Below are 144,179 nucleotides of genomic sequence, written 5' to 3' on the forward strand. Positions count from 1 at the left end.
TGCTGTAATTCTATTAATTCAAGCTCTCTTTCTATGCAGCAGGCTGCAATCATTTTAGAAGTCAGTGAAACTGACCAAATAGATTCACCAAAGATTTATTTGGGATTACCTAACATGTTGTGGAAGAAAAGAAAAGGTTTTAGATGTGTTGAAGATCATTTCATAGGTTCTTCAGTAAGAAAAAGTTCTCATGCTTTTCCAAGGCACATTAAAATAACCAAACATCATACTTTTCGTGAAGACAGCATATCAAAATGAAGACGATCAGAAGGCTGGAGCACCTCTCCTGTGAGGAAAGGCTGAGATTTGGGGATGTTCAGCCTACAGAAGAGAAGGCTCTGGGGAGACCTCATTGCAGCTTTTCAATACTTAAAGGGGACGTATAAAAAAGATGGGAGAGCAACTTTTTCCTCAGGCAGATAGTGATAGGGAGAATGGCTTTAAACTAAAAGAGAAGAGATTTAGATTAGAGGTTAGGAGGAAATTCTTTACTCAAAGGTTTGTGAGGCGCTGGAACAGGTTGCCCAGATAGTTTGTCGGTGCCCCATCCCTGGAGGTATTCAAGTCCAGGTTGGATGGGTCTTGGACAACGTGACCTAGTGGGTGGCATGGCAGGGGCTTGGAACTAGATGATATTTAAGGTCCCTTCCAACCCAAGTCGTTCAACAATTCTGTAAAAGCAGGAATATGCAGGCATACAGATGTATACTTTGTTATAATTTTCAGTTACTTCTGTTAAAGTCATGGTGAAGTTAGGACAACCATGTGGTACATTTGGAAAAAAAAAAAAAAAAGGTTTTTACAGGATTATAAACATCTTTTCAAGGGACTCTATGAAATTATTATAGCTTGAAAATTCTCCACTGTGCCTTACTGAAAACAAAAACAAAAACAAACAAACAAACAAAACCAAGAGATGTTAGTATATTGTGTGTCTGCATTTATAACTGAATGACAAATGTAAATATAACTAATTAATGCATGGGTATTTATGTATTTATTCAGAGAAAACTTTGAGTGGCAGTATTTACAATAAAAGAAAAAAGCCAATTTAATTGTATCTGATAATGGTCCATTGAATGTCAGAAGAGGCATATGCAAACATGTGAAAGATGTCCTCATACATAAATGTTAATTCCACATTGATTTGATTTCCACATTGATTGTTTTCCCAGACCATAGAAGGCAGAAATGGAAAATGTTAAAGTAATGTGAAAGATGGACAAGGGATGGGATTTTATAACTTTTTGTTTGTTGTGACAAAGATTCTAGTTTTTGATGGGCTAAATCAACAATGCTCAGAATTAGTCCTGTTTCCAGAAGTTTAGCAGGTTGTATTTTGGAGTTTTATTGCAAGTTTGAAAGGCTCTTAGAAAATAAATTAGCTTTAAAAAACACACATACACCACACACACACATACACCACACACACACACACACACACACACACACAAAAGCACATGAACTCTATTCAGACTGACTTTATCTGTTTGACAAAAAAGGTTCTCAATTTTGTAATGAAAACTGAATATTGAAACTAGTACAATGTTGTACTAATACTAGTACAATAAATAACAAGTATACAATCTTTGATTAACACTTGTGTTAGTAACACCCATTCTGAAATATCTCATATATATCATGTACTCCCAGATAACTTAGAATGGGGAAAGAGTAGAGGGTGTCAGTTTTGTTTGTTTTTTTGTTTGTTTGTTTGTTTGTTTTTCTGTTGCAGCCAAGTTTAGAATGAATCATGTGACACACAAAGAAAGATAATCCATAGAATTTGCTAAGAATGAGGTACTATGCTAAAGTATCTCACTATTTCATAAAAGAAGGTCCAAGGATGAATTACTTCTATCTGTCCATTAACAGCTAGGCATCTCGCTACTCAGGGTCTTTTGCATTTTTTATCCATGAGAAAAATTGTCATGGGGATACTAAGTCTCATGGTTAAATCACTGTTCCGGTTCTGTGACAGTGAACTTTGTGAGGTATCAAAACACAGAAAAACATGAGAAGAAGAGATAACCCCTAATTCTTACATTTTCTCTTACAGACTTTCAAAAACATTGTACCTACGGAGTAGTCTTGTACAATGATTACAAAAACACCAACTAATTCTAATTCTTTCTATAGTTCTGTCGGCTATATAAGCATGGATTTCTTTTGACTTATTTGTAAGAATAAATATGACATACAATGGGATTATTTTATTAGCATTTCTGGTTGGGCTTTGTGTGTAAATTAGCATTTTTATATTCATTAAGTGTTTCTGAAATTTAATCCTAACTGGTTTCTGCCTTTATAATGTATATACTAATTGACAATACAGAGTCAGGGATCAGCAGAAAGAATTGTAAATTAATTAAAAAAGACTCCATGGGACTATTCACTTAATGGTGGTAAAATTCATTTTCAGTTATATTCAATGTTATCAATATACCTACAAAGTAATAGTTTTGGAGAGGTAGTTGTTTTTATATTATGGTCTGTTAAACTGATAATACACTGAGACTCTGTCTGGTAAGTGGCTTATTTTATGGTGCAGTGAACTGGTAATTCTAGAAGGCTTAAAGCTGACCCCAAATTAATCATGTTGGAAAAACTGCAGGGTTACAAATCTGACATTACTAATTAAAATGAAGTACTTTCTTTACTTGCACATTTGCTAACATTGGCATGGGCCTACATCCTTTTCCCTCCTGGATGGCTAAAAAGTGTTTTCACTAGGTATCTTGTAGTCTGCCTTAAAACAGAATTCTGTACTTCAGTTAAAAAGAAATAGGAAAAGAAAAAAAAAAAAAGTAAAGCTGAAATTTCAGTATCTTAAACTATCCTCTAAAAAAACTATCTTCTATAAAAGAAAGGCATATTTCCTTGCCCCATATGTAGGATGTATAAGTATTGACTCTTACTCCTCCCTGTAGTTATGTTTAACCTGTTTAACCCTAAGCTTGGACTGCAGCTTGGCACTTCTCTATGACATTGCCAAGCTATACCGGAGTTCATAGTCTAGTGGGAAGTTGTTTCAGAACTGTGGAAATAGAGCAATTACTTCTGGTGTGAGGTTTGTGAAAAAAATAAAATAAAATTCAATCTACAAAAATGTGTTTTAATAATGCATTAGGATTTTTTTTTTTCAAACGCAAAATAACAAAGATACTGCTGTAAAGAAAACTAAATACTGGGAAGACAGGGTGGAAATCAAACCCACCTATATGAATTCAAAGGGCCCCAGTGATTCTCCTGTAAGCCCTGACCTTCAAAAAAGTTGCGTTTCTTCAGAAGACAACTTGCAAATTAAAATCATAAAGTAAAAATGCAGGTATCTATATATTCTCGGCTTATTATTCACTTAGCGATTAGGAGGGGGGTATTTTGGTCTGATCTTACTGTGGATATGTCACACATTATTTTAAAAATAAAATTTTGAAACTTTATGTAAAACAGACACTGTGTTTTTAAATTTTTCACAGGGAGCCTTGCTGAAGATAAAAGACTAATCCTTCCCCCTGCCCCAGATTTTTTCCAGTTCTTGCTTGGCTGAAATGCATGCAACACTTGAAACAGTCTAACTGCTGATTGATACTGGGCATTGAAAGTCCGCTTTCTTCAATCCAACAATTTTATATTTGCTTAGTTTATTTATTTAATTGGTTCCTATAACTGTTGTTCCATGATGCTGGAATAGGTGAAGTAATCGTTTCCCTCCCACCTTTAAATGAACTAACAAAATTTCCCTGCCTCATCTCTAGCATCCATAAAACAAAACTGTCATTTATCTATAAAATTTGACTAATATTTTTTGTTACTCTCTATGAATCTGCCAGTCCACCAATGACATCTTTGTGTCATTAAGACTATATATGCAAGGATGTTACTATGGAGATGCAACAAATTCTCAGCTGCGTGTGCAAGGTGAAAGCAGATAATGTAGGCTTTTTAAGCTAAAAGATTTTCAAATCGTTTACTCACATGAGCATAAGCACTGATATCAAGATCTTTCAGGACAAATCAACACCCATATTCAAAGTCTGAATTAGATCACTCATTTCCTTTCTAAAAATATTTAACACATGAAAAGAAAAGCTACACGCTATTGAAGTGGGAGATCTTTGACAAACATCTATCCAGTTTTATAGTCTGTATTGCCATGGAAGTTTTGGTGACACGTTTGGCTTTATGGATTCAAGAATAGATCTAAACACTCTAATCAAAAGCAATAAACTTAGCAAGAAAAGCTTAGCTTGTCTTAGCTTAGAAGCAAGAAAAGATCCTAGAAAGAAATATTTAAGTACTGCAGCTCTGTCCAAAAGTGTTATTATGTAATTCATTACATACAAATGAAGGGCCAGAAGGTAGACCCGGGAAACTATAGGCCTGTTAGTTTGACCTCAGTGCCAGGGAAGCTCATGGAGCAGATTATCTTGAGTGTCATCACGCAGCACTTGCAGGGCAACCAGGCAATCAGGCCCAGTCAGCATGGGTTTATGAAAGGCAGGTCCTGCTTGACAAACCTGATCTCCTTCTATGACAAAGTGACGCGCTTAGCGGATGAGGGAAAGGCTGTGGATGTGGTCTACCTTGACTTCAGTAAGGCTTTTGACACCGTGTCCCACAGCATTCTCCTCAAGAAACTGGCTGCTCATGGCTTGGACTGGTGTACGCTTCATTGGGTTAGAAACTGGCTGGGTAGCTGGGCCCAAAGAGTCGTGGTGAATGGAGTTAAATCCCGTTGGAGGCTGGTCACTAGTGGAGTCCCCCAGGGCTCAGTACTGGGGCCAGTCCTCTTTAATATCTTTATGAATGATCTGGATGAGGGGATTGAGTGCACCCTCAGTAAATGTGCAGATGACACCAAATTAGGTACATGTGTCGACCTGCTCGATGGTAGGAAGGCTCTGCAGGAGGATCTGGATAGGCTGGACTGATGGGCTGAGGCTGACTGTATGAGGTTCAACAAGGTCAAGTGCCAGGTCCTGCACCTGGGGCACAACAACCTCAAGCAGCGCTACAGGCTGTGAGGTGAGTGGTTAGAAAGCTGCCTGGCAGAGAAGGACCTGGGAGTACTGGTTGATAGTCGGCTGAATATGAGCCAGCAGTGTGTTCAGGTGGCCAAGAAGGCCAACAGCATCCTGGCTTGTATAAGAAACAGTGTGGTCAGCAGGGCTAGGGAAGTGATTGTCCCCCTTTACTCGGCTCTGGTGAGGCTGCACCTTGAGTACTGAGGTTTGGGCCCCTCACTACAAGAAGGACATGGAGGTGCTCGAGCGAGTCCAGAGAAGGGCAACAAAGCTGGTGAGGGGTCTGGAGAACAAGTCTTACGAGGAGCGGCTGGGGGAGCTAGGATTGTTCAGTCTGGAAAAGAGGAGGCTCAGGGGCGACCTTATCGCACTTTACAGGTACCTTAAAGGAGACTGTAGCGAGGTGGGGATTGGTCTATTCTCCCACGTGCCTGGTGACAGGACGAGGGGGAATGGGCTAAAGTTGCGCCAGGGGAGGTTTAGGTTGGATATTAGGAAGAACTTCTTTACTGAAAGGGTTGTTAGGCATTGGAATAGGCTGCCCAGGGAAGTGGTTGAGTCACCATCCCTGGAGGTCTTTAAAAGACAGATGTAGAGCTTAGTGATATGGTTTAGTGGAGGACTTGTTAGTGTTAGGTCAGACATTGGACTCAATGATCTTGGAGGTCTCTCCCAACCTAGATGATTCTGTGATTCTGTGATTCTGTGAAATGTGCAGAAAAGACGAGTAAATTGGTCCATGTAATGAAGGGACTTTTAGAAAAGAATAATTCAGTTGGAAGAGACCTACAAAGATCATCAAGACCAACTGCCTAACCAATTCAGCACCAACCGAAAGTTAAAGCATATTAATGGGGGCATTATCCAAACGTCTTTTAACGCTGACAGTCTTGGAGCATCAACCACCTGGCTAGAAAGCCTGTTTTAGTGTTTGACCACCCCCACAGTAAAGAGTTTTTTCCTAACGTCCAGTCTGAACCTTCCCTGGTGCAGCTTTTTGACATTCCCACGCATGCTGTCACCAGTTACCAGGAGAACCAGGAGAAGAGCTCGACACCTTTCTTTCCATTCTCAGGAAGTTGTAGAGAGCAATGAAGTCTCCTCTTGACCTGGACAACCCAAGTGTCTTCAGCCTCTCCTCACAGGACACAACTTCAGCCTTTTCAACAGCTTTGTTGCCCTCCTCTAGATGCTTTCAAGTACCTTAACATCCATTTCGCATTGTATTGTGGAGCCCCAAACGTCACACTATATTAAGGATGAGGCTTGACCAACACTAAATATTCAAGATGAGCCTGCACCAACACTAAATATAGCACTGGGAGAATCACCTCTTTTGACAGGCTGGCTTTGCTGTGTTTAATGCACCCCAAAACATGGTTTGCTGTCTTGGCTGCCAGGCATTACTTAAATCCAGAAAGATTACATCCACTGCTTTCCCTTCATACAGCAAGTGGGAGACCTTAGGAATTGACACCACCATCCACTCCTCAGGGAAGATCTAGGACTCATGGTATGTGTCCTGATATCAAATAGTTCTACTACTCAGAGCTCCAATTTTATTTGCAGATTTTTTGTCACCAACATCTCTTAGAGAAATATATACATAACACTTTTAAGCCAACATTTTCAGAAGCATGTCAGGATAAGATAAACTAGCCTATGCTGCTGTTTTCCAAATGTGTTTTAATTTAAGTACCTAACAAAGGCAAATGGAAATTCTCTGCATTTGTGAAAGGATAGATCATTTTACACTATGTCCTTTTGGAGAAAAATTTTGATCATGAAAGCATGAATATTTGGTCTTAATGAACGTGGGACTGAATTTGCTATTGCCTATTTTGATAAATTCTGCTGGATTTTATCAAATCAAACTGCACTCTTTAAAAATTACGTTTATTTTTTTTTTTTGTCTCTGATTCTGTCATCTCCAGACCGAATCCACTGATTTGTTCTACATGTTAATTTTCTGGTTCTCCTTTAGTTGAACAGATGTAGAAAGAGATAAATCTTTTAAAAATAATTACTTTGAGATCTAATATGATTGGTTGGTTCAACTATCTTTAAAGTCTTACTCTATTTGATTGGTTGAATTCTGAGGTAACACCTGAACTTAAAATTCATCAGCTCCTTCCATAATTAACTTGTGCACCTGTTGTGGTTTAGCCCGGCTGGCAGCCAAACACCACACAGGTGTTCGCTCACCCTCCCCCCTCCCTCTCCGGGATGGGGGAGAGAAACGGGAAAGTGAAGCCTGTGAGTTGAGATAAAGACAGTTTATTAAGACAGGGAAAAGAATAACAATAATAATAATAATAATAGTATTAATAGTAATAATGTGTACGAAATAAGTGATGCACAATGCAATTGCTCACCACCCGTTGACCGATGCCCAGCCTATCCCCGAGCAGCCGGCCCCCCCCCTCCACCCCGGCTAGTCACCCCTATATATTGTTCAGCATGACGTCAGATGGTATGGAATACCCCTTTGGCCAGTTTGGGTCAGCTGTCCTGGGTCTGTCCCCTCCCAGCTCCTGCTGCATCCCTAGCCTGCTCGCTAGCAGGACAGAGAGAGGCTGAAAAGTCCTTGGCTTGGTGTAAGCACTGCTCTACAACAATTAAAACATCAGCATGTTATCAGTGCTCTTCTCATCCTAATCCAAAACATAGCACCCTGCCAGCTACTAGGAGGAAAATTAACTCTGTCCTACCTGAAACCAGGACAGCACCCTAGTCAGTGTTCAAAGAAAATGAGTGGCACTGTGATCATAAGAGCCATAAAACCAAGCAACAGGACGTTTTCATACATGTCCTAGCAACACTAAATACTGAATTGGCCTCACAGATTATAGTTACTGAAAAGCAGGCTTATATATTGGATTCTATTTGCACAGTGAACAACTTAACTTTTTTTCTCAATGCAGAAAAATGGTAGAAACCACAAACATCCAGGTGGAATAAATAATGTACATGCAAAAATCTGCATAGCTCTGTCACCTTTCCACCTTCCCCAACTAACAGCTTAGCATCTGCTAGACCAGTACTAAAATCAGCATCAGACAAGCACAGAAGCTGCAGTCCTTGCTATGACTGCAGTACATAAGAGGAGAAAGAAAGATTTACCAAATATCCTGATGAGCAAGGGAGGATAAAGAACTTTTCTGCTTTGTGCCGGATACATAGCATCCCCAGCAGTGCTATTTTCAAGCGCTCTATAGAAGAAGCATCCTCAAACAAGGGCTGGTTGTTGAGTCTACATTTGGACAGTCTGCTTTTTCAAGTTGATGTGCTGAATCCACCCAGAAACATCTGGGAAAGCCCTCCCATGTTGTTGTATAGTGGGTCATATTTTCTGCTGGCAGAAAATCAATTGACTGAAATAATGTGTTATGTACAAATCTATCTTATATTGTCAATTTATGAGAAAAAAAAGTGATGTCAAAGTGGAAGGTTATTTACTTCAGATGAGGAGGATTCAATACATGTAAAGAGTGATCCAAAGATTCTGTTTTAAGACAAGTGTTCCAGAAATGTCAGTCAGAGGGAAAACAAACAAACAACAAATAAACAAAACTAATTTGTTCTAAATAATTATCCTACACTTGACATGATGAGTGAGAGAGTGCTTAAGCTGAAACATGAGAATCTTAATAAATTTATTCTATATACACTATAATGTTAGAGAATCTTAGTACACAAAGTTAATGTGCAATTTAGAAAGATGACACTGCAAATATACATGTGCAGATACAATTTACAAGCGAAAGGTGACAATATAGATATGTTTTATTTCACTTTAATCAATTCACAATAACTATTAATGTTTTAGTTTTAGTATGGTGTTAATCCTTGAAACTATAAGAACTCTTAAAAGTCTAAAGGGTGTTGATAGACAGCCTGTATAGTGATCCTAAAGGTATGGAATAAGTCACAAATAGTCATTAAGCCTGTTCCTTTCTCCCTCTCAGTAGAGGGACCATTAGCTTCACGGTCAATGCACACCAAATACAAAGATCAGAATGTTTAGTTAGTTTCTTTGAAGAATCCTCTTCACAGTGCTCCTCTAGTTTCTATGCCCTCCCATTAGAGCTCCATGTACTCACACTAGGTGAATGCTTTTGGTGCATTCTCTTCTTCCATTGCAGTGCTTTTAGCAACAAAGCTGAAAGGCAGCTCAAAGAATGTAAGGTAAAGTCTTAGCTGCCTCACTATCACCCGTGCATATTTAACATGGACAGAAGAAGGAAGGGGCCATGGACAATGACTTCTATTTATAGGCCTATCAAAGCATTTGGTTCTACCTTCAGAAAGCATGAACTTTAGAAGATATCTGTATGGTGCAGCTTTGTGAACAGCTAACTCTGTAACTGGAAGCAGACTAAACCAGGTCAGCAGAATGATTAGTTCTCCTGAGAAGTTGGAAGTATTAATCTGGGCAGATTTCTGCATTAGTATTAATGCATTAATTCTGGGCTCTGAGATAGTATATTGGATGTAAGCTTTTTCTCAGCAGAGCATGACTTAGCACTGTGCAAACATACTGGCTTCTCCTTTATGTAAATCAAGGACTGTAATACTCATTCTCTTTTCTAAGGCATTCTTAGATTATTGCATGAAAAACTATAGAAATCTCTTTTTTTATTAACTATTACTATCATGACATATGATAGCAGGTATAGCTATATTGATAGTAGATACAGCTAGTTATAGTAGATATATTTTAGCTCTAATTGTTCCACAAGTTGACAAACACTAGATATTTTGTACAAATGTATGCAAATTCCTGGAATGGGTAAGAAGTAGGGAGCATGTTATAGTTACCAACTTCGTTGTGCCTAATCTGATAGTAATCTAAAGTTATTTTTACTGTATGTTAAGAAATGATTTACATAAAACAAATTACTACTATAAATTTATTTCTATATCAAGAAGAAAAAATAATTATACATAATTATCTTTCCATGTATTAATGTACTTTTGCAACCTAGAAAACCAAATGCATGTTGGGCTGCATCAACAGAGAAGTGGCCAGCAGGTCGAGGGAGGTGATTGTCCCCCTCTTTTGCCCTCATAAGGCCCCACCTGGATTGCTGCATCCAGGTCTGGGGCCCATAACACACGAAGGATGTGGATCTGTTAGGGCAGGTCCAGAGGAGGGCCACAAATATGATCGAAGTGTTGGAGCACCTCTCCTCTGAAGAAAGTCTGAGAGAGCTGGGGATGTTCAGCCTGAAGAAGAGAAGGCTCTGGGAAGACCTCATTGCAGCCTTTCAATACTCAAAGGGGGATTATAAAAAAAATGGCAATTGACTTTTTACACGGACAGATAATGATATGACAAGGGGAAATGGTTTTAAACTAAAAGAGGGGACATTTTGATTGTTAGGAGGAAATTCTTTACTCAGAGGGTTGTGAGGCACTGGAACGGGTTGCCCAGAGAAGCTGTAGATGCCCCATCCCTGGAAGTATCCAAGACCAGGTTGGATGGGGCTTTGAGCAACCTAATCTGGTAGGTGGTGTCCCTGCCTATGGCACAGAGGTTGGAACTAGGTGATCTTTAAGGTCGCTTCCAACCTAAGCCAATCTATGATTATATGACTTTATGATTTAACTCGCACTGGCTGGGGGGCCAATGTCTCTGGCCGCCAAACTTAATCCGGGAGCTTCTCTCTAGTTCATTTTTGGCCAAATGATTTGGCCATTTATATTTATATTGACTGAGTGAGAAAATACAACAGTAGCCAGTTTACAGCCTGTGGTGTATAGGGTCCACAAGCTAAAAATCTAGCTTCCCAAGAATAACTATATCCCTTCATGGCAGGATGAAGTCTCTAATTGAGTTGACTCACAAATTTATATAATTCTGACATACAGAAATATTCACAAAGATAGAAAATCAATGCTGCATTTCAAACAGTTAAGTTACAAAATAGTGGTTTGTGCAAGTTCTCTTGTCATTTTTACAGATCCTTCTTCTTACAAGAGGCAAATATGGCAAAACTAATGGCTAAAAAAGCTGAGCTGCCATGGCAGCTCTCCAGTAACTTCAAACAATTTTCATAAACTACCAAGTTTTCATTCAAGAATGAACTAATTATGAAGAAGATAATTCAGTTGGACCTGTTTTATTGCTAAATCCAGTCTTTCTGTTAATTTATCCTACAATTGCATTCTTAGTGTATGTGAATTTTCTGGAGTATCACCATCAGGGTTACTGTGGGAGCATCAAGGATAAGAGGAACATTAAAAGAAAAAGAAAGAAAACAAAAGATTTTTCCTATAATCTCTCTAGAATAATTCTGACTTTTTTAAATTATTATTATTATTATTTTTATTCAAGCTGGACACATAGAATTATCAGGACCATGCTTCTGACAAAAAGATGAAGAAAAAAAAAAAAGATCATTGAGTCAGATTCTGATCCAAATCACACTGATAAGGAAAAGCCCTATCTACCATGGAACCCTTACAATCTTAAGGATTTACCAAGTGGACTTAACAGAATCGGAGTTGGATTTGCCTATGGACTGCCTAGTCATAAAGGGATTTGAACCTGAAATCAATAAGTTTCCCATTTGTGTTCTCTGTTTTTAGCATATGTCCTGTATGGGAGACCAAGAAAGGTAGAAAGCACGTGGTTAAAAATTTTTGAGCAGCAGTACAATATTTTAGTACTGTTGTTAGTATGAAAGCTAAAGTAAGAAGAGAGGCATTTATATGCAGAATACAAGATATTACAGGCAATTATCAGATTTAAAAATCTTATTTAGAAAATATATCAGAGATATGTATTTGACAAAACACTTTTAATCTCTTTAGACAATATAACAGGGACTTGAAGAATAACCTAATCTTCCCTTAGAGTGGTTGTCTGGGCAACAAAAAAACGTTTTATGCTTCTTGGCAACAGATCCTTTCACACTGGTGAAAGATGCTCTACAAGAATGAGCTAGTTAATATCATCTGATATCAGCTAGTTTCTAGATATGGTTTTCTGAGAAAATGTCTTTTTTTTTTTTAAATGTCAAATAGTACCTAAAAGGAAGTTGTGGATAGCTTATGGTTGGCCTCTTCTCACAGATAACTAGCAATAATACAAGAGGGAATGGCCTCAAGTTGCACCAGGGGAGGTTTAGGTTGGAAATTAGGAGAAACTACTTCTCAGAAAGAGTGGTCAGGCATTGGAGCAGGTTGCCCAGGGAGGTGGTGGAATCACTGTCCCTGGTCAAGGAAAGGTTGGATGTGATGCTTAGGGACATGGTTTAGTGGGTGATATTGGTGGTAGGAGGGTGGTTGGACTAGATGATTTTACTTAATGATTCTATGATTCTAAATATGTAAAATCTGCTGGTAGTCATGCAAGAACTTGCATGTCAGGTTGAGAGCTTTCTTGGAGCCATTTTTAGCAGAGATAGGTACCCAAGACAAAAAAATCTCAATAAAGTATTTGGTGTTTTCTTCAATTCATTTATGCAGCATCACATCAACCTTATACAAACCTCAAGTGTTGTCCCCCCATTTTTCCAATAGCATCTTGGTTAAGATAGTTATTGGAGATAGAAGAGGAAGACCAAAGTTTTAACCAAAGAAGGGAAGACCAAAGTTCTGCCTGCTGAAAATCTGCTTCTCCCATCTTGCTTCTCCCATCTTTTAAGAGACTGCCTCTCTAAACTGCTTGTCAGAAACTTTTTATTTTAAAAAAAATAATAAAATAAACCTTTCCGTTTAGAGGATTCTACCAGAATACAGTGGCATTTTAAAAATGGTGGTCTATCTGTGAGCTTTATATGTCATCTCTTTCTTTGGTCTGAATAATACTTCACTATTTCCATTGATTACTCTGTATTATTCCTTAAAAGTCTTGAAACTAGAAAATTCTTGGAAAATTAATTAACAGAATGGAAATCTCCAACTGAAAATTTAAATCTCTCTCCTTGAACACTGTATAGTAATCAGAATTTATGAAAATCACCTGGAGCTCAGAACCTCATGTGTGGGAAGGTGATTAAAAAATTAGGTGATACAACACAGAATACTACAGCACCTACTATGTTTATTGTATCCTATTGAACAGACTTCCCACTTATTCTGACTACAGATCTCAAGAACTATAATGACCAAGTACCAATTAAGCAAAAAAATGAAACTAAAAGAGAAGTACCTGAGCTGGGAGATTTTTATTTTTATTTTTATTTTTGTTTTTTTTTTTTTTATAAGTGCTTATACATTAGATATTTGATGAACATACATGTGAATCTTGAATTATATCCTTGCCCAACATCACTAATGCTGACATTCAAAAAAGGAGGGTAGGCAAACAAAAAAATAAGCAAACAAACAAAACAAACAAAAAAAGCAATCAATCAAATAACTGTAAATGTTATGAAATTATTGGCACTGCACATCCTTTTTTCCCTTTTGATCTTGTTTCAGGTAATAAAATAGGCATTATGTTACCCATACCAAATAAAGGTACCACCGAAGAGAGAGATGTATCTAATAACGCCCAAATCACTACTAACCTGTACATGATCCAGCTGAATATGAGAGGGCACTTCTTTTCTGTGAGGGTGACAAAACACTGGAACACATTGCCCAGAGACATTGTGGAGTCTCCTTCTCCGGAGATATTCAAAACCTGCCTGGATACCATCCTGTCCGATGTGTTCTAGGTGATTCTGCTCAGCTGGGGGGTTGGACTAGATCTTCAAAGGTCCTTGCCAACCTTGGCTATTCTGTGATTCTGTAATGAATCAAAAACAAAACAAAACAAAACAAACAAACAAAAAAAAAAAAACAACAACAAACCTAAGGTAATATACAAATTTAGGAGTTTATAAAAGAAAACTCAACTGTATAAAAAATAATGGAAAATATACAGAGATCTCTGGAATATACCTTTTTATTTATTTTTATTTTTATTTTTATTTTTATTTTTATTTTTATTTTTATTTAATGTTTCCAGACCAATGAAAAGCGGTAAGAAAAAATATTAAAGGAGACAAAATCTGGCAGTTTGGCCAGTAAGTCCTGAGTGATTTCTTCATAAGGCTCATCACAGGTCTGGCAAGTAACCAAAGATGTAAGTAGCACCATTCTCCTAGTTGTGTAGACAGCACAGGAGGGAGCTGCTGTCTCCAGTCACCTAGAAGCAGTGGAAGCAGTGTTCCTTTATTTTGCTGTATTAATGGGCACGGGAGACTGAACGTGCCTCTATGAATGACTTTTACCTATATTGATTTCTCCTGTACATAGGCTGAGTTAGACAGTTTCATTCATATATTGTATCTGTGCAATTTACAATAATTCAGAGCCCCTCAAAGCTGTGCTGAACTTTATGTATAGGCACACAGAGGAGGGAGACACCAGTCTCACCATTTCCTTTCACTTGGAATTCCCAGCTGCAGTGAGTATCTTCTAGCTCTGACACTACTGTCAACAGAATTAGATTGTCAGTCACATGCTTGACCACAAGGGCACTAATTGTAAATAAGATGACTCATCTTGATTAGCTTCCATGGAATAAGGCTAAAAATAGGGCCACTGGTATTATAGTGATCACAAGCTGATGCAACAACAGCATTCTCAGATTATTGTATCTGCTAAAATAGCTAACAACATTTAATAAGAGGAAGTGAAAATGTCATCTTAAAAACCTGTATAAACTGAAAACCAGGACTCCTTTAACTTATGCATTGTAACGGTTTTCCTAATGAAAATACAAGGTTAATCAAGTTGAGGGCAAAGACAGCTCATTCAATTGTGTAGCCTAAATATGGAAATTCCACTTTCATCTATCACATTCAGTTTTAAAGTACATCTATTGTCAGATGTGTAATGTCCATAATTGGTGGATGTTCATGTATAGGGTTCTGCATGTCAAATCATTACTTTGAACAACTAAAATTATATCCACATAATATGAGTAGGGACTCTGGCGGTTTTACTCCACTGGGCAGCTGAGCTCCACCACAAATGCTCTCTCACGCCCCCTCCTCAAAGGAAAAGGGTGACAAAATAAGAGGAAAAGGGCTTAAGGGATGAGGTAAGGACAGGGAGATCACTCAATGGTTATCATCACAGGCAAAACAGACTCAGCATAGGGAGATTAGAGACATTTATTATCTATTACTAGAAAGATAGAGAAGTGAGAAACAAAGAAAACAAAGTGAAAACTCCTTCCACCATCTATCCTCTTCCACCTCCTCCTCCCCCCCCCCCCACCCCGCTCCACGTGGGGTCCCTCCCACAGGATGCCATTCTTCCTGAACTGAGCCTGCAGGGGCTGCGCACAGGCAGCAGCTCTTCAAGAACTGCTCCCACACGGCTCCATACCATGGGGTCCATCCATCCCCCAGGAGCAAACTGCTCCAGCACGAGTCCCCCACCAGCGGCAGCTCCCCCCCTGCTCCTGCGTGGGCTCCTCTCCACGGGCTGCAGCTCCGGCCTGGGGCCTGCTCCTGTGGGGGCTCTCCATGGTCTGCAGCCTCCTCCAGGCCACATCCACTTTCTCCACTGGGGGCTCCTCCACAGGCTGTAGCACGGAGATCTGCTCCATGTGGGACCCATAGGCTGCAGGGGGACAGCCTGCTCCACCAGAGGCCTCTCTACAGGCTGCAGGGGAACTCATGCTGCATGCCTGGAGCACCTCCTGCCCTCCAGCTGCACTGATCTTGGGGACTGCAGGGCATTTGCTCACTCCTCACTCTTCCAGCTGCTGTTGCACAGCATTTTTTGTTTGTTTCTTTCTTTTCTTTCTTAAATCTGCTTTCACAGAGATGCAAATAACATTGCTTGTTGGCTCAGCTTGGTCCAGTGTTAGGTACCTTTGGAGCCAGCTGAAAGTGGCCCTTATCTAACATGGGACAGCTTCTGGAATCTTCTCACTGAGGCCATCTCTGCAGCCCCCTACTACCAAAACCTTGCCATACAATGCAACCCACTACACGTACCTATTTTAGCAAAAGTTAAAAAGGAAAGAAAATCTACTCTTTCTTTTGCTGTGAGTTTTCAAGTGAATTGGTTGGTGTGTTTCAACTTAAAAAAAGATTGATTCCCCTAAAATTATAGGGTAGAATCAGAGATAGGATTTTCTTTTGGACTTTAAATGGTTTGATAATAAAAGAAATGTCTGTGACCTGCTTAACCCTAGCGATGTGGAAACAGGCAGAGGTTTGACCTCATTACCTGACAGGAGAGAATCAGATATATTTCAAAAATGTGTTCACAGGGTGAGTAGTTGCTTGCCAGAAGCCTACAATGTATTTTAAATGCTGCATGGCCAGTCAAACTCAGATGACTGGTTTAGGATCTCCATTTCTATTTTTTACCTTGAGGAACTCCCACAGTAGCCAGCCCCTTGTGCCTATAGCCCAGGAATGCCTATATGACAAGAGACGCTTATTTTCAGATTAAAGGATTCTCAGTCTAAGCCACTGAAGCTTGAAGGAAAATTCTGCCTTATGACATCTAATGCTGTGGAAATGGGGACTAAATGGATTGTGGATGCCTATATTGCCTGGAATGAAATGTGTTCGTGACCAGAAAGTAGATCTGCCAGAAAAATGCTTTCTGTCCTGTGATTAAGGAGAAATGAAAAAGAAAAAATAGTGTGAAAATAGCCCGCTTATAAATGAAACAAATTCTGCATTTAAACATTTCACTACTGAAATGATAAAATTTTAAGTCAACTCCCTCCTTTTTAAATAAAGTTCGTTTCTACCATTTAAAAATGTAGATAACACATTTCACATAAGCTATTGATTTTATTAGCAAAAGTATGAATTCTTGTTCTGTTGTTGAGAAAGACTTGTTCTACCAAAATTTAGACAAATGAAAGACACATCTGTTCTGAACAATTCAAATAGACTGCTTCTGTAGACAGTGTATGATAAAGACTCTTCCACAAAGAAATTCATATTGCCCCCCACTGTTTCTTTTAGGATAGGATGATTTTGTGATTTCTCTCTCTCCCACTGACTTTTCTCATCTTACTATCTTCATCCCTTCCTTCTGAGCTAAGTCTACAATGATACAGCCTACTAGCTTGAAAGACTTCTATCTTTCTACAGCTGAAATAAAATGCAACAAATCCAACATTTTGAGTTTAGCTAATGTTGTCTCCTTGATAGTTAATCATATTTACTACCAATTCTGTATGGAAAGCAATCTAGATACTCTGTACTGTTGATTTTAAGTACAAAAATAAGTAGAAATTAAAAATAGACACATTTACAGAATCATAGAATTATCATAGAATGGTTTGGATTGGAAGGGACCTTAAAGACCATCTGACTCCAACCCCCCTGCCATTAGCAAGGATGTACCCACTAGATCAGGTTGCTCATCCAACCTGGCCTTAAACATTTCCAGGGATGGGGCATCCACAACTTCCCTGGGCAACCTGTTCCACTGCCTCACCATCTTCATAGCAAAGAAATTCTTCTTTATATGTAATTTAAATCTACGTTTTTAGTTTAAAGACACTACTCTTTGTCCCTTCACTGTACTCCCTGCCAAAGAGTCCCTCCCCAGCTTTCTTGAAGGCCTCCTTCAGATACTGGAAATCCAGTATAAGGTCTCCCTGGAGCCTTCTCTTCTCCAGTCTGAACAACTGCAGCTCCCTTAGGCTGCCTTCATAGGAGAGGTACTCCAGCCTTCTGATCATCTTTGTGGCCCTCCTCTGGACTTGTTCTAATAGGTCCAAGTCTTTCCTGTGCAAGGGGTCCCCAGAGCTGACCCCAGAACTCCAGGTGGTGTCTCACAAGAGCAGAGTAGAGGCGGAGAATCCCCTCCCTCACCATGCTGGCCACACTTCTTTCGATACAACCCAGGACACAGTTGGCTTTCTGGGCTGCAAGTGCACATTGCCAGCTCATGTTGAGCTTCTCATTAACCAACACTCCCAGGTCCTTCTCCTCAGGGCTGCTCTCAATCCATTCTCCACCCAGCCTGTATTTGTACTTGGGATTGCCCTGACCCAGGTGCAGGGCCTTGCACTTGGCCTTATTGAACTTCATGAGGTTCACCCAGGCCTACTTCTCACGCCTGTCCAGGTCCCCGTGGATGACGTCCCTTCCTGCCAGCATGTTGCCTACACTACACTGCTTGGTGTTATTGACAACGGTGCTGAGGGTGCATGCAATCGCACTGTCCATGTCACTGACAAAGATGTTAAACATCTTTGAACACCACTTATTACTGATCTCTACTTGAACATTGAGCCATTGACCGCAACTTTCTGAGCGTGACCATCCAGCCAGTTCCTCATCCACCAAGTGGTCCATCCATCACATCTATGTCGCTCTAATTTAGAGACAAGGATATCATGGGGGACAGTGTAAAATGTTTTGTATAAGTCCAGGTAAAGCATTTGACACTGCTCCCCATGATATCCTTGTCTCTTTTAAGACTTCCTAAATGCTTAAGTGAAAAGAGGATGATGCTTGGAAGTCAATTGGGTACTTCTAAAAAATTATTTTCTATTTCAGGAAAGAAAAAGTAGTAAAGATTTATCCTAAAGATGAGTTTTTAAACATATAACAGCATAATCCAAATAGACGTATTTTATGAACAACACATTGTGTTCTTAAGGCATTTATATGGCAAAATGTAGCTTGAAACAACATTTTATGGTCGTGCTGTAAATCCTTGGAAGAGGAAAGGACTCCAAGGAGAAAAAGAGCTCTCACATAACCAGTGACACAAACAGAATTGGCAGTCAATTTCTGTAGTATTAATGAACATCTGGAACTCATATGTTTATTGCTGAAAATTGCCAAGATCTAAGACTAGATTATAGGAGAAGTTTAAATTCTACTAAAGAAGAATATAAAAAAATGTAAGAGATATAATCAAGTACCACAGCCATGAGAACTTATATATAATTTACAAACATTCTTTTGCATGTGAACAATTCATCATAGTGCTAGCTCAGTCTAACTACCAGTGTTGAACTCTTGATTATATGACAAGAAATGTCATGTTTACTCAAGTGTCATGTGTCCTTGGTAGCATAATTAGGAGATAACATCAGCAGATTATATAAATAATGCATATGAATCTCATCTATGCTGCAAAACATTAAGGATTTTAAATACAGAATGAATCATTGTGTAAGATTCTCTTGAATAGTATACAAAAACAAACAAACAAACAAACAAAAGACATCGAGTAATATTTCAGGGCTGAGCTAATGTCCTTAGAAGAAAAGTAAACAGTCAGGCCAATAATGTGTTCTGGTGCACCCTACCAACTTCAGTAAGGAATACATTAAATGAAGAAGAGTTACACTCTACGTTATGACTGCTCCATATTTCTCTGCTACATCATTTAATATTGTAAGCAACTGTAAACCAAAAAAAAAGTCTCAAAATAACCTGAATTGCAATAAAAATGGGCCTAAAACAACACTGTCCTCACCTTAGAATGGGAAAAAAAAATCCTTAAAGACTGACTTTATGTGTATGTGTTCTCAGCTATTTTCTTGCCAAAGTTCTGTTATGGGACTGACATGCTTAATTATAATAGACATATGATAGAGACAAAATGTCTGTGTTATAATCTGTTCTGAAGTTTGAGCCTAATGTTTAATTTGGTCCCACGTCTACATTATATTCTTATAAATCAGAAAGAGGAAAGAGCTTGCTGGAAGAGATTAATTAACCAAGCAATGAACCAAGCAAGTTATCCGAGGAATAAGCACTCTATTGTAATCATTCTGTATTGATGATTTATTCCCAGTCAATTTCAGAAAACTTCAGGTTTGCTCATCACAGGAATTTTTTTAAGAGAGATTTATGGTTGTGCTTCTGTTTTGAGATAGGCAAGTGTCTGGAATCCTGTGGCTTTGTAATAGAGGACACATCAAAGTTTAAATTTTACGTGAATTTTCTAGGTAACCACGTGTGATACTGACAAAGAAAAAGATGTGGACAAATAAATCCATGCAAGTAAATCCTAACGCGTCATTTAGCAATGTGAGCTTGGGGTGGGCCATCACGGGTTAGTTGGAACAGAGGCATATACATGTTTTCTGGGAGAACATTCTTCGTCACTCTTGCATGAGTTGTGCCAGCAAGTAATTTCACTAATTTCAGCAAATGTGGTTCATAGTTCCAAAAATTATAAGTGAGATAGATTCATGCAGATAAGGAGCAAAATGGAAACAGTGGTATATAACCTCACATATATTTCAGGAAAAACAAACAAACAAACAAACAAACAACAACAGAAAAAACTTCTGCTATGAAAAGCTTGTTTCTCAATGTCTAAGTATTGCTTTTACTAATTTGTGGGGAAATGAGGAAAAAAGCTAACTTATTCACAAGTTAAAATGTATATACCAGGATAAGGTTTGAAGTAATAATAATAATAATAATAATAATAATAATAATAATAATTTAAAAGAATTACATATAAGAATTTATTGTGGCTCTGTATGTAATGGAGGGGCTGGACTGTATGGAGCTTGTGGTTGGTGATAAGAAAGTTGAGAGCCTCTGGGTAAGGACTATATGACAAGCAGATAAAGTGGATGTCATTGTGAGAGTCTACTATAAACCACCCAGCCGTGATGATGATGCCAAATAAATATTTGTTCAGGAACTAAGAGGCACCTCTAGATCAGCTGCCCGTCTCCTTACGGGTGACTTCAACTTGCCAGACATAAACTGGGAATACTACACAGCTTATATAAGCAGGTCCGGGAAATTCCTAAAATATCTTGATGATAGCTTCTTGGTACAGTCACTAAGGAAGTGGACTAGGAAAGATGCCCTCTTGTATTTGTTGCTTGTGAACAGAGAGGGTCTTGTGGGTAAAGTGTGGATTGGTGGCTGACTTGGCCATAGTGACAATGAAGTAGTTGAGTTTAATATCATAGGTGATAGAAGGAAAACTGTCACCAAAACTTCGACCCTGGAAATGGGGAGAGCAGACTTCAGGCTGCTCAGTAAATCAGTTAGTAGGGTCCCTTGGGACCTTAAATCAACTGCTTTTGAAGGCATTGGGGTTCGTTAGTTCTGGTGACTTTAAGTATCACCTCTTAAGAGAACAGGAACAGGCAATTCTCAAATGTCAAGCAGCCAAGGTAGAAGGTCAGCTTGGCTAAGCAAGGATCTTCATCTAGAGCTGAGGTGGAAAAAGAAAGTGTGTAGCTACTGGAAGCAAGGTTAGGCGACATTGGAGGACTAGAGAGATGCTGTTTTCCTTTGTAGGGAGAAAATTCATGCAGCCAAAGCTCAATTACAGTTGAAGCTGGCCAGTACTATGCGAGATAATAAAAAGTTTATTGTTGTTGTTTTTAATACATTAACAGCAAAAGAAGGACCAAAGAAATGGGTCTGTTACTTGATTAGGATGGTCACCTCACAAATAGGGATGTAGACAAAGCAGAAAAATGTAATGCCTTTTTTGCCTCTGTCTTCAACACCGATGGTGGGCTCTGGGCCCCCAGGTGTGTCCTGAGTTAGAAGACTGACTGCAGTAACAACAAACTCCCAGCCAAGCCCAAACTTGTGCAGAACTTGCTGCCCCAGCTGGATGCATGTAACTCTATGGCCTGATGGGGTTCATCCCAGAGTACTCAGAGAGCTGGCTAATGTCATCATGAGACCTCAATCATTTTTCAGTGGTCTTGGGAATCTGGAGAGGTCCCAATTGACTGGAAGCTGGCAACGTTGTTCCATTTTTCAAGAAGGGCAAGAAAGACCCCGGTAATTACAGGCCTATCAGTCTAACTTCAGTGCCTGGGAATGTTATGGAGAAAATTATCCTGGGAGTTATTGAAACGCAACAGAAGGACAATGCAGTCATTGGTCATAGCCAACACGGGTCCAAGAAGGGAAAGTCCTGCTTAACAAACTTAATTTCCTTTTGTGACAAGGCTACCCACCTAGTTGACCAAGGGAAGCCAGTTGATGTAATCTTTTTGGATTTCAGCAAAGCTTTCAATACTGTTTCCCACAGTATCCTTCTAGGCAAAATGTCTAGCATACAGCTAGACAAATACATAATATGGCAGGTGAACAATTGCCTGATGGGCAATTGCTCAAAGGATTATAGTAAATGGGACTACATCAGGATGGTGACCAGTCACTAGTGTGGCTCCCCATGGCTCCATTTTAGGGCCAGTTCCTTTTAATATTTTCATAAATAACCTGGATATAGGACTTGATGGTATACTTAATAAGTTTGTGGATGACACTAAATTGGGAGGAGTTGTTGACTTGGTCAAAGGCAGAAAGGCCTTACAGAGAGATCTTGACAAACCAGAGAGCTGTGCAATCACCAACAATATGAAGTTTAACAAGAGCGAGTGCCAGATCCTGCACCTGGGATAGGGCAACGTGGGCTATATGTACAGCCTGGTGGATGAGAGACTGGAGATCAACCCCACAGAAAGTGATCTGTGGGATCCAGTCAATGTTAAATTGAATATGAGTCAGCAGTGTGCCCTGGCCACCAAAAGAAGCAACAATACCCTGGAGTGCATCAGGCACAGCATTGCTAGCCAGATGAGGGAAGGGATTATCCCGCTCTGCTCTATGTTGGTGCAGACTCACCTTGAGCACTGTGTGCAGTTTTGGGCACCACAGTAAAAAAAAGGGACATAAAACTGTTAGAGAGGAGGGCTACGAAGATGGTGAAGGGTCTGGAGGGCAAGACATAAGAGGAGCAGCTGAGGTCCTTTGGTTTGTTCAGCCCAGAGCAGAGCAGGCTGAGGGGAGGCCTCATGGCAGCCTGCAGCTTCGTCACAAGGGGAGCAGAGGGGCAGGGACTAAGTTCTGCTCCCTGGGGAGAGCAACAGGACCCAAGGGAACGACATGGAGCTGGGAAAGGTGAACTTCAGGCTGGATGTTAGGAAAAGGTTCTTCACTGAGAGAAGTGCCCTGACTGAGCACTGGAACAGGCTCCCCTGGGAAGTGGTCACAGCACAGAGCCTGCTGGTGTTTGGCAAGCATTTTGACAATGCTCACAATGATACGGTTTGATTTTTGTGTGGTCCTGTGTGGAGCCAGGAGTTGGACTCAGTAATCTTTGTGGGTCCCTTCCAGCTCAAGATATTCTATGATTCTGTAAGTTTTTAATCCTCAAAATGGGGGGGGGGCGGGGGGGGGGAAGGGGGTACTGGGGGGAGACACCCTGAAAAGAAAAAGAAAAATCAATGCTTCCACAATCATGGTAAAAAACAGTAATGCGTATTTTATAACACTGAACATCTGTAAGTCCTGTGTTTACTCCAGGGCCAGTAGGGGAACACATATTATTTTATCCAGATATATTTTTCTCAAGAAAAAAAATATTTGTCACTGACACAAAGCAAAACAAAACAAAAAGCCCTATTAAGTCCAAGTAATGTGGTTAAAATTGAATTTCTCTTTTGGAAAAAAAATAAAAATAAAAAAGCCAGACCTGACTTAAAGGTTTCAAGAAATATTGAATCTTCTGATTGGTTTTGTGTTCCTTTCTGCCCTTTTCATTTGTCCCCATCCTATTGAGGCAGCTAAAGAAGACACCAAATTTTATATTCTCGATTAGATACATATTCTGTCCAAGGTGGGGACTACAGAACTGTAATCATATAACAAGATATGACTTATACTGTTAGGTGTAAGCTGTAGTCCTGCAGATGCTCTTTCCATTGCTGAGGCTTCCAGGGGTAAGGAGGAATCTTACACAGCTCTTTCAGCCATTAGCTGAGATCTGTGTCCCTCTTACTGTTAAAAATGGTTATTGTGTTTTGTCATTGTTCTCAGATGTCCTGTCCCAAAATTGGAGATGCATAGAAAACACAGGAGGATGAAAACTGTTCAAGAAAGCAGAATATACAACTAAAGGAGCATGCCAATGATACTCGGAAAAAAAGCAATAGACATTCACGTAATTTCTAGAAACTGAAAATGTTAATCAGTTCTAGTAATATCCTCAAGCAAAGCAACTTTTAAGGGGAAGAAAAAGTGTACTATTAGCTTTGCTGTAATTAAATGCTATTTCTAATGATATCTGTGGTAGTTGAAGGCACACATTTATGAGGGTAAGTATTACTTCAAAATGCTAAGGAATATGAGAAACATCAAGTATGTATTTTGCAAAAAAAGTATTATGCAAAATGAGGTTGTTTCCTTTATTTGCTTAGTGTCTTCCAGAGAATAGTTTGGATAGAAAAGTACGCTGTTAGTCTTCATTCACTTTCTCTGATCTGATTCCAAAGAGTATAATAGAATTATCTCTGATTTATAGTTGTATAAGAGCTAGCTTTTTCATGTCATGTAATTTCCAGTGCTGTAAATGCATGTGAGTGAAGTTGAAGCTAAGCCTGTGTAAAGGAAGCAGTGCAATCAATGCCTGCTTAAGGCCCTTCCTTTCCCTGCTAGAACAGGGAATGACCTCTTCAAAAGGTGACACAGAACTCAAAGAGTTCAACTTCTAAGTAGAACTACTCCTCAAGAGAGGGAAATGGAAAAGGAAGAAGCAGCAACAGTCAGGGGGAGAGGGGCAGATTTAGTAAACCTTATTTATTTACTTTTTTAATAAAACTCCAAAGTGATCTCCTAATTTGTCTGTCAAAAGATTAACACTGACTGAATATGGGATAGACCCTGATGCAGCTAATCAAACCATAGTTAATGAAAACAAAAACTTATTTTCTAGTAAGGTTATCCAGATCACAGACATTTCAAACAGATGCGGAGTCCATACTTAGAAGCTTTATGTTAAGAATTCCAAAAGTCTGTCTCAATATTGACAGCACAGAGGACAAGAAAGACATTTTCTCTGAGTCTTGGATTAACTCAGTAAATAATAATTAATAAAAATAATTGTAATATAGTGACAAGCAGATAAACTTTATGGGAAATGTTTGAGTAAATGAAAGCTCTGTAACTGGCTTAGTATTACTGTGTGTCCTTAAACTGGAGAGGAAACTAAAATAACATGCTGTTTAATAAACATTAAAAGCTCAACCTGTTAAGTCATTAACTTCCTCCTAACAATGGAAAAAAAATCAGCTGTATCTGTGATCAACTCCATGACATCTTGTTGAGTACATGATACAACAGTAGTATGAATTAAAGGACTCAGGACTATGGATGTAACAGATGCTAGTTGGACTGTATTTGATCTATTTTTAGCTATTGGTATAGAGGTAAAGAGGCTTTTTGATCAACAACCAAATCCAGTCAAATAAGACACTCAGCAGGAGAAACTCAAATTTGAAAACAATGTTATCACAAACAAAAATAATTTGATTTAGCAGCTAGTCATTTGTAATAATAAAGAACCAATCACTGTGATAATTTACATTATTACCCTTGCTACTTATAAGAAGACATTACCAAAGTTAATAATGACATTTAAAGAAAAATCACTTCTACATTCTCATACAGTTCTCTTAGCAGAACAACAACCTACAAATTACATTCAGGCTTAAATGGGATCACTATTCCTTGACTAAGTCAGCAATGCAATCAAAATGTGAAATTACTTGAATTTAATAATACAGTGGTGGTATTTCTTAGATACACATTAAAATGCTTTCCATTTCTCCATAAGTCTCAGATGTCAAAGACACCATTATTGTTATTAAAAAAAAAAAAAAAGGAAGGAGCAATTGCTGTAGTATATTGACACTCATCTGTAGCTTCAGATTGAAGGGAGATACAAGCAAAAGTACACTTAGCACTCTTGAACTGTGAGGGAAGTAAGTCAGATGTTTTTTTGTGTTCTCTGTCTTCAGTAATCTGATAGGCACATTTACAACTGTCAGTAGACTTCATGCCTGTTAACTACCTTAAAATTTTGGTTTCCACAAAAGTGTGCTGATACCATGACATATCAAGACTGTTCTGCAATGTAGTCTTCAACAGAGTCAGCTAGGACAGTGTCCTAACCAATCCTTACCCCTATGCCTGTAGCACAAAAGTAAACAGATAAAAAAGCCTTAGAGCTCAATATCATTCTGTCCTCCAGCCATGCTATTCACCAATAAAGCAAGGAGATTGACCTAGATTATTTTTCATAATGTGGAAGTTGCTTAAACTTAACAGGTGTTGAAACTGTCAAAAATCTTTCTAGGCAATTCTGAAGTGTTGTATAGTAAAAGCTTTGGTCTTGAGGCTCAAATTATTGGCTGATTATGGGCTTTAGAAATATTGGTTGTGAAGAGGTAGGGAGACATTAACCTGGAAAAGCACTGAAGTGGTAGATAAGCCTTCACCAGTTTGGCCTTCACCAAACTATAGTTAAGTTTAAATAGTAATATATGGTTGGCACTTACCAAATGATTTTGCCAGTTTAACAATATATCAGATGACAGCCTTTTGTACAAGGGCCTGACAAAATCCACTACCAGATATGGCATGTCTTTGGTCTGTTTAGAATTTTTGTCTGAGTAGAATTTGGAAAGAGCAAAGCAGAAAATTTCAAACTAAATAAAACATCTATATAGTGGTAGTAATACCCAGTTTACTATAAAGGGTGTGAAACATTATCTTGCTATAGATGACGTACAACTTTTAAATGGGTTTCATCTGCACCGTGTGCCATATTGTGCAGGATATAGCAGAATAACATTTATAATAAAGTTTTGGAAAACACTGGTCTTTCAGGGAATAAAGCAACAATCATTACAGAACAGCTGCACTGTGCTGATCATGCAACTAGAATGGAAGACATCAAAATGCCATTGCAGATCCTGAATGGTGAGCCATAAGAGTGAGTGAGGTAGAGAAACAGTGGAGGGATACACAGGAGCACAACCCTGGGCAATGTGAATTTGATGCCAGTTACTACTAGCATTTACTGTCAATACACAAATCACACCAATACACAGTAATCTGTACATAAGCATTTCATTTTGAGAAGCTCCATGCACCCAATGCGTGAAAAATTCAGTTTCCAAAACAGCAATATGTATAGCAGGAAACTGTTTCAGTCTAGGTAGGAGAGACTCTCTCTCTCATTCCTTCATCAAGATTCCTGTTGAAGCCCATACACGGAAGACACCTTTCTTATTTGGCAAAGCAGTACTCTTAAAACTAAAGGTTAGTTTCCAAAGGTAGCCACTCCCTTTTTGAAATAAATGATTGAACAAACCCTGAAGACTGTCAGAAAGCAAGAGTAATTACCAAATATAAATCACTACTAGTTTTGCTTTTAAAGGATATAAGATGTCTTAATAAAATCTTACAAATAGATAGTATACAGCCTCAAAAGGAAGGTGTCATTAAACATAGCCTTTTTCTAACTTTATCATACTTTCATGTGGGCTAATTAGAAAACAGGTTGGCACAGAAGCTCCAGTCTGACTGATCAGGTTTTCCTTTCAATAAATCATGATCTCCACAGAACACTGCATTTATTACACAATCTAGTGAGTGCCAGGTCACTAATTCTTTGTAAATCACTTACATTTAGGTTTTTACAGAGCACTGTTGATGTTGGTTAAAGTCTTATTTGCTGTCATTTGGAAAAATAGATTCTGAAACTGTTAACATGAGTTCCTAATATGAACAAAAATGTTCTGATATCATGGCAGAGGAAGAGACCTTTTGCAAAACTCCTTTGATCTGGAAGTGGACTAGCATCATAGAGCATCAGGCAAAATTGTATGTTCTTTGAAGAGAAGGTCATATCATATTATCATCTAAGAAGATACTATGTTACTGACTAATCCCTTTCATCTTAATGATGACCTTCTGGGAAAAGAAAATCTCTTCTGCCATGGCTTAGAAAATTTATATACAGATGCCTCAAATCTAGAAGCCAACAATACTTTTGGACAACAACCAAAAGTGAACCCCAAAGCAAGCCCTCAAATCCATTTAAAAGTTTTTGGTGAGAAGAGTCATTTCCTGATTGAGATTCAGATTCTAATTTCACTCCTAGGTTTTTGTTTGTTTGTTTGTTTGTTTTTCACTTAAGTAATCTCAGTGGTAAATATGGCTATGAAATATATGTGTATATGGAATATTCTAAAATCCAAGTTTCATGGCTTGGGGCTCTTTTAATAGATAGGCATATATTCATATCCTATAAATCCTCACCAAGAGGAAATTATTCACTCTAATGTGACTGTGTTGAAAAAATGAAAGATTTGTTGTTTCATAACACCTATAATAATACTAATAAAGCTAGAACACATAGTATGTTAAAGATTTAAGTCTTCCACAAGGATTCATCCTTGTCATATTTAAAGTCACCATTTTAGAAAGAAAACCAAGCAAAGGAAAATGCTATTATGAATTCTCCAAGCAAGCTAAATTAGTTTCCATGGCAAAAATGAATCTAGTGATGATTGGTATAGCATTGATGAGGTTACTGCAGTGTAAAGTAGAACATGCTGGTTTCAAAAGGCTTTTATAATCCCCTTGACAATGCAATATAACATCCAAATAACCACTATTGAAGCAGAAGTTAATGACTGGAATGCCAAAGATTCAGAGCAAAACTTCTGAAAATTATTGTAGGTGCCTTAAATGCAGTTGTTTATCTCAACTTTCCTGAAGCTACCAGCCACTTTTTTCGTATTCAAATTGTGATCCCTTTCCTCTCTTTCCTCTCTTAGGAATCTCACTAAAAAAGTATCCAACCAGTCCAAACAAGCCATTTGTCTGCTGTACTTTTTTTTTTTTTTTTTTTTTTTTTTTTTTTTTTTTTTTTTTCCGGAAGGGAAAAGAGAACTTTGTAAAGTTAGAAAGTTACAGAGAACTGTAACTGAAAAAATGGTTTACCTAGGCTCAGACACTAAAGGAACTCAAGCATTTCTTATCTGTGTGGACTTGGGAGATGCATTCCTCTGTTGTTCCTTAGTTTCTTTGCTTCACTTTTTACTTTCTATTGCATGAGGTTTTGATTTGAGACAGTAAGTTTTAAACCTTTCAGCATCTCCATAGGCATTATCTCAAGGGAAGAAATAAAGGGAAAATGACAGGCCATCTGCATGTTCTCTACAGATAGTACTACTTTATATTGAAGGCAATGCTAGGAGAGATAAAACAAGAGTATTTTGCTTTCTACAACTACATCCTCTTTGACAGAACGCATGCATCACGAAAGTAGGTCTACAGCTTCTGAGGTATCGACTTCTTCTCAAATTATATTAATTTTGCTCAACAGTAACTGCAAGTGAGGCAGTCTTATCAATTTCATCCCAAACAAGTCTCATTTCCAGAGCTCAAATGTGCAGGTAAAGGAATTTGCACATAAGTGATGAAATTTAGAAACTCACTCCTCCACAATGCTCTACACAAAACGCTATTGGTAACACTATTATTTGTTGTTTTCCAGTGTTAATGTGTTGGTTTTACTCTGCTGGGCAGCCAAGCTTCACCACAGCCGCTCTCTCACTTCCCCTTCTCAAAGGGAAAGGGGGAGAAAATACGATGCGAAGGGCTCAAGGGTTGAGATAAGGATGGGGAGATCACTCAACAATTATTGTGATGGGCAAAACAGACTCAGATTAGGGAGATAGTAAGATTTACTGCCTATTACTAACAAGCTAGAGAAGTGAGAAATAAAGGAAAGAAACCAAAAACACCTTCCCCCCTATCCACCCTCTTCCACCTCCTCCCCCTGAGCAGGGAATAGGGGAATGAGGGTTACGGTCAGTCTATAGCGCTTCATCTCTGCACCTCCTTCTCGATCACTCTTGTGTTCCCCTTGAGTTCCCCTGCTCCATGTGGGGTCCCTCCCACGGGATACAGGCCTTCCTGAACTGTTCCTGCGGGGGCTTCCCACAGGCAGCAGCTCTTCAATAACTGCTCAAAGTATGGGTCTGTACCATGGTGTCCATCCATCAGGAGCAAACTGCTCCAAAGTGGGTCCCCCATGGGCAGCAGCTTCTACCACATCACCTGCTCCTGCATGGTCTCCTCTCCACAGGCTACAGGTCCCGCCCAGAGTCTGCTTCAGTGCGGGTCCTCCACAAGCCGCAGCCTCCTTCAAGGCAGGTCCACCTGCTCCACCATGGTGTCCTCCACACGCTGCCCATGGAAACCTGCTCCTCCATGGTATACCATGGGCTGCAGGGGAACAATCTTGCTTCGCCATGGTGCTCTCCACAGGCCACAGGGGAACGTCAGCTCTGGTGCCTGGAGCACCTCCTCCCACCCCTTCTTCACTGACCTTGGTGTCTGCAGGGCTGTTTCTCACTTCTCACTGTCTCCCAGCTGCTGTTGAGCAGCAGTTTTTTTTTCCCCTTTCTCTCACAGAGGCACAAACAACATCACTTATTGGCCTGACTCTGGCCAGAAGTGGGGCCCTTATCTACCATGGAGCAGTTTCTGGATTCTTGCAGAAACCACTCCTATTCCCCCTCCCCCCCCCCCCCCCCCCCCCCCCATATCCCCCCAGCTACCAACACATTGCCACGTAAACCCACTACAGGTACTTAGACTACAACTGTACAGACATAAAGCATGTATACAACCAGCAAAACATTTAAGTAGGTGTTCTCTGAATGGATTTAGCAAAGTCCAGTTTCTACAGACTGGTTTCTTCAATATCAGCTCCTGGGAGAATCCTGGATCCTGTTGTCCGTCAGTTGTCCTGTACCTCTTCCCTACCACAACAGACCTTACAGGATTAAAAGCCCCTTCCAATGTTCTTCATCACCAGCAGAGCAAAAGGAAGCATGTGGCTGGCTTCAAGCTAAGTGTGTGGTGGACTGACAAGCTTGCTAATGTGCTAGATAGCAGGCCAAATGGAAGTGATACCCACTGAGCTCAGATTGCAGTTTGTTGCTCTGTAGTGCCAATCATTTGGACATCCTTTCTCTACTAATCTCTACAAAATATGTCCCTCTGTTCCTCTGCTGTGTTTGAGGTAAATTATATGGTAAATTATATAACATTATATATTATATATAACATATATATATTATATGGTAAATTATATAACATTAAGTTATATGTTCACAAGTTAGTCCCATGATCTAAGGAACAGACAAGTAGGAGCGATGGTAGTTTGACACTCAGTAGTGTTTCTTTTCACCTTGGCTACCTTTTCCTAACATGAATGACCAACATGTAATATTCCAGGATATACTTCCCACAGCTGTGCAGTATTACTGTATCACTGGATTTCAGAGCCTACCGGGGAGGGGTAGGAGATTGAATAACACTTATGACAATGTTAGTTCAAAAGTCCCATTCAATTATTACAAATTCAGGACATATAACTTCATTCATTTATATTTGATTATTCCGTTTGCCTGAAATTATATGATTTAGACAAAAATATTGTCATCTTATGTAATTATTTCTGGTGTAATGCTGTCATTTTAGATGACAGAGGCAATACTTTCCTCCAGCAGACTACCATAAAATACTTCCATGGCAAGAAGCAATGAAAAAGCATACAGATTGTTTTACATTAAGAAGCAGTATCTGGCATGCCCATGAACCATCCTGAGGATCATATTACTCTTCCACAGTAGATTTGTTGACATTTGTAACTTTCGATGCATCTAAATTTCATTGTTTTTTAAAGTATCAGTAGATATGCAAGAACAAATATAGCCTGTAGCAAGTTCCAGAGTCCCACTGGTCCCAAGTTCTATTTGTTGTATGACTGCCAGCCAAGCATCAAATCTTTTCTTAATATCTAAAATTTTTTAGGATAATGTTAATTTTAAGAGATCTGGTGCAAACATCAGTTTAGGAAATTATTTTCATAAAAGAGAGATTTTACAGCTCTCTTCTTGATTTTTATGTGGCTCTCTAAACTGAGAATGCCTCCACCTAACCTCTCTATCTACTCCTACAAGCAAAGCTTTTTCAAATCTCTTTCGGCTAATTTGGTTACAACAATGGAAAACGTGTAGCTGAAGTTAGACAAATTAAACTGATCCTTAAATCTGTCTCTTTTGGTTTTACTATATTAGTTCTGAAAATTTGCAAGGACTTGACTAAATGATAAAACAGATACAATGTACACCAGAAAACAGATAACTGGTAGGAAATCCATCTACTTTTCCCACTGGGATGAAAACTCTTGTTCTAGAAGACTGCACCTAGCTAATGGAGAAGAAACAACATGGAGAGACAAACTTTTATTTTTTATTAGTAGTTCTATGGTAACTGTATCATGAACCTCACATTTTACAGGGAGGGATGATTGCACTGAGACTAATGACAAAAGCAAACAAACAAAAAAAAAAGAAAAAAAAAAACTAACCATACTTGCCAGCAGCATGTGGAAAAGTCTAATTTTCTGTAATTGTAATTGTAATCATATAAAACTGTAACTTTATTTAAAGACAGAGGGGCAGAAAAGGGACAACATTTACAACATGTGCATGTACATTGAGTACAACCTACCTGGAACAGAACCCAAATAAGAGTTTGAAGTAATGATATTTTAATGGCTAGAGTTTACATTACATTGTTATTGTTCATATAATATAGAAAAACGAAAGAAGAAGAAGAAGAAGAAGAAGAAGAAGAAGAAGAAGAAGAAGAAGAAGAAGAAGAAGAAGAAGAAGAAGAAGAAGAAGAAGAAGAAGAAGAAGAAGAAGAAGAAGAAGGAGAAGAAGAAGAAGAAGAAGGAGAAGAAGAAGAAGAACAACAACAACAACAACAACAACAAGAACAAGAACAAGAACAAGAACAAGAACAAGAAGAACAAGAACAAGAACAAGAACAAGAACAAGAACAAGAACCGGAAAGGGGAATTGGAACGGGAATGGGAACAAGAACAGGAATGGGAACAAGAATGGGAACAGGAACAGGAATGGGAACAAGAACAAGATCAAGATCAGGAACAGGAACAGGAAGAAGAACAACACTCTATTAACATCCTCAGCTTATTAGTACTCCATAAATGACACTTAATGAGTTAACCTACGGCTTCCTGATAACTGGGAAATTAATAGCTTTTATTCAAATCCTAGAGAAGCATTTCTCAGACAACTGGAAATTCCCTCATGTGCGAAGCCAAAAAACTTATTTTACGTAGCAGAGCAGAGCACTGTTTATCCTTATATACATAATACTCTTTGCAAGCTAAAGCTCAGACCTCATAAAATGAATGTAGTGCAAGTTGAGGGTTAAAAGACATTAAGTGACATCTAATCCAGAAATCTAAAGCTTATAAGAATCTTTGAGCTTCATAAAGCCCTTAGAACATCTCAGAATTCTTTTTATCTGGAAAGATCTAACTGTGAAGTTAGCTCTGCTTTTAGCTATTGGTTGCCCTAGAGACCTCAAGGGGTTTCTTCCAACCTAATTTATTCTGTAATTGTATGATTCAATGCTAGAAAGCTACTTGGTGTGGATTGTAATGGGAGGTGAACTTCTAAAGCAGTGAGTGCAGAAAAGGAAGTTTACACTTGGCTAGCTGTTCACATTTGATTAAAAAAAAAAAAAGCATGAGTTTAAGTGAATGTAATATATATTACTGTATAAAGTAAAATGATCTCTAGTTTATAGTCTCTTGGCTGGAAAAGATCAAAAATAATTCTGTGATTACATAAGGCAATGACATTGCATAAAGAAAAGATATAATAAATAAGTAATACAAAATCAAGGGTATATTACATCAGATAACTTTTGTTTTTGCTAAAATACATATGTGAAAAATGCCTAGTTCCTTCACACATTTTATTCAACCATATGCTTTTATTTAGTAAACTGTAGTAAAGAGGTAAAACTGTGAGTCTGGAAATTAGACAAATGATAATGAGTACTGTACCAATAAAAGTACCATTGCAAGATATTTCCCCCAAAAAAGTGATTAAGAAGTGCTGCTTATACTTAATCATTCACTCCTAGATTTGGAGCAGTTGATGATGAATAGACAGTGTTAATAAAATATTTGTACATACCAAAGAATAAGCAATAGCCATGATTTCTTTCTGCATCATTTGCCATTTTAACACTCTAGAATGGCAAGAAAGATTTGTTATCTTTCTTTCTACTTGTAATCAGCGCTTTTGTATTTTATATATTTTCCAGTCTAGCTCACCTCTACTAGAGAAACTACTCTGCAAACTGTACAACAGCTTCTTTTTAGTGACCATTATTATCTGTATATAAGTGAAATGTAGAAATTAAAGAAAATTTCTAATATAACTATCTGGAAATACTACAGCCATTAAAAATATAATTACAAGTTGGCAGCACTGACGTTTTCTAGCACTAATGCTAGAAAGAACGGCATAATTCTTAGCAAAATGTTCCACATACTTATTACTATATAACTAATGTGTTTGACTGATTTATAAGCATAAGAATATTTGACATTAAGTTGCCATGAGTGAGACACTGAAGTAAACATACTATACAGTATACAAAGTAAAGCTTTAAAGAAGTCGTTGAACCTTTATTTAGTTCTGAATATTGGTAATAATATTCCATAATCTCAACGTACTTAGAGAGAGAGACAGGACAATATCTTCTCCCAAAAGTATTTTCATAATTAAAAAATTGAACACCTATGCTCCCTCCCCTCCCTCCCCACCCCAAAAAAAAAAAAAAAAAAAAAAAAAAAAAAAAAAAAAAAGCAGTAGGAATAATTATATTGCATTATAGTACTTTTCTTATAATCTGTGCGTTACACGTGTAGGTAATAGTAGTGGTTGAATTTCAGAAACATAAAGAAGTTGTTCAGTATTATATTTGGTGATTTGACCACATATTAACCTACTTCAACTATGGAAATCATTATTCTCCGCTTACTTCAACATATTTAGAAATCACCTTCCATTTAATTTTAAATACCCTGCTTAATTTTTAAGTTACTCTTTGTGTAAATTAAAATCTTACTACGTATTTAAAATGAATATGGCAATAAGCAAAAGGTTTCTGAGGCAATAATCGTCAATTTCAGTCAGTTGAGTTGGATCAAAACAGTCCACATTAACATTTAATTAACATTTTTTGAGCATGAAACTTGAGAAACTATGCTGTTCAAAGTGCTCTCAGAATTCAGGACTGCTAAGCCCCTAAAAATAGATCTAGGTTCCATATGAACTTCATTTTGTTAGGATTTTTTTTTTTTTTTTTCCTGGCCAAAACTATGCTCCTTAGTAAGCTGCAATAAGGTAAACCTTTCTTAAAGTGAACCTTTCTTGAGTTTGCTACACCAATTAGCATTACAGAAATGAGGAAAAAATAGGAGTTTATTAACTGCTACACACTGTCATACGAAGACAGCCTTAGAGAACTGGGTCTGGAAAAGAGAAGAGTGAGGGGAGAGCTCACCAATGTGTATAAATATCTGAGGGGAGGGTGTCAAGATGATGGAGCCAGTCTCTTTTCTGTTGTGCCCAGCAACAGTATGAGAGGCAAAGGGCACAAACCAAGGCACAGGAAGTTCCAGCTGAATATGAGGGGACACTTCTTTACTGTGAGGGTGACAGAGCACTGGAGCAGGTTGCCCAAAGAGGTTGTGGAGTCTCCTTCTCTGGGGTTATTCAAAGCCTGCCTGGATGCCATCCTGCACAATGTGCTCTAGGTGATCATGCTTGGCAGGGGGGTTGGACTAGGTGATCTTCAGAGGTCCCTTAACCTCAGCCATTCTGTGAATCATAGAATCATAGAATCATATGTCTACTTGGAAGGGACCCATGCAGATCATCAAGTCCAACTACTGATTCCACAGAGGACAGCCTAAGAGTTGTAAACCATATGTCTAAGAATGCTGTCTAAGCACTTCTTGAATACCAACAGTCTTTGTGCTATTACCACTGCCCTGGCGAGCCTCATCCAGGACTTGCTATAAGGAAACCTAATCTTGATATACAGAAAAAGATTTACAGATAGTTTATTTGTTTTACTTTATAGAGGCATAAACTTTCTTCTGCTAGGGTTATTCTCTAAATGTTGCAAACAGTAGAAAGTATAGCTGAACATAATTTGTATTTAAAATAGCCTGTCACAATATCTAAAGTTGAAAAAAAAATAGGTAAATTATTCAAATTCATAATACCTCTAAGAAAGGGAATAGCCTATGTGAAAAAAAAGCTTCCATGTGCTCTCAGAACAGCAGTTTATTAAATATGTAGCTCTACAACACCCTGAGAAAGTTTTGAGGGGAATAGCATCTAGTTAGTTTGAGTATTTTAGACACAGACTTAGGATCTGTCCATCAAGTACACAGTAGAGATTGGTCTTAACATACATATTTTCAACTGCATACTACAGAAAACCCTATTTTATTTCTTGCAGCTGAACTACATGGCTAAACATGACATTCTGTAGATTTTTTAAAAATAATTATTATTCCGTGGTGCCGTTGTGCTTTATAACTAAGGAAAAGGGAAGGAAATCTATTCCCCTGTGCAAATAAAGAGCCTCTTACTTTTGTTCCAAAGACAGAAATGCATTGTTTCATCAAAAATAAAGTCAGTACCCAGTTGTGCAATCTTCCTTCTTTATCGTAAAAGTCTTGGAAGCATTTTCTTGGAAGCATTAAAAATCAGATATTAAACTCAAAAGTTGTTGACAATGTCAGGTTAGTCTACTTGTTAAAAAAAAAAAAAAAAATTTAGTAGGTCTAGTATGTGAGCTCTTATTCCTTCCTTTTAAGGAGAAGAATTATATACAAAATTATATATACTACATTTCTATATACATGCAAATGGAATTGTTAAGAGATGATATAGCAGTAATTTCAAATAAAATAACATTAAAGTGGCACCAATTATCATAACGTTTTGATTACAGATACATTTGTACCTTTGTCTCTACCTGTCACAAATCTTTTGTGCTTATATTCACACTATATACTAAGCTCAAGCTTAAGTCAAATAAGGCATGTCACAGTCAGTTGAAGAGTGTTCTCTCTACCCTCCTATTCTATCTATAATAACATTATTTCAATTCAATTCATTTAAAAATCACAAACTTAGTTAAACCTCTGTAACTTTGTTGAAACACTCAAGTTATTTTAAAATTACAGTAGTGCAATAAAAAGAATCTGTTATTTGTTGTATCGTCTTTCTTTATCAGTTCACGTGCTACAAATTCCACTTTTACCATTTGGAAGGTTTTGAACTAATATTTGCAGGACTGGTAACTACATTCTAATTTGTCTTCAGCCACTGCTGCTGCAGTGTTTATTGCAAAAACTAAATTGTATTTTACTAAACAGAGACTCCTAAATTTTTCAGCTAGAATTAAGAGCAAACACTAATCTGAGCAAACACAGTCATTAGTATGTCCACATAAAATGCACTGAACACAGCTGTCATCTTAAAGTTAACTTTGGAAAAAAAATAGTGTTATGCCTTTCAAAAAGTCACATCAAAATTTTTACTCTAAAACAACAGAATAATCTTCTTAACTTTGTGACTCAAGTCTTACTTACAAGGATTAATCCAGTTTGCTTAATTCTTCATTTTTAACTCCCAAATCCAATATATCTGCTGTACAGCAAAGCACTGTACCATGTTTTGAAATCTTTCACACAGTGAACTGAAAACATGAAGTACCATGAGCTCCTCCAGTGTCAAGAAAGTGGACTGCCAAATATGTTCCTGAGTCCTTAATGCTGTGGAATAAATATGTATCTTCAACATCTACATATATTAGATAATTTTAGGAACAGACTAAATTGACAAGTTTTGGTACCTTTCTTGTCTTCCCCTTCCCTTCCCATCACTTAATAATAAATTTATCCATAAGATTTTTGCACCAGATTATTCTTCACTGCTTTTGCATTTTTTTTAATATCATGAGCTCAAATTTTTTTTCACTCTTTTTTTTTTTTTCTTCTTTCAATTCAAGCACATTTGGCCCTCATACCACTGAATCTATTCATTTTTCAACAACATGAGTTTTGTTTTGTCCCATCTGTGATTTATTTTTTCTACTAACTAAAAATGTTCACAAAAATACTATCCATGGTACTGCACTGTAGTCTTTGGAAAGACTTTAGTAGATCATGTTCATGAATGTTTCAAGGGCACATTCATCACAGAATTTATTTTTCTGTATCTTAATCTTAATGCCAACCAAAATTATTTTCCAATATAGCTGTTTGCTTTTCACAAGTAAGGCAACAAGATCAGATGTTAATATATGTTAGGTATTAACTACAGTGTATTAATTAAATCTGTTGTGAATTTTACAGTTAAAAACATTTCTGTTTCTAAATAGCAGTATTTCTGCAAAGGAAAGTTGTATTTCACTAGTTTACTACATCTTCATAAATATGTTCAAATTGAATAGCTGAAAAAGATTGATATCATTTATTTAGACTTTCAAAAGCCCCTTGACAAGATCCTTAACCTGAGGTTACAAGAGGAAGTGTGCAGTCATGAGATGCCAAGAATTAGTATAGACCAAAAGCTCAGCTGGAGACAGAAAGCTAATATAAGAGGACCTATTTTCATATATATATGTATATATGATGAAATGGTCAATGGTAAACCGATGTCAAATAAATTTCAAATTTGGTAAAAGCAAACTAATGATCACTGAAGAGGAAAATCCATCTTCTGTGGTTCTAAATTACCTGTACCATTGAAGGAAAAGGTATTAATTGTCACAGCTCAATGAAGACCCAAATTTCATACCCAGTTGCTGTCAAAAGCAGGTCATAATATAAAAGGCAGCCAGACCCAGCACAATATGGAATGACATACAGTGTGTAGAAAATATATGTAAATAAATAATACGTAAAATAGTACATATGGATTTTCCAACTCAAAAAGACTAATAGATTAAAATGTCTCAGAAATGTCTCAGAAAATGTCTCAGAAAAGTAAAATAATAACTGGACTATTGGAAGATGTCAAATGAAAACATACTGAAAAGATTAATCTTGATATCATCTATAAATAATGATTGATATTCAGAAGGTAAATGGAGAGATTCTGTTCCAATGCAAAATGGAACTCAGATTCAAAGTTCTTTTTCAAGACACATTACAGATTTTAATATAATGCACAATATCCCATGGAAGTCATTGTTGCAGCATGCCATGAAGCTTGAGAACATAGCAAACTTCAAAAAGAGAATTTTTACATGCATAGTAAATATAACCAAAATTATAACAGTTAAAAATATCAAAATTTCTGTAAGCTATCAAGTGTTATGGAAATTTAAGCCATAACCTAATTACAAGCAATTGGATAAAGGGGGGAGAATCACAGGGAAGGTTATTCTATTTGTTTTCGGTGAAGCTATTCTCTTTGAAGCTAAAGCTGCTGCCCTTTGATGGAAGAATATATCACTAAAAAAAAATTTATATTGTCTCCATAATAGCAACGCTCTTGTTGCCAGCATTCTATCCCTAATTATGACTGAAGAAATGAAGAAATTTTGAAGAAATTTTATGAAGAAATTTTACCAACTGAAGTAAAGAAACTAACTTCATTACTACCACCTAAAGAATAAAAATCTCCCAAAGCAGACTGGAAGCTAGATTCAGGTTTCTAAGATAAGCATTCTAAGACAAACACACAAATTCAGGGAAAAAAAATATGTTTAATTTTTAAATGTTATCCATGATTGGATTGATGTCATATTTCTGAAATGTTTCTAACAGCCTTTTTATGTATTGTCAAATGGCACCAGATCACTTTTGAAACTTAGTGACAGGATTTCTATTCAGACTTTTTAGCCCTTTCATTAAATACATACCTGTAACAAGAGGATTTTATTAAAATTTTCGTTAGAACATATACAGAGTGTGAAATTTACAGACTTTTTTTTTTTTTAATCGGTTTTGGACCATTTCCTTTTAAAAATAATGATAATCAAACAACAAATACATATCCTGCTTAAATTTTCTCACCTTGACTGTAGCTCATCAAAACTGTTGGTGTGTTTTTACATGGAAACAGTTGTATATTGCTTCAGACCACAGTGAAGGCAGTAAACTTAACAGTCTCCATTTTCATGTTAATGGCACATTACACTCTCCACACTGTCAGCAAGTCAATCCCACTGAATGGATAGAATAGACAGCTTTTTCAAGTCGAAAATTAAGTAACCATGTCATAAGAGCTGCTTGAAATGGGTTGAAATAGTTCAGATCAAATTTTTCCTGGACAATTAAAAGAAGGGGACAGTGAAATTGTTCCCAGGCAGAAGGATGATGTAACAGCTTAGAACAGACAGAAGCGTTTACCATTGAGGCACAATAGGGAGCCTTTAGGAGACATGAATCTTTTCAGTCCTCTCTGTCATGGAGAATGTAGTAGAGTAGAAAGCTTACATAGTTTTTACTTGAACTTATTTATTCTTTTTCAAATGAAATGGAAGGAATACTAATGTGAAATAGGGAAGGGTTGAACTACTCTGAACAGTGAAATGATGCTGCATAAAAGAAAGTGGACCTTTCTCAAATCTTGTTCTCTCACAAGTGCAGTACAGGAGAGAGTAAAGTTTTGCCTATCTACTGAACATTACTTAAGCATAAACCATTATGTGAGCCTCAACAGCTCAAGTGGTTTTGACCTTAGTTGCAATCATGCATATTATTAAAGGTCACTGTGCAGTGCAGTGTAAATTAAATTCTTCTCAAAAGATGTTAGGGTGAGAAAATATATTTGCCTTATCTTCTGCAAAAACAAGGGCTAAATTGTTTCCCCGCCCCCCCCCCCCCAAAAAAAAAAAAAGAAGTCTTAATATAATTTAGAAATCAAACCACCAGATCAAGAGTACAAAAGATAGTATGTCATTAATAATGTGAAATGTGATCTCCCAAAATTAAATTTATCAGCCCAGAAGCTCACAATGAAGAACAGCAGAAGGTTATGAACACAGTCGTACTGAGTCTGGCCAAATATCTTGTTCCTAATGGTGTCAAGTGCAGATACTTACAAATGAATATAGGAAAAAATACGGAGTCAGACATCTGTCAGAATATCTTTCTGTCTTCTTCAAGAACTTCCAGAAGATCTTACAAAACAAATTGACTGGATAATAAACTGAATCTTGGAAATTTGATGTTTGAAGTAATTACCAAAGGAAAGAAAAATAATAACCGTATGTGACAATAAAGGATTATAGATTATCCATTTGTACCCAGGAAAGAAGTCTTTAGAACTGTGGATAGGTCTCTGAAAGCCATTACAACACTGCAGTCAGAAGCGTCAAAGTAGTCAAAATATTATATATATGTTAAAAGCTATCAGGAAGCGAATAGAAGACAATACAGATTACATCACTGTGCCTCTATATAAAAGTCTATATATACTGCTTTATAAATAAGTACAAAACCACCTTCATCTATTCAGATACAGGGCAGGTGAGCAACTTCAAAAATATACTGATGTTTAGGGAATTATCGGAGGCTTAGGATAGCCTCATGTTGGAGGAGTAAGCCACGGATATACTAAAATGCACAGAACATTAAACACGATGTCACTGAGACTCAACCTGTTTTGTTTTATCTGGACAGACATGGTCTGTTGTGATGCATGATCATGAGAACCCTGAGGTATTCTAATGTCTGTGGTAGTGTAAGTGGTTAGTCTAGAAGAATGTTTGGTCAGATTCTTAGCATTCATTCTAACATTATATACACACAGGAAAATAATCTTTATGTTTTTGCTGAGCTCTACAATTAGAAGAATAAACCTTATGCTATCTTTAGTAAATTCTATTTATTAGCAAGGAACTCTACTTATGCTAATAGCTTACAAGGAATGGTGTCATTTAAGCTGTAGTTTGCAGACAATAAAAGTCAGTGTTTAAAATTTGAGTTGGTATATTCCTGGCAGTCTCTGGACTTACAAATAATGATCAAAAAAACCAACCCTGAACACTACAAATGAGCTGTCTAAATGTTTCTGGTGGAGCACAGTGCAAGTATTTAGCCTCACAAAGAGAAAGCAACTTCAGGTCCAGAAAGCGCCATTTTACAGAACTAACATAATCTATCACTCAGCAAGGTCAAATTCTGACAGGATTGTATTCCTTGCTTTTCCAGAGCATTTGTATTTTATTCTGACTGAGGCAAGTCTTTCCACCTTCCTCCAGTTGGAAACAAGCAAAGTTAAGAGATACTCAGCCATATATTTTGTATCCCGTTAAATCCAATTGATTGCAACCAGATGTAAGATATTCTTCATAGATTTCAGAAAACATAAAGTTAAACCCCTGCATGTGTACACATCATCCTCCTTAATGTACTTCTGAGATCCATAAACCAGTCAGAGTTAGCGCAAGAGCATGCTGAATCACTCAAAATACAAAAGTCTAAAAATAGGGCAGAATGTGCTGCTTAAAGTACTCTGATTTCTTTAGCAAGTCTTATTTGTCACAAACATTCCTCCCAGAATCTTTTATTTCTTCATTTCTTTTTTGCCTTGGTATTCTTGTTACCAGGGCTCTACATTTAAGTCTTTATCGTTGTCAATGGTGTTTTCTTGTTAAACTGCTCGTTTAAGACTTTTACTTTACACAGAAGCAAAGACATAAGTGTAGTACTGAGCTGAAGAAAATAAGAAGACCAGTAGCCTTGAGCTAGAATAAGCAAAGGAGAAAAGGGACAAAAGCAAGAATGAGGAAGCAGATGGATGACAATTCCAGACAGACCCATAGTAAACTTTTGCTCATTAACAGCAATTAGTATATTAAAAAACACACCCATCAAAATAGAAATGTATGGAAATACGGTAATTGGTATCCCCCACACCCGTACTGGTTCTCTGTAACATGCATGTTCAACAGATGCATTGGTTTTACATGGCAAGGTTTTGGTAGCGGGGGGCTGCAGGGGTGGCCTCTGTGAGCAGAGCCCAGCAGCTGCCCCATGTCAGAGCAGAGCCAGCTCCAGCTGCTCCAAAAGGGACCCGCTGCTAGCCAGAGCCAAGCCATGAGTGATGGTGGATGGGCCTCTGGGACAGCAGAATTAAGGGAGGGAAAGAACTGCTGTGCAACAACAGCTGGGAGAGAGGGGTGAGAGCCAGGCCCGCAGCCCCCAAGGTCAGTGCAGCTGGAGGGCAGGAGGTGCTCCAGGCACGCAGCAGCAGTTCCCCTGCAGCCTGTGGAGAGGCCCCTGGTGGAGCAGGCTGTCCCCCTGCAGCCCATGGGTCCCACATGGAGCAGATCTCCACACTACAGCCTGTGGAGGAGACCCCAGTGGAGCAGGTGGATGTGGCCTGGAGGAGGCTGCAGACCATGGAGAGCCCCCACAGGAGCAGGCCCCAGGCCGGAGCTGCAGCCCATAAAGAGAAGCCCACACAGGAGCAGGGGGGTCTGGGGGGAGCTGCCACCCGCCCGTGGGGGACCCATGCTGGAGCAGTTTGCTCCTGAGGGATGGATGGACCCCATGGTATGGAGCCATGTGGGAGCAGATCTTGAAGAGCTGCTGCCTGTGGGTAGCCCCCGCAGGCTCAGTTCGGGAAGGGTGGCATCCCGTGGGAGGGACCCCACGTAGAGCAGGAGCAGGGAGTGACCATGAAGGAGCGGCAGAGACAAAGTGCCATGGGCTGATGGCAACCCCCATTTCCCCATTCCTGTGCGCTGTTTGGGGGGAAGAGGCAGAAGAGTGTTGATAGGGGGAAGGTGGTTTTAGTTTGCTTTTAGTTTCTCACTGTTTTAGTCTGCTAGTGATAGGCAATAAATTATATTAATCTCGCTATGCTGTATCTGTTTTGCCCATGATGATAATGGGTGTATGATCTCCCTGTCCTTATTTAATCTTTTGAGCTCTTTCCATTATATTTTCTCCCCTTTTTTTCTTTGAGTAGGGGTAGTGAGAGAGCAGTTGTGGTGGAGCTCAGCAGTCCAGCACAACAAGCAAAGAGCTAAGCAACCTAGGACAAACTTTCAGAAGAAGCCAGAGGGAGAGTTTCACAAGCTAGCTGCATATAAATAAAGGTACTTCAAGTCAGAGGTGTGCTTGCTCTGTGAAAGATCACCAAGCACTTGATTCTGTGAAAAATTAATTAATAGACTAGATTAATTAAAAGAATGTAGATTCTGACTCCGTGTTCTTATTGACTCGGGGTACCAGGCATGAACTTAGGGATAATAATTTTGGCACCCCAGCTGGGACTTAGCCTTGCCCATTCCAGCTAGTCAGTATCAGTGTCTGAGGGGAGGACACCAGATACTAAGCGTGTACTGGTGATTTTGTCAGAGGTCTGGCCTTGACCCTCTGAAAGTCCAGTGGTGGCAAGTGGTACAACAGCTCAATGCTTAAAGGAATCCACTGAACATCTGGGCATAAAGGGGCAGTCACTGGACTGGTGAATAGGGTTTATATCTTCCCTATGGCTAGCTGGAGAACAACTACGTATGAGGATCATCAGCCTCATATGTAGATGCTGCAGTTTGGCAGGAACGGGGTACAGACCTGTGACCTACCTTCTTTGATTGATTAGTTAATGTCAAAGCTGAGTGTGAGCAGCTGCCAAATGGAAAATGGGAAACAGTCAGTGAAAATCCTTTCTTTCTCCCCCCAGGGATGCATCGTTAAAAAAATGGTCTACATTTGGTGAAGACTCTTTGATGAAGGGTAAAATGTGGCAATATTGTAATCAGTGGTTGTCTCAAAATAAACTGGACAGTGGGGATCAATGGTCAGAAAATGGATCCTTGAATTATAATACCAAATTGCAATTGTTTTTTTGCTGTCAAGGATGAAAATGGGACAAGTTGATGTACGTTAGTGCTTTTATGTCATTGTATCAATACCTGAAAAGTCAGGCTGAGTGCGGTTTGCAGGAAGGTCATATTATGTTTTGTACCAAAAAGAAAGGGGAGAAAGCCAACAGTAACACCCCACTCTCAACTCCCCCAGATTTATCCAGATCTAGAACAAGAAGAGATTCAGTTATTTGTACCCTCAGCACCACCACCATATAATCCATCTTTGCAAGGGGCCTCAGATGTTTCCCTTACTTCCAAAGCTTCTTCAGGGACATCAGAGGCCTCTTCTGAAGCCCATGGCTAAATTCCAACTCTAGTCCAATAGCACATCACAGTCGACAGAAGATGGGGTCAGTTATCTAGGCTCTGTTAAGACAGGTGGTGGATAACCTGTTTTTATTCATGTTCTGTTTAAAAAGACAGATTTGTTGCATTGGAAACAATCTGTTGGATCTTACAGGGATAATCTGGCAGCAATGCACTAGAAGTTAGAAACTATTATGATTACCAATGACCCAAACTGAGGGGATATGCAAGCTTTTTTAAGTATTAAACACCTTTTTTACTGCAGAGTAAAAAAGAGAATGGTTCTGGAAAAAGCTCAGGCAGAGGACAGGCAGAGGTACCCATGAAGAGAGGTAGAGGAATTAGTACCAATTAAGAAAGACCCAAATGCCAATGGGAGTCAGCAGTCTCTAGAATGTCAACAGTTAATCCCTTATGAGATTCAACATGGGTACCAAAAGCAAAAAATCTCTCTAAATTATATGAGGTCTGCCAGGACCCAGATGACAGCTGGAAAACAGGGAAAATAGGAAAATGGAAAAAAGGGAAATAGGAAAATGTTTAACATGATGTTTATATGAGAGTTCACCCAAACGTTAGGAAAAAGCTGCAAAGGATAGAGAGGAGCAGTGGAATATCACACAGGTGACTGAAGTAGCCTATAAGGTTTACAATAACCAAGAAGCAAAAAAAGAAAGGAGAGAGAAGGAAAAGATGAAATTACAGACATCAATTTTAGCAGCAGCAATAGTAGACAGACAAGGAGGTTGTGGAAGAGGCAGAAGTAGAAGTAGAGGTGAAAAAAGGGAATTTTCAGCAAGGAAAGGGCAAGAGAAGACAAGGGAAGCACAGAAGACTTCTCATTTGGGCCCCAATCACTGTGCTATCTGCAGGAAGAATGGGCACTGGCAAAGAGAGAATGACCGATGAGGGAGAAAAAGCTGGCAGTGAGGGAGGAGAGCATGCTACGATTATGCTGGAGGACTTGAACTGATCTGGAGGATTGCTGGAGGACTTGAACTTGAATGGGAATGAATTTCCCTAGCAGATTCACTGGTTTCAGTGAAGCTGGAGGGAGAAATAATTGATTTCCTTCTGGATATCAGTGCAACTCATTTGGTGATTAACAAACTGCAAAAAAAAAATGTAAATAAAGTAAAAATCATGATTGTCAGGGCAACTGGGAAGTGGGCTTTCAGGCATTTTTCTACAATCCATGGATTGTGAGATTGGAGGGAGGGTTTTGACACACCAATTTTTATATATGCGTGAATGTCCCATCCCTTTTTTGGGAAGAGATTTGTTGTGCAGACTACATGCACAGGTAACCTTCTCTACAAATGGAATAAAAGTTAAAATTCCACCTGAAAACCCATGGAAGACCCAAATTTGTTTATTTACAGAGCCAAAGACAGAGGAAACCCAGCACCAGTGGTGTTCCCTAGGGGTTGGTATTGATTTGGATGAGGGAATTGAGTGCACCCTCAGTAAGTTTGCAGACAACACCAAGTTGGGGGGAAGGGATGGTCTGTGGTAGAGCAGGAGGGCCCTCCAGAGGGACCTGGACAGGATGGGTCGATGGGCAGAGGCCAATGGGATGAGTAGTCAGACATTGGAACAGCTTGCCCAGGGAGGTGGTGGAGCTACCATCCCTGGGGGTGTTTACGGAAAGATTGGACATGGTGCTTAGGGACATGGTTTAGTGGGTGACATTGGTAGTAGGGGGATGGTTGGACCATCTTGAAGGTCTTTTCCAACCTGAATGATTCTATGATTCTATTCTAAGTCCCTTAAGAAGTGTAGAACACAGAGTGTTTTTTTCATATGGGCAGGAAAACTGCCTGGGAGAACAAAAACTTGTTCCCAGTTCAGAGCAAGCTAAAACCAGGAGTTATACGCCCATGAGTACCACACTGTCAAAACAACCTTACAACAAGGAAGAGGATGGAGACACTAGCAGACAATTTCGTATCTTGTAGACTAGTCCACAAATACCAATCTAGTTTCAAAACCCCAAAACTACCAGTAAAGACACCAAACAATGGTGAGTATAGGCTTGTGCAAGGTTTGTGAACCATAAACAAAGTAACTGAAGACATACACACTGTAGTACCAAACCCTTATACAGTCCTAACAACATGTCCAAAAGAGATTCTTTGATCTTAAAGACACCTTCTTTTGTATACCCCTGGAGCCTGATAGTCAGACTGTATTTGCTTTTGAGTGGGAAAACCCCATGACAGGAAAAAAGAACAAAATTTGCTGGACAATACTACCACAGGTATTCAAGAATATTCTCACATTATTTGGGATTGCTTGAGGGGGAGATTTAAATAACTCGCAGAGCTTATATGAGGGGATCTTGCTCCAATATGTTGGCAACTTGTTGCTAGGAGCCCCAGCCAAAGGAAAATGTGTGCAGCTGATTGTCAATTTGTTAAGTTACCTGGGAATGAATAGATACTGAGTATCCCAAAAAAAGGCTCAGGTGACCCAGCAGAAGGTGTGGTACTGGGGGCTTGATATTTGTCAAGGGTAGTGAGCATTAGAACTTGTGTGAAAAGAAGCTATATGCCAAATTGCTGTCCCCCAAACTAAAAAGTGATCAAGGGACAATCCTTGATGGTATTTGTGACCCATGAGGTCCTAGCCATAATGGATGCCAAAGCAATCTGCTGGGTATCCCCAAGCTGAATGGCTAAATATCAAGCTGTACTAGTAGACCAAGGAGACATAAAGTTGTCTGTGGTCAGCATCCTGAACCTGGCTATGCTCCTTCCAGCTATGAAGACAGGAGAAATCCAATATGACTGCATGAGTATCATCGAGCATACTTACACCAGCTGAGCTGACTAAGGATGGTACAATAGCTAATGAAGACCTTGAATATTTTACAGGTGGTAGTAGTTTTATGGAAAATGGACAGCATAAAGTAGGAGATGTGGTAGTGACCCTTTGGGACACTGTAGAAGCAAAAACACTACTTCATAATACCTCAGCACAAAAAGGTGAATTAATTGCCTTGACTAGGGCCTTGGAATTAGCAGAAAGGAAAATGTTCAATGCCTATGCAGATTCTGAATAGGTTTTGGAGTTTTGCACACTCATGGAGACATCTGGAGGGAATGAAGGCTGTTGCCAACAATTTGCCAACAAAGGATGTTAGTCCCCTGTGCAAAGACTTCACTCAATCCACCAGAATATACTACTAAAAGATACACCTAGTGGAAAATTTTAAATGCATAAGTGGAAGGATGGATGGTGGAAGACCCCCAGTGAACAGATTCTGATAACAAAAGCTATGACTGACCAGTTAATGAAAGACTTACATGAAGGGACGTACTTTGGCACCCACACCATGTTAGACATCCTGAAGCACTTTGCAATAGGACCAAAACCACAAACTATTGCAGAGCAAGTAGTGTGGAGGTGCACTGTGTGCTGTGTAAACAACCCCAAAATCCAGCCAAGGCCACCACCACGATGATGAGGAAAGGGATGAAATGGGGGAAGAATTGGCAAGTAGACTTTTCCAAATTGCCTAGACAAGGATCATATCAATATGTCCTAGTGCTAGTGGGCATGTCCACTGGATGGCCAGAGGCCTTCCCATAATAAACTAATAAAGCTAGGGAGGATGTAAATGAATTACTGAAAGAAGCAATCCCTCATTTGGGAATACCAGAGGGAGTCTCCCCAGACAATGGACCTCCCTTTATATCAAAAGTATTTCAAGGAATATCAAGAACATTACAGATTAGGTGGAACCTACATACTGCTTGGACACCACAGTCAAGCAGACAAGTAGAAAGAATGAATGAAAAAGCAGTTAACTGAAATTTACCAGGAAGCTCAACTGAAATGGCTGGAGGCGTTACCAATAGGTTTGTTGAGAGTTAGGATAGCCCTAGTGCTTGGGAAAAAGTTAGCCAATTTATTTGTTATATGGCAAATCATACCCTGTAAATGAACTGATAACAGAAGGGAGTCAAATGCATGGAAGGGGTAATGGTTGTGTAAGACAATATTTGCTGTCTTTGTCTGCCTTGCTGTTCTCTCTTCGTAGATATATACAGGAAGTACCACCAGTTCCATCAGATGTTCTGGTGCATCCATTCCAACCTGGACGTGAGGTGCTGATCCAAATGTGGAAAGATATACCTCTATAGGAAAAATAGAAAAATCATACCTTATACTGTCTTGCTTTACACCCACATGGCAATCTAAGTGGAAAGGATCAAATCATGGATTCATTACACCTGTGTAAAAGCAGCACCGCCAGAAGAGAAGTGAGACATACCATCAGAAGAAGAATCACAGAAAGCTTTGTGGGAATTTGAGCCAACAGAGGACTTGAAACTGCCATTTAAAAGAAAAAAAAAAAAAAAAAAAAAAAAACAAAGAGAGGTGGGACACATCACTGTTTTTGATTCTGTTGATCCTGATGACCATGACAGTATGGCTAAGTATATCAGTAATGAAAGGTAATAGCAAATCTGAAAGCTGAGATACTAGAAATAGCACAACTCAAAAGGTTCAGAGAACAAAGGGAGATGAAATTAAATTGCAGTGTCAAAATACAGCTGAAATTGATGCATGAGGTTCAGGTCCAAAACTTCTTTGCAATGGTAGTGAATTTTACCCATGGAAACTCATTGCAATAGTAGCTGCAGTCTCAATTTTACCTTAACCCAATGTGTTGGTGTCTCTTGCATTTCAGTTAACAGGGACACCTGAAGTTAAGATAAATGTTTTACCAACACCTCCAGTGATACAAAAGAAGTTAACCCCCCAATTTTCTGTAACTGTACCACATGTGGTTAAAAATATAGGCCAGTAACAATTTTTCAATCCCTCATGGTCTCTTAAGTGACTAAAACTACTGATGCAGGTTAATGTTTCTGCAGCCAAACCAAGTTGCTCTCCATACCTAAATGCATCTTATTACATTTGTCCTGAACTGAATTGTACTGAACAAAATATTTGTCATTTTGAAATATCTACGCATCATCTGCTATTCAGCACATTGAGAAGTAATGGCAGTCTGGTGAAGTTCCCATTGACTGAAAGAGAGGAAACACTACCCCATTTTTATAAAAGAGAAAAAAGGAAGACCTGGGGAACTACAAGCTGGTCAGTCTCACTTCTGTGCCTGGCAAGGTCATGGAGCAGATATTCACAGAATCACAGAATTGTAGGGGTTGGAAGGGACCTCCAGATATCATTGGGTCCAACCCCCCTGCCAAAGCAGTTTCCCTAGAGCAGGTTGCCCAGGTAGGCGTCCAGACAGGCCTTGATTATCTCCAGAGAAGGAAACTCAACAACCTGCCTGGGCAGCTTGTTCCAGTGCTCTGTCACCCTCACCATGAAGAAGTTCTTTTGCATGTTGGTACAGAACTTCCTGTGATCCATTTTTTGGCCATTACCCCTTGTCCTGTCCCCACAAACCACTGAAAAGAGGTTGTTCAAATCCCACTGTCTCCCACACTTAAGATATTTGTAAACATTGATCAGATTCCCTCTCAGTCTTCTCTTCTCAATGCTGAAGAGACCCAGGTCTCTCAGTCTTTCCTCATAGGGAAGATGCTCCAGGCAAATATTCCTGGAAACTCTGCTAAGGCACATGGAAAATAAGAAGGTGATTGGTGACAGGCAACATGGCTTCACTAAGGGCCAGTGACCTTCTATTATGGGTTTACAGTATTGGTGGACAGGGGAAGAACAACTGACATTATCTACCAGGACTTGTGCAAAGCATTTGACACTGTCCCCCATGGTACACATACTCTCTATGGTACAATACTCTATTGGAGAAACATGGATTTGATGGATGGACCACTTCTTGGGTAAGGAGTTGGCTGGTTGGTGGCGCACGAAGAGTCAAAGTCAACAGCTCAATATCCAAGTGGAAATCAGTAATTAGTGGTGTTCCTCAGGGGAAACATCTCATTATTGGGACCAGCACAGTTTAATATCTTTATCGGTGCCATGGACTGTGGGATTGAGTGCACCCTTAGCAAGTTTGCTGATGACACCAAGCAATACAGAAAAGATACACCTGGCCCTGGAAAGCATGAAAAAGGACAGAGAATATCATTGGTGGGAAACTCTTCTTGGATGGTCACCACCAACAACAGGAATGTTCAATTGCCTACTCCATCCAGTTGTGAATACACTATTTCTAACTCTAGCGTGTTTATTACTTATAACTGTATTGTATACAAAGGTTTAGTACATGATAAAACAAGTAACCCAATTCCAACGATCCAGACCTAAGCAAATAATGTCAGCAAGATAAGATAGTGATTATATAGAGTACTTCTTAAAATAGGCAGAGGTGGACAAAAGAGAGAACTCTGAAGCCATAAAATGACATTCATAGTCCCAAAGGGGGGAAACTGTAGTCCTGAACTGAAAAAAACTAGACCAGTAGCCTTGAACTAGCAAAAACAAAGGAGGTAAGAGATGAAAGCAAGAATGAGAAAACACCTGGAGGAAGATTCCGGAGTGATCTATACTAACCTTTTATTCATTGTGTCATTAGCATATTAAAAAAACAAACAAACAAACAAAAAAAAACACTCATCAAAATGGAAACGTTTGGAAATACAAGATTTGGTGTCCTGTCCTCTCTCACCCCCACCCCCACTGGTGTGCTGTAACGCACGTGTTCAGTGGTTCAGTGGGATGGATATAATCTAGACAAGCTAGGACAACCATTCAGAAGTAGCCAGAGAGTTTCATAAGTTAGCTCTTTGTGAATAGTGGTACTTCAAGTCAGAGGTGTGTTTGGTTTGTGAAGGATCGCCAAGCACCTGATTTTGTGCAGAATTAATTAAAAGACTTTTGTGTGGATTCTGACTCTGTGTGCTTATTGGCTCAGCACACCGGGCACAAACTTAGGGATAACATGAGTACAGATAAGAGAAACATTTTCCGATGTTAATGTGTAAACGTCTAACATGATTAAAAAGTAGGCATTTTTATACATACTCAGTGAAGTCAGGTTCTATATCTGCAGTAATGCAAATAACAAGAAAAAAAAAATAAAAAACACCTCTATTCAAAGCCTATTCCTTCCCATATCACCACGACATCATTTTAAATCATCCACTTGCTGAGGGTATATATATTCTGCTCCTTATTAGCAACACTGTAAATTTGGGTTATTAAACATGTCCTTGAATAAATCAGATGAGGCTTTCATAACAAGGAAAAGATACAATCTAGGAGAGGCTGACATTTCAGACCTTATTTAAATTGCAGAAGATTTCTCCCCTCCTACCCTTGTACTTGCATGATTTCTCACACTCATCAGCAGATGGCTTCCTTGAAGATATGGTGATTGCTTTGCTTGATGAAATCCACACACAGGGGGGATGTTTTATTGTTATTGCTAATGCAATGTTGTATAAAATGATGAAAAAAGGGAAATATCTTGTTGGTTTCTTAGATGTTGTTGCATTTTTATGGATATTTTTTGGTAGATGACAGGTATTCCTGTCATCTGCATTCTAGAAGTACAGGTAGGTTCCAGGTCACCATTAGTGCTTGATTTTTCTAGAGCATTTCCCAGTGTTTCAGAAGCCACTGGCATAAAAAGTGGTGGACATTAGGGTGATAAGCTGCTAGATGACAACAGTTTTTTTTGTTGTTTGTTTGTTTTTTAAGTACAAGGTGAAAAATGATTATTGATTCATTATTGTCAGTGACTTTTTTTTTTTTTAACTGAGTTCTATTTATTGTGTAATTCTTTCTTATCTCTCTCCTCCAGTTTATTTTCTGTAGCATGGCTGCACAAAAAAACTGCAGACCAAACATTTTCCAATGGAGTATTTGGACAGCTTGCTCAAATGTTCAAGAGGGTGAGAATCATAGGCTATGAAATCATTAAAGCTACTAAAGAGAAGAAAACAAATAACTGATTTGCATCCTGAAATACTCTACATAATCAGCATCATCTAGGCACCATCTGTTTTAGGATTTGGAAAAATACTCAGCCTGGAAATTCAAAAACTATGTATTTGAGAATTTTTTAATAAGAAGTAATTAAAACTAACTGTCACTGAATAACTTGCTATTGTGCATATGCTTTATGTAGGCAAGAGACATATAGCCACCAACGTTCAAATTGGACGAGTTATTCTGTGACAAGTCTAGAATTGTGTCTGGTAAAGGTCATAGACGCCAAAAACAAGATGCTAAGATACCAAGCCAATTACTGACTCCCTAAGACTTACACTTAGGTACTTTGAAAGATTCACCATAGTATGCGAGCATGAGCTAAAAATATACAGGGACAGGTCTCTAGCCAAAATGAAAGGTTACAGTTCTACTGCCCTCCAGTTGCCTGAGCTGACTTCAAAGGTAAGGATCCACAAATTCAAGAGCTATATACACACAAGACTATTCAGATATATTTTTTTTTTAAATTATTTTTTCAAATAAATATAATGATGCTAGGAAGACATTTATCCACAAATCTTTAATTCATTTAATGAAGTCATAATCTTTAATTCTATTTTAACTCCACTAATTTAATAAACATATTAGCAAATACATACATGTGAATGCATGCATACATGCATAATGGTCTTAAATACACTCACCATCTGGTTGCAATTTTTCTTTTAAAGAAAGATAATAACTTTGAAGCCATAATATGTGAAAATGAATAATACAAATTTCTTAGCGGTATTTCTGTGCATAATCTGTGACAGTATGTTCTTATATATTGAACTTACCACTCATTGAAGACATTATTTCATGGGAATGTTCAACATTTCTATAGGAGCCATTATTCAAGTATACCTGTGTGCTATCTATACTGAGACCTAAAAAAACAGGTGCAAAATGCTGGTTTTGATGGTACTTCTGCCTGATCCAGGCCTTCTGAAACTTATATGCTTTTGCAGAAAGAAATGATCATCAGTCTAATTTTTTTGTGGCTAACCGTGTAACAACTTGTCCAAGGAAGAATAAATAACAATTTCAGTTCTTATGGCTTAGGTTAGAGTTAAACAGCTTTGTTAAGTTTAGGGGGGGTCAGAAAGCAAGTGACTGCCCCATACAAATTTTTGGTATAATAATTGAACTGGGAATTCTGTACAAGAAAGCTAATTGGATTCTCCAAAAGAGTATCATTAAAATTAAATGTAGTCATAGTTTATCTCTTCCAAAAAGATGACAGGAAGATCAGTGAAGAAAAAGAGCTTTTGTACTCTAGGATAAGGAATTCAACAATCTCCTTTTCCCTAAATGCAACTTCACTCTAGTTTATTACATGTTTTTTGGAGGAAATACTTTTACAGAATGCGAATGCTAGAGAATTTACCCTACTGAGCAACTATGTCCATTACGCCTTTGGCAAAGTCTGAGACTATATTGTTACTGTTGAAACAGTTTTGCTGTGGAGAAGAGAAGCAAAGATTCCCTTGGTTACAAAGAGATAGTATACCTCTTTCATGTTGATAAAATGTTGACCAGAAAACATTTGGTATCTGGTATATAATTGATATCCAAGTATAATTGGTATAGTTTACATGAAACAGTCCCTGACTTAGGCTTTAGATCTTCAAAATAAGTAGGCTATCAAGGCATGTTCTTCACTACTGAGGCTGTAGCAACACAGCTGTACACTGTCTACAGGCTGCTTTCATAACACTTACAATAGGCAGATTCATGTTTTGTGATCATTTATAACATCTTTGCTAGGTTTTGGGTTCCACCTAAACTTTCTAGAGATCTACAAGTGCTCTATGGACCTACTACTGAATTCTGGAGGGACACACAGTGTTGCAAAACCTATGTCTCTCTTCAGATGTAAACTTTGTGTACCATATTTCATTCAGCTGCATTGGTGATGGGAAGTGCAAAACTACAAAATGACCCTGTAAATGTCAGTGAAAACAGAGAGGGAGTAATGAGGAGAAAGAAGAAAAACCAAAGGAAAATCTTTATCATGCAGAAATGATTGGGAAAATAACAATACAAACAAAGTCCACTGCTATTGCTGGTTCAGTCCTTAAACTAATCAGCAAGTCTTAACACGAGTATGCATGCATTATAACAGCTATCATATTAGTCCTGAAACTAACTTCTTGTATAAGTGAGATACAAAAATTTAAAAATAAAAAATAAAAAAAAAAAAAAACAGAAAGAAACACAAATGATGGACCAAGTTTTTAGTCCAAGTTTTATATCTTTCCCACATATTTTCTCAAAAGGTTACAGCCTTTGAAAGTGTTGCCTGTGTTTATACAGTATGTTGCACATATAGAACACCACCAATATCAATGAGTTAATTTTAAGGTCACTAAGAGACACCTTATTAATGTTAAGTGTTTCCATGTTCAAAATGCTTTTTGAAACATGGAAAATTTTGAAAAATGCTTTTTGAACATGGAAAATTTTGAAAAATGTTTTTTGTGTAAAAAAAAGCGCGTTTTTTTGTGTTTTTTTTACTAGTGTAAAGTAACAAACAACAATAGTAAACAAACAACAACAAAGTAAACAAACAACAACAATAACAACAACAACAACAACAAATTTTAATAATTCCTTCCTTGCTAGCAATCACTCCTTCATATTTGTGTATTATTATGCTTATTAAATCATTCATCAATACTATCATATTATCCATATGGAATTTAAATTTTAGCAGTCTTTCATTTTTCTAGAGAGGAAGAATTTTATTTGATTAAAACAAAACAAGACAACAACAACAAAAAAAAACAAATACACAACAATTACAAAAATTTGCTTTGAATGCATATGATTCTTATACTACAATAGCACACTGGCCTACAAAGATGAAAATTTGTTTTCCTAATTTTTTCCTAATTTTAGAATAGAAGTTAAGAACTTCAATGAAATGCAGAATTTGGCAATGAAATGCAGATTTGCTGAGGAACTTGAATTAAATAGGATTTTGCTCTGTGTGTGTTAAGAAATCTAAACAAGCTGAAGTCTAATCTAAAAGTGCAAGATGCAAAAATGTATGTGTAGATTTGTAATATCCAAGCAACATTGTATTTTCATTTAATGTTGTAGGTGGACAATGGTTCTGAGTTAACTGAGTGAAATCACCATCTCTAAATGCAAGTACCAGTTACTTACTGATAGTTCCAGCATACCTGGTACAACAACAGCATGCCCAGTGCTTCAGCACTTAAGTGCTTAGTCACTTGAATGCTAAAAAAGGCGACATTTTGATTGGAATGGAAATCCGTTTTTTTTTGTTGTTATTGTTGTTTGTTTGTTTTTAAAGAGCAGATATTTCTGGGTTTGGGGTAGTATTGTTTTTGGTTTTTCTCTTTCAAAAATACCTTTTTTTGAAGTAGTTTTATGTAACTTCAAATCAGCATTTTTATTGCAGCAGAATTTAGTGGTCCATGGTGTTATCCATGACCAAGAGAGAGTACAGTGTTTCAAACATATGACATGCAATAGTTACGAGACATCTCATTTGACCGGTAAGATAAAGCAAGCAGTCATCACAATATCAGTGCACCAGTGATGCAAAAGTTGTTTTTACAACTCATATAACAAGTTAAACCTTCAGAATGTTAACCATCTAGGGGTACAATTTTACTATCTCAAGGTTTACTGTTTCTCAGTTATCTGTTGTTCTTTTTTGGTTTGTTAGTTTTTGTTCATCTTGACATAAAAAAGCTTTGCAGTATTTGAAACCTCAAGGGAGATTTATATTGAAATTCCAACAAAATTCCAAAAATGCCAGGTAAATTTAATTGTTCAAATTTAATTGCTCAAAATTTAATTGCTCCAGAAGTAATATATCAAAATTGCACATACTGCAGCAGCACTTCAGCTAAGACTGTACTGAGCTTAGCACTTAGTAAGAGGGATAAATACTCCTTTCTACACTTTAATGTTTGAGTTCAATATCAATATATTCCCTAAATCTGGTAAAAGATCTCTTCACAGCATTGCTGTCTTCTGTATATACATGTATATATATATATATATATTTAAAAAAAAAAAAAAAACAGAACTGATACAAACATGGAGCAATACTGTGAAAGAGCCTGGTGTATCAGAATTCTAACTCTTACAACTAATTTAGAATTCCCGAGTTGATTCTTGGCTGTTTTCCTTCCCATTCACTTCCCTGACACAACATCAGCAATTTCAATGTCATATATTGAGAAACAGTGTACCTTCAAACCCCTGGAATGTTAAAATGATCAAAATTGATCAACTGGACTATTCTTAGGAGGTATAAATATAATTCTTTAATGATGTGGAGAACGATTAAAAATTAATAAACCAGAATGAGGCTGAAACACTTAAGATTAAGGTTTTTACATAATGCAGGCAAAACGGAACATTTTAAGTTTACCGTATTACACAGAAACACTGCAGTATTACTGAAAAATGACATAAAAGAGGAACTTACATGACTTCTGTACTATGTGAAATGAATGATCTTTTTGATAACATTGCAGATATATGATAAAGTGAATTGACTTCTTTGGCCACTTAAAGAAACAGTATAAAAACATGAACTCACAGATCTTCACTCCTTTTACAGTTGTACATTCATTTCCCTAGTAGGCACATTCAGAGCGATAAAGAATATTACATTTCCCTGCTAAGACAATGATAAATGACTACTTCTAAAGCATGGGAAGAATAGCACTATGAAGAATAAAATTTAATAGATAAGCAATATACTCCATGATTAATTTCATATTACAGGGGTAGTCAAGCTTTCTCTGGCCAAGAAAAGGAAGCACAGAATGTGAAAGAGCCACAGATAAAACGTTTCTCCCCTATCATTACTCATTTCTTCTTTTTCTATCAAGCAGCCCTCTTCCTCTTGCATCTGCCATAGCAGCCTCTGAGCTCCAAGAACAGACCACAGCACACCATATACACTAACACTTGGTTCAGCTCAATTTAGAAGACATTGTTTAAAAAAATAAATAAATAGTAAGAAAAAGTGAGAAAGCTGCACATCATTGTGTAAACACTGGTTTGCCTGGTAAGCTCATGGACTAAATAATCAGAAATTATTTACAGAGAAAAAATAAAAACCTCTATGTGAGAAAGACAGCCTATAAATCTGCAGTGCAAACATCTGAAGAATTGTGACTTATCTATGTAACAGGAATTAAGAAACATTTGTTCCATGTACTAACTCAAAACTATATTAAGAAATAAGTGTTTTGCTAGATCCCCCAATTTTAGCAGTTAGCATCAGTTCTCTTCATAGTTTTTCTTGCCATGCTTGCCTACCTTTTAATGTTTTAAATGTGCCTCCTTAGCATTCCTTAGCAGGAAGTGACTTACTATTTCTTCCCTTTTATATCTTTCTAGTTGGTGTTATATTACCAAAATGTCACAAATATATATGCTGAATGCAATACAGTAATATATAAAATGGACACAGAATTAGGAACTGAACATGTAAACCTAGGTGACTACCTTAGGTTAAAATCATTGAATCATAGAATTTGGCATTGAAAGAGACCTTTAAAGACCATCTAGTCCAACTCCTGTGCCGTGGGCAGGGACACCTCTCACTAGATTAGGCTGCCCAAAGCCTCATCTAACCTGGCCTTGAACACTTGCAGGGACGGGACATCCAGAACATCTTTGAGAAACCAGTGTCTTACCACCCTCATTGTGAAGAATTTCATCTTTATATCTAATCTAAATCTAACCTGTTTTAGTTTACAGCCATTATCCCTTGCTTTATCACTACATGCCATTGTATGAACTCTCTCCCCGTCTTTCTTGTAGGCTCTCTGTAAGTATTGGAAGGCTGCAATAAGGTCTTCTCAGAGCCTTCTCTTCTCTAGGCTAAACAATTCCAACCGTCTCAGTCTTTCTCCATAGCAGGGGTGCTCCAGCCCTTTGATCATCCTCATCGTCCTCCTCTGGACATATTCCTAGCATTCTGTGTCTTTTTTGTGCTGTAGACCCCAAAGCTGAATGCAATACTCCAGATAGGGTCTCATGAGAGTGGAGTAGAGGAGGAGAATCTCCTTCCTTGACATGCTGGCCACCACTTATTTGATGCAACGTTTCAAGTTGCAAGTGCACATTACTAGTGAATATTCCATTTTTCATCAACCAGTATCTCCAAGTGCTTCTCTACAGAGCTGCTCTCAATCAATTAATCCACCAGTCTGTATTGATACTGGGGGTTGTCCCAATCCAGGTAAAAGATGCTGCATTTGGCCTTAAACTTCATGAGGTTCACATGGGCCACATATACATAAATAATATGTACATAAACTATATATATAAATAATATAAAATATATTCTGAATTCTAGAAATAAAACATTTTATTATGAAAATATTATCCGTATTAGCTTATTAGCTAAATAATATATATTTTTTGACTTATTGTTAAAACAGAACAACTGCTAGCAGTTGCAGGCTGGTCTAAATAAAGAGCCTGACATCTCACACTCCATCAGGATTAAAACAAGTATTCACATACTATCTTTAATTTCACCAGGAGTATTAACATGGCGGATTTGTGAAAAATAAGCAGTCTGGCATGTAGAAATGCTTAAACAAAAGGCAGGCAAAAAAAAAAAAAAAAAAAAAAGCAACAACAACAACAAAAAACATAACTTGTGGTATGAATTCTGCTCAAAAGAAAAGGGAAATATACACATATAGAACTGAAGTAATCCCTAAAACGATAAGCTCTTCTTACAAAAAGGTTTGCTGTTTACTAGACTCTTTCAATCATAGTAATCAATTTGATATTAGTATAATTAGAAATCCGTAGGTAACAAACATCAATATTTACTAGCTTGAAAGCTAGAGGGTGTTCATCAGCATCTAATGGTGCTTGGCTTATTTAACAGCAATGTTGTCCTTCCAGCTACATGAAAAGATAATGTGCTGTACTGACTGGTGGTTGAACAAATATGATAGTGTAACTGTGCCACGTCCGACATTTTTCATAAGTCTGCATGGTGTGCAGACCATTTGCTCTAATCTAAACTAAAGAATCAGAAAGAACATCTATGATAAGAGAAGAGACATTGACACAAGATTCAAATACTTGAATTAGTTTCATGCATAACTTATCACCTTATTTAGTGTCCAACATAATGTGTTTTTCTTAGTCATATAGACAGAAGATCAATGAATAAACAGGAGATTCACCACAGGTTTTATCCGTAAGCAAATATGAACCAGAACTAGATTTAAACCAGTAAAATGAAATATATATTCAAGATAGAAGGGAGCCTTATCTATGATTCTGCCCAAAGTCAGTTAAGTTATTTATTTGAAGTTATATCACCATTCTGTGATCCCATAATTATTTATGCTGACTTTGGTAAGATTTGATTCAACATAGGGCACATATTGATTTGATCAAATACATTTTAAAATAAGAAAGAAAAGTTATATGTAAATGACAGAATACCTGTTACTTTTAAGATCTGCAACTTTGATGCAAAATGGTAGAACTTTTTTTTTTAGAATAATAGTACAGGTGACAAACATTTCTTTTGTAGTCACATCCAAAGAAACATGTTTTGTATGCTCATCAAGAAGAAGGTAATCTAAAATGACATATTCCAGGAAAGGTATTTCAACCAAATGCAGTTGCTACTCCATAGATTACCACTTACACTGCTGTTAAAAACAAACATACACATGGATACTTACTTGGAGAGAGCAAAGCACTTTTGTTACTTCAGTCAGATATAACTTCTTCTAAAATCTTTATGATTTTTTTTCCCTTCAAAAAAAATTATAGAGGCAGAAAGAAGCAGGAGAGGATTTTCATGCTTCAGTTTCAGAGCAATGTTCTTTCCCTCATGAAAGCACATCACTTTCACTATTGCAAGTGGGATTCAATCACAGATTAGCAAAACAGGATCTACTCAGAGTACAGACATAAATATAGGTACAGTGGACATCAGCTGACAATGGGCTGTTATAGTTCATTCTTGAATTTGAGACATGCTTGCTAATGTTTCCTTTACTAATTTTAAACTCAGAGTGCATAGTTATTAAGTCTATCAGTGTGTGCTGCACATGACAAAGAAAAACACATGCTTCAAAAAATGCAAGAATCTACTCACTTCAATGAAGTGTGCCAAAACTCTAGTCCTTACTAATTGAGCAACCCTAGCAATTTCAACTCATCAGAACAGTAGCAATTCCAAGGTGCTGGAATCAGTACTTGAGTACTATAAAAAGACTATCATGTCTGCAGAATAGGAAAGGGAGTAGTAGTTCTGTTTTTAGGGAATTTAAATAGTATTCTTTCTAGTCTGTAGAGTTTCTCTTTTACTTTATATCATTTTTTTCTAATTCTGCTTTTTCCGTGGTGTGCACGTTTATGGACCACAATGAAGAAGTAATAAAATAATTGATAATATAAAAGAAAAAATTATATTTCAAACGTTGGTGAATAAGATGCTCTAAATTTACTTAAGTAAATTAAGTAAGTTAGATGAGATTTGCTGCTCTTACTGACAAGAGACATGAAATGAAATTCAAGCTGTTGTGCACTGAAAAAATATTTGTCACTTGTCCTATTAGATTTATCTCAGTACTAGTTCCCTACTTTGTCTGTCTTTCAATCCCACATGAGCTCCCTAGAGGAAGGGGAAAAAAAAAAAGAAACCAAAAAAAAAAAAAAAAAAAAACATTGTATTTACAGTGACCTAGCCTTGACAAATTACTAGTATGTGTTTTACTCTGGGAGAAAATATTCCCACTTGAATTTTTTATTTTCAGCCCAATGGCAATCTTCATTTTTGGAAGTAACTATTTTCACACACCTTTTCAAATGTAATTTATTTAAACTAGTTCAGTATTAATTAAGTTTAGCTCTCCCCAAATATTTAAATGGCTAAACTATTCATGGTTGATCATTCTCACAGCTTCTCCTCTAGTAAATACTATATTATATCTGCAAGTTATTTGACATTTTGCACTGGGCTTATTTGGTAGATCCATAAGAAATGGTGTAAATAACATCCCATAATTCTTCAGTGCCTAGCACCAGACACTTTCTCAAAGAGGAAATTAAATGATCAGGAAGAAAAATTGTCATGGCTTTGGCTGGTATAGAGTTAATTTTCTATACAGATGCTCATATGACAGTTTTATGATGAAAATAGTGCTGATAAGACACCAAAGTTTTATTTGTAGAGCAGTGCTTACACAGAGCCAAGGTCTTTTCAGCTTCTCTTGCGGCCCCACCAGTGAGGATTCTGGGGGTTCACCAGGATCTGGGAGGGCACACAGCCAGGACAGCTGGCCCAGCCTGGCCAAAGGCATGGCCCATACCATATGAAGCTGCAATAAAAGCTGAGGTAAAACAGGAGGAAAGGGGAATGTTGACTGTGATAGTGTTTGTCTTCCCAAGGAACCGTAAGGCCAACAGCATCCTGGCTTGTATAAGAAACAAATGTGGCCAGCAGGGCTAGGGAAGTGATTGTCCCCCTTTACTCGGCTCTGGTGAGGCTGCACCTTGAGTACTGAGGTTTGGGCCCCTCACTACAAGAAGGACATGGAGGTGCTCGAGCGAGTCCAGAGAAGGGCAACAAAGCTGGTGAGGGGTCTGGAGAACAAGTATTACGAGGAGCGGCTGGGGGAGCTGGGATTGTTCAGTCTGGAAAAGAGGAAGCTCAGGGGCGACCTTATCGCACTTTACAGGTATCTTAAAGGAGACTGTAGCGAGGTGGGGATTGGTCTATTCTCCCACGTGCCTGGTGACAGGACGAGGGGGAATGGGCTAAAGTTGCGCCAGGGGAGGTTTAGGTTGGATATTAGGAAGAACTTCTTTACCAAAAGAGTTGTTAGGCATTGGAATGGGCTGCCCAGGGAAGTGGTTGAGTCGCCATCCCTGGAGGTCTTTAAAAGACAGTTAGATGTAGAGCTTAGTGATATGGTTTAGTGGAGGACTTGTTAATGTTAGGTCAGAGGTTGAACTCGGTGATCTTGGGGGTCTCTTCCAACCTGGACGATTCTGTGATTCTGATTCTGTAATTCTGAGCCTTGCTTTCCTGGGAATGGCTGAACACCTGCCTGCCAATGAGAAACTGCAAATTAATTCCTTGGTTTGCTTCCCTTGTGCTTTACCTAGTGAACTGTCTTTATCTCAGCCCACAAGTTCTTGCACTTTTGCCTGGCCAATTTGCTCCCACATTGCACTTGGGGAGAGTGAGTGAGCAGCTGGGTGGTGCTGAGCTGTCTTCTGGGGTTAAACCACAACAAAAATGAAAAAAAAAAAAAAAAAAAAAAAAAAGGATATAGAGAAGATGGATGTCATGTAAATAAATTGAAGACTGAAACCCATGCTTAGAAAAGAGAAGATTAAAAAGAGAACTTATTTGAATTTAATGAATGGCATATTAAAGTACATTTCAAGATTTCAGCATGTGGAGTTAATTTGACAAATAGTGCTGTCTCGTGGTTAATGCCTTTATTGTTCTGGAATGTAGAAAATATTGTTAATGTTTCCTCAGGTATTTTCAAGTCCCATCCTCGTTACCTACAGGTAACTGAGATAAAAATGAGCTTGGCATTTCACTTTACAGAGCTGTAAAAAAAAATCATGTCCTTTCTAAAGGAGAACATCTAACTGCCTGGTCAATATATAAGATAGGATAGAAAACACAGGTATATTATTTTTCTAGGTGAAAGCTACAAGAAATTCCTCATGCCCTTTTCTGAAGAAGCATTCAAGGCCTATAATTTATTATTTATAAATTGAACCAGGCCCAAACCAGACTATGTTTGCTGCTTTTAGCGAAAGAGAAAAAACATTACAAAATACAGCAATAAAAATTGTCATTCAATGATTTCAGACAAAGAAAAGATATATACAAATTTGAAATAAAAAGAGACACAGGGACAGAAGCAATTTGTATAACACAGAGATTTACATGTGCTTGTCAGTCTAGAGTATCTATTAACAGCTGCATAGATACTTTAAGAAAGTAGATGTTTTACCATTAAAAACATTAGAGAAATCATTAGAGAAATGAATTACTAAACATAGCAAGACTATATGTAAGCTAGTGTAATCATCCTGGTATTGCTGCCAGCACATATCATGAACCATCTCTGAAATTTGGATATCATACCAGAATAACAAAGAAATAAAAATAAAAACATTTTATTTATTTATTTATTTATTAAATAAAAATGTATAGTCACTCCAAATAGACAACAAGAGTGTAGTGAAGCTTTGCTATTTAACAGGTGCTGCCTAAGTAGTAATTGATATCATGAACTTTCTGACAACAGTCTTCATAAAGAAGTCACCCTTTACTGAAATTGTAGCAGTGTAACATTTGTTGTATTTTTCCTGAACAACGAAAAGGACATTGCAGTTGTCTTTATATCATCTTTAGTCTAATAAATAATCTTAAACTTTAACTGTATGTTAAGAGCAATCCTTCCAAGAATTTTAGGATCTTTGTGCTGTATAACTGAATGGTACCCTAACTGGCCTGGAGACACTGAAGAAGTTTATCCACTGTTCATTTTATATGCATGTGGAATAAATGTAGGTAGTGACTTTTCATTTTTCTCATTTTTCAAGCTATAATAAATTTATCTCTGCATCAACAGAGGCATGGCTAGCAGGTCAAGGGAGGAGATTTTTCCCTTCTACTCTGCCCTTGTGAGGCCCTACTTGGAGTACTACATCCAGTCTGGGGCCCCCAGCACAAGAAAGATGTGATCTAGTAGAAAGTGTCCCGGCCCATAGCAGGGGGGTTGGAATTAGATGATTTTTAAGGTCCCTTCCAACACAAACCATTCTATGATTCCACCATTCTACAATTCTATGAAAGTATAAAATATGTTCCAATATAGGCATAGTTGGTACAAGTATGGAAGAAGGAATAAAATATGACTTGCAACTGGATGCTTTCAATGCTTACAGGGAGTCTGAATATTTTTCATCCAAATTTGTCTTGTGTAAAAACATATACAGTAGACGAAGAGAAGGAAAAGACCATGGAAGAACAAGGTCTGCTATTGGATTGAATCTGTCTCTCCAGTGAAGAAAAAGAATAAAACTACCATCAACATACACCCAATAAACAACCTTACGATGAGTCTTACTCTTACTGCCACACGTGAGCCTGTCAGTAAAGATGAAGTGATCAAAGAAAACATCACTTGCCTTCCACCTTACCCAATAATCTCAGCAACTACTATTTAAAAGAAACAGCTGTCCCAGGTTAATCTAGACAAAGAATACTAATGGTTTCTGTTTCCAGATGATTTGTTTCCATATTTTTTTTGTTCTTTGAAAGTTTACTTTTTTAGTGTCAGATGATAGGAAGCAAACTTAGTAAAGCCCAGAGCATAAGTTCACATTAATAAAAAATATATTTTAAAGTTATCAACCCAAAATTTTGGAGAAAAAAAAAAAAAAAAGAATCAAATACTTCATGAATTTGTGCATACTCTTCAAGTTACACTATCTACAGTTAATAAACCACAAATTTAAGGTCAAATTCAAAACTCTAAGCTACCTTGCAACAGAATCTGCAAGAAATTTCCCAAATCATCTCATCATCTTATATTACATTATGAGTTCATCAAACCCATAAAATGATTAAATCACTGATCACTGAGTGGTTTGTTAAACCATTCCCTAAAGTTCCCCTTCATTTCCACAATTGGCAAATATTAGGTGGTTATGACAGATAGGAAATTGCTCTGAATGTTTAATGCTGACTGGACTGCTGGGATGCTTACTGTATCAATACATACTTTGAAATTTACCTTTGACGAGAAGCAGAAATATAAACAAGAAGATAAGAAAATAAGGTAAAATAGCTTAGTCCTCATTAATATTCCAGAAGTTTGTCAAGATACCATGAACATCCATGAGATTGGGGAGGAAGGGTTGGAGCTAGCAATGTGCTAAAGGAATTCAAGCAAATTATCCATTTTAAGACAGGAGGCAATTCCTGAGGCAATGTGCTCTTAAGAAAAACTTATCTGACATAAATACATACAAGTATTTAAGGAATATATTTATACTGCCCTACATGGGAGGGCTTTAGTACAGTTGGATGTGAGTATACAGTTTTTAATGTTTTTCTTGTTGTTTTTTGTTGCTCTTGTTTGTTTGTTTTTTGTTCTTAGTGTTGAGAAAAGTTACTTATTTCACAAACTCAATGTTAGCTACTAGTAGCAAAATTCTAAAGAAGGTATTTCGTATGTCACTCCCAGCTGGACATGCTTAATATCAACCTCAACAAGTAAATGAGTGAGATGGTATTAGCAGTGAAAGTCTTTCCTTTGAAAGACTTCGAGCACTCAGCAGAAAAAATTAACAGAAGTATCCTGAGATCTGTAAACGTAAAGGACAAGCGTGTAAGTCTCTTTGATTAAATATTTAGATCTTAACTAATGTCTTAACACTTTAGACACGGATCCTAATCTACCAGTCCTCACTTGAAAGTGAAACTGCCGTTATTTTGTATTAATATGATTTATATAAAATTTTTAATTATCAGGACACGGAGAATGACTTTGTAGGCGGCAGCCGGGTCTGCCTTTTCTCTAGTCCTTATGAAATGGCTGTATATTGGTACAGAACAGAAAAACATCAGTAGAATATGTTCAATAGGAGCGTATGCATTCAGATGATTGTTTAATTTACTCTTCCGCTTTCAGGCCCAGTCTCATAATAGTTAACAAAATACACATCTTAGTTTGTTCCTTGCTTTCAGCATGGATCAAATTGCTTACTTACCCTCTTTTATTTGATTGTGGAACATGGGATAATGCATTCTGGTTCCATCACTACAGACAGTATACATAGGTGCAGACTGGTCTGCACCATATAGTCAACGGACCTTGTCTCTGCAGCTTGTAAAAAAGACAATGAGAACATAAATATTTTTTAAAAGATCCTAGAAGATGTATTATAGCCTCGTGCAATAACACTAGACCATTAAAAGAAAAGGAAATAGAGGCGGCTTCAGATCTCTTCTGACAGAGAATAGTTGAATCCATGTTCCTTATGCCTTGCTTATTCCAAGAAAATACTAATATTTTATGTTAAGTGGACACATAGCCATTCAAATATTTTTTTCCATATTGAAGTGTTAGACAAACCTGACAAAGACAAGAATAAAATTGAAAAAATCAAAACTATTTCTTGTTTGTTTTTTTTTTTTAAACAGATAATAAACATAACTGATGGTTATGCAATAGTACTAGCAGTTTCTCTTTTTAAACGTCTGTTACTTTCTTTAAATAATTATTTTTCATTCTGTTTTTAAGTAAATAATAAGAAAAAGTATAAACTCAGATTTCAAAGTTCCAACATACAGCATTTTTAATTTTTTTTAAGTATCTTTCTCCTAGTATGTAATTGTTACTTCCAAATGAACTATTCCTATAGTACTTTCTTCCAGTCAAGTAAGATACTGGAAAAAAAATTAAAAAAAAAAAAATAATCTACTGCTGTGCCAAATAGCTTACTAAGATATTGCAAAAATCTTAGCTATCACAGAATCACTGAATTTTTTAGGCTCTGAAGGACCCCAGGAGACCAGATGGTACAGCCCACTTGCTTAGGTAAGGTCACCCAGAACAGGCTACCCAGCACCATGTGCATTTTAGTTTTGATTACTTCCAAGGATGAAGAATCTACAGCTTCTCCGAAGATATTGGTTTTGACTGGGAAAGTGTTAATTTTCTTCACAGTTTTGCTTATGGTGCTATGTTTTGAATTACCAAAACAGCGTTGATCATACACTGATGTTTTAGCCATGGTTGAACAGTGCTTACATAGCCCCACAGCATTCTCTGTCTCTGACATTGCTCCACCAGTGGGTAGGCTAGGAGTGCATAAGAATTTGGGAGGGGACACTGTAAGGACACCTGGCCCATACTGATTAAAGGGATATCCCATACCATACAACATCATAGTCAGGAGTAAAAGCTGGAAGAAAGGAGGAGGAAGGGAGGGATGTTCAGAGTCATGGTGCTTGTCTTCCCAAGCAATCATCTCATGTGATGAAGACCTTCTTTCCTGGAAATGGCCTGACAATGAGATGCAGTGCATTAATTCCTTATTTTGCTCTGCTTGTGCTCACATCTTTTGCTTTATCTATTATATTGTCTACCTCAGCCCTCAAGTTTTCTCATTTTTACTCTTACAATTCTCTTCCCCATTCCAACGGGGGAGAAGTGAGCATGCAGCTATGTGGTGCAACCTTACAATAAGAAAAAAAAAGGAAAAAAGCAACAACAACAACAAAATGTTTTATTTTTTTCAGATGGAATCTCATGTGTTTTAATTTGTGCCCATTGCCTGCTGTCCACTCAGTGTGTTGATGAGGATAGTCCCACACATCAGGTATTTATATACATTTGTAAGATCCCCTTTTCTCAAGGATGGTCAGTCCCAGCTCTCTTTTTCTTTTCTCATACAAGAGATGTTCCGGTGTCTTCGTGACCCTGCACTGGACACTCTTTCATAGCTCTATGCCTCTCTTGTATTGGGAAGACCAGAACTGGACACAGTACTCCAGATGTGGCCTTACCAGTGCAGAGCAGAGGGAAACAATCACCTTCCTTGACCTACTTGTGTTACCTTGTAATCTGCTATTCATCTTAATAAAAAGTTTTGTTAGTTCTGATAGAGGATAACTAATTAATTTATTATTTTTATTTTGATCTTGAAACCTGTGTTTCAATACATGTACCTAAATTTCCAACATTTCTGTTTTTTACAGCAGTCTCACAAAAGGTATTATATATCTGATAATTTACTCATGTGAGAGGAAGGAATGGAAATAAGGTAAGAACTGTAATTTTATGTATTCACTTGGGGAAAAAAATAAAAATGGTCCTATTGAAACCCTCAGTTTTGGACCTTGTATAAATTAATAAAAGAAAGAGAGAAAAACTCTAGGTAGGCAATTAATTGAGCAGATGTCTTCACATGTTAAAAATAACTTTCAGTTCCTTATATCAGATTTCACTCAGGAGATACTTTCTTCATCAGCTCTCAACACCAGAATACTGTATAATAAGTCGTGAATATTTACCCTGAAGCAAAGACATTATCAATTTCTGATGTTGCTTTATAGTACAGACTCAGCTTGCTACTTCCAAAGGTGACTTTGGTTTACCAATTAGATATGGTAGTTCTGTAGGACCTAATTCTTAAATAATTTAAAACTAACCTTATGTGTCCTTAGTCTCCAGCTGGTCATAATGCTCAGAATACTACTGGAGGTGTCTGGAAGATGACAGTTCAAGTTCACCTGGCTATTTAAGAATTCAATATTTTCATTCATGTTAGCAACTACATTAAAGAGTCTTTGGAACACAAATAATAAAATATTTTGAAATCATGGTTTACAACTCAAGACATCAATTTTTAGTTTGTGTTTTGGGAAAGGCAGAGTATCCAATCATATACAGAACATAAAACTAGTTCCCAGCAGATATTTTTAAATGTTTCCACTTGGTTCCACTTAACAAGTGTCTTCAATTCCATCTCACAGCAAGACCTCCTAGTGTAAGCTCAGCATTACATTTATCATAGTTACATGGCTCCTGTGTCAGAGCTATCACATGGTTGACTTTTAGTAAGAACAAACTAAGCAACTATGCTTGCATTTACCTACAAAATAATATGCAGTCATACCTAATGACAGACTGTCTCACTTTCCCTCTCTACAGCCTTGTGAGTAAGGCACTGACCTGAAAAGAGACTTCAATTTACACCATAGTTCTACTTGACCTGAATTTATCCCAGCTACAAAATTCTGATCTGGCTCCAGAATTAAAACTTGAGTTTCTTTGGGTGAGCCTAGCCTCTAGAATGTGAAGTATTTCACATAGAGAGGTCAAGGCTGGTCTACTGTAGAGAGAGGGCTGAGGTTCCCCTCACACATTCTATTTTCTGAAGAAAGTAAGCCCAGTACACAAGCAAGAAAGGAAGCCATAGTGGACTCCACTAGGTCCTTTTATCAGATGGTGGGAGACACCATAATATGTACTCACATGGTTGTACAGACAGTATGAAAGTCATACTCTGGAGATGTCCATTTCCCTCTTTTTCCACTGGCCCCACCTCAGAGGAAACTTACTTGACTCCTTTTGTCACTTCAGTAATGTGTCTTAAGTGATGCAGCTGTCTGCCTTTCTTCTTCCTTTGTTACGGCAACTCTGTAGAACAGGTATAAACAGCTTTTGGGCTCTCTGCTCATTCTCCAAGTGAAAGGTCAGCTCAGGTCTGTCAGCCTTATAGCTGAACTAGCACAACAGTGTGCTTGAACAGATATACCCTGATTATTAGTTTGCACATTGAGCTGTACAGCATCTGGACAGGCACTGGCTCACATCCATCAGGCCTGGGGACAATGTAACTGTGGATGTGGATATTTATGGAAATATGCAGAAGTTGGCAATTACAGATATGCCTAATTATTCATGATATTAGTAGATTATAGTTCTAATCCAATCAGGCCTAACATTCACCAACTACATTACTGGGTATGTTCCAGGTTGAGAGACTAAGCTTTTGAGCAGAAAGACATTTGACTTCAGACTTCAGTGGAGAGTACAACAGTGGGTATGGGTCCACTGACTGGCCATAGGTAAGCAGAGTAGACAAAATTTTCTTACTTCAGCCTTGCCTGGTTCAGGTGTATCCTAGTTTCAGTTGGGATTTCTTCATAGTGACTGGTATGTGCCATGTTTTGGATTTAGGAGAAAAATAATGCTAACAGCACAGTGATGTTTTAGTTGTTGCAGAGCAGTGCTTACACAGAGCCAAGGACTTTTCAGTTTCTTATGTTGCCCCACCAGAGGGGGCTGGGGGTGCACAAGGAACTGGGACAAGAACAATAAAAACTGGAGGGGAGAAGGGAGAGGGATGGGGACTGATGTTTGTGTACTGACTGGGCGTCAGTCAGCAAGTGGTGAGCAACTGCATTGTGCATCACTTGTTTTGTGTGTGTGTGTGTAAATTATTATTACTATCATTATTTTTCTCTTCCTTTCCTGTCCTATTAAACAGTCTTTATCTCAACGCATAAGTTTTACACTTTTTTCAAATCCTTTCGCCCATCCCACTAGGTGGGCAGGAGTGAGTAAATGGCTGTGTGGTGCTTAACCTGGCTGTCTGCCAGGTTAAACCACAACAAGGTGATTGTCCTTCATGGAACAAAAGCCAGTCTGGGCTATTCCTGGCCAACAATAAGCAGCAGCTGAAGATGGCCTCTTCATAGCCTCTTCATACTTTTTAAGTGGGAGAAACCATCACCAGCATTGTTAAAACAGCAGCTCTTGGAATTTAATATATGCCTTAGGTGTTGGTAGCTCACCCCATATCCTACATATGTCCTACAACATATTGACCCACATCCTAGCGACCTCAAATATTTCCACAGTTCTCAAAACACATGGAATGAAGACATGATTTGATCTGGGATGTTTTATCATCTTTGTCTGCTTTATAGAGCATATTATTTCACCTATTCAAGGACAATTGTCAGAAGTGAAAATTCTATCTATACAAGGCAACTTAGTGCTCCATTAGCAGTACAGAGAAGAAATAATTGGATCAAAATTCCAGCTGAGAGTCACTCAGCAAAATAAGAAAATCCTTAGTGGAGAACATCTGTTACCACAATAAAATGGTACTCCTTGCTTTCACCCAGGGACCCTGCCAGATACTATTGGAGAATGAAAGTAATGAAATGAAAAATAAATGGCTCTACTGAAGAGCTGATTTGTTTCATAAAGAAACACTATTTTTTATTGTTCAAGAAAATAAATACATGAATAAAACCCCACACAAGTTCTGTTGCAACTTCTGATTTAAAAAAATAAACTAAAATAAAAATCCATATATGAAATCTACTGCATAATTAGATCATGAAATACAATGAAGCAACAGACATAGAGGCACCATAGTAATAACTGCAGCTGAACTTAAAATCTAAGCCTTTAGACATAAAAGAGATGCACTTATCTATTTACTGGCCCTTATGGAGTCCATGATAGAGGAAAATGTATAGATCTATGTCAAGCCAGCTTGTAGTTTTACTATCAATAGCATTTTAAGTTTTTAAGAGTATTTTTATGCTGTGGGCAGCACACACTGTACCTTCTATAAGTGAGCTAGCTTTAAACCGGTATCTGTCAGAGCACAGGTACAAAGGCATCATGAGAAACTGGGTGAGTGCTGTCACTAATGCCAGTTTTCTTTACCAAATTCTGTACACCTTTGCTGTTCACATCTTGACATTTACTTTCAACAGGAAGATATCCCCAAAATGAAACCTTTGTTTTCTGACTTATATTTACAAAGAAATAAGTTTATAGATAACCTTCTGTGGATGTAAAAGCCAAATGCCAGCAAAATTAAGCCCTTATTTTCTGACTGACTTTGATTTTAAAAGTTTGTAGATAATCTTCTATAGATATAGAAGATCTAAGATCTTACAGTGATCTTAGAGTAATCAGGCATTATGACAGCCTTTGCTTTCAATGAACCTGGATGGGACAAGTCCAGAATGAATTAGAAAATTCACAAGATGCTATAGTTAACAGGAAAAGTCCTGTAATAACTCAATAACAACTCAAAAACTCAGAACTTGAGATGCTGACAAATAATTAGATTTTTCTCCTAGCAATTATTAGCATGAAGTTCATGAAGTTGGAAAAGTGGGAAGAAAAAAAAAAAAAAGAGTTAGTCTTTACACTAATGGTCCTCCCAAATACCAGAAAAGACCATCTGAAATGCACATTTCAAGAAAATATAACTTATTATCCTCAGAATAAGCAGTGACTATGGTTAGCTTGTCTTTTACGTATGTTGTCCTATGACAATTTTATGTATTGTCATTCCTACCTACCATCAAAATCAGAGAAAATACAAGGGAAATTGGCAGTGTTGACATTTCAGGCTATTTAGGATAAAGGAGAAATTACATGTCAGAGAAACTAGGACAAACATCCTTTGGCTATTCATACGGCAGCAATAGCAATAGATGAATAGAATATTTCTAACTATAGGTTGTAAATAAGTCCTGCATATATGTGATTCAGTGCTTTTGGGTCAAAAGGCTTACTCCAGTCAGGTCCTGTTTTATAAGCAGAGACAAAATATTGTCAATTAGAATGAAAAAAGTCTTTTCAGTTAATTGTAGGGAATATTTTTACATACAACAGTTATCCATAACCTTATTATGCTTTGACTGGCAATACAGACATCCAGGAAAGAGTTCACATGGTTCCAAATAGCTCTAATCAAACAGCAGGAAAGACCTGAAAGGAATTTTCAAGGGCAGTAATAAAAGGAAACCAAAATAATACAAAACAGGACATTTTGCTTCTGTGTTTTGAGCTGGACAGTTCCTGTTTCCTATTTTGAACAAACTATTTATTACAATTTGCAATACCTATAGATGATTGCTAGATTTACAAAGCACAAGAGATATAGGAAACATTCTGAAACTAGATTCCTAGATCCAAAAAATCTATAGTTGAGATTTCCTAGCCGCACCCAGCCTGCAAGCCTGAAATGAAATGCAGGAGGAATAATAATTGTTAGATACTAAATTTAGAAGCCATGAAAGGAGGTGTGTTTGTTTATAACTGATGGCCCCTGATAAAACATGCCAGCTGGTGGCTGTGGCTTCCCTTCTTTAGAGTTTTGCAGTGCAATGAACCATACACTTAGATGACTCACTGCCCACAGGCAGGACCAACCTGTTTGGTGTTGAAGAAGAGCAGCTAGCAAGAACAGTGGGGCTTTGACAAGGCAGATGGAGCTGGCAATGCCCTGTGGATACAGCCAGAACATAGCACTGAGGTGCTTGTGCGCAAGCACAATGACAGAATCAGCATGGGATGTGCCCTCTCTTCTATTTATTGCTTTAGTATTTTTATTTACTGTATGTTCTGGTGTATGAGAATTGTTTGTTATCTGATATGTTCTTAAACATTTTTTCTCTACTTATTTTTTGGGGTCTTTCCCTGTCTTTAATTACCATTTTCCTATACCCCTGTTTTCATCTTTTTCATTTGGGACTGCATTCTCAGAGAATAAATGACTGAACTTTCTTTTTGGATGAATCACACTCATATTTATTCATTCATTTATTTGACAGACAGAAATAATCACAGAAAAATAGAAAGCTTTGGGTTGGAAGGGACTTTAAAGATCATCTAATTCCAATCCCCCCACCATGGGCAGGGACAGTAGACCAGGTTGCTCAAAGCCCATCCAACCTCTCCTTAAACACTCCCAGGGATGGAGCATCCACAGCTTCTCTGGGCAACCTGGTCCAGTGCCCGACCACCTTCAGAGTAAAGAATTTCTTTCTCATATCTAATCTAAACCTACCCTTTTCCAATTTAAAACCATTACTCCTTGTCCTATCACTACACTCACTGACAAAGAGTTCCTCCCCAGCTTTCCTGTAGGCCCCCTTTAGGTACTGGAAGGCAGCTATGAGGTCTCCCCGGGGCCTCCTTTTCTCCAGGCTGAACAACCCCAACTCCCTCAGCCTGCCTTTACAAGATAGCTGCTCCAGCCCTCTGATCATCTTCGTGGCCCTCCTCTGGACTCTCTCTAACATGCCCACGTCCTGTTTGAACTGGGGGCCCCAGAGCACAATTTTTCATATGTCACAAAGAATTGTCCTATCACTATCTTCACTAGCTAATTTTCTCTGCACAGACTAGAAGATTTCCTGGGCACAGGCAAAGCCAGTTTATGCCCGCACCTTGTAGGCATACAGTGTAGGTCCTCTTCCAGAAGTAAATATCTAGTACAATAAATGACACATTTTAAGTAGATTTCTGAAACATCCTATCTACTTTGTATCCATTAGGTAATATATTTATTATTAAAAAATGAGAAGCCTAGAATTCATTTCTTGATTATTAAGAATGCTTTAATGGCAGGCAGAATACTTTGACCTCTCCATTTATCTTGGTAGCTTTCTTATTAAAGATATCTCTTAGCAAGGAAAAAATTCCATTGATATGAGCTGTTTCTATTATACTTTTACGTTGAAAATAGCAGTATTAATGGTGTGCATTGTTCACTGATGTGGAAAGAATAGTTCTCCATTTATACAACTTCCTATTCTGAAGAAACAAAGATATAGCTTCATGTCATTGTTGTTCCTTACACCACTGGGGAACTCTGAATATCATCATGGAGAATTATATATTTCTTTCTGGAAAAGATTATTGACGTCGCTACTGGCATAGCTGTCTGTGTGCCCATTCCCTGGCGATTCACCAGGACTTCAGAGAGGACCAAAGAACTTTGATTTGAAGCTTTCAAATGTCACTGAAAAACATTGGGAATTGTCATCTTCCCTCTGACTTTCTTTAGAAAGAAAGTGTCTCCGATATCTTTACACAGAGATGCATTGTCCAAAATAGATGGCTAGCTGAGTTGAAACAGGATTTTTGTCCCCAAAAATTTATGCTCTAAGTTACCAAGGACGACATGAGGAAAATTCATTAATTCTATTTTGCAGGTAACCATACTTCATGATCACAGTAGGGTCTTTTGGTCTTCTTCATACCATTTTTATGAGTCTTCCTTTTATTGCCAGTATACAATGGGAGTACAGTGAAATAATGACATATTTATTTCATGTCCCAGTTGACTCCAAAGGTTAGAAAAACAGTGAGAACTACATTTCATAGCATCAGCCATTGTCAGGACAGCCCGTAGTCTGGAGTGCAGTTCTTCATCTCCAAACACTGTTTCAACCATACCTATTACAAAAAGAACAGCTTCTTATGTTCCTTTCTTCTGTGCATAGTACAGTATCTGATTAGAACTAATCACATGCAGTGAGAATCGGAATATAATTGTGTACAAAGGCAAACCTTTGAATATCTCTGAAACGTTATCTATCTCTGCATGTTAAGACTTTTATAACTGTCTGAATTTATTATACTGTGTGTAACAATAATTTAAGATGGAATTGTATTAAAAAGAAAAAAAAAGAGACAGAGAGAAAGAGAGAGAGAACAAAAATCCTTTACTACCCTGGGCAAGCTTTGCATTTAACTTCATTCAGAACATAAACTTTACCTGTATACACACACAACAAACTAAATTATACACTTAAACAGTACAGGCCACCTTCACTATTTGACTGGGAAAAATAGGAATAGTTGGGTGTCAGATGCTTCCATTGCTTAGATATTGTTATAAAGTTTTTAAAAGGATAAATAAAAAAGTCTCTGAGTTGGTGGTTGTAGGTAGGTCTTTACTATGATGTAAGACATTGGTATCGAGTGTAGTATTTTTAAATGTTGGTCTCATGCCATGAATGTACAGTAGTTACTCTGAAATACAATTTTCCAGAGGTTCATCCATATGAAAGAAAATTAAGAGACACAATGAGAAATAAAACAGGTCTTGAATATTTGAGCAAGGTTTACAATATTTTGTATTTATTCTCCATGTCTAAGTAGCATGATAAAACTGGAACATATTCAGTGGTTGGTTCAGCATTCATGAGGAACTGTATTTGTAAAAAAACATCACATCAGCCATTTATTTGTATAAAATAACAAAACAGAATAGAACTGGAGTGCTGGCAATGGCACAGGATTAGTAAGACTCATGGTTTAAAAACAATAACTCAATGTGAAAATCAGTTGGTCCTACTCACTTATAGTCCAGAAAATAAATGGAGTTAATATAGGGAAGAATAAAAGCTAAAGACAACATAACAGTTAGAAAACTCATCTTAGGTGAAATGATTGTGTAAGGCATACTGGTCATAAACAAGTGGGACCACAATGCTTGGATACCTCACACACACTGCAGAAAACGTGAATTAACCAGAGGAAAGTTAAATGCCATTTAGTAATGCAATTAGGTAATCCCAAAATAAGTTCACTTTCAGCACATTTAGCTGTGATAAGTGACTTTGTAACGGGAAGACTCTTGATGTAGATGTTTGATAAAAGAAAGCAAAGGACAGACCTAATTGCTCTCTATCACTACCTGAAATGAGGTTGCAATGAGATAGGTACTGGTTTCTTTTCTCAAGTGACGTCATGTTGAGCTAGGGAAGATTTAGATTAGATATCAGGAGGAATTTCTGCATTGGAACAGGCTTCATAGTGAAGTGGTACAGTCCCAGTCCTTGGAGACATGTGGATATGGTACCTGTGCGCATGGTTTAGTGGTGGATTGGTATTTAGGTGATGGCCGAACTTGATAATCTTAAGGGTCTTTTCTAACCTAAATGATTCTACAGTTCTATGATTCTATGTACCTTTGGTGTATTATGGGATTAATGCATACCAGTAAACGCAGCTGAATATCATTCTGCCATTTAAACTTGATGTGTCAAAGCACACATCAGAACTGTATTCAACATTGCACATTTTGCATATTTTCACTACATTTATTTGTTTGTTCATGTATGTTTTTAAAGACATAGTGTGTGAGACAGTTGCCTAAACATAAGTATCTAGAGAAAGTTTACTATCTTAGTATATCCTACATTACTTCCTGTTCTTGTTTCACACAGACATAGAGTATCTGTCATAGACCTAGACATATCTGCCAGTCTCTGACATTTCTGGTGACCCAAACAGTCTGAAAAAATAAATAAATAAACTAATTAATTAATTAATTAAAATAAATAAAATAAAATAAAATAAAATAAAATAAAATAAAATAAAATAAAATAAAATAAAATAAAGATACCATGTTTATGTGGCTAAGCCCAGGGCCTGGTAAATATCCTAAGCTGAATTTGTGTCCAAATGAGGAAACTGTAAATTATTTATCCTTCTCTATCATACATTTTGTTAATTGAGTAACTTGCCTCAGTTGGGAGGCTACAGACTTGCTAAGAGGTTGCAACTGCTCGTTGGCACACTACCCAGTCTGCAAGCTCACGCTTCTGCTCTTTTACAGGGAAAATGAGCTATAATCTCAGGTGAGATTTGCATTTTTCTTCTTGTCTTAAATCTATGTATCTAAATTACCCAGGCTAGATGGAGATACAGAATTCAGTACTGGATTTTGCCTTACAACAACTTGTTGTGTATTTCTTGTGACTGAAAATTCTGTTTGAGGATTGAAAGGTAGAGGCTGATAGTATGCTCACACAGTAATTATTCTCCAACAGTAACCATAGCATGCCACCCAGTATGTCCAGCAACCACTAAACACAACCCACCACACGTAAGATTCATAAGACATTTTCACAGCTCAAGCTACATCCCTTTCCCTGATGCTGTGCAATAGCACTCTGACTCAATTTTCGTACGCCTGGAGGAGAAAATTACAGCCTTTTCTGTACACAGCTCAAAACATTAGCCAAACTCTGCTTTTGAGTCTGGAACTCAAGACTGCATGTGAAAACTTCCAAACAGACAGATTCCATAAACTAACTAAAACAACTATTACCACTACAACTGACAGTCAGCCTTTCCAGGTTCTTATTTTATTTTTCAGCTGTTTCAGGTTCAATGTAAGAACTCTTCCCACAGTGTACCAAAAGATATATGTATGTATGTAACATCCATTCCTTGGCTTGTCTCCACCTTTCTGACATCCACCTGGTTAGCCATACAGAAAGGAGAACTTATTTCCACCTGAGTCTAAGGGTCTTGCCTTTAGTTCTGCCCTCAACACCAGTCACGGAAAGTGAAGGCTTTTGTCATTAGGTTTCAGTTCACTTTCTTGCTACTTCTTTGTGGCCACAGAGCTTGACTGATGAACTTATTAGATGAGTAGTGCTGCTCTTCAGATGCTGCCCGGCCAAGCCTAGGCACACTACCTTTCTGTCAGCTGCTCTTAGTCTTTATGCTTCCATGAAACCATTCTTCACGTGTGTCAGAATTCAAATGTACATAAGACACTTGTATTCTCTGTAAGGCACAGGAAAGTGAATTACACAGAAACTTATTTTCAAGAGTCAATGTCTCTGACACATTCCCTTTTATATATATATATATTTTTTTTTCCTAAGAAGGATGAATCGAGTATATCAAAAGACTCATTGTGGAATTCAGATTTAGTGTACAATCTATGAAAAGTGATAACTATTTTTTAATTCGTTTCCAGAAAATACATCTGCATACCTATATCCCAATATACATGTGGTAATTTTTTGAGACTTTATATTTACCTAAATTTATCGATTTGCAACTGATACTGTCCTTGCATTAGCCACACTGCAGTAGGTACTGTGATGCAAGTGTAATATGGCTCTGAAAAGTTCTTTTCTGAAAATAAGTTATAGCATCCTTTACTGGCTGCAGTTGGTACCTGGAATACTACCAAAGCACTTAACAATGATGCATTCAGGTGTCCTTCCAAACTGTATTATGGCTAATGTAATTGACTTCCATAAATTCAGAACAAACGAAATGTGTTTCCTAATTCAGACTGCATTTGTTTTTAAACACATTTGATTTCAATTTCAGAAAAAGGATAACACCAAATATACACATTCCATTATGTTCTCCTCAGTAAAATTGGGTTACAAGTTCCCAGTATGCTTATGACAATATCTTCATGGCAAATTCTAGAACAGATGTGTTCAAAAGTCAGTATTTCTCATCCTGATGTTTAAGGCACACTACTTCAAATTACAGAATGTGTTTGCAACCATAAGACAACTAGAGAACTTAATAAAAATCATTGCAAAGTGGTGATGTGATCAGAGAATTCTGGGAGCCAGATTATTTATGCATCCTTCTATTGCCTCTAGTTGGAATGACACTTAGGCTTAAAATGGCAAATTTAGGTTTTCACAGTCCTACAATTATATGAATCCTTAAAGTATTTTGTACGTTATTTTAACTGGTACACTGTATTCTACTACATATTACTGAAGACAGAATACTTCAGTATTCTGTTATATTGAAATACTGTTATATTGACTGGAACTTTAATTCCAAAATTCCCTGAATCTCACAATTCATGCATCCTTACCAAACATCATCAATAAAATAAAAACCTCAGAAATAAGCATTGAAATACAATTGGATGAATTCTGAATCCCACCAATGATGAGTAGAGCATCAACATACAGTTTGGGGACATGATATAAATTTCATAAGTCATTTTTTTCTGTTGATTTTCGTGTTGCAAAACCTTTGTGAGCAGCAGGCTTTCTCATATGAATTTTAGAAATTTCTTTTCAACACTATTTTTTTGCAGATTTTTGAGCTTTCTAGACCTTTTTTGTGAGTTTTGTAAATGATTGAATAATAATAATAATAAAAAATATCTTAAGTGAGAGAATTCTCAACACTATTATCTCGAGATGTTGCTCTAATTTGCCGAGATAATGTTTTCACTTCTCCTGTTTTACACAGTAATTCAGTACGATTAGTTAATCTCTAGTTAAAACCTGAAATCCCTGCTTGGATAAAACAGGCATATCAAATGTTTATCTCCTGAGGGGGAAAAAAAAAAAAAACTTTATCACATGTTCTTACTTCTTGCTGATGCTTCAGAAATGCCATCGCTTTTATTAAATTCAGTGGATTTGCCTAGCTTTATAGAAACTCATATCAAACTCTAATATTTACACAGAACCATTGACTTGATTACTATTAGAGTTTGTTGAGTCTTTTAAATATGATATTGCATTCAGTTTGTATAGGAAAGAATAAGCGTGGGGGGAGGGGGAAATCCAGTTAGTTATATTTTTTATCATTTCCAGTCTTTAAATGTTCACTTGAAGGCAAAAGGAAGAAGAATTCCAGTTTTTATTGCAAGACTGAACTTTGCTTGTGTATTTCTGTAATGTTGCTACTACCTGACAGTTAAAACTTCTACAGTATAATAGCAATTTCAAGAAAAGAAACTTTCAGGTTCTCAAAGGCAGATTTACTTGCTGTAAAATAAGAAGGTTTCATTGCTTAAATGGAGATAGTTGTTTCTAAAGCCTCTTTGTGAAAGAAAGAAAGAAAAAAAACGGTAAACAAAAGAGTGCCCATTTATAAAACAGAAAATCAGTGACATAAAGCAAAATTGTGAACGCTCACTGTGCAATGTTTATGTGGCATGAAACAGCTTTTTGCTTTATCAGTAAAGTAAAGCTGAAGGTAGTGACTTAACAGGAAAGGAAATCTGCTTTGTGCTTACTCCCTAGCTGTATAAAAAGAGAACATAACTGAGAATATTCTGCCTTTTTTTTTTTTTTTTTTAATCCAGACTTCTTTTAATGGTAAATTGTACTATTTTATCTGCTAGAACTTGGGGTGACAAGGAATTCACTGCCTGTACTAAAGTGTAATTGCTTTGAGGATAGAAAGTGAAAACCTCGGCAGCTCCTTTCAGAAATGTGCCTACCTATACAGCATTGCTCCATGTCCTGTAAGTTGTTCTTATTAACCGAGTTCATTACACTACATGTAGTATTTGAAACAGTTGACAGAAATTAATTCTTTGCTGCTTTCTTTTCTAAATAAAAAATTCTACACCTGGAAAAATGAGCCATGATGTTTGTGTAATTTACAATAAGTTTGATGTCTTTTTCTACAGGCATTCTCTTTATACAATGACAATATATATCTTTTGTTGCTTGTTGTACACCATACACTCTATTTTTGGATATGCAGTATTTCAAACCTAATACAAACTGGTTATTATCTCTCAGTTTTCTAAATCCCAGGGAAGATACATATATAAAATATAGAAGAAAATATGCTAGGATGAAATAGATTGCTTAAAGCAGTAAGGATTCACTGGTATAGGTTAACAGCTACTCTTCATACGTCAGTAAAAATAATACGAAGACCTTACAATGAAAAAAATATACATATACACTAGTAACCTCTCTTTTTGAGATAAAAATGTTAACATCCTGTGGGAAATCAGCAATCAAAATTATAAATGCTATAATAAATCACAATATGTATTTGAGAGATGAAGAATTGCATAAGATTGTCTATTCAATCCTGCTGTACTGAGGCAAAATCATGGATGCCCAGGTAATCCTTAACAGATATTTTATTAGCCTATTTAATAAATAAATAAATAAATAAAATTGATTTCCTAAGTCCCTGTAGATCGCTCATTACAGCCTTTCATTAAATAAAATATACCAGAAAGATTTTCTTAGTATGCTATCTTTTAGGAGGACAAGACCCCTTTTCTGATATTGCTTGGTATCGCTTGCATTTTACACCATATAAACCTTTCCAAAACTGTTTAGTCTTCTTATTTTCAGAATCACAGAATCACAGAATTTTATTTTGTTTTGTTTTTAAATCTACAAAAGTTCATTTTACTGAGTAATATTTCTCTGTATTATTACACCTTATAAAAATGTAAAAACTGCTGGGTACAGTTTTCATGAAGAATCCGTGTTGGTTTCCTTGTTTAAAGTCCTGGCGTAACGAGGGCATTAAAAAAAAAAAAAAAAAAAAAAAAAAAAAGGATAAAGAAGTACTTTGCTTGTTCCTGCTTAAGTGCTGATTCGAATGGACGGTTAACAATGACATGGTTGTTTTTTTTATTAGCTTCAGTAGTCTGGGCTAATAAAAACTCAGTGGTCTATTTTATTTGAGTTTAAAAAAGGCTATCAATAGACAGTTTTGGGTAAAGATTCAGAATATTGACTCCAGTGGACTCCACAGTGTTTACTGTTTTTTCTTTCTCTGCTTCACCCTCTCTACTCAATCTGGTCCAGCTTTGTGTTTGGGCAGCTCGCTATGCTATATGGTAACAGATTTTCCTGTGCCCAACTTACCCTATGGTATCTCACAGATGTTATAACAAAAATCACAAACCTTAATGGATGTGAATGCCACTTTTACAGGTCTATTACAGGATTAGATATTATTGAATTAAGTTCTGATATTATATTCAATAATTACCTAATCTTAGTGCGTAAGTATTAAACAAAAATTGCTGATTCCCCAATTCTGTGTGTTGGAGTGACTTGAATTGGAAGCTCAGTAAGAGATTCAAAAATGTTTTAATTGCATGCAGATGGCAAAGATGAATAGAGTCAGCATTCCAAGTGAAAAAGAGCTCTGTCCACCGTCTTTCATGATATATTCCGTCTGATGAAAAAAAAACTATACTGAGATTAGGGTTGGGGTATATAAATAAATGAACAGTTTTGAAAACGTTGATCAGGTTTGCTTCACCAGAACTTTTTCTGGAATATTTACATAATTGTATTGGAGAAATGTAAGTAATGTATTTGTTAAACTGAGATAGTTCTGCAGAGTCATATATTTGTTACAAAAAAAAAAAAGGCTTACAATAAGAAGATATTAAAATTACATTTGAAGTTCACAGGAGGGTGGGGTGTTTTTTAGAGCCTGTGCAACTACCAACCCTATTCACACAGAAAATATATTAACTTGAACAAAGTAAGTTGGGAGTCAAGTAGCATATTTAGGGACATAGTTTCTCTTTTACTTGATTTGGTCTACAGCTAAAAATAAAACTAAATCCCTTCTTCTTTTTTCCAGACCCTCTTATTATTATGCCTAATGTCTCTCATTACTATGCCCAAGTGGAGCAGACATCTCATATGAAAAGTTGGGAATTTGGTTTTTATTCTGCATTCTGGCATAATCTGGCAAGGAAGACTTTTTTTCTTTTTTCTTTTTATCTTTTTTTCTTTTTCTTGTCCTTTTTCTTTTTTTTCTTCTTTTTCTTTTTCTTTTTCTTTTTCTTTTTCTTTTCCTTTTTCTTTTTCTTTTTCTTTTTCTTTTTCTTTTTCTTTTTCTTTTTCGTTTCTTTTTCTTTTTCCTTTTCTTTTTCTTTTTCTTTTTCCTTTTCTTTTTCTTTTTCTTTTTCTTTTTCTTTTTCTTTTTCTTTCTTTTTCTTTTTCTTTTTCTTTTTCTTTTTGTTCTTCTTTTTCTTTTTCTTTTTGTTCTTCTTTTTCTATTTCTTTTTCTTTTTGTTCTTCTTTTTCTTCTTTTTCTTTTTCTTTTTCTTTTTCTTTTTCTTTTTCTTCTTCTTCTTCTTTTTCTTTTTCTTTTTCTTTTTCTTTTACTTTTTCTTTTTCTTTTTCTTTTTCTTTTTCCTTTTCTATTTCTTTTTCTTTCTCCTTTTCCTTTCCTTTTCTTTTTCCTTTTCTTTTTCTTTTTCCTTTTCTTTTCCTTTTCCTTTTCCTTTTCCTTTTCCTTTTCCTTTTCCTTTTTTTTTCTTTCTTTTTCTTTTTCTTTTTCTTTTTCTTCTTCTTCTTCTTTTTCTTTTTCTTTTTCTTTTTCTTTTACTTTTTCTTTTGCTTTTGCTTTTGCTTTTGCTTTTTTTCTTTCTTTTTCCTTTTCTTTTTCTTTTTTCTTTTTCTTTTTCTTTTTCTTTTTCTTTTGCTTTTGCTTTTGCTTTTGCTTTTGCTTTTGCTTTTGCTTTTTTTCTTTCTTTTTCCTTTTCTTTTTCTTTTTCTTTTTCTTTTTCTTTTGCTTTTGCTTTTGCTTTTGCTTTTTTTCTTTCTTTTTCCTTTTCTTTTTCTTTTTCTTTTTCTTTTTCTTTTTCTTTTGCTTTTGCTTTTGCTTTTGCTTTTGCTTTTTTTCTTTCTTTTTCCTTTTCTTTTTCTTTTTCTTTTTCTTTTTCTTTTTCTTTTTCTTTTGCTTTTGCTTTTGCTTTTGCTTTTGCTTTTGCTTTTGCTTTTGCTTTTTTTCTTTCTTTTTCCTTTTCTTTTTCTTTTTCTTTTTCTTTTTCTTTTTCTTTTTCTTTTTCTTTTTCTTTTTCTTTTTCTTTTTCCTTTTTCTTTTTCTTTTTTTCTTTTTCTTTTTCTTTTTCTTTTTCTTTTTTTTTCTTTTCTTTTTTTCTTTCTTTTTCCTTTTCTTTTTCTTTTTCTTTTTTTTCCTTTTCTTTTTCTTTTTTTTCCTTTTCCTTTTCCTTTTCCTTTTCCTTTTCCTTTTCTTTTTCTTTTTCTTTTTTTCTTTCTTTTTCCTTTTCTTTTTCTTTTTCTTTTTCTTTTTCTTTTTCTTTTTCTTTTTCTTTTTCTTTTTCTTTTTCTTTTTCTTTTTCTTTTTCTTTTTCCTTTTATTTTGCTTTTGCTTTTTTTCTTTCTTTTTCTCTTTTCCTTTTGTTTTTGCTTTTGCTTCCGCTTTTGATTTTGATTTTGATTTTTTTAACATAATAAGTATACTTTACTGTTATTGTTAAACTAGCTGTTTGGTGGATGCTACCAGAGGCTTATAAAGCCGCAGTAATGTAGTCAGTCTGTCTACAGGGAAATAGTTAGAAATGGTTCACTTAGGAAGAAATTGCTTGTCAGCGAAGGTGAAAATATAAGCCTATTTTAAGTTAGGGCATTAAATAAATAAATAAATAAAAGTGATGTTTCTAAGAAATAAAATGGAAAGTTTCTAAGGAATTAAATGGAAGCTAGTAAAATGAAGGTTTAAATGTCACACAAGGTGCTTAGCTGCAAATCTGTTATTGCTTTATCTGGTCTGATTTTCACATCCTTACTACATAGGCAGAGTAAGATTTACAGATACTGCTGGACTTCATGTGCAGCATGAAGTATGATATGTATATCTTATTGATTTGTGAGAAAAAAATATAAATATATATTAGGACAGGTGAACTTAATTATGTAACAAATTAGAGATCTGAATACCAACAAGTCCAACTGTTAACAAACTGTGCTTTGCAAGCAGTGTCTGATCAAGTCTTTCAGCAGCAGGAAGTCCTCAAAGGTATTTTTATTTGGGGTCTGGGGGAGGAGAAGAAAGATATGTTCTTAATCAAATCTTGAACAACCCCAGTTGTTCAAGAGGCTCATTTGTGCAGTGAGCCAGCTGCTGGTGCAGTGAATCAGTTGTTGGTTAAGAGAGAAACAGATTTCTACAGAACATCCAGGAAGACTCAAAAGCTTCTCTTTCAGAAGACTCTCCAGAAGCAACATTCAAGTCCCACTCATTTTCTGTTAAGTATGTGTCACCCAACACTATGGAGGACAGGCATGTTCTTTTAGTGATCCTTGGCAGAATGAGGACTCACCCCCAAGGCTGTGGTTATAGCTAGATTTATTACTATATTAAAACAAAAACAAAAGCAATCAAAAAAAAAAAAAAAAAAAGATAACCAATCAGCATAGCATATTATCTACAATTTCTAGCACTTATAGCTTATAGTTCAACAGAATTTCTAGAATTCTCAGTTACACAGGCTTTTCAGTCACCTGGGCAGACCCTCTGCAGACCAGGTCAAATTCTCAGCAACAATTGCATGATACAACCATAATCTAGACTCACACTTTATGTAAAAGAACATGAGTCACTCACTCAGTTCTTGGAGGAAGACTGTGATGGAGGCATTTCTGGCTACCAGATGATCAGGGGTTTTGCCTTCCAGCAGCTGCTCTGGTCTAAGGCCTACCCAGGACTTGCTGCCGTCTGATTTCATAGACAGTGCTCCCTGGGCTGTTATGCTTCTCTGCTCCAGGACAAGTGTCACCATCTCCTGGCAACCCATCACCTGTTTTTGATAACACTGATGTCCTTAGCCACCCTAAAAATGGGTGTCCCCATACCCTCTTGGTGATCCAGCAAGTGGGTCTTGATAACACTAATGATCTTTATCACCCTGACAATGCTTATCCCCACACCCTGGGGCCAGAGATGAGGAGAGAAAAGGGAACAGGGGTATACATTAACAATCCACTTCCGTAGTGTTGATATTCACCTTATTGTTGGTTATGCCAACCATACTGCCAGAGGTCAAGAGTGGGGGGTACTGGTCACAGTACAGAAATAGTATGAACTATAAATATCATGTTGTGCTGATCATCCTGGTGTTGAGTGAATAGGATACCTCACCATACAATGAGATCCACAAGGATATACCACTTAGCAGTCAGCGTGGGTACACTCTCCAGATCACAAGTAGTTTGCACATCTGCAAGATGTTTTTTATATTAACGTACAGCAAGAGTACACCTACAAGAAAATTCAATGGTGATTCACAAATACTCTTTAATAACAAAATGATCAAGAGGTAACACATACAATGCCGTGATACTAGGTTGCGAATATATATGTGACCATATTCTTCTTTACTTCTTATTCATTTATGTTTTTATTTACTATGCTCAAAATTCCACTTTGAGCTCTTAATACCCTCTGGAAATAGATAAAAACAAGCAAATAGGCATCATATTGCAGTTTATCATTATCAGAAACTTGTATAGGTCATTACGTTTATGCAGAGATGAGGAACTCTGCAGAGCAGGATATAGAGGATTCAAGGAATTCTGTGAAATTGGCTGCTCAGGATGTCCTTAAAGCAGAAGGTGCTACACTCTGGGACATAATGTCTATATCAGCAACAGCAGCCGCGAAAACAAAGCTATTACAAAATGCAGTGCCTGGGAAAGAGAAAAGCATAGGCATAATATTATATAGTGAAACCTGTGACTGGAACACTGTAATGGTTCAAGGTCTGCAAAATTGGACAGTCCCTATGGGAACCTTGTCTAAAAAAACGCTCCATCAAAAAAGAATCTGTCTTTTTCCCCAGTCCTATCAGGAGACTATTAGTGGAACTCCCAGCTTCTGACACAGGGAGTCCTGATGAGCCTAATGACCTGTCCCAAGTGTCCAACATTTTTAGAATTAATATTTACAAAAGACCTTGTATACCATTAACAGTAGCTGATAGTTATCCTGTCTCTTTCCTTTTAGAGACTGAAGCCTCCAAATCAAGATTAAAATGAGGAAGCCCCTGGATTAATAAGGGAAACTCAAGAAAGGGTTTCTAGAATAGACTGATGAAAAAAGGCATGAGCTCCTTTTATCCAGGATAAAATTGACTCTGCCCAATGGAAGAACACTTAGACACATAGTGAACATAGGACCCATTAGCACATTAGGTATGGATATTTTAAAATCTCAGACTATTAAGGCTCCTTTGGCACTTGGATGCCAAACCATTAAACTCAGAATTGTGTAGTATCTATAAATGAAATACCAGCTGAGGTGTCTACTACTTTGCTATTACAGGCTGCATCTAAATTATCTAAAGATGTTTTGACTCATGCACAACATTCCTATATCAGCCCTGAATCATAGAATCATAGAATGGTTTGTGTTGAAGGGATCTTAAAGATAATCTAACTCCAACCCCACAGCCATAGGCAGGGAGGCCACCCACTAGATCAGGTTGGCCAAGGCCCCACCCAACCTGGCCTTGAACACATACAGAGATGGGGAATACACAATTTTTCTGGACAACCTGTTCCCGTGCCTCACTACCCTTTACGGTGAAGAATTTCCTCCTAACATCTAATCTAAATCTACCCTCTTTTAGTTTAAGACCATTCCCCCTTGTCCTATCGTTATCTACCCAAGTAAAGAGTCCTTCTCCATCCTTTTTGTAAGACCCCTTTAAGTATTGAAAGGCTGCAGTGAGGTCTCTCTGGAGCCTTCTCTTCTCCAGGCTGAACACCCCCAGCTCTCTCAGTCTTTATTCATAGAAGAGGTGATCATCTCTGATCACCTTTGCAGTGATGCTGGACAGAGCTGGTGGACTACCATTTTAACACCTGGATGGCTCTGGGTTTGTAGTACTAACATTTATAAGAGTCTACCATGACAGTAGACAGCTACTTGTACCATAGCACAACTTGATCCCTAACCATTTCCACCTAAATTTTTAGTATTTAACTTTCAACACAACCATTACACTGTACATAATAAACATGAAGCATATAACCCCTTAGTCACAATACCAACTCAATTTCCTAATTCAGAATGGTTCATTTTAATTATGTTAGCTCTCATTATAATCTTAGGATTTCTGCTTTACTATATTGTATCCTTTATCAAATCACTAGGTGTATCAAATTCCCAGACTCAAATAATGAACCCGGGACTTTAGGGGACTGGGACGATTAGTAAATGGAGTGAGAGTACAGGTGGTGTTTTCCTCCATCCCTATAATGGCAGGGAGGGGTACAGAGAGGACATGGAAAGCCCACCTGATAATCGCGCGGCTCAGAAGCTGGTGCCAACACAGAAATTTTGTTTTTTTTGGCCACAGGGTGCTTTACTTGGCACCCAGCCTGCTCACTGCTGACGGGTCCCACCTATCTTTACGGGGAAAATGGATACTAGCCCAGAAGCTGGCAGGGCTCATTGAGAGGGCTTTAAACTAGGTAAGAAGGGGGACGGGGATGAAACAAGGCTTGTTAGAGGTCTGTCAGGGGGAACAATGTCAGGGCCGGGGGAGAAGGCAATGGCCCAACTGAAGTGCATCTGCAGTAATGCACACAGCATGGGCAACAAACAAGAGGAGCTGGAAGCCATCATACAGAAGGCAAGCTATGACTTGGTTGCTATCACTGAAACGTGGTGGGACCACTCCAATGACTGGAGTGCTGCAATGACTGGCTGTATGTTCTTCAGAAGGGACAGGCAGCACAGAAAGGGTGGTGGTATGGCTCTCTATATTAGAGAGTTTTTTGATGTTGTGGAACTCAAGGCTGGGAATGATAAGGTTGAGTCTCTATGGGTTAGGATCAGTGGGAAGGCCAACAAGGCAAGCATCCTGGTGGGGGTCCATTATAGACCACCGAACCAAGATGAGGAGGCAGATGAGGAGTTCTACAAGCAGCTAGCAGAAGTTGTGAAATCGCCAGCACTTGTTCTCCTGGGGGACTTCAACTTCCCAGACATATCCTGGAAATACAATGCAGCTCAGAAGAAGCAGTCTAGGAGGTTTCCGGAGAGTGTGGAAGATAGCTTCCTGACGAAGCTGGTTAGTGAGCCTACCAGGGGAGGTGCCCCGCTAGATCTTCTGTTCACAAACAGAGAAGGAAAGACTGGTGGGAGATGTGGTGGTCGGGGGCTGTCTTGGGCAGAGTTACCATGAAATGATAGAGTTCTCTATCCTTGGCGAAGTCAGGAGGGGGATCAGTAAAACTGCTGTCTTGGACTTCCGGAGGGCAGACTTTGAGCTGTTCAGGACACTGGTTGGCAGAGTCCTTTGGGAAGCAGTTCTGAAGGGCAGAGGAGTCCAGGAAGGCTGGGTACTCTTCAAGAAGGAAATCTTAAAGGCTCAGGAGCAGTCTGTCCCCACATGTCCAAAGACAAGCCAGCGCGGAAGAAGACCTGCCTGGCTGAACAGAGAGTTATGACTAGAGCTTAGGAAAAAAAAAAAAAGGGAGTTTATTACCTTTGGAAAAGAGGGCGGGCCACTCAGGAGGACTATAAGGATGTTGTAAGGCTGCGCAGGAACAAGATTAGAAAGACCAAAGCTCATCTGGAGCTCAATCTGGCTACTGCTGTTAAAGATAAGAGGAAATGTTTTTATAAATACATAAACACAGAAAGGGGACTAAGGAGAATCTCCATCCTTTACTGGATGCAGGGGGAAACTCAGTGACAAGAGATGAGGAAATGTCTGAGGTGCTTAATGCCTTCTTTGCCTCAGCCTTTAGCGGCAAGAACAGTTTTTCTCTGGACACCTGGTAGCCTGAGCTGGTGGAAGGGGATGGGGAGCAGAATGCAACCCCCATAATCCATGAGGAAATGGTTGGTGACCTGCTAAATCACTTAGATGTATGCAAGTCGATGGGGCCAAATGGGATCCACCCGAGGGTACTGGGAGAACTGGTGGAACAGCTGACCAAGGCGCTTTCCATCATTTATCAGCAGTCCTGGCTATCAGGGGAGGTCCCAGTTGACTGGCGGCTAGCAAACGTGATGCCCATCTACAGGAAGGGCCAGAGGGTCAACCCAGGAAACTATAGGCCTGTTAGTTTGACTTCAGTGCCAGGGAAGCTCATGGAGCAGATTATCTTGAGTGTCATCACGCAGCACTTGCAGGGCAACCAGGCAATCAGGCCCAGGCAGCATGGGTTTATGAAACGCAGGTCCTGCTTGACAAACCTGATCTCCTTCTATGACAAAGTGACACGCTTAGTGGATGAGGGAAAGGCTGTGGATGTGGTCTACCTTGACTTCAGTAAGGCTTTTGACACCGTGTCCCACAGCATTCTCCTCAAGAAACTTGCTGCTCATGGCTTGGACTGGTGTACGCTTCGTTGGGTTAAAAACTGGCTGGATAGCCAAGCCCAAAGAGTCGTGGTGAATGGAGTTAAATCCCGTTGGAGGCTGGTCACTAGGGTTGGTCACTGGGCTGGAGTCCCCCAGGGCTCAGTGCTGGGGCCAGTTCTCTTTAACAACTTTATGAATGATCTGGATGAGGGGATCGAGTGCACCCTCAGTAAGTTTGCAGATGACACCAAATTAGGTACATGTGTCAATCTGCTCGAGGATAGGAAGGCTCTGCAGGAGGATCTGGATAGGCTGGACCAATGGTCTGAGGCCAACTGTATGAAGTTCAACAAGGCCAAGTGCCGGGTCCTGCACCTGGGGCACAAGAACCCCAAGCAGCGCTACAGGCTGGGAGATGAGTGGTTGGAAAGCTGCCAGGCAGAGAAGGACCTGGGAGTATTGGTTGATAGCCAGCTGAATATGAGCCAGCATTGTGCTCAGGTGGCCAAGAAGGCCAACAGCATCCTGGCTTGCATAAGAAACAATGTGGCCAGCAGGGCTAGGGAAGTGATTGTCCCCCTTTACTCAGCTCTGGTGAGGCCGCACCTCGAGTACTGTGTTCAGTTTTGGGCCCCTCACTACAAGAAGGACATGGAGGTGCTCAAGCGAGCCCAGAGAAGGGCAATGAAGCTGGTGAGGGGTCTGGAGAACAAGTTTTACGAGGAGCGGCTGAGGGAGCTGGGATTGTTCAGTCTGGAAAAGAGGAGGCTCAGGGGCAACCTTATCACTCTCTATAGGTACCTTAAAGAAGGCTGTAGTGAGGTGGGGGTTGGTCTATTCTCCCACGTGCCTGGTGACAGGATGAGGGGGAATAGGCTAAAGTTGCGCCAGGGGAGGTTTAGGTTGGATATTAGGAAAAACTTCTTTACCAAAAGAGTGGTTAGGCATTGGAATGGACTGCCTAGATCTTTCCTGGTAATATTTTGTAATACTTAGGTATGTATTTTCTTTTTTAATTATTGCTTTCATTTTAATCATTTGCTAGTGGTGGTGTGCAGTACTCAATAATAAAATAGAGAATTTTAGGAAAGAAAGCCCTGTGTGCTTGTGTATTGTTAGGATCCGCAAACACCCACAGACCAGATAACCATTTAGGACATGCCAGAAACACTTTGTGATATAAATATTTATTTTAAAAGACTATTTTTTATTATTATTTCTTGAAGTACTTACACACCAATAAGTTCCTATATTCAATAGAAATATACCTAAATAAAACAAATTTCCTAAGTAATGTATTTCTCCTGACAAATTTTTATTAAAAAAAAAAAAAAAAGTAATTCAAATGGTTAAATGTAGTTGAACAGCATAAAGTCAAAACAGGTGGCATTTGGAGAACAATTCACATCTGTGGGGTATCATCTGATAGAAAAGGTAGATGTTTTAGTCAGAATAAGACAGAGAAGCAAGCAAAACCCAATGAAATAGTTTCATTTTACAGTTACAGAAATTATTCTACCTGTCATTGTAGTGACTATTTGACAGCACCTGCTGTTCTGTGGCCCCTCATCTTTAGTCCCTCTATTAGCTTCAGTCTCAGTGGGACTCAAATCTCTACTTTTATTTTCATCTACCTGCTACTCTTTAACCTCTTCCTTTGGGCTTGTAACTCACTTCCTCTCCCTAAATTTCAGCTAAATCCCTGTATCTATCTTGTGATTAATTGTCTCTATAAACACTTCTGTACTTCTTGGCAAGTACAGATACACTGATACTTATTTTCACCAATTCGTTAACTGCACTCAGAGACAAAACAAAACAGAATCCCTACCCATTAAAATATATATCCTAGGTAAATTAAAACTTTATTTGCCATATCAGTTAGCATATGTAAGGAAGCATATGCTGAATTAATTGACATTACCCAGTTATCTGAAATGGTATGGACCTATCATTCAAATAAGCAGCCATGATTTTAAACCAGAGGACTACATCCAAGTTTATGATCATATAACAGTAAAGTTGGAGAAAATTCTATCTGACGATGATTAAATTTTGAATCTTTTGGAAAACCTTGACACTCAATGAATTAGAATGAATGGTGGCTGAATAAACAGTTATATTCATGATGTTCATTCAAATTAATTTTTGCATCACTTTATCTCTAGATGCTAACCAAATATTTTTTAGGAGTAAATCTTAAAAAGGCTCTGGCTTTAGACCCCAAACTGAATTAAATTAAACAGTACAGTGTCATTAACACAAGTATGTTAGGACAGAACTCTTAAGTTTAGATGAAAAAAATTGTTAACCTAATTGAATGAGCATTGAATAATGTTAATTACAGCAGACTTTATTTATAATGGAATATCTTAAAATGAAAGGTCAATGCAGAATCAGAAAGTCTCTTGGAAATAAATGGAACAACAAATTTTCATCAAAAAAAAAAATAACAGGAAACAAAAAAAAAATCACATGCATTCATGTATGGTTTTTTGCCTGAATTATTTTTTTTTCTTATTTGGAAAAAATATCTGCAGTGTAGAAAGTTTGAAAAAATACTAAATGGATGCTAATTTTATTTTCTTGCTTTGGAAAAGGTAGCTTGAAATCCTAGCGCAGACAGTACAAAGGCCAGGAGAGTATCCTTCTAAGACTTGCCACAGTTAAAATAATGTTGACTGGTCTATACTTCAGCTGCTAACACAGGTCACTGAAATGGTACTGCTAGTGCCAGTACAGACAAAGCCTGAAACATTGGTTGGGAAATGAACACAATTTTTAAACTGTACCATCCCTTTTCCAACATCAAAGTAAATCTCAAACGATTCTTTAATTTGCATTTTAAAAAGTCTCTTGATTGCTTGTTAATTAAATATTGATTGTTCAAAGAACACATTGAAATTTTCTAGGAATGCAATAGATAAGCAAAGTTGCTAACTCATTTATAAAAAATTACCTCTGAAACACATGTATAATTACATTCTTATAGTTTGAATGAACTTTTGTTGTTGCTTGAAAGGATATTTAGCTTTTTAATTGTTAGCAATAAAGCCAGCAATAGCCTCTCAGTTCTTAGTTAAACAGTTCTTGTCTTCAGTCCAAAGTGCAGAAATCTGGATTAAAATCCAATAAATTTCTGGATATAAAATCAGTGGCTTAAGCTAAATACTGACACTTTAACCACTCAGCAGGAAACAAATTTCTTAGAAGAACCTGTCTTTGAAATTCATTCCTGGAGAACATCTTCCCCTTTATGAAGGAATATTCACTTCAATTGTAAGTTTTGTCCACACGACTTATTTTGAAAGAAAATGTAGGATATTTCTGAAAACATTCTGTCTTTTTTTCTCTTCCTCTTGAAAGAGGAAAAATGGTGGAAGTAAGGTGGTGAATACAGGAAAGTCTATTCCATTGTGTCTTTTCTTATTATCTACAGTTAGGAAGAACATTGCAGATTTTAAATGCTATTTCTATAGACTGTTACTACAAATGCATAGAAAAACAAAACCATTAATGTCTCTTTCAACCCAAATGAAGTTGAAATTATGTAAGCAAACTGTACTACCTTGTTCAGAGGTACTGGGTTACTATTTTTGTAGTCACTTCTTGGTTTAAGATAATGTTTGGTGACATTGTTCATAACAGGAAAAAAAAAAAAAAAAAAAAAAAAAAAGCCAGGCAGAGATCAATAATTTCTGTTCTGTGGAAAGAGAGATTTTTTTTTATTTATTTATTTATTTATTTATTTTTCTGGGATGTCTGTAGGTCAGACCCTTCTACATGCATACATGCAATTCCAATCATTTTCTCCAACTGGCTAGGTCCTCACACCTCCTGTGCTTTCTCATACATTTAAAACATTGGGGCTGGAGACATTCCAGAAATCTCTGTTTTACTCTCCTAGCAGCCAAAATATAATTTATCAGGAATATAGTGGAGATAAAAATGATATCTTGGTATCTTCCCTGTTGGGTTTAGCTACTGGAAAGTAGATTTAGATGGATCTTTCACTAAGGACTATCAGATTGTGTAGCTTCTTAAGAGCCAGCAGATGAGAGGAGAAAATAAAAGCCACAGTAATTTGTGACAGTTCAAGTGTTCAGATTGTGTTCAGATTCAAGTGTTCAGATACCTATTCAAATGTATACATCAGATCTGTAGGTGCTCTTTAAGCTCTAGTCTCAGTCTGCAGGAGTTGAATGAATCAACAGGTATCTGTATTTGATTCAGTTTTATTTCACCTCTTTCGTTAAAAACACATAGTTATATTTGAAATAAACATTTTTTTCAGCTCTATGCAATTGAGTTAGATTTAAGATAAAACCAGAGTCTATGTTGTTACCACAATTTCAGATTATAAACAAAGGCAACTGATGAAACAGAAGCAGACAAAATGACTGTGCCTGTATTCATCTGCAGAGCCTGAGGGACAGATCATCCTGACCAAAGTCTGGCACGGTAACGGGTCTTGTGTGCAGAAGGCAGTCCACATCACAGATCTCTACAAAAGTCATATTGTGTTGCACCTGAGACTGAAAAGCCTTTGGCAAAAAATTTGGCTGAATTCACAGGCATGTCTGATTGAATTGCTGGGCAAGGGAGAGCTAGAACTATGCACTGTACAGTAATGGACTAGGGTGCACAGGCATAGATGCAGACATATTTTGTTTATCCACCTGTACTTTACCCCAGCTAAAAAAGTAGAGCAATGTAAGCTTTCCCTCTGGTATCTTGGGAATATAGGTATAAACTGATATTTGTGTTCTGAGGAAAATCACTAAAACAGGAGTTCCATGAGACAAAAGCAAAGAAGGACAAGACTAATGAGGAGAGCTAAAATAACAAAATATGTAACTTAATAAAATCACAGCTGTGAAAAACATGATTAAGGAATTGAAGAGAGACTTGGAGATAGAGGAAATTATTTTAGGCAGTCAGAAGCGTGTAATTATGAGTCATGGGCTAAATATGAGCAAAGGAAAATTCTAATCATAAAGCCCAGAAACAAATTCTAAGTCATAAGTTCTATTAAGAGTATAATATACATTTTCTAGGTGTAACCACAAATCTGACCTGGTTAAGTCTATGTTTGTGAACTTAGAAATTGTAATGACGAGTGTTAAAATATAACAGGTGGATCCTCGATATTCTTGATATCCTACATACAGCCTTGTCACAACTGCTTCTGGAAGGTACCAGTCACCCAGTACGTCAGAATAACTTTTGCAAGAAAGTTCTCTAGGAATGCAACCAGACCCCACCCCCCCCCCCAAAAAAAAAAAAAAAAAATATATATATATATATACAAGCAATTAGAGATTTTTTTTCATTCCTCAATCATATATTTTTTCCTCATTATTATGCCAATCCCATTGCAATATCTTACCAATTCATATGTTTAATTGTTCCTCAATCAGAGGTGAGGAAGGGAAACTCAGTGGCTGCGTCAGGGCGTGCAGGGACAGCTGCGCTGGGCCAGGCTGGGCAATCATCCCATGGCCAGTATCAGCACCACGACCCGAGGGAAACTGGATCAAACAGCTTGAGAATGGCTTCCCAATAGTGAAGACTTATCCCTGGGTGCCAGTCCTGACTTATCTCCAAGCCCCAGCAGCAAAATCCTGGTGGGGCATAGTCATAGCAACCCCACTCAGTGAGGGGCCTACCCACAGTTTGCATGTTAGGCTTGGTATGCACCCCCGTGGTGGTGGCAGTCCCTAGCACTCAGCCTAAGGGGTAAACACAGATTACACTTAATTTCTGTTTTATCTGAGGCATTCACTCTCCAATTCTACCATTTTCAGGCAATACTTAATGTGATTACTCAAGAGATCATCTATTAACATAGGTGTTATGGATTTGAATTTATGCTGACAAGGAACAAAAGCCTGGCCAGGCAGAGCAGAGCTCAAGGGTGGAAAGGATCAAAAACATCACTTGCTTCTTGTTTCCCACTCCTCCAGGGAAGCTACTGAAGCTATATAAAGCCAAGGGATCAGTCAAACCTACCAATGTTCTGGCCACACTTGCTTCAACCTGTCTTTTTCAAAACGGCATTATTTAAAACTGTACAAGGACTGTAGTGGTAGAGGTATGTAATGCATGTATTGACAGTACATCTTAACAGTTTATGTTATCTGATTCTTTTCTCCTGTCCATAGAACTAACCAAACACATATTACTCAAAGACCATCTGTCTGTGAAGAAACCCTACCTCTGGTAAGGAAAGAAGACAAAAGTTTTCCCACCCCATTCTTTGTAATGGGTGTAGAGAACACAACCTTACCTCAGAATCGTCAAACCTGTCTTGCAAATGTGGGTTAATGAGAAGTCACACTTTTGGACAGTATACATGCATGTGCAAAACACTGCATTCTTTTTATCTTGCAGAGCTTTCCCTGTTGTTGCAGTGCCTCAGTTCCTCATCATTTCTTTCCTCTTCCTCAGAGTCTTACAGGTTCATGAATTTATAGCACGACTACTTCCTGAATCTTCTCATCTTACGACAGACAAAAGCTATACTCTGAAGGCCTGCCCGCAAAATCTTCATAAATACTTGACCTACACTATTACTTATGAGACAAGAAATCTTTAGAAAGTAAAGAAAGGAAATGAACACACAGTGAAAAAAAATTATGTGATGTATTTTGGATGCTCAAGGTAGCAGATTGTATACTGCGTGTGCCTGAATTTCTGACATTCCAAGTCCACCACATGTCCTTTCGACCCAAACATATGCAAGGGCAGCAAAACAAAATGACCAAGATTTGTTCTAGGAGTGCAACCACCAGTCCCTTGTGTGTCTTTTTTTAACTCTTCTCATCTCTGGGAACCTCAGGCTCAGCTCAACCTGGGATAAAGTTAGCCAGAAATTGTTCAGGGTTTTTCCACAGAGTCTTTGAAGATTTTTTTTTTTTAATTTTTTTTTAGTATAGTGCAGCAAAATAGCACTCTATTTGCAAGACTAGTTCTCCTCCACACTTTTTCCATCATCTCCAGAATGCAGTGTTTCAACTGATAAGAATTAAAAATATATTTAAAAATATAGTTTGAACGTATCAAATAAATATCATATATTCTCTGATGACTAGTTTATACCTCTTATGAGAACTTCATATTGACAAGATCATGTAATCACCAACCATGAACACAGTAGCCCATATTTTTCAGTCCTGATTATCAGACAAAATAATTCAAGCTCAACATCTTTTACTGGCAATATTGTACAAAGGGGACTTTTTAAACTCAGGTATACAGTGCATCTTGTACATTCAGATAATCACATTTTCTTCTAAGCCCTGGCATGACCCAGGATTCAAGTGAATGTAATAATCTGTCCATGTGACAATCTTAAAGAGTTATGTAAGCAAATGATTAAGAGTTGTGCTATGTCCTGTCAGCTCTGAACGCTAATTCTGGAAGCACATTCTGTTTTCTTTGACGAACTTCTACAAGAGTGCATTTCCTAAAACACTGTCAGTCTGCATAATAATCTGAACTTTATACTAGAAACTATAATAAAATGCTGCTAATAAGAGTTACTTAAACAACATTCATTTAAACATTCTCTGTTGCTCTTACCACCTTATGGTTTCATTCTTAGCTTTACAGTTGTCGCATTAAGGGGAGTAGACGATTAACCGTTATGGGTCCGGTCGGATTCAGAGTACTGAATTATCACAATCACAGATTCACCAATAACGCATTAACCTATATGGGTCTGGTCAGATTCAGAGCACTGAACTACCATGGTCACGGATTCACCAATAATGTATAACTGTCCTTACTCTAGTCGCGTTCAATGAGAACTATCACGGCTAGGAACAATGCAGTTAAGAACAATTTATTACAGCAACAGGTACACAGGTTCTTTGGATTTCCAGTGATAATTTACTGTCTGCAAAAGCAAGCTAGCATGCATGAAATATACAGGTGCGCAGCCTGGAAATTAATGCATTAAAACACACAAAGACTCTATAGAGATTTCTAAGTTTCCGCAGAGATACACGGTATAACCAAGTGTTCAAATCTCACCCAAAGGCGTCCCAATGGGGAGGGGAAGAGCGGCTCAGCCCATCGACTGATCCCAGGAGTCAGGAGGTCCGAGGGATGGTGCATTCCCTTGTGATGGTATCTCCCCTAATGATGGTATCTTCCCTAACATCCCCTCTCTCTTAGGCCAATTTATATTATTTTCCATCTTTTAGGTGGAGCTTGAGTGACTCTAGTCAAGCATATCTTAGTTATGATTGGTGAAAAGTTTTCCTGTCTCCATTTAAAGGAATAGGCTCCGAGAAATTCAGAGCGCATGCTCAGTGAGGGATGGTCGCACTAGCCGTGGTGTCTCCACTCCACTCTATGCTCCGTACTGTTCCTTAGAGTCAGCACACCGGGTTCTCCCCGGAGCGATAAAATCTAAGGTTGGAAGCCTAGGGAACGCTCAGGTAATGCAACTATGCCCTACCCTGAAAGCCTCTTCAATGCTGTACATTTTCTTTAAAATGTGAATATTAGTTTTGTTTTCCTAGTTACTTTAGGCAATTGCACCACAACAGTTTAGGATTTTTTTACCCTCCTCCATTTGAATCTTTAGCAGTATGCACTTGAGCAAACACAATATTACATCTTCGACTTTCTTGTAGCTAAATTAGATTCTAAAAGTCAGGTGCTTTCTTTTGTAATATCACAAGTCTTATACAGCAAAAACAAGTATAATGTCTAGGTATTAACTGACATAGTAAACACACATTACTCCAGCAGATCTAATCTCTGAATCTCTGTAAGGATCATTTCATAATCTCCTGAAAATACAACACAACAGAGAACATACTGTCTTAATTCACTGCTTCTTACGAGTTTTATTCTTTCCAATTACTGTTACAGATTTCCAGTGTGTGGAATTTCCTGAATCCCAAGTCCTAATCATTTGCATACGTTAATAATATCTGGATGCAGAGGTGAGGATTCCTGCCTCCTGAATTTCTAAACCCTCATTTTCTTTTTCTTATTGTGCTTTAGATTTGTGAGGGGGTTTTGCTTGTTTGTTTTGTTTCGTTTTGTTTTGGTTTTGGTGGTGGTGGTGGTTGTGTTGTTTTTGTTACTGTTTTGTTGGGGGGGTTGTTTGCTTTTTTTGGTTGTTTATTTTCAGTCAAATTGTACTGAAATACTAGTTTCTAATAAGTTTGCAAAGCCAGTTAATACCCAGAAAAAAAGAAGCTATATCACTTAAAACACTGCTGTTTGAACCATTCTGTATTGATGTATTTTGCAGTCTGAAGTTAAACAGAAACTCTGTGGCACAAATAGTTACGTAAACCAAGATTAACGCTTGGATCAGAATGAAACTAAACCAAATCACAAAGCAAAGATTTGTTTTTCCATATCAAAAATAATGGTTTGGAAGCATATAAAGAAAAGCCATTGACTGAGAAAAGCCAATGTTTGGACATGAGAATATATCAAGAGAAGAAGCTGGTGAAGAGAGTCTTGCACATTATCTGAAGATGGAAAGGAAGCATCTTTCTTTTTAACTTTCCACTTTTACCAAGATGTCACTGTCAAGCATAAAGTTACATATTTATATAAAAGGCAATTTATAAACAAGTCAGGTAATATTTTCACTATTTTTAATCCCTTTCCTGAGCTTTGGATACTGAACACTATTGGAAACAGAAACAGTAGAGCCTTTCATATGAAATAAATAAATAAAAATTAGTAAGACCAATGTTTCTCTGTGTCCCATATATACAAAATCTATATAAATATATGGTCTAACATCAACAATAAGAGAACAGAGAGTATTTTGCTTTGGTCTGTAGATAAAGAAAATTTAAATACTGTAAATATCCGAAAGTCTAACTTTTATTTATATCTCCACCACAACAGCTTCCTTGTTTAATGAATCAATATGATCTATAGTAAAATTTGGCCTTGCTATATTTTTAATACTACTTAAGCATCTTTCCCCATATTCAAATAAAATTGTTTTTCTGGGGAAAAAAATCATTAATACTAAAGAGAAAATCATTGAATGTGTTGTACGTGACAGATTTTTTTGGTAAAACATGCAAGAATACATTCATATGCTTCTCAGTTTTGGAAGGAAATTTGTGAACAATGACAACCGTTAAAAAAAACAAACAAAAAAAAAAAACACTTATCTCATCTGATCCCTGCTTCTACCCACCCCTTACACCTCTCTCCAAAAAATTATCATACAGCAACTTTTTGTTGATTTTTTCCCTCTCCACATTCTAATGCATTTTCTAAATTTTTGACACTTCAAAGTTTTTGAAGATATCTGAAGAAGTTTCTTTTATTATTATTATTTGTTACTGTAAGTGCTTTTCTCTACTTATTTTTACTTTTATCATTGAAGATCAGGCCAAACACACTGTTATTTTTATCTCTTTTAAGTTCTTAACGTTGTTGTGGGTTTTTTGTTTGTTTGTTTGTTTGTTTTGGGGGGGGAGAATGAGTTTTATTTAATCCTAAAATCTTTTTCTCAAAGTTTTTGTGTGAACATTCTTTTCTGAACTATGCAAAGTACAATTTGGCTTATTGTCTTATTTATACATTACAGTTGTCATTATAGGAAATAGTTCCTATCTTAAATATAAATATAGCTATGATTTCACAGCAATTCAGATGAGATAAGGTGCGTCTGGTAGTAACATCTGATTCAGCAAATTACTGAATATTCACAGAAGGCTTATGTGATGTTTATATTAACACAGTACATGATTTTATTAAAGTAAAACCTTTTCAAGATGAGAATTTTTTTCCAAAGTACTTAGTAAATTAAAGTGCTTCTGCAACATTCCATTCTTATAACAACACAAAGATGATACCATAACCAAATATGACAGTTTTATGTTTCAGTCTTTCCGCAGATATATCCAGTGATGTAAACACTTCCCTCCAATTAATATCTGGATATCATTTTCTTGTCCCACAGAGTACATACAATAATAAGGATAATCACTACTATATTCAGCGTAGATCCCTCCTGACATAAACGTAACTTAAAATTGTAACATTTAACTATATGCTGACAAGATCGTTAAAAAAAAAAAAAAAAAAAAAAAAGGCTGAGGCAATAAGACATGGAATATTGAGTGACATTAATTAAAAAAAAAATCTATTCTGGCAGATGTTGGTAATAAATAAAAGCAAAGGCAAAGTATAAATTCATTTTCAATATGGAGGTCTGGGCAATAATATCAGTCAATATCATGCAAGAGAAAGTCTAAATAGTGTTTTAAATAAAGACTGTGTGCAGCCTGTGTGCTGGAGTGTGGATTGCAAATGAGAATACCAACGAAAAACATGGCCATTACAGAACATCTTCAGTAGTTTTGTAGTTGTCATTGAAATACATATAGACTGTATTTTGAAAATTACTTTCCAAAATATCACTATGGTCTTCGCCATAACCTATTCTGTCAGACTTAACCCAACATGTATCACCACAAAGCTCATTCAGAATTGAATTATGCACTTTAAAGTATTAGAAAAGCACTTACAAAATTTGTTCCCTATTCTTTTACCTACAATTAATGCTTCCATTGAAAGACAGTGAATGCCCTAGAATAAACATTAAAAATTTCTATTATTTTAAAACAATTTCTATTATTTTATGATTTATAAGTTCATCCCTCAAAATATCTATAATGACCATACAAATCAAGCGTGATTATTTATTTTATTTTTTATTTTTCACTTGCAGGTATGAAGTTTCTTCTTTTGCTACTTTTCTTCACAGTAACAATAAAGGATCAGACATTGAACTTAGAAAGAACAAGTATAGCTTCATTACATTTTTTGCAATTTTTCAAGAGGTTACTGTGGGAAAAAAAAAAATGAAGATCTTTTTAAAGAGCTTTGGTTTGGGGCATCTTGCTATCCAGAGAGATTCATGTTACCAAATCAGAGAGAGACATGATTTTATTGTGGACAGGTTTACCAGGTATACTAGCCTGTTGAAAATTAACTCTATCCTTTAAAACAGGACATAGCTCAACTGCAAACAATAATAAACAAACAAACAAATAAATAAATAAATATATTTTTTAGAAATTGAATTTAGAGTATTTTTGATTGTCATTTACTACACTATCTGTTTAAGGCATTTTCAGTCTGGATTCAAAGGCTATATCTGATTAAATAGAATGAAGAAATGATCTGGGGCAACAGATCTGGTTTAAGTATCACCGTTTCTAGTTTGTGATTTCCACCTGCTGTGTCCCTCCTTGGTACTGCTCTCCTTTCTAGGGCCTTTCTAGGAAGAATATTAGGGACCAGATGAAATAGGAGTATCCCTTTCATTGCTTTCCTCCTTTTCTGTCCAGGTTGTTTTTCAGGTGTAGTAATCCTAAAGCTGAGTGACCATGGGGGTCCTGCAAAGAACTGTGTAGAAAACAATAATCAAAGCTTCTTCTAAACTAGGAGGACTAGGAAATGTGGATTGTTATCCTGAGACCCAGGAAGTAGCTACAATCTGCTTCTGTGTTTATTAAATTTGTCAAGCTGTTACTTGAGTGTGTCTAGGGATGAGGAATGAAGATGCAAGTATTCTGATGTCCACTGAGCTAAGGTGCTGGTCTTGAGGGAACTACTGCTTCTGTTTCCTGGTGTTAAATATTCATGTCTTTGATCTCAGCTAATGGCAACTGCAGACAGTCACTGAAGGTGAAAAGCAGATAGTATTGCAGGTTCAGTGGCAAAAAAGGCTCAGAAAGCAAGTGAATGATTTTTTTAAAAAGAATCATGACTCAACACTTGCTGTTCTTGTCTGTGATTAATAAAACAACACCATTGAGCTTAATAATTGCCTTTATATTAAAAAAAAAAAAAAATCAGACCCCTTAGCAGCATCTATTTTCCTTTTCATAGAGGAATGCTGTGCATTGCTAAAAGCATCAACTTGAGTAGTTCTGTTTTGTTTCCATTAAGCAATAAATATACTTTAAAGGAAACAAACAGAAGATTTTGCCAAAGTTATTTCTTGAATGTTAATAATCTGAAAATTCAACTGTACCTTGCTCCAAGTTTTCTCAAGTCTGAGAAGATAAATAGTTTTTGTAACAGTACTCATATTGTACCCCATAGAAATGAATTTCAGTTGCTTATGTTCATGATCCCATTCCAATATTAGAACTACACTAAAACAATTCTTGGAAGGCTACATAACATATATTGCTTTTGTGATGAGATCTGAGCATCTAGTTCTTCAAAGAGAAAATTAAAGTAGTTTTGAACACAGTGCTTAGACACAGAACTGTAAAAATGTTATCCTTTTCTCATATATGTTAGCTCAGAATAATATGCAGTCATACTATTTAAGTGTCTTTGAATTTTTCCAGGATTACTGACAAGGCCTTGAATATCTCAGATTTACTCAAAGTAAAAATCTTTTGTTGTTGTTTTTCATTTGTTTGTTTTGTTTTGTTTTGTTTCCAAATCTAATTCTCATAAAGCCTGTTATAACAAACATTACATGATGTCTGAAAGTCCTTATGGGATTATTGTAGATAAAAATCAACTATCAAGATGGAAACTTTTAAGCAATAATTCCATGGAGAGCTCTTCACTGGCATGCAATCTATATTGAGGTATTTGGTATGTCATGATTTGGGAAGTTAAAAAAGTTAGCAAAATGTTAAAATTAGTGAAGAATATTGATCTGTAATTTCCAGAAGCTGGGTACTAGACAGAGAGACAGAGATATTTCAAGACTGCCAGTCAAACTTTTCTTCTTTTTTTCTTTTTTCCCCCAACATCAAGTTGTGCAAAAAAGTGTGATGATGCTTTGATATCTCAGGGCTTACTGTGTTTCTGCATAGGTAGTGACTGCTGGTAAATCCCAAAGATGATGTGTGCAAGGTGAGGTATTATGTAAAAAAGATATAAACTCTCTTCTCCCACAAGACTGTAGCTAGGAAGACCTTGGACAGTCTGAACTGTTTAAACTGATTTGTCCTGGTTTTGAGCTTTTGGTTTTGGTTTTGCTTTGCTTTTGTGTTTGTTATTTGTTTGTTTGGAATGAAATACGACTTGAAGAAAAGAGTCTACCATGGCCTGTTTCTGGGAGTTGTAATTTTTCTACTCTGGTTCTTGGTTTTACATGAAAACCTTGAAATTCATTCAAGCGGAATGCACAGATCATTATTTTCATTATTAACGAAGTGTGCATATATATAAAATCACAGCCACTTGCCTTGTTATTAAGTTCTTAATAAACTTCATATAACAAATGAAAGTTTTATACATTTATATAAAATTGTTGTCTTCCAGTAAGTCCTTGAAGGAATCAAAATCTTCTAGACCTCTAAGTTGCATTTAAAATTGTGATCTACTAGGTGGAAGGACTTGGTTTCCAGAGAATGACAGAAAATGCACTGAGTTTGACAAAGATATAGCTCTTATTGTAATTTATTGACTATTATGCTAACTAATTCTTCTGAAGATCATGTAATCAAACATATAATCAAAATTAGAAATTTTATTAAAAAAAAAAAAAACATTTCCTCCCGCAACTGTCTTACAAAGCTGAAAATACAGATTAAATTGAGCGTCATCAGAACCCTTGCTTTAAAGCTGCATATTACTTGCCCAATGACTAAATTGGAAGCCATAAAAATAGCCAAACTGTACCAAAACAAAGATTCATTTAGCCTAAGTATGTCTACAAAAGCAGGTCAGGTAAGTAACTGTGGTAAGCTCCAAATCTATACTATTTCTTTCTCAGCAGATTTCTTCATCTGAGTGTAGGTTCTATCTATTAACATTATCTATTAAAAGCAGGTTACTTTTCCAAGAGTCCAATCTCTCCTCAATGCTCCATAATATTCTTTGACATTGAGTTACATAGATATTCAGAGAATCATAGAATATTTTGCATTGAAAGAGACCTTAAAAATCATATTGACTCACCATGTCCCTGGCCAGATTTACTTCTAACAGGGCTTTAGCTTTCCTCACCTGATCCCTGGCTGCTCAGACAATGTCTCTGTATCCCTCCCAGGCTTTGGAGTCCTTGCTTCTACTCTCTGAAGGCTTCCTTCTTCTGTCTGAATTTGGCCAGGAGCTCCTTGTTCATCCATGCAGGCCTCCTTGCATTCTTGCCTAACTTACTCTTTGTTGGGATGCATAGCTCCTGAGATTGGAGGAGGTGATCCTTGAATATTTACTATCTTTTCTTGGGCACCTTTTCCCACCAGGGCTTTGCCCCATGGTACTCTACCAAGAAGATCCCTGAAGAGGCCAAAGTCTGCTCTCCCAAAATCCAGGGTAATGAGGTTGCTGTGCTCCTTGATCACTGCCCTCTGGATCCTAAACTGCACCATTTCATGGTCAGTTTTATATTGAGTCATCTTATTTTGATTCAATAAAAAGAAAAACTGTGATGTCAGAGTGGAATCATTCCTTGAATTTATAAATACTGTTATTTTTGTCTCAAACCAGTCAAATAAAAAAGAAAAAAGAAAAGGTCAATTAAAACAAAGTGAAACAAACAAGTTTCAAGTTAGCATCTGCTTCTAAAGTAAGGATGTATTTTTTATGTGTATTTATGTTTGTACTTTAACAGATTGATACCTTCTTAGCATGCTCAGTTGCTGAAAAATAAAATCTTTCTGACTCAGTACGTCATCTGTATTTCAAGATTTTGCAAGATCTTCATTGCCATACACGGAAATTTCAGCACAGCTGTTACAGTAGCAAAATCACCTGTAAGACGTATATCTCCAAGCTGTCTCCTGGCATTTCTTCACAGGTATAAGTTAAATTATACAACTAGAGAATTTGGCTCAGCCTACAGCTGTCAAATCAGTCTTTATTTATTTGTTTGTTTGTTTGTTTGTTTATTTATTTTCCAGATTCCTTGTTGTTTCCTATATTTGGTTCAAGGAAAAATAAATAAATAAATAAATGAGAAATCCTAGAACAATTAAGTATGGTCTACCAGAAACAGATGAGATCTGTTTTAAGGTCACAAAGAGACAAAGAGAAAAGAAACAGCTGCCTGCCATTGATCTTCATTTTGCAATGTTCCATTTTGTTCTACAAGTCTTCTTGCATGCATCAAAATGAGGTGAATCTGCAGTTTACCACCTGGGTATATAATGTATACACAACACATGTAGAGGGCATGTAGCATGCATCCAATATGCTGATCAGTCTAAAAGTGATAACAAATTAAATGTTTCCTTTTCAAATGATTTCACTTATTCAACAGTTTAAGATGCAAAACGCCCTCATTGTTTCAAAGTTTGACTGCAGTAAAAATCACATTGTTAATGTCAGATTGGTTTATGGGTACTTTTTGATAGTTGTCTCACCTTTACAGAAATACTAAATTATTTTTAATTAAGATAAGAAGTACACCAGTAGAAATATCAACCATTACTCCATGGTTCTTTTTTTTTTTCCTATCACACATACTTTGCTGATTACAAACCTTCTTCTTTGTAAAACTATACTGTTTAGCTTTCAACAGTGTACACTTTTGTCAGCTATTTCAGTGAAATGTGAAGTTAAGAAATAATGTTCAAATTAATTTTTCTGGAAATGAGACTAGAAGATGATTACAGCAAATAGTATCTTAAACAACAAAACAGAATATTTAGTGTTGCATAGAATATATTGCCATTCATAAGTATGCTTTCTGAATTGCCTAAATCTGGCTTCAAAACTTACCATTGACATAAAATGTGCACTCTCTTATCTACAAGTTTATATGAATAGAGATTTTTAATGTAGACAAAGCCAGTGAGCCTATTAGCTCTGAGCCACCTAAAGAGAATCCCTACATTTTTGACTCCTCGTCCATCATAAAAAGTACACATCACACATCCAATTGAAAGAAAGTTTCTTTTGCTATTTTGTGTCCTTTTCAACTTACAGCCTAAGAATATTGTCAAAGACTATCTGCCAGGAGATCTCTCCAAAGGTTGCCTGTATGAAGATGCTTATACAGAATGCTATTTACTTTGTGAGCAAATGATCAGTACAATCTTATTAACATAAATTTACTAAAACAAAGTATAAACATAATGACTACACAGAGGAGAAAAGCATCATAACTAGCTCTAATTTAGCTGGTATAAATTATTCTGTATGGTTTTTGGGTATGTTCATGAGTCTCCAAACATCTTTCTATATTTCCCTTTCCCATTGCTATGATGTAAAATGGACTAGCAATTTGATTTAAAATTTATTGCAAGCCCAAAAAGGTCCATGAAAGATGGTGATATCTGTCTCAAAAACAGATAAAACCTTATCACTTCTACTATTTCATTTCCTCTTAACTCCGTCATCATATGTTTGACATCCATATTGCTTGCATGGTAACAGACAGCAAAATTTTACTCATGGTTTACACAACAGATATTAAAAGAGCAAAAGAACAGATTATTACTTTTCATAGGACCAGCAGTTACCCACAAAAAGCTAGTAATAAAGAAGAGAACTTTAAATGTAACTCTCCAGCATGCCAGCAGAGTAGTGAAGTCTTTAAAAAACTTAAGTATAAATAAAACATGCAGAATGCAGAGATAAAGAACTGGCATTTGACTTTGAGACCACATTGTTGTTGTTTATCTTAAAATTTTAGTAGAGACAATTTCAAAACTTGGCAGAGACAATTTCAAAAAGAGCATCATAAGTATCTAAACTGTAAAAGTTTCTACCACATGTAAAGTTGTTTAAAAGGGCTGGTATTATTGCTATTTTATTTTTATTTTTTAATCATATGTTATTGTTTAAAGATGCTCTCCTTCACTTCCTTCAGGAAGTAACCTAATCCAAGTGCAAAAGCACATTCGTCAACTTGTGATCATCAATAGAGGGGAGGCAGATAGTTTTCATTAGATCACCACTACTGGTCTGCCAACACTCTCCTTTCTAGGCAATTTATTATAGTACTCAGTGGAAGATGTGTTATTTTTTTTCCTTCTGTTTTGTGGAATATTCAGTATTCTCAGACTGCATACAAGTCAGACGAATTCAAGTCTTCTTTCTTAGAGCTCTGTTTGAGAGTTCTTTTAGCACTAAGCAATCACTGCCAAATTCTTCTGAATACACAGTATTTGTAATGAGTCATTTTGCTCAGCTGGGATCAGAAATGTCAAAAGGTACATCTGGACAACAGCAAGATTATTGGACGCAGTATTAAAATATATATTTCTTTGAATTGTAATGTGTAACACACCATCTGACTTCTGCACAGCAGTCAGAACACCGTATAACTGAATTGTACAGTTTAACTCTTTCTGAAAGCAAGCACAAAATACACCATAATTGACCAATGCAAAACACCAGTTATACCTACAGAACTGAAAAAAATATTACACGAGGCATAATTTACTCCATGTCAACATTTTAACAATTTTATTACTACTTCTAAGAACTATGAGAATAGGTATTGTTTATGGACAGTATTCTATTCTAATGTACTTCAATCATTTTGGAGAAGTTTTGAACAGTTCTCTATAAACACATTTCAAGTCTTCATTGTTAGTTGTTGACTATTATCTGCAAGCTTAAGAGGGCAGGGGGCAGCTATCATTGATTCAGTCCAATTATACAAGAAGTGAGAAAAGTGGGATAAAAAGTTACCAATAAAGATGAGATAATTTGTCCTTTGACTGTGATGTGGTAGTTTTTGAAAGTATTTCCACAGTGGTGCAAAGGAGTACCTGAATATCAATTGCTGCAAGAGCATGGCATATATAACAACTTTGTCGTTCAGGGATTTGAGCAAGGCACACAACCCTAGGCCCTCAGGATAGTGCCAGAAGTCCAGAGATTACTTGGTGAGTGAAAGAGACTTCATAGTGCTTTCAGAATCTTCAAAGCTCTGTCAGTGTGTAGTTCAGAGTGGAATGAGAAAGAATAAAGTGACTGTACATATTATTAAAAGGAAACCTGAATTTGCTTCAGCAACTGAACCAAACAGGCTTGATCAGGACATGTTGTGCAGGAATGATGCTAAATAAAGCTACATATATGACATGGATCAGCAAACAACATATAATTAAAAAGACAGGGGAAAAAAAAAAAAGCTGTCAGATACGCTAATCAAGGAAAGATAATGGCCTGAAAAACGTCAGTGAAACAGAAATATTTGCAAACATTCTGTTTTACTGTATCTTTTTGTTTCTCATGCATGCAATTTCATACAAAAAAAAAAAAAAAAAAAAAAAAAAAAAAAAAGCTTGTTTAAAAGCTGAAGCGATAATAACTGAAATAGACTCTAGTCTCTCTGATTTGCTCATTATAATTTTGAAAATGTTTTTATTATATCCTTATAAATTCCTGGAAAAAGTACCTAAGAAAATGTAAAACAATATGCTGAGAGACAGCACACCATAACAATTATTCTGATTTAGAGAGCCTGGCATGCAAAAAGGGCATAATGTAAGCCATGGAGAGCCATGGAGAACAACTCTCCTAAAATGCCCCAGACTTTTATATATGTGATTTTTACATATGATATCTATGACTGAGGTTGTGTTCTGCTGTAGGAAAATGAGTTTTCTTTTTTTTCAAATAAAGCCATTTCCTTTTAAGTCTTCTATTTTAAACAGAGGTAGTGATGTTTATAGTACATTAAAACTCAAGTGATTTCCCTTCATTTGTGGAAACTTTATGTAACAAGGGATAACTACTAATTTGATTATCAAATAAATTAGGATAGATTGGTTTGTATTACCCAAAACTACAACCAGCAATTATCAGTCATATAAATGTGAAATCATTCAGATAAGGTCATAGAAAAAGGGCAGGTTTTTTTTTGTTTTTGTTTGTTTGTTTTTTACTTAGAGAAATATGGATATAATATGAAAATAATATATGAAATATAACATGAAATATGGAAATATGTCAACTTGTAATGCTCACTTAGACTCTCTCAGGTTTACTGAAGCTTTCTGAAACAATAATTATATACCATCTTTCTGAGTAGAGTTCTCTCTTGTATCTTAAATAACATGTTTATTTCTGCACCTCCAAAATATTTGATGCTTCTTCTGCATACCAGACCATGGACACAACATTACTACATTATTTTCCCCCTCTTTTCCTGGAGCAATTCAACAATCCTGCCTCTGACCTCTTCTTGAACTACCCTGACATGGAGAGAAAAACATTTGAAGTAGCTTCAAGCAGCACCCATATTCTGAAGACATTAACAGCTTTAATAGTATGAACTCTGTCAGAAAATTCAGCAACAGGAGGCAGTTGATCTGAAAGTCCTAAAGCCAGAACCAAATGTAACAGGTAGCGCTGGCCAAAAAGATGAGGTCAGTAGACTCCTTCAGACAATTCAACAATACCAAGGTCACCTAAAACATGAAGGTGCAGAACTACAAAGCATTTTTCTGCTAAGTGTTTTTATGAAAACACTGTTTAAGATAAAATCAATGTAACCTTTCCAACAAATTAGAAGAAATCTGTTTTGAGTGTTTATTTTAAAAAGGAAATATTGCTACTGTGTCTAGACTTCATCCATCCCGGTAAATTGATTTGAAATTACCAAGTTATGTCATCATGAAAAAATATTTTCTACTCATTCTCCAACAGCAGAAGTAAGACTTTATCATTGCAAGATCTTTTTTAATCCAGATCATTCTTCATCTGTTATACAATTTAACTCCAGAAGCAGTGGAAGCACATGTGGAAGAATAGGAAGTAAGTTCATGCAGCTGTCTTAAAAACACCTTCACTGAGTTACATTCTTCAGCAGGTAAAACTTCAACACTGATTGTATAAGACAATATTTCAAAGGTAGATTCACTTCGGTGGAGGTTTAGGTTGGATATTAGGAGAAATTTATTTTCTGAAAAGGTTGAGCAGCACTGGAATAGTCTGCCAGGGAAGCAGTTGAGTCACCATCCCTGGAGGTCTTCAAGAAACATGTAGATTTAGAACTTAGCAGTGTAGATTAATGGTGGACTTTAGTACTATGTTATTTTGGACTCTATGATTTTAGAGGTCTTTTGCAACCTGAATGATTCTATGATTCTATGAAATGTGCATTTACCTTTGAGTTGCGGATGTGGGAAAGCAGCAAGAGTGGGGCCTGTATTTGTGTGAAGGGGGCAGAACAACATGCTCTGAGTGGAACAGTGCAATAGTCACAAAGATATTCCTGAGACCTGCTCCTGGTGTGATCAGGGCCAGGGCACAATGGGCTACCAAATTCCTTTGGGATAGGACTATCCACCTATAATAATAGCTCACAATTTCACACAAGGCCATAAGTTCCACTGTGTTGTAAATTATTACTATTCTCAGTGGTAAATTTTACCTCTGTAACAGTCAAATAGTAAATGACTGTTATATAACAACAAAATGTTAACACAAAAGATACATTCTTCATATCCTTAAATTCTGTGGTCTGTTAGAACACCAACAGTTCAAAACATTGAAGGGGTCCAAATCAAAAGCATTGTACTGGGGACAATGAAACAGCCTGTGTGATAGCTATGAGGGAAAATGTTTATATTGCACATGTAAATAAAAACATGTTTTATGGGCATTTATTGTCAAATAATTCCATTCAGAGTCCTTTAGCCTTCATCATCCCAATTCAAGCCTACAGAACAGATAGGAAAAAGACCTGCCACAGACAGCAGACATAATATACCACATTATATTAACATTAGAAAAAGTGAAGTGAACCTGTAGCTGTTGAAAAACATAGGCAGCAATGCAGAACAAGATATTCAGCAATTTCTAATAACAAGGATGAAAAAAGGCATTTAGCTAGTGCTAGAGTGACAAAGAGGTACTGCTGAGGCAAACACAAATGAAAACATGTCAGAAAAGTGCCTAAAGCATCTGTATTATGCTTCAAGTACTACCAAAGAATATGAAAACCCAGAGTGTCAAAGATGGATGAAAATCAAGGAGGATCAGAATTAGAATTTCTAGTACATTAAAATGCATTTAGTTTTACATAGGAAAGTCATCTTTTAATGAGAGAAATAACTTTCATCAAAATGGTCTCACAATGTCAGCATGAAGCCCAGTTCTTAGTATTTAAAAGATGAAAAATGTTTGGAGTTAAGTTTGTAATGCTTTTGTATGTTTTTATTTTCTGTTTCTGTTCTGAACTATCCCAGCAACACAGGGGTATCCTAAGTGAGACAGACAACCAGACACTCAGTAACTCCAATTAATGTGCCTGGTCACTTGCTATCTGTTCAAAGAGAAATTGGTTGCCAACAGCTGTCACAACTTTCTCACATTGACACTGGTAACACCCACTTGAAAGACAGAGTTGCATTACTGCTATCAACACATCCCTAGAGCTGAAATTTCCAAGGAAGGCAGAGAAAGGAATGCATTTGAAACTGATTTGCAGTATCTTGTCAGCAGTTCTATGAATGCATTTATTATTAAATGAGAAAAAAAATATTAGTGTTGGATTAAATCCTGACACACTCACACAATCCAATTTTCAGCAGCAATTCTGATTTCAAGTTCTCCCTAGAGACATCTTAATTCTGTCTTCTGCAGTGTGTGTATTTTTGATAGGACCAGCACATGTTCTGAGGCACTGATCTCAGAGGCAAACACCTGAAAAGTTTTTTTTTTTTTTCCAGACTGTGATTAAATTCTAATCTAATAAAATAGATGAGCATGAGTAGTCTTATTGACTTCAGATTGCCCACCTACTCAGGGAAGTAAGCATTTCCTACTCTAAGGAAATACTTAGATATCAAAGAAAATAGATTATGGAGTGGTTTGCAAATATGGTAACAAGTTCAGTGTGCTACAAATTAAAGTGCAGCACACATTGAATATTTTGTCTTTGACCTGCACAAGTAGAATAGGAGTAGATTAAAACTTTCACTAAGATTAGTACAATGAAATATGCTCACATAGTTTACATTTTCATTCACTTCTAACCATGGATTTCCATTTAGTTTTCGTTGTAGATGCTTTGTAATGTTTGGCTAATTCTTAGCATCTGAAAGCCTAGAATATTACACAGAAATACTACAATGGATTGAAAACTTTAATTGTCATTAGGTGACTATTCTGGAATCCGGTTTATTAGGTTGGAGAGCTCTATAAATGGATTCCTTAAACATGCTGGAAAGTATTCCTAAAAGACACTGACCCAGAAAATAAGAGCAATGTTGGATCAACTGAATAAATAAATAAATAAATAAAACTTTTTTGGGGGTAACCCGTATGCCAATGATGCAATCTAATCTGTTACTGTACTGCAAAAACAATTTCCAAGTATTGTGGTAAATGTCTGTGTATATGAACCCATACAAAGAAATTTTTAAAACGTCTTATTAATTTGATACCCTTTTCTTCTGTGACACCAGTTTATCAAATGAATTATACTATACAATGGAGCATATAAATAGCATGATATACCCAGAGGTGAATAATGTTCAGTCTTTATGAATCTTTGCTAGTGCCAATCATGTATATAGTCTTGCTTTGCTTCTTTACTATCTTTTTATATATATATATAAGATTGCTGTATCAATTTTACTGTTAGCTAAATGTTGATTAGTTCTTTCACTACTTTATTTTGACATGTTAAAATCTGTCTGTAAATCTGGCATTTGTAAATTCGCATTTCATTGATAAACTACTGGTAGGATATAGAAATTTTCTTCTAGACTAATTATATCACCTGAAGAAAGTAGAGGAGGAGCTCATCTTGAAACCCCAATGTTCTTGAATTGATATAATGCCATCTACTTTCTGCGGGACTTAAGAATGATAATAAATAGATTATATTGCTTGTAGAAACAGGGCTTTTTTTTTTCCCCATTTATGTGTTCAACTATAGTTTTCAATCGGTTTATGTCACACATCTAATGTTTTTCTATGGAAAAAGGCTGAATAAATCTGATCAGAGATTTCTACAGGCTTTTCTAAATACACCTATAAAACAACAAAAAAGAATAAAATTCAAACATAAATTTTAAGAGGGTGATTTCCTTAGCAAATGAGTTGCTCTAAACTGAAGGCATCATATCCCAATTGTCTTAGTTTCTGTAGCATTTACTTTTAATAAATTAATTAGATTAGGTAAATTCACCTTCCACTGATAAAATCCTAAGATGCTTCAGTACATAAAACTGTTTCCTGAATAGATGCTTGATGCAAAGTCATTTCTTTACCCATGCAGAGTGATTCAGCTATCGAATTTCTCTTGCTCAGCATATAAGGAATATTTATCAAATTGCTGAAAGATAACTCCTGCTATTCTTGAGAGTAACATAATAATAACTGTTGTCCCAATACAGATTGCAGGACTGTAGTTGGAAAGTTCTCTCCTGTTTTATTATTGAGGGATGTCTTCGAAAGTCAGGAGGAAGAAGACAGACAAGAAAATATACGAAATTTTAATTTCTTGCAGGTTTAAAATCTGGTACAATGCTATTGGCTGTGACAAAGGCAACGTCAACATGCTTGTAACTAATTAAAAGGTTACATAGTTTGTATACTATTCACCAAATGCATACATTCCATTAATTCAGTGGAGGGATTTTTCAGAAGTGCATCTAGGAAAGAGTGATCTTGGTTCTGAGACTAATTACCTTCATATAATTTTCTGGACCTTGCTGAGACAACAGGATGACCACCCCAGCAGAGGTGACAAAGAATCATACCTATATTCAGAAAAAGAATGAAGGAAAAAAAAAAAAAAAAAGAGCAAGAGAAAGTGATTCAAATGGATTATATAATCAAGTAATCAAGGCCAATTTAGCATAAAGACTAAGATTCATCAATAATTTGAATTTAGACCTTCTAGCAACAAACTTTGTTTTGGCTTTTACCCCATACCTGGTATCACTGATATAAATAAACAATACTTTCAAGTTGACAAATTCACAGTTTCTCGGAGGGAAAGACCACATGTATGATCAGTATCAAGCCAGCTGGTTATCAAGAGGAATGATACAGTGGAGGCCCGTCTCCATGCAAGTTTTGGCAAGAAGGACAAGAAGCACTGAGAGACACCTGGAAAATTCAGAAAGAGATGGGTGGATACAGAACTATATATTACAATATGCTTATTTCAAAGACTTTAACATATTTGCCCACAGAGTTACTATTGTGAAGTTTTATTAAGACAAGGCAAAAACAAAAGCCTCGGTTAGAAGTAGAAATCCAAAATAAATAAAATGGTAAAAGAGACCTCTCAAAAGGTATTGATTTATTCCACATATGTAACAGCCACCAAGGCAGTAATAGTAAATTAAATAGTAAAGTAGTTGTGTCTTTTATTAAATATCATGAGTTAAGGTAAATTATGAGAGAGAGGTCTATTCACACAGAATTAATTCCACCATAGAAGGTATCACTTTGGATGGTTTTGCTTTGTTTTGAGATTTTATTGTCTTTCTTAGCTCTTGAAGTAATTAATAAAGCAGAGCAAACTATCTTCTCTCTACTGTGAATGATTTCTTCTTAAGTTAGTGGCAAAACTGGGCTGATACAGGTCCAAAACTTCATATTATCCTCAGAATCACAACTCCACTGCCAAAGAGTCTTGCTTTCTTGTTACAAACATTTCACGCTAATATATAAATTGACACCCCTCTCTCTCTCTCTCTCTCTCACTCTTTTATTTCTGTTGATTTCTAGACAGATGCATGCTGCTGCTTTCAGCGTGTTACCATGGGTTGAGAAAGATGAACTTGCAGCAAATATTTAAACTCCTTAATCTAGCAGATATCCAGCTCAACAATTTCCTTAGACATAACCACTGGTCCTTTTGGAAATGAACAGATTTTGCTTCCCTAACAATCCTCGTCTCTTGCTGCTTATATGGCATATACAGCCATATTCCATATATATATGTAGCACACAGCTATATTGCTATTGTGCTCAGGAGCACAATGAACAATTCATACTACTTTCAGCTGTTTCAGTTCTGTCAGTGTAGCTGTAACTATGTCAGGTATGCTGAATACTTCCCACACATCTGCGAGAGAGAAGAAAAGATGAAACTTCACAAGGAAGCAATTTAGTGAGATCACTTGCTAGCACAGATATTTCTTGATATAGTTCAAGAACTACAAAAGACTGGTGCATTAGTCAGTATGACAGTGCTTTTCACTGATACAAAGATGCACATAAAATTTAAGTATTTGGTTTAATTATTTTACATTTATTTCTGAGGTAGGATGTTTTACAGACACTTCACTGGACATTGGACACTAAATCAATATGATCACAATAAAGTTGCTTCTGCTTTCAAAGTACTAGACTACAGATAGAACAGATTGAGTCGGCCTGTAGCTGTTCTTTGGAAATAATTGACCTCTTTGCTGCTCAAGAGAAGACGAACAATATATAGTTAAATCTTGTGGATAGGGGGAAAATAGAATCTGCACTTACAGTGCATTGCCTTAAATTTGTTCAACATCTTCTTTATAAAAATAAAATAAAATAAAATAAAATAAAATAAAATAAAATAAAATAAAATAATATAAAATAAAATAAATACAAGAAATGTTATTTTTCATCTACACAGTCCTGTTCTTTTAATAATGAATCAGAGCCAGGAAGGACAAATAACCCATAATGAACACCCTGTTTCAACTTCTGTTTGCATCCTTATAGCATCAAAGCCAAAACATTCTGTAAGTTTTGAAAATAAATCCCAGTAAAGTCTCCTATATCTCCCTCTGAGGAAAAGGACCTAATAATTAGCTTTCATGTAGTGGTAAACTCTGTCTCTCCTGTCTCTCCCAGATTGCTTATAAACAAAAAGAAGCATCAATATCTTTACTCTGAGAACGAAGACACAGAATACTATTTACTTTTCTGCAAGCTAGTGACAGATCAGGAACAAATCTTTTACCTTCAAGTATAAGGTTTTATCCATCCAAAATGATAAAGTTTAGACAGCAGAAAATTTCAGAAGGGCTCTCCTGCTATGACTCACCTATTCTATAGCAATTCTTATAGACAAATAAAAGGGCAAGAATTCAAAAGCTGTTCCTTGGAACAGCCTTAATCCTACTTACTGTTAAATCATTTTTGTCACATCACAAACTTATTATTGTCATGGTCCCACCCTCAAATACTCCATTTTATATTCCAGTTACAGTCTCATTCAAGAAAAGTATATTTTGACCATTGCCACCAAGGTACAAGGCTACCTTTATAACATAGAACAGTTCTCAGAACAGTTTTTACCTGTGAGACATATTTCTGAGAGGGTATATTTCATGTTTCTGAGAGGTCATATTTCTTAATCTAAATGTTTTGTCATCCCTCTCTTTCATTAGAGTCCAGGGCATTTTTATTTTTTTTTTTAATTAGGAAGCATGAACAGCTAGGATTTTCATTTTAGTTTCTTCTAAGGACCACTGCTCTGGTTACGTTGTCTGGAGACAATTGCCATCCCAGGTCGTTATATGTAACTAGTGAAATATTTTTCTGTGTAGCAAGGTGCTCTTGAGTCATCACTGGTAATTTAGTAAGAACTAAATACCTACAGTGAATAAGTCCTACTATAAGAATTATGGTATCTTTTGGTACTACATGCACAATATCCATTCACCACATATTGTGAATGGATGCAGTAGAAGTTTACAGTCATTTTCACTTATCATTAAAAAAGATATAAGCAGGTTAACCACACATCAAAACAACCTTGCTAGAACAGGCAATATCAAATTTATCTGAAATGAGCAGAGGACATTTCAGCTCCTTCCAAGTTGTTCCTCAGTTATGCATTGCAACTAGCAGTGTATTTAATGCTTAATCCCTGTAAGAGCAATTATTGGAAAAAAAAAAATACTGTTTAGAATATCAAGCTTTTTGTTGAACTGCCTGAGATTATTTCAAATTGTACACATGCAACCTGGGTCCGACAGATTATATATATATAATCATTTAGTTACTTTATAATCATAGGAGACAATCCTTGGCAATCACAAAACTATTTTTGTATTTAAACAGCGACTAGACACTGCACCCCCAAAATGTCTCAGAAAATACTCAATAGAGATGGATGATCTCTAATATTTCAATGGATTACAGCTCTGCTTATAGTCCTGACACTATAGAAAATGTCTGAGAACTTCAGACTCTTGACAGATGCTGAAAATTCCTTCATCTTGTCTTGGGATCTTTATAAACATAAAAGTGAAGTTTCTAACATCAGATAGCCATGTAGATTCCCTTGACATTATATGGAGAAGCTCCAGTAGGCAATGAATCTTAAATGTCTAGTTTAGGATAAAAGAAAGGTTCTTTGGAGACTATACTTCCTTTCCAAGATCTAGCAAGAAACTCTAAATCACAAGATCAGATTAAACACCTCTCTTTGTTAAAAATGGCTGAAGATAAATGTCATGATTCACAGCCAGCATTTACAAGATATAAAACAGAATGTATTTCCTGAAGTTCTTTTTTTCCCTTAAATTATACTCTCAAGTCATGCTCCTCTGAGAATCAGTAACTCTTTGGGAGAGGTGAATTGTTTTTGAAATGGTCATCTATTTGAAAAAAAAAATGCTGTATAGAAGCTATCACAACCGTCATTCTTTTCTCTTCCTTCTTTTATCCACTTCACAATTCTCATTTTATTAGTTCTTTCAATCATCTGCTATTTCTAATCGCAGTTTAACCCTGATGGTGCAAAAAAGACCTCAAAGTAATTTAATTTCTTTCCAAATGGGACTGGTCATATATTTTCAATTTAAGTGTCTAGCATTAATGATCGACAATGATTGAGGAGAGAACTACAATTTTCTAGATATTTATCAGAGAAAAAGTGCTCTGACTCTTGCCTTCAGTGATGGAAACTATTTAGTACAGCTACCAACAGGTGTTTTAAATAAACATGTAAGTAGGAGTAGTTAGGTATTTAGGTTATCTGAGTATGACAGGAAAACCTCACAATGAAGATTTTCATTTAAAATATGCTTTCATGCATTGATGTGGTTGGTTAGATCCTTGGCTGCATTTATGCTCCACTACTACAGACAATTGGGGATATTCAGTGTGTATGAAATAAAGATGTTAATGTAGAATGAGGACAGACATCCTCACAGCCAAATAAAATTACAGAAAATAAACATATCTTTTGGCAAACAGATATCTGCTAACAAGATCTGTTTCTGGCTTGTGATGGCTGCAAACCACCTAGTCAACCTACTACAAAGAGAATGACAGATGGTAGGAAATATATGCCTTCGAAGTCAGAGCATTTGGCAAACATTTTGGCAGAACAGAAACTGCTAGGCAATCCACCAAACAAAAAGAGAAGTTCCTTCCCTGTACATGTGAATGAAACTAATGAAATTGGTTTTTGTTTGTGTGGTGGTTTTACTCATCTGGGCAGCTGAGCTCCACTGCAACCACCCTCTCGTTCCCCCTCCTCAAAGGGAAAGAGAGAGAAAATACGATGGAAAGGGCACTCAAGAATTGAGATAAGGCCAGAGAGATCACTCAACAACTATCATCACAGGCAAAACAGATAGCATAGGAAGATTAATATAATTTATTATATAACAAGCTAGAGCAGTGAGAAACTAAAAACAAACTAAAACCACCTTCCCCATCCACCTTCTTCCACCTCCTCCCCCAGAGCAGCGCAGGGGAACTGGGAATGGGGGCTGTGGTCAGCCCACAGCGCTTTGTCTCCACTGCTCCTTCACAGTTCCTCTTTGCCTCTGCTCCAACATGGGGTCCCTACCAAGGGATGCAGTCCTTCCTGAAATGAGCCTGTGGGGGCTGCCCACAGGCAGCAGCTCTTCAAGAACTGCTCCCACATGGCTCTGTACCATGGGGTCCATCCATCCCCCAGGAGCAAACTGCTCCAGCTCGGGTCCCCCATGGGTGGGCGGCAGCTCCCCCCAGACCCCCTGCTCCTGCATGGGCTCCTCTCCACAGGCTGCAGCTCCGGCCCGGGGCCTGCTCCTGCAGGGGCTCTCCATGGGCTGCAGAGTCCTCCAGGCCGCATCCACCTGCTCCACCTGGGGCTCCTCTACGGGCTGCAGTGTGGACATCTGCTCCATGCGGGACCCATGGGCTGCTGGGGGACAGCCTGCTCCACCAGGGGTCTCTCCACAGGCCACAGGGGAACTGCTGCTGCGTGCCTGGAGCACCTCCTGCCCTCCTTCTGCACTGGACTGGTTCTCCTCTCCCAACTGCTGTTGTGAAGCATTTTTTTTTCCCTTTCTTAAACCTGCTCTCCCAGAGGTGTAAGCAATATCACTTATGGGTTTGGCTCTGGGCAGTAGTGGGTCCCTTTAGAGCTGGCTGAAACTGGCCCTTATCTAACATGAGGCAGCTTCTGGACAGTGCTCACAGAGGCCACCCCTCCACTGTCGCTCTACCAAAACCTTGCCCGGTTAAAACCACTACAGTTTGTTTTTCTAAACCATGGTCAGTCGCAAGAGGAGTCTGTAGTAAGCACTACATGAAGAGGACTAACATATTGGCAATGAATCCAGCTGTATGCTGTCATATTTATATATCAACTGACAGAAGCATAAATCTGATTTTTTTATAGTGCTTGTACTCAGACATCAACATCATCTTCATATGTTCAGGTATCATGCAGGAACATGTAATCCTACTAAAAATATGACAGCAGACCAGAAGGGGTGGCTTTGTCAGATTCTGGACATCCCTGGAAAAGCCAATGTAGGAAGTGGCCATGAAGGACACCCAGTAACCCCAGTGTCTACAAAGGCATATAGTGTTGGATCGGGCAGAGAGACCAACTGAAGATGGGAGTTTCTTTGAGTAGCAATATCTTCCTCAACAGAGTATTTTGCTGCAATCATCATCATCATTATATGCAGCTTATGTTCTATATTGCTATGAACATCACCAACTATGAATTTCTTTGGAAAGTGAGAGTACATAGCTCTCCCTGAGAAACATGCCATCAGCAGTCTCAGAGAGACCAGTCTAATAGTTGGAATCCATGAACAAACATGTCTTATAGAAGCTGACTTGGGGATCCAGGGAGCACTGAGTAATGCCTGTTTTTATGACCTGCAGGGCATTTCAATATCCAGGATACAGAAACATAATTGCAAGTGAAAGTGACAGCTGCTTCATCTGCAACATATCAATACCTACTGCCCATGATGAAATAACTTCCGAGCAGCAGGACCTTTGAAGTAAAACCATGTTTTATTAGCATATGCTGGATCAACAGGATGAAAAATAAATATTAGATTCTCAGTCACTCAATATAGAGTCATGGAGTCATAGAATAGTTTGGTCTAGTCCAACCCACCTGCCATGGGCAGAGATATCTCTCACTAGATCAGGTTGTTTACAGTCCCATTCAGCTTGATCTTGAACCCTTCCAGCGACGGGACATCCACAACTTCTCTGGGCAATCTGTTCCAGCGTCTCACCATGCTCATCATGAAAATTTCTTCCTTATACCCAGTATAAATCTACCCTCTTTCAGTTTAAAACAATTACCACTTGTCCTGTCACTATAGACCCTGATAAATATATATATATATATATATATATATATATATATTTTTCTCTTTTTCTTATAAACCTCCTGTAAGTGTTGAAAGGCTACAATAAGCTGTCCCCAGAACCTTCTCTTTTCCAGGCTGAACAACCCCAACTCTCTCAGCCTGTCTTCATAGGAGAGGCTTTCCAGCCCTCAGATCATTTATGTGGTCCTCTCCTACAGGTCCATGCCTTTCTTGTGCTAGAGGTCCCAGAGCTGGGTGTATTACTCCAGGGACTGGAGTAGAGGGGGAGAATCACCTCCGTAGACCCGTTGGCCATGCTTCTTTTGATGCAGCCCAGGATAAGGTTGGCTTTCTGGGCTGCATGCACACATTGTCAGTGCATATCCCACTTTTCATCCACCAGTACCCCCAAGCCCTTCTCTCTGGGGCTGCTTTAAATCATTTCATCCCCTAGACTCTACTGATTTCGGTGACTACCCTGACTCAGGTGCATCACCTTGTACTTGGCCTTGTTGAACTTCATGAGGTTCACATGGGCCCACCACTCAAGCCCATCAAGGTTCCCATGGATGGCACCCCTTCCTTCTATCATATCAATTGCACCACTCAACTTGGTGTCATCCACAAACTTTTTGAAGGTGTACTCAATCCCCCTATCTATGTCACTGATGAAGTATTAAATGGTGTTGGTCCCAGTACAGACCCTTGAGGGATGCTTCTTGTTACTGATTTCCATTTGGACATTGGACAGCTGAATACAACTCTTTGGATGTGGCCATCTAGCCAATTCCTTATCCATCTAACAAATCCATATCTTTCCAATTTAGTGGTAAGAATGTTGTTGGGACATTGTAAAAGGCTTTACAGAAGTCTAAGTAGATGACAACAGTTCTTCCTTGTCCCCTGATGCAGTCACTGCATCACAGAAGGCACAATTAGTCAGGCATAATTTGCATGAGGTGAAGCTATGGTAGCTATTTCTAATCACCTCTCTGTCTTCCATATGCTTTGACAAAACTTCCAGGAGGATCTGTTCCATGTTCTTATGGGGTTCTGAGGTGAGGCTGACTGGCCAGTACTTCCTAGGATCTTCCTTACTACCCTTTTTAAAAATGGGATCAACATTTCTTTTTCTCCAGTGACTTGGGTCTTCACCATGACTTTTCAAATATGATGGAGAGTGGTTTAAAGACTACATCAGCCAATTACCTGAGGACCCTGGGGTATATCTCATTGGGTCCCATGGACCTGTGTATGTTAACATTCCTCAAGTGTTCTCAAATCTGATCTTCTCTTACAAGGGGAAGAACTTCTTTCTCCATCTCTTAAGTCCCTGCCTTAATTTTCAGGGACCTGAGGGTTGTTGAAAACTTCATTGGATTACCAGCGAAAAGTGGGGCATAAATATTATTGAGTACTTCAGCCTTCTCCATGTCCTTTGTCATGTTCTCCTCTCTTATTTATCGCGGAGAGGTGCGTTTTCTTTAATATTCCTTTTTTTTCAGCAACATGCCTGTAGAAATCTTTTTTACTATTTTTCATATTTCTTGCCAAATTCAGCTCCAACTGTGTCTTAACTTTCCTGACCTCATCCACAAACATCCAGGCAGAATCTCTACATTCCTCCAGGATACACATCCCTGCTTCCATGGCCTACACATTTCTTTTTTACGCTTTAGTTTGATGAGGAGCTCCTTACACAGCTATACTGGTGTCCTGCTTTCCTTACTTGTTTCTTTGTTTGTTTGTTTGTTTGTTTTTGTTTTTGTTTAAATAAGAATCAAAAGCTCTCATGCTCTTAGAAAAATGTCTTTAAAGAACTGCCATCTCTGTTCTGCTCCGTTATCACTAAGGACAATTTTCCAGAAGGTCACAATCATGTTAAACAACTGGAATTTTACTCTTAAAATTCAGGGTCTTGATTTTACTTTTCACATGGTCCATATTCCTCAAGATCATGAATTTCCTGGGGACATGAGCACTGCAATCCAGGGCACCACCAATCTGGGCCCCTCCAATTAGTTCATCTGTGTTGATGAGCAAAAAGTCCCGTAATGCTTCTCTTCTGTCTAAACTATCATGTGGATTAATAAATAATATTTGATGCATTCAAAGAGTCTTCTGGACTGCTTACAGCTTACTGTGCTGCTTTCCAATCGATGCCAGTGTGACTGAAGTTCCCCAGCAGGATCAGAGCCTGCAACTGTGATGCTTCCTGTAGTAAAAGTAAGAACACTTCATCAGCAGGCTCTCCTTGATCAGGCAGCCTGTAGTAAACACCAACCACAAGGCTTCCTTTGTTGGCTTGAAACTTAATTTTTACCCATAAGATCTCAGCCTGTTCATTGCTCTTTATCAAAGACAGCTTTGTGCAATCAATCCATTTTTTTTTCCATTGAGATCAGCCCTCCTGCCCTTTCCTCCTAGCCTGTCCCTTCTGAACAGTTTATAGCCACTGACTATCGCAGGCAGGATTACAGACTGGGAGAAGAACTCATTGAGAGCGGCCCTGCAGAGAGAGACTTGGGGGTTCTGGTAGATGAAATGCTCAACATGAGCCAGCAGTGTGTGCGTGTAGCCCAGAAGGCCAACTGCATCCTGGGCTGCATCAACAGAGGGATGGGCAGCAGGTCAAGGGATGGGATTGTCCCCCTCTGCTCTGCCCTCGTGAGGCCCCACGTGGAGTATTGCATCCAGGTCTGGGGCCCCCAGCACAGCAAAGGTGTGGACCTGTTAGAGGAAGTCCAGAGGAGAGCTACAAAGATGATCAGAGGGCTGGAGCACCCCTCCGGTGAAGAAAGGTTGAGAGAGCTGGGGATGTTCAGCCTGGAGAAGAGAAGGCTCCAGGGAGACCACATTGCAACCTTTCAGTACTTGAAGGGGGTTTATAAAAAATGTGGAGAAGGACTCTTTACTTGGGTGGATAATGATAGGACAAGGGGGAATGGTCTTAAACTAAAAGAGGATAGATTTAGACTAGACATTAGGAGGAAACTCTTCACTGTAAGGGTAGTGAGGTGGGTTGCCCAGAGAAGCAGTGGATTCCCCATCCCTTGAGGTGTTCAAGACCAAGTTGGACAGGGCCTTGGCCAACATGTTCTTGTGGGTGGCATCCCTACCTATGGCCCAGGGGGTTGGAGTTAGATGATCTTTAAGATCCCTTCCAACCCACGACATTCTATGATTCTATGGCTGTACCTCTCCAGTTTTGTGATTTGTCCCACTACGTTCCAGTGACAGCAATTAGATCATAGCTTTCTAGCTGCACAATAGCTTCCAAATTCTGTTTTTTACCCATGCTAGGTGCATTGATATAGAGACACTTCAGCTGGTCTACTGACCATATCTAGTGGTTAGAGGAACACACCCTAATTACTTTAAGACAATTCACAAGTGTTTGCCTGTTAGCTCCTAGTACATCAGCAGCCCCTGGCCTCTGTTACTCAGAACTCCAGCCCCTTCCCCATCTAGGTCTAGTTTAAAGCTCTCCTTATAAGTCTGTCCAGCTTGTTTGCAAAGACATACTTTCTCCAGTTCACCAGGTGAAACCTATCAGCTCCCAACAAACCTGGCTTTGCAAAGTTAGATCCATGATCATAGAAGACAAAACATTGAGTATGGCACCAGCCACACAGCCAGGCACTCAACTGATCAATTCATCTCCTGCTTCCTGAACTCATTCCTCTGACTAGGAGGACAGAGAACACCATCTGTACTTCTGATCCTTTTAGCAATGCTTCAGGGGACATATAGTAGCTTTTGATGGTTCTAAGCTGTCTTGTCACAGTATCATTAGACTGTACATGAAAAAGTAGGAGCAGATGAAAATCCGTAGGATTCACCAGGATGGGCAGCCTGTCAGTGACATCATGAATATTAGCTCCTGTTAGGCAGCAAGCTTCTCTAGAGAAATTTACTAGACAATATGAAAGATCATGTACTAGAAAAACAGCAAGATAAAGCCATCCCTTGGCCTCACCTTTTCAAAGGTGTCTATTTATTTTACATGGCAAATTCTGAATGCTCAAATTAAGTCACTGAAGACCCTGTTGTCAGAAGTGCTCATCTGCAGTTCTTACTGGAGCAAAAAATCAATCCAAATTTCAACCTCTGTAAAAGTCAGGACTATGTTTTACAGCACAGGAAATGAAGGGTAGACCACTGTTGAATATCTGCCAAATAAGAATAATTCAGAAGTACATACATAAATCCAGCCTTGATTCCTTTTGGCAAAGTGATGCTAAACATCATTGCTGAAGAGTCAAAAGAAATAAAAGGACAAGAATTGCGAAAAAAAGTTTGTGATTGAACTACACTCCACAAGAGCCTCATTGATTTCACTGATTGTGCAGACACTTGCATTCTCTGATGTTACCATAAACTGTTTGTTTGTTTGTTGGGTGGGTGGGGGGGGGGGGAAGGTGAGGAGGGAAGCTGAGCCCATTGTACTATCTGTTTCTTTGGCCAGAAAGATATCAGGACTTCTACTGCATGGTGGAGATTTGTTTGGAGTCTTCCTAGCAGTAAAAATGACACATAGAAGCTTGAAACGGTGGACACACTTTTCACATGAGCTGTTCACATCACCACTGGCTGAGTTTCAAATTATTCATGCTGTGCAGATAAGTCCAACCCTTGTATAAATCTGTTGCTGCTGCTTTCCAACTTCATATGCTGTCATTTGAAAACCTAATGGTGTTGCTTGAATACCATTTAATTCAGGCAGTTTTAAAAGTCAGCAATGTGGAGAGTGAAATGGTGCCAGCAAGCTAGAGGAAACCAAATAACTCACAAGAAGATATTTTAGTACATTATTTAAATATATTCAGCATCCATAGAAATGTCACATTATTCCATGAGAAATTACTATGGTGATGTGAAAGAAAAAGGGACAAAAAGGATCACTTTATGTATACATGCAATTAATTCAAATCTTATGATACACTTCAGGAAATGAACCTAAAATGCTGGAAAAAAAAAAAAAAAAAAAAAAAAAGGAACAGGAGCCCATATTTCCTTCTCTTTACTTAATATCTGTGATCCTATAAAATGTACAATAACAGCAAGAGAAGAGGTTATCTGTCTATAAAATAGCCTCTTTACTCATAGGAGAAAAACATACTTATCACTATGTGCAATTTCAGCCAAGATTTCGCAAAGGGCTTCCATGATGGATTGAGCTGCTTTTATAAAGAAAATAAAGCTTTCTGAGTGCATGTTTCTTTCTAATGGTTTAGAAATACATATGTTCTATATACTTCAGTAGCAGTATATGTAGTTTCGTTAACAACAGTTTTAAGTATTCATCTTCTCCCAAGAAAAATATATATTGTCATTCTCCTCTTTTTTTTTTTTTTCCCTGTAAATTCTTTGATCTGTAAGGACTGTAAGAACAAAGTCTTACTCATAAATTAAAATACACCCTTAAATGTATTTACAAATATGATCATTTGATCCTAAATATATTTATGATTTCATATTAAATACTTCACAGAGGTAAATTCAATTGTAGAAGATGAGTCTATCCTTTATTTCATTTCATTTCATTTCATTTCATTTCATTTTTAACCTCAATTTCCAACTTAGAAATAATCTGAAAAAGCAAAGAAAAAAGTATTCTCTTTATTTTTTCTCAAGAAAAAATTTGCCAGTTTGACTAAGTAACTGTTTCTCAGTCTTTGCAGGTTCAATCATAAGAAAATGAAATGTGGGCAATGATTATATTCTATCCTTAATTACTAAAAGACAAGTGTTTAACCAAGTGTGAGAAAACTAATATTCCTCCTTTCAAGAAACCTTAAGAATGGGATCCATAATGGCCTTCCTATGAATCTCTCTCTTTTTATTGCCATGAAAGGGCTTTTCACCCATGTTGCTATTATTTATATTCTGGGTTCTTAAGATCAGGGCTGGCTTTATTTTATGTTGGAACTTTAAAAAATACAACAAAACCTTACTCATCTTAGTAATATTGGGTATTGGTGATATAGATGTGCTATAAAGGAAGAAAAAGTGTTTAAATGCATAAGATATATATTTTCATAAATTAATACGTTATTAAATTCATTTATGGAAACAATGACTTGACCCAAAGCATATTTATGATTTAACATTATGACTTTCAGAGGGAAATATAAATAAAAATTGCAATATTTTTTACATATGTACCAGTCCATCAAAACATCTTTTTATATACCAGTGAAGTGAAAATCAACATTCCACTAAAAAAACTGTGTGCCAGTAAAAGAGTTTCTTAACCTTTTCTTAGCTCCATTTCCTTTTATATGATGTCAGTTTTTCTTTGAAATCTATATGATTTTTTTTTACGTACTTTTGAATTAAATAACCAATTAAGGACAAAACTGTTCCTCTGCTGTCCCTCAAGCATGTTTTATGGCTTTGGCATACCTCAGACAGATAAATAAAAGGAAAAAAATAATGTATTATTATTATGTTAAGAGGTTAGTTTGAGTTACTACAATGTATTTTTTACTAATTAAAACCTTGTTCAAAACTTGAGTGTAACAAAACAGAACATTTACTCAGTAGAAAAGATACAATGTTAAATATTTCAGAATTCCTCTGGATCAAGGATCTTGTCTGCCATATTGCACAACAGTCAGATTTTTCCCTTTTAGCTTACAGGTACATTGCATTATTATACTTCAGACACAAATTAAAGGAGCTGATTAACTTTGACTTCATACATTGAACTCCACTTAATCTTCACAGTACACTTTTCCCGAATCAAAGCCATATTCTAAGCTAGGATACTTGAATCTAAAGAAAATAAAACTGTTTTAACATGGGTTAGGCATCAATTCAATTATGTTTTAAAATCAGGGTCTGTAAACTTGATCACAAAGCCAAAGAACCAATGGCGTGTTACTTTGATTTAAATGGCCTTTGATCCAGACCAATTTTATTACATTAACTCAAATATGATTTTATTCTCTTTGGTTAAATTTCTATAGATCAGAAAGCTTAAAAATGGAAGAGGAGAAATTGTATCATTCAGTATAGTGAATATTTCTTCAGAGTTACCCAAAAGCATAAAAAGATTTACTACAAGTATTTATAGAGGCAAATGTAATTTTACTGTAGATGCAGTTAACAGCTTTAAAACCATGACCTGGATATTATTAACATCTCCCCAGGATTCCTGTCCACAAAGATGGTTTTCTTTCATATGAGTCATATTTGAGTCCAAACTCAAAACAACCTGTCATTTTCTCTGCCATTGTTTGTGCATATGTAAATTCACCTCTCTGCGACAAGAAAGCTGCTCCTGAGTAACTTTTTCCTGCTATGGTCTTGCCTGCAGACTCTGTAGGGAGGCTTGCTGTCTGACCAGTTTACTTCAGTATCAATCTACCTTAGGCATGATGGAATTTCCTAATGGAGCCTGTGATCTTTACCTTTCTGTGGAGCCAGAACTGGTGATGCTTAATCTCAGTGTGCCAGATGACAAGACAGTTTTCTGGGGCATGTCATATTAGAAACAGAGGAAGGATATTGCTGCTGGCATGGCAAAAACAGAAGCTAATGAAACACTTTTCCTTCTGAACCACAAGATTTTTAAAAATGCTTAACTTGCAAGTAACTAGTTATACTTTCAATATGTGGGAAAAACTACATACCCTTAAAATTACAGGAGGAAGCACATTTATTGCTACGGTGGGAAACTGTGGCCCACTACATCTTCCTTGAAGCCCACGATCCATTGAGTCCTGTTGTGGTTTAGCCCGGCTGGCAGTCAAACACCACACAGCCGTTCGCTCACCCTCCCCCCTCCCTCTCCGGGTTGGGGGAGAGAAACGGGAAAGTGAAGTCTGTGAGTTGAGATAAAGACAGTTTATTAAGACAGGGAAAAGAATAACAACAATAATAATAATAATAATAGTATTAATAGTAATAGTGTGTACGAAATAAGTGATGCACAATGCAATTGCTCACCACCCGTTGACCGATGCCCAGCCTATCCCCGAGCAGCCGGCCCCCCCTCCACCCCGGCTAGCCACCCCTATATATTGTTCAGCATGACGTCAGATGGTATGGAATACCCCTTTGGCCAGTTTGGGTCAGCTGTCCTGGGTCTGTCCCCTCCCAGCTCCTTCTGCATCCCTAGCCTGCTCGCTAGCAGGACAGAGATAGGCTGAAAAGTCCTTGGCTTGGTGTAAGCACTGCTCTACAACAATTAAAACATCAGCATGTTATCAGCGCTCTTCTCATTCTAATCCAAAACATAGCACCCTGCCAGCTACTAGGAGGAAAATTAACTCTATCCTAACTGAAACCAGGACAGTCCATACACAGAGGAGATAAAATACAAAATACCATGTCCCTCCAGCTGGGAGAAATCACAGCTTTATGTTTTGTAACAAGGGTCTGCATTATCCTGGAAAGCAAGATACTGTCTGGCAGACATAATCTGTAGCATCTTTGCAATTTTTACTTATTTTGCATTCACAGAGAACCAAGTCCCCTCCTAAATGAAGAGATGAGGGCAGATGTTACACATTGACATGTCAATGTTACACATTGACAACTGTCAATGTGTAACTGTGTGAATAGGCCAGCTAGGTTCAACATGGAAAATGTCAGTTCATGAAGAAAGTTTTCTTCTATAGTGATTTGTCCATCTGGTTGCTCTTCATTTTCATCTTCCTGAATTCTCTGGAAGAGAGAGAAAAATATATTTTTTAAAATGCTTTAAATCCCTTGTAATTTAGCAATTTTCTTCAAATAGATACTAACTTGATATGAAAGTTCAAGTACACTGAACAGTTGCACGTCAGTGATGCCTGAAGAGCTTTACACCTGTAAGTATCTCATTTGCTTGAAAAACAGAAATATAGCTATGCTTAACAAGTTAAAAGCATGTGTCTCAGTATCTAAAAAAAAACAGCTAGGACTTCCATCCTTTCATTAAGTACATGGGCGCTCAAGAGTGCTGGAAAGAAGACAAAGCTTTTGTTCAGTGACAAGAAATAAAATACTGTAATGAACAAATAATTTGCTGCAAACAGCTGTTCCCATATATGCAATTTTAAAGCTTGTGTGATTTATATATTACAAAAACATTTAAAGCCTACATAACCTCAGATCACATTCCCCAATTTGTGTAATGGGACATTCATCTTCTTCTAATGATCATGAATTTACAGATAATATTTCCCATCCTTTTTCATAACATAACAAAGAAGGAAACCAAAAAGCTCCCACTTCTTATAAACAATTCCCAGTTTTTCCACAATTTCTGCACAGTTCAATGTCTAAACCAAAAAAGCGTTCTCTCAGCAAATAGAAGTAAAAGGGTTTTTATAGGCAGGCAGACCTTGCAGATATTTTTTACTTATTCAATATTAGAGAATTATGCATTATGGTTTGATATTTGGGTGGTCCTGTGTGGAGCCAGCAGTTGGACTTGATGATCTTTGTGCATTCTTTACAACTCAGGATGTTCTATGATTCTATTATTCTATGTAATGCGAACACTTAAAATTCATTTTTTTTCAGCCTATTTCCCTTCACAGTTTTACAGATAGCTGCCTGAGAACAGGAAATACTGATGTGCTAATATCCTGATCAAATGTAACTGAAGTCTTTTCTCAGAATGAGCTGTTGGCTGAATTATTGACTAAGAACTCCTCAGATTAAGATTCTTGGAGAAAACATCAGGTCAAGATGACTTAGTAGGGACCCTTGCACTTGTCTCTTTAGCAACTATGAGTCAATGAAAAACATTAATAAGCAACAGAAAGTCACAATCTTGTGACACCCAAATCATAAACAGAATAAAAAGCATGCACAGTTCTGGAGTGCAAGCTTTTCTCCTGGGGCCAGACAAATTATCATTTACAACTGGCAAGCAATTGCAAGGCACAGAAACCCTAGATTAGATTTACTAGTTTATTTACCTCATCAAAGACAGGAAAGGTTCATGATTTATAGGCTAATAATTATCATGCAACTAAATGTTCATTTGCTGAACCATTTTGCGGACATTTCTCATGAGGCAGATTACCAGCACAGTTTTTTCACAAGTTACCATGTCAACACATACAAATCAAGAACATGAAAGAACCCTGTCTACCACCTACTGCACTTCATTTGGCAATCTAACTTAATCACAGACTCACTGGAAATTTTGATACCTAGAAAAAAGCCTGAATATTATTGGTTTTTTTTCAAATACAGTCACTTATGTTTTCTCTGCCCACAGTGACAGGTGCACATCCTTGAAGAGCGTCAGAGGCACCTCTGTACTGTTCAGGCTTGGCACTTCCCTCAGTCAGTATCTTGCTTCCTCCTCTATACCCTATACCATCCTCCCCATTACACATTTTAAGAGAAAAGCCAAGGCACTGAATTTAGCTGTCTTTCACACAGGAGAATTTAGGCTTCTTCAGCTGTTCGCAAGGCACCAAGCTTAATATGATGGTATGGTGATCATAGAATCATAGAATATGCTGAATGGGAAGGGACCCACGAGGATCATGAAGTCCCACTGATGTCTTCACACAGGGCAACCTAAAAGTTAAACAATACACCTAAGAGCATTGTCCAATCACTGCCTGAACACCAGAAGGCTCTGTGCTGTGACCACTGCCATGGGCAGCCTGTCCCAGTGCCCGACCACCCTCTGGGTGCAGAACCTTTCCCTAACACCCAGCCTAACTCTCTCCTGTCCCAGCTCTGTGCTGTTCCCTCGGGTCCTGTCGCTGTGCCCAGAGAGCAGAGCTCAGCACCTGCCCCTCCGCTTCCCTCGTGAGGGAGCTGCAGGCTGCCATGAGGCCTCCCCTCAGCCTGCTCTGCTGTGGCCTGAACAAACCATGTGATTTTAGCCACTCCTGATAAGCCGCACTGTCCAGTGCTCTCACCATCTTTGTTGCCCTCCTTTGAACACATCCTAATAGTTTTATGTCCTTATATTGTGTCACCCTAAACTGCACACAGTGCTCTCACATTGTACTCACAGCACCTCTGCACCATGCAAGCTTCTGAGGTAGATAACCTGCCCAGATTGAAGAGGTCTCCACGCACAGAAACCTAGCTCCATGATATATCCTGAAAGATTGTATTTCCTTCTGAAGTTAAACTGCCAGGCAGCCAGAAAAAGGGAAATAGTCAGCCCTTCTTCCAGAAGGAAGAGAAACTTTGAGTACATTTAAAAGAGGACAGAACAGAGAATCTGGTTTCTGCTCCTATTATTTTGGGGGTAATGATATAGCCTAATGTGTCTTCTGTGTTCGTGCTATTACCATCAGCACTCATTCCTTAGGGAAGTACTTCTCACTTAGACTGCCCTCTAGAAGTGATCATTATCACTTTTCATATACCTTCAGAACAACTACCTTTGCACCTGTCTCCCCCCCCACCTTCTTTTTTTCTTTTCCTCTGAACAAGCAGTTGAGAGAACGTATGAACAACTAAAGTGCTAAATTAGAAGACAATCAAATCTCAGTTTTATACATACATTACATTCATATTGTTATATGTTGACCCATGTTTTTTATAGACTCATAGAGTCATTGAATATATCGAGTTGGAAGGGATCCACAAGGATCATCAAGTCCAACACGTAATTAATTTGATTCCTCTTGAGCCTGTTTGGAGCTTAAGTAATTACCCAGTAGTGATGTTTCCTGTCTTACTTCCAGCTGTTGCAATTTTCATGTAAGATAGTGTAAATGGGATCTGTTAACTTTCCAGATTAATTCTCACCCATCACAATTTCACTATAGTATTGTACCTAAATGATGTTCTACAGCACTTCCTGATGCTTTAAGGACCATTGTCATTTTGATAATATGGAATTAAGTCACTTGAAGAATGTCAAGCATCATTGCTTTTATTCAGAATTTTGTGCTTGTTAAGAAATCTTTTCCTTTTTTTTTTTTTTTCTTTTTTTCCCCCTCTGAAGACAATTTCAACTCATTCAGTCCAGAATGTTAATCTTAATGCAATATTTCTTTAAAACAAGAGAGGTTAGTGAGAGTTTCTTGTTTCATCCTTTTTTTATTATATTCCTCTTTCATACATTTATCATTCAATTAGCAATGTGCTAAGACAATTAAACTATGATGAGTAATTTTTAATTCCAAAAAATGTGCTAGTTTTTGAAAGGAAAACTGTCAAAAGCTCATTCAAATATGTCTTAGACTGTCAGTAATCATCCATCACTATGAATTCTTGATCATGAGTATAGAATTTATATATATTTATGTATGTATATACATGTATTCTCAATAAAAACAGGAACTCATATTATTCAGATTGTTGATTACAAATGTAGTTTAAGAAAAACTGAACATATGCAAATTTAAATAAAATGTTTGTCAAAATTTATTTTTGAGACTTTTTCCATTGCCGAGGGGAATATAGTTAATATTGTTTGCAGTTGATTTCTTAAATATGTAAAGAAAGCCTTTTTGATTATATTTGCTCACTTTTTAGTGAGAACCATGTTAACATTTCATAAGAATGTGATCTCTGACGTTTATACTTTCTAAAATTTTAAATCTATCCATCAATCACTATTTCAATTAAGATATAAGTAAAAGCATCCTGTTTTCTAGCTTACACAAATAACATGTTTATTTATTCTAGCTAGGATATGCAATAGTTAGGTCTTTTATACATGTGATACGTATAAGTGCATATACACATGTATATATATGTCTACATATTTTGTAAGCTGACCTGAAGGAAGCACTAGAGTTAGTAAAAGGTAAGGCTAGGGGTTGGAGAATAATCATATATTAGTCTCCAAAACCCATTTGCGTATATGCTGTCCTGATACCATAAATTATGTAAAGGTAAATTAGAAAATACTTCTGGTTTCTGAAGAAGGGAGGAAGACACTGGCAAGAAAAACACTGGGAAGTTTTTTTTATATCTTCCACAGAATCAATACTGCCTTTTCCAATATGCATGTTCCTTATTATCTATGCATAAAGATCTTGCACAGAAAGATACAAATCTTAACTTCATGTATTTCAAAATATGCTTGCATTCATAACTGATTGCGTGCAACAGTAATTCTGATCCATGAAATGATGTCTCCATAAACATGAAAGACAAAGTGAAAAATATATTTATTTGTAACTAAGAAAAACATCACTAGTGAAATTCACAACATGCCCAAGAATAATTGAAAAAGTCCATAATAAGGTCACAGAAATTTGCAGGGAGAAGTTGTTCGTGATTTGATTTGGCTTTTCTGGTTTCATCCAACAGCTTGAGAATTAGAGAACATCACTAAGATTGGTCTATTTCAAACACAGCTCTATAACAGAATTATGAACCTGCACTGAAGTAGCATACCTTCTCTAGTAAACTGTCCTCTTGTTCATATAACAAATGGCATTCCTACCTCCCCAGTAATTTTTCTTATTCCTGGGCTTAGTCATTGTAATTTGCTATCTCAGCCTCGATGTTTGTCTGACTGTCTTTCTCAAATGTTGGAACAGCACCAAATAGTAATAATAAAGTATTGCATTAGCACATTTATATCAACAGATGGTTAACATATTTTGAAAGGCCTCAATACAAATCACTTTCATACCAGAAACAGAAAGGAACTGAGGAGGAATACTTGGGAATGTCTCGTCTGAGCAATGAGCACCCTACTAGCTGTATAGAAAATGCCCCTTTTTCTTTCAGAAATGTGACCCTTCGTAATAAAAGCAATTGAAATTTCCTCTTGAGGAACAGAATTTGTGTAAACTAAAAAAATGTAAGGGCTACTTTTCAATGTCAGCCCTCATGCCTATTTATCAGTCTGCATTAAAATAAACAGGTAGAGTGAGGAGAGTTTTTGTAAGAGAATCCACAATTGTTCTTACAAAACTTATGATTTTCCTTCAGCAGAAATCACAGAGATAGATGTGATGAAAAGATTTCCACATTAAAGACCCAAACTGAAATCTTACTGACAACCATCGTACTTAAGAAAATAAAAATACTGTGATATAAGATAAAATAATGACCCCTGGCATGGAAATGAAGGTTTAGAAAATAGAGTGTTCATATTTAATGCAAGTATTTTCTATGGCTGTTCACTAGACTTCCATCACATGAGATTTAAAGGGTGCTTTTTTTCTTTACAAAAGGCTGATAGGAGCATGATACAAAGCAGAAGGAAAATTTACAAGAACTATAAAATTCTGAAATCTGACCACCTTTTTGATATCACTGCTTATATGCTTAATGAAACTCACACAGTATAAATGGGCCTCATCAAATTAAATGACTTGCTTCCATCCCACACAATTCTTTTCTACAGATAAGGAAATTGTGTGCGTGGAGAGAGTTAGCAGGGTAGGGGGTTAATAGGAGTCCATACACCATCTGCCTAATCAAATGAACACATAACAACACCCTTTAAAAGACTGGGGGGAGGGGGGGGAGGTGTTTGTTTTTATTTTGGTTTTAAACTGCAAAAACACTGTGATATGAATCACTTTGCTTAACTTCTGGCCTTTGCAAAGTATACCATGAAGGAAAAGTTGCATGTAGCTTTTAATCGGAAATAGAAGCCTACCAAGGAAACTGCAAAACATTCTCATAGATTCTTTGAATACCAGGTTTTGTAAATTACAAGAAACATTACAAGATACTAAGGGGAATGAATCCTTCCTATGGCTAACTTAATGGAAGTTAAAATCGTGTTCAATCTATTCTCCCATTATAAACAAATTTTATGTAAGGAAAACTTCAGGTCACATTAGATGTGATGTTAAAAAAATATATCAGAGTATTTCAAAGTAATTATAGGATTTCAGAGGCTATTCTGCACAGTTCCACTCTATAGTTCTTCCTCCAAAATAAATTGATTTGGAAAGAAAACCTTGCACTGTGACTTCAGATTCCCTAAGAAATTAAGTGAGAAGGTGTCAGAGAAACCCAGAATTTTAATAAGAGAAGACCTGGAAAACCCAGCAACTGGTGAAAGGGGAAAAAATGGGCATGAGGGGGATTTCATCCTTATGTCTTGAAAAGATATTTGAAATGCATTACATCTGGCATGTCAAAAGCAGATTTCTCAAACTGAGAAACAATGACAGAGACATCTAGAAAAGTGGCCAGCTCTATAGACTTGAAACTTTGATTATCAGAATTTTTAAAAGTCTAAGTCAGGGTTTCTTGAGTTTGGCTGTTCCTATGAGATGTAATGAAATCAACATGAGTGTATTAATTTAGCTGTAATGTATGTAAATTAAAATATTATCAGCAGATTCCCTGCTTACTGGTGTCCTCAGCAAACATATCCTGAAGTCAAAGGTGTAATTGTGTTGTTAGAGTGATACAACTGAGAGAGGAATCAGGCATATGCACTCATCTGGATTATCTGGTAATATTTGTCACTGTAAACCAGACAACTCTATGAGCATGTATCTTACACTTTGCATTTACAAGGGCCCTCTTTCTCACATGTATTGAATAAAAGCATAAGGGCTACTATGTTTTCTTTTAGAAAGGGTGACAGTAGGATCTCCCCTCTGCCTGCTATCTGTATTCATAAAATGCATAGGACCTATGTGAGACTCACAGTCAAATTTTATTGAAACTGGCTGTTGGAGTCAAAAGTATCTCAAGTAAGGAGGGAAAAACGAGGCACTGTATGCTTCATTTCTCTATCTTTTTGCATTTGTCTACTAGAAATTTTTTCTACCTGTTGCTGGATTTTCATCTAGACTGGGTTTACTGTCCTTCTGTACAGATGCCAATGCAAAACTCATTCAGAGATAAGCCTTGAGTCCTCATAAACCTGTGCAGTATAACTGACTGGAAAAGCTTTCAACACCTTTTAATCAACTCATACACTATACAAAAGCCATTTTTCTTATCACTAAACTGCATCTTACTTTCCTCCACAGAGCTCTCAAATTGTGATTGAAACACCGACTTATAATGAAAAAAAAAAAAAAAAAAGATAAAAAAGAAAGCACAACATACACTTCACCTCAGAAAACTTCTGCTTAATAAGCTGGTCTCTTTGTGTGTGTGGTTTGCATAGCTGCCTCCTTCTGGGATGGCTTTAAAATTACAAGGTGCTTGTGCTTATTTTGACTTGTACTTGCTTATAAACCTAAAAGAAAGTCCAGTTTTAATGACGGCAGACTTCTGTGCTAACTGAGGAGATGTGTTTCTGGACTAGTCTTTATTTTCCATGCTAAACATAGCCATTACTCAGGAATATGGGGCAGTAAGTCTTTATAGCTGAGGTGCCATAGCAATATGATAAACTTTACAGCATTCATAGTAACAGAGAAGAAGAATCAATTCATCAGGTACAGGAAAATGGTGTGTTCATTATTTATTGTTTAGTTTTGTTTAAAAGCTGAAATGTGACTCTTGTTACGGTATTCAGAAACCCACAGTATGAACACTATCCATACACTTTGCTTTTCTAGCTCTCTTCAAATTTGCCATCAACATTCTTTCAGTTCCATTTTTCTAAAAGTAGAACCAATTCAGCCAAAACTATGGCACTGCACAGATTTAGATGTAATGGTATAGATTCATATGTGTAAACCGGTTTTTAAAAAGTTTCTTTCTTTATTTTTCATATAATTTTGGTAAAATGGAATACGTCAGATTTCAACTGGTAAGGATGATCTAAACAGATATAATCTTCTCTTTAGTTTTATCAGTAATTTGGTAATTGTTTCCCGTGAAAAATGTGTCGAGATTTTCATATGGTTACACTACCTAATAGATAAATGTATCCCAGTCCTCACAATAGAAGCATTTCAGAAATTATAATTAAATGACCTTAAAGTCTCAAAGACATGCCAAAGTTAGATCACCTGTTTTAACCCCCTGATTTATCATTTGCAGATTTACTTCTCTTTAAACAGAAGTTGTTCCTACAAGATATTGTCTTAGGATAAAATCCTAAATGTAATTTAACACTAGTCTGAATTATCACTGAAGAAATCATTATCATCCAATTAAGAGATTTATTTAATTTTTGTTAATGTGAAGCTTACTTTGAAAATATTTAAAGTAGCTGAACTGAGAAGAAAAGAAAAATTACTGCAACAGATTTTTATTCTTGATTTTGAATTAGTGAAATGGTCAAAGGGGAAAAAAAAAAAAAAGGTAGATTTTTATGTGGATCTTGTGACGTGCGGTACAAACTGCTGGTACTGCTGCTGAAAACTGAAGGACAATGCTCAATTTCAAGGAATGGGTTATAAAAGTGCCTGAAGACTATAGGCATTGACCAACAATAGAGATACTTAGACTGGTGTGATCATGAAGTTATTTTGTTTGCAAATAACAAACCAGTTGTTACAAACATAATTTCTGCAGCATCAGAAGACTCTCCCTTTTAAAATCAAAGCAGAGAAATATAGTCAGTAAAAGGTACTTTCTTTAAATATTAAATATTAAAACATTCTGATTTGAGTGAGATTAAATGAGTGCCCAAAATTAAGAGTTTCCAAGCAAAACCAAACTTTTTCACATCCTTTTGAGATGACAAGTTTCAACACATTCTATAACTCACTTGATTTAGAACTTCTTTTTCATTTTCTGGGCTTTTCTTTTAAATCTTCCATGTGTTTATGTTTAAACTCAGGCAACACTTGTAACATCCTTAACAAATACATGTGTGAAGCTCTCTGAAGAATTAACACCACAGCCTTCTCTTTTCCAGTACAACATTATCTATAAAAATAATTACATGCTAAAACAATATTAGTTCTGTTGAATGATAAGGATATGTTCTTCTGAGGTAATTTATATACCAAAGATCTTGCAAAATGTGAATACAGCAATATTTTAGCCTGAATCCATAATAAAATAATTTTTATTTTGTTTTCAGTAATATAATAAAGTTTTGGATGCTCTAATGAGAAGCAAAAATATACAAGAAATGAGAAAAACATCTATATTTCATCTAGACTGAGTATCTGAGCCCCAACATCAGCATTTCATCTTGCACACCTATGTACGTAAGTGTTATCTGAAGTTGCACTCCCACTGTAGTTACACATAAATCAGTTATCCCTGTAAGTGCCTATCCTTGTCCCTAATTTAAGGGTTCTGCAAAGAAAATTTTACTTTTTACACAGCCTTCTCTTAATTGTCAGCTGGTTCACTATATCCCATGGAATGCAACTAGCGTTTTTATAACACAAAGTATCTGCATAGATGATATGAGGAAAATGAACGATATGAGGAGAGGCTGGGCTGAAGACAATTGGTTTATCTAGGCTGGAGAAAAGGAGACCAAGAGGTGACCTCATTGCTCTCTACAACTTCCTGAGGAGGAGGAAGCAAAGAGGGAGGTGGCAGTCTCTTCTCACTAGTACGCTATGACAGGATATGATAGAAGTGCACAAAGCTTCACCTTCGGAAAAATGTCTTTACTGTGAAGGTGGTTGAACACTGCAACAGGCTTCCTAGTGAGGTGGTTGATACCCTGTGCCTATCAGTGCTCAAAAGGCATTTGGATAATGTTTTTAATAATATGCCTGAAGTGGTCAGGCTGTTGGACTAGACAACCTTTGAATGTCCCTTCCATCTGAGCTGTTCTGTTCTGTTCTATTCTATTCTATTCTATTCTATTCTATTCTATTCTATTCTATTCTATTCTATTCTATTCTATTCTATTCTATTCTACTTTGAAGAATAAAACAGGGCTTTCTGCACCCTGAGTAAAAAATCATGAAAGTGAGTTAATTGGATATAAAGTCTTCTGAACATTTCACCATGAGCAGATGAGAGTAAATTAAAGAGAAGTGAATGTTTTTTTCTGCACAATGTCCCATATGTTCATTACATACAAATTTCAATCTGGTATATGGGCATTTCTCTAAAAAGTAAAAGAATTAGGGGCATAAAAATGTATGTCCCCAGATGTAATACATCTGGCCAAATAAAATAAAATAAATAAAATAGGACATGGAGACCCTAATTTTAATCATTTTAATGCAAGATCTTCTTAGAATTGCAGAGCTTTATTTTCTCCTGGCATTTATGTTTGTCTTCCAAGATATAATTTTGTATTGAATTCAGGAGGCTAAAAAATGTAACCTATCATAGCAAGATTAATTTTCCTTAATAATAGAAAGAGATATAAATAAATAAAATTTCCTTAATGAAGAAAGGTAGATTTTCAAATCTACCTGTAATCAGTATATTTCTGCATTCAGAGCGTGACCATGAAATCAGAGAAAGTGTATCTTCCTCTACGTTTGTATAAAACATAAAATTACTTGTTACAAACCTTCATAAGAAGCTGTTTTGTAACAGAGTGTGGCCACATGGACTCAATCAGCAGTAGGAAACCAAACACTACCATGACTTCAACATACAAATGCACGTGGATCTAACTAAATATTTGTAGGGGCATTTTGCAAACTATAACAACAAGTCCTCAGCAAAGTGACCATTTTTCTCGTTTTCATCTCAGATTTACCTTTTCTTGGGTCATTTCACTGTTAGGTCTGATGTACTTGCCCAGATTGGAAGAGTTTATGAAAACAAAAGGAACAATTGGAAATGCACCAACACCAGATCCTGCTGGATTCATGCCCTATACTCATGAAAAACATGAGCTCTCATCTTTGTATCTTATTTACTGTCTCCTGTTTATAATAGTAGAGCTACTCATAGAAAAATCATAGTTTTTGGCTCTCAGGTTACTGTACAAGACAGACAGTGTCAATGTCTCTGCCATGTAGTATTTCTAAATCAATGAGACAAGTCAGAATATAAATGGAGTTACTCACATGGGATAAATAAAATTGGCAGAGTCAGGTGCTGTAAAACTAACCTGGAGAGGAATAGGGTAAGTGCCAAGCTGCAGCTCACTTACAGGACAAGATTTTCAATAGTTCTGAGTTCCTAAGAGAGCCTGTTATATTCAAATAGGTGCTAAAAAGAACTGAATGGATCTTGAATAACTTATTCCATATTGATTATATCAGCCACGAGGGAAAGATAATTGATTTTCTCAAATGCCGTGCAGCTCCAGATAACAAGATTACTGAAACACAAGCCAAACTCATACAAAACCAAACCAGGGCAAACAAAATGATACCTGCCTTCAAATGCTTATAAAACAAAAATCTGTCTCTCTGGGAAGATGACTAGTAAAAGAAAATCAACTCTAACTGAAGACAAACAAAAGCATATTTATTGGGGTATCAGAATATTAAGTGTTAAAGAACTAGCCTGGGGACGACTTCTCAGCTTCTGCTGTGTGTCTGTAAGACTCCTGGTGGGTAGCCTGGGCCAAATTTTGGAGTTCAATAAGTACACAGTGTATCACACTCTTATATTATTCTTCATATAAGCATTCATACTAGCCTAAGTAATTACTCTGCAGCATTATGGTGAGTTCAGTAGCTTTGAAACTGATCAGTTAATTAACTGCTTCACAACATTTTTGAAAAACCAAACACACACTGCTCCCATGTGCTCTTCCTTTCTGAATTTCAAGCTTAGCAGTATGCAACAAGCAAACAGAATGTATGATAAACTGGAAGTTTATGCTACTCTTCTCTTCCCGCATAAATTATCACAATTAATATATTAATTTCAAATCATTGTGCTAATATCTCTTTTTATTATGGCATGAGTTAACCTAACTTTACGAGAACAAGAAAAGCAAGCAACATTCATTACCCTCTATACATCTAAAACTGCACTGGAAGAGTGCCAGACCTACCCTTTCTCTCCGTAAACCAAATTTACATTTCTACTTGAAATATTGAAGTAATTGTTTAGACTTCATAAGGACTTGTAACTAAACCAGAATTTCAGTGATTGCAGATCAGATGCACGTTCATGACGGTACCGTTAGTTTCTCAGTATGAAATATCCATCTTGTATCTGAATGATGCTAATGTGAAGGATTATAGATTCATGATATCAGAAGGTTATTGTGCCCTTGGATTAAAAACTCATTTTTGAATATCATTGAAGATCGAGAATTTTTTTCTTCAATCATGATGACACTTATTTTTAGTTGAGAAGTGGACTTAGCCCATTAGCTCTTTCCATCTTGAGGTAGTCAGGATATAAAAGATTTCTGCTCTCTAGTCCAAAATTGACAACATTACATCCAGTATTCCAGAAGAAGAATATTCTGATATCTTTTCAATTGCCTTATATCTCCTGACAACACTTGTCAAATTTCCGTGGTCATTTCAGTTACAGAGATTTTAAATAAGAGTAAAGTCTCAAAGAAAAAGAAACTTCAGGACGTTTATTGTGGTATAAAATAAATGAAAGAAAGATACCAATCCAGGCCAGGAAATACTCTAACAATTCAAACTGCTGGGTGGATTGACATTTACATTTGTAAAAAGCTTTATAAATGGAGAGTCATTGATTTTATTTTTTTTATCTGTAATCTGTATAATAATCTTGCACATTTCTGTCATGTATATGATAATACATGTAATAAATTCTGCAAAAATAACCAGACATAAAAGCAAATTTCTCTGTCTCATTAAATGTTCTATTATGTGGGGTTTTTTTTTCAGTTTAATCAGGTTTCACTATTTTTATTTGGTACGTGTCAAAAATGGTGGGTCTTCTGATTTACAGTTCTGTTTGTTGTTGCAAAGCATCTTACAGTACCTCCAGTGTAAAATATGCATAGCAGAGTGCAATTTAATTGTATGCAAAATTTCTCTCTCTAACTTTCTAGAAGTGATAAAAAACATTTTAAGATCAAAGCTAGCTCAGTTAGGCTATACTAAAGTATACTTAGAATTAATATTGTTAGTCTTTTTTGCAGTTGAAAGTGTTTAGAAAATAGCTATTCACAAAGACATGGAGACACTGAGATTAGTAGTACCTGAGAAAAAGCAAAAATTTGGCACCCTTAATCATTAGTCATTAGCCTTTATAATAGATTAATTTGTTGCAAATAGG

The sequence above is a fragment of the Cygnus olor genome, chromosome Z (assembly GCF_009769625.2).
Source record: "Cygnus olor isolate bCygOlo1 chromosome Z, bCygOlo1.pri.v2, whole genome shotgun sequence".
NCBI lineage: Eukaryota > Metazoa > Chordata > Aves > Anseriformes > Anatidae > Cygnus > Cygnus olor.